Source organism: Euleptes europaea, chromosome 11, assembly GCF_029931775.1.
Source record: "Euleptes europaea isolate rEulEur1 chromosome 11, rEulEur1.hap1, whole genome shotgun sequence".
NCBI lineage: Eukaryota > Metazoa > Chordata > Lepidosauria > Squamata > Sphaerodactylidae > Euleptes > Euleptes europaea.
The window spans coordinates 67,017,182-67,136,217 of NC_079322.1; the positions used below are offsets into that span (position 1 = coordinate 67,017,182).

Consider the following 119,036-nt stretch of genomic DNA (forward strand, 5'->3'; position numbering starts at 1 on the left):
TGGCCAGGTCTCTCTTTGCCACCGGCAGGAGATTTTTGGGGTGGACATTGAGGAGGGTGGGGTTTGGGGAGAGGAGGAACTTCAATGCCATAGAGTCCAATTGCCAAAGCAGCCATTTTCTCCAGGTGAACTGATCTGTATCAGCTGGAGATTAGTTGTAATAGCAGAAGATCTCCAGCTAGTACCTGGAGGTTGGTAACCCTAATTATAACCCCGCTACCACCCTGTGAAGTGCAGCTGAAAGACCTGCTTGTGTACTCATGTAAACCTGAGAGATTAGTTTCCTAGGTAAAGAGAATCTGGAGGCAGGGTGGGGACATTTAGACATTCAAATCCAGGACGCCAATATTTACTTATTTGGAAAATTTATATCCTGCCTTTGTTTTATTAAAACAATACTCAAAGTGACAAACACTAAAGAAACAAGCAAAACATTAAGCCGCAAAAGCAACAAATCAACAGCAGCTAAAATAATCAACAGAAGGGCCTAAATCTTCTTCCAGATCCAGAGAAGCTGCTCTTTCTATCAGACGCCAATCCTGATGTTTCCTACAAAGTGTCACTCTTTGCTTTAGCAGCCAAGAAAATCTGAGCAAAAGCTGTTTTTAATCAGGGAATTTAACATATTTAATTCCTAGCTTCCTGGGGGTGGGGGTGGGGACAGACTGTTTTAAAGTTATTTCAGTGTTATTTTATGTTATTTTAATGTTTTGGATGGTAGATTGTGGTGGCCTTTGGCCACAAACAATAAATTTTATCATCATCTTCAACAAATAATGAATCAAAATAATCAACAGCAGCCAATGCAAAAAACATGAGGCAAAACAGCAGTGAATAAAATAATAAGGTACATGTTTTCAGAGGTAGCCCTGTTGGTCTGCAGTAGAACAGCTGGATTCAAGTCTAGTAGCACCTTAGAGGCCAACAAGATTTTCAAGGTATGAGCTTTCGAGATACATATGTTCCTCAGCACTGACAGAAAACTATTAACGCTTATTTAGGGTTGCCAGGTCCTTTTTTGCCACTGGTGGGAGGTTTTGGGGGAGGAGCCTGAGGAGGGAAGGGTTTGGGTTGGGACTTCAATGCCATAGAGTCCAATGGCCAAAGCGGCCATTTTCTCCAGGTGAACTGATCTCTATCGGCTGGAGATCAGTTGTAATAGTAGGAGATCTCCGGCTAGTACCTAGAGGTTGGCAACCCTAGACATATTACTATTAGCTAGTAGTAGGGTTGCCAACTGCCAGGTAGTAGCAGGAGAGTAGGGTTGCCAACTGCCAGGTAATAGCAGGAGATCTCCTGCTAATTCAACTGATCTCCAGCCGATAGAGATCAGATCACCTGGAGGAAAATGGCTGCTTTGGCAATTGAACTCTATGGCATTGAAGTCCCTCCCCTCCCCAAACCCCACCCTCTTCAGGCTCCACCTCCAAAATCTCCCGCCGGTTGCAAAGAAGGACCTGGCAACCCTAGCTAGCAGACTCTTGAGCGAGTGTGGAGTTTTATGTATTTCTGTTACTATTATTACTATTATTGAGGTGGCAGTAAAACTGGAAAAATATTAAAACACTAAGAGAACTAAGAAAAGTTCAGAGGAAGGTCACCTGAAGAAGGGAGGGGGTTGGAGTTAAAGTCCGTGCTCTGGCTTGGAAGCAGAGAATACACAAGATGGAACGGAAGAAGTATGTTAATTGGACTACTGAGGCACAGAAAGTCCAAGATAAGAAACTAATTGGGTGCTTCAAAGGAAAAAACGTTAAGTAATGTTGTTCAAGCGCCAACTTATATGCAAATGATGGTATCCAAAACTGACCAATAATATTATATACAATAGACTGTCTAAAAAATCTAAAAAATAGATTTTTACCAATGAGTAAAAAAAGAATGTTGTAACCATTATGTAAAAAAGGTTCCAGAGAGAACTTTTTGTAACCAATGAAATTGAATATAACCAATAAGAAACAAGTAGAACATTGAATAAACCGATAGCCAAAGAGTATATGTTGTACAGCCAATAAGAATAGAATTGTCAAATGAATAGATAATGAATCCTTCATTATGAATAATGAATCATAATGAATGCACTGATAGTGGATAAAATAACACCTGTTGCTTTTGAAAAGGGCTCAGCTTTTGGATGCTTTTTGAACCCAAGCTGGGTCTGCAGCTGCAAATAAACTGTTTTTTCTCAAATTGTGGTCTGGGGTCTCTCTGTTCCAAGCCCAAGCCTATTTTTGCTGTAACATTATCATGCCAATAAAGGTGACTAAAACTGAAACTATTAGCTAATAAGGAGATAAAAACATTAACAACAACCCCCCCCCCAAAAAAACAAGGCTTTTTGACTAACTTCTAGTCATCAGAGATATCCTTCCTAGGTAGGGTTGCCAACTGCCAGGTAGTAGCAGGAGATCTCCTGCTAATACAACTGATCTCCAGCCGATAGAAATCAGTTCACCTGGAGGAAAATTGGTCTCAAGGGCATTGAAGCCCCTCCCCAAACCCCGCCCTCCTTAGGCTCCGCCCAAAAAATCTCCCTCCAGTGGCGAAGAGGGACCTGGCAACCCTATTCCTAGGGTTGGCAACCTGCAAGCGGGGACTACAGAGCTCTCAGAATTATAACTGATTTCTAAACAACAAAGATCAGTTCTCCTGGAGAAAATGGGAGAGTGGACACTATGGTATTATACCCCACTGAGCTCCCTCCCCTCCCCAAACCTCACCCTCCCAAAATCACTAGGAATTACCCAACGGAGAGTTGGCAAGCCTAGCCCTGCCACTGAACATTAAGGTTCTATTTAGTCGTAATGGCTAATAGCCATTGATGGTCTTCTCTGTGGTGTTTTTAGGGTTGCCAGTTCCGGGTTGGGAAACACCTGGAGATTCTGGGGCGGAGCCTGAGGAGGGTGGGGTTTGGAGAGGGGAGGGACTTCAGTGCCATAGAGTCCGAGTGCCAAAGTGGCCATTTTCACCAGGGGAACTGATCTCTGTCGCTTGGAGAGCAGTAGTAATAGCAGGAGATCTCCAGCCACCACCTAGAGGTTGAACGTTTTGACAAGTTTTTTTTATAATATAGTTGGAAATTATTATGGGATGTTTTGTTCCACTGGCAAGACGGGATTGTAAGAGCGTGAATTGTCACATGAGCGCATTTCCGTGCGTTTACATTATCGAAAGAGCGTGTATTGTCACATGAGCGCATTTCCGTGCGTTTACATTATCCTGTATTTGTATAGCAACCTTTCAACATATTATATAAATCACAAGAATGTTTTGTATGGTGGTTTACCTTGTATGTAGTGTTTATATATAAGTGAAGGTTTTCCTCTTAAGTAGTAAAATACATAAGAATCAAGTGTATTGGTGGCTGTGTACTGAATAATTCCTTGACTGGTATTGCATAACCACCTAGAGGTTGGTAACCCTAGATGTTTTCTATTTCTCCTACAGTCATCTAAGGTAAAAGCCACCAGTGCTTCTGGTGACAGTGAGTTCCACAAGTTAAGTGTGTGTGATCAAGTACCTTCAGTGGTAGAGCATCTGCTTGGCATGCAGAAGGTCCCAGGTTCAATCCCGGCATCTCCAGTTAAAGGGACCAGGCAAGTAGGTGAATTGAAAGACCTCTCTGCCTGAGACCCTGGAGAGCCGCTGCCGGTCTGAGTAGACAAGATTGACTTTGATGGACCAAGAGTCTGCTTCAGTATAAGGCAGTTTCATGTGTTCATCTGTTCTTTTCTGAGTTTCAAATTGACAGCCCATCAATTTCATTGGATGCCCAGAAGTATCTTGGGAGAGGAAAAAAGAGTCTTTTTACCCATGTCCTCTACCTCATAATATACCTAAGTAACAAATAACTCTTGCTGGATTAATGCAATATTAAAAAGGGTTATGCGTGGCGTATTTCCATAGTGAAGACTGTAGCTGTGGCAAACACAACGGATTTGGGTGCTATTAAGGAAGACCTGTCGACATCTGTAACAGCAGGTGAATTAGTCACTTCCTTATTTTTTACAGTTCTTGCCACGTAAATGGAAACATTTGGTCAAGGTCTGACATTGCGTAAAATCCTCCCTCACATCAATTATCATCCAAATATAGACGTTTAAACGCCAGCCAAGCAGAACAGCTGAATTAACAATCTCCCCCTTGACACACAGAGGGAGAGAGAGAGAGAGAGAGAGATGAACCGACCAGCCAACCAAACATCTCTCTCATGGACGCAGTCAGTTCAGGGCACTGCTGTTGCTAGCAGATCAGTTGCCAGTTTTCAAGCAATCAGTCCAGAAAGGAAGAGAAAGGATGGTAGTGTGAGCATTTGTCAGGCAAATGGAGGGGGTAGGGGGCTCAGCCTTTTTAGGGGTCCAAAGAAACAACTGCCTAGGAAGAAGGTGGGGTACCAACTTGAACTAATTAGGTTAGGGGGGCAAAGGCCACCCAGAGGAAACCCAGAGCCAGAGTCAAAACCTAGCCTTGAGGTCCTTCTCCCTCGCCAATGCTGTCAGTAGTAGGGTTGCCAGGACCCTCTTTGCCACCAGTGGGAGGTTTTGGGGGCGGAGCCTGAGGAGGGAGGGGAGGGACTTCAATACTATAGAGTCCAATTGCCAAAGCGGCCATTTTCTCCTGGTGAGCTGGTCTCTATCGGCTGGAGATCAGTTGTAATAGAAGAAGATCTCCAGCTAGGACCTGGAAGTTGGCAACCCTAGTCAGTGGAGAACATAGTGCAGGGGTCCCCAATGTTTTTGAGCCTAGGGGTACCTTTGAAATTCTGGCACAGGGTTATAGGTGCAATAGGGTTGCCAACCTCGAGGTGGTGGCTGGAGATCTCCTGCTATTACAACTGATCTCCAGCCAATAGAGATCAGTTCACCAGGAGAAAAATGGCCGTTTGGGCAACTGGACTCTATGGCATTAAGGTCCCCCCCATCTCCAAACCCCGCCCTCCTCAGGCTCCGCCCCAAAATCTCCAGGTATTTCACAACCTGGAGCTGGCAACCTTAGGGCGCAACCACAAAATGGTGGCCATGGGAGTCAGAACCACACACACACACACAAACGAAGAGGAGTTGGTTTTTATATGCTGACTTTCTCTGCCACTTAAGGCAGAATCAAACCAGCTTACAACCACCTTCTCTTCCCCTCCCCACAACAGACACCCTGAGAGGAAGGTGGGGCTGAGAGAGAGCTCTAAGAGAGCTGTGACTAGCCCAAGGTCACCCAGCTGGCTTCATGTGGAGGAGTGGGGAAACAAATCCAGTTCACCAGATTAGCCTCCGCTGCTCATGTGGAGGAGTGGGGAATCGAACCCGGCTCTCCAGATCAGAGTTCACCGCTCCAAATCACCGGTCTTATTTACTACACCACGTTGGCCCAAGGAGTAATTTAAAAAAAAACACTTGGAAAGAGGAGTGAGAGAGAGAATGAAACCAACGCTGTAGTGGCAGCTGCCACTGAAACAACATTATTTTAATCTGCACAGTCAGTCGGATCTCCAGTGGCCAATCAGAAGCCCTGCTGGGCAGGAGCCCCACCTGGCCCCATCCACTTTCTAAAAACACTGGACGGGTGTCAAGCAAGGTGTTAGCAGGCAGTCCCCATGGACACCTGGTTGGGGACCCCTGAATTATAGTGTATTAAATACACTATAGAATATCATCAGAAGTATTCTATATAATGGTAATTCATTAACTGCCGCAAATCCTTATTCACTAGATTGGCAAACAGGCTATCTGTTTCATTGTATAAGCCACTGCCCGGAAGGTCAACAGCTGGATAAGCACAATCTTGTTTGTCCACTAATGTTAGGCAATATGTTGAGAGCCCTCAGCCTGATGCCAGTGGGAAGGTTGGCCCAAGACCTTAAAAAAATAGGTCCTGGCGACTGAAGCCCTGAGAAGCAGAGGAAGCAGGTAATAAGAAGAGTGGCTGTGAGCATGTGCAGAGTGCCTTTTCTTCACCACTGAGCTATTGGAGGAAGTGCTTCCATCTCAGTTGAGTGTGTGTGTAAAGTGCCTTCAAGTCACAGCCGACTTATGGCGACCCCTTTTGGGGTTACGGGCCAAATCAGATGAGATGCTATGGGCCAACCCATCAAGATATTTTCCTGACCTCAATGGGCCACGCAGAACAGAGAGAGATGTCCTATACATAGCGTTGCCAGGTCCCTCTTCGCCACCGGTGTGAGTTTTTGGGGGTGGAGCCTGAGGAGGGCGAGGTCTGGGGAGGGGAGGGATTTCAATGATATACAGTCCAATGGCCAGTGGTCATTTTCTCCAGGGGAACTGATCTCTACTGGCTGGAGATCAGTTGTAATAGCAGGAGATCTCCAGCTAGTACCTGGAAGTTGGCAACCCTACACCACCAGGAGGTTGGCAACCCTATACCAGGCAGCCATTTTCTCCAAGGGAACTGATCTCTGTAGTCTGAAGGACCTGGCAATCCTAATCAATGTGAAGCGGCAAATGCAGAGAGAACAGTAGTAGTTAAACTGCACAGTTGATCCTACATCCATCAAAAGGCACACTGGCATGAAAACAAACGAAGTCCGGCGGAAGATGCAGTGACCCTTTAACACATGTGTAATCAAAGAAAGGTAATCCCAGCATGCAATATTTAACATAAAATATAAATATTTCCTAAGTAAAACAGTAACTGCTTAAAAAAACTAAATTAAAAGTCCAGCATACTATAAAGATCTTATGATGTGCATCCCTGGGTTTCAGCCAAGGACTTCTACAGCCAATTAAGGTGCTGGTGATCTCGAGGTGGCTACTTTCATTAATTATGAAGAAGTCATGGTCACACCAGCAGTAGCAAGCTAAAGGGTTGCAACTTCCTAAAATTTTAAACCTAATTAAAAACATATATATTCCAAATGAATTGTATTTGATTATATATGTTTTATGACTTGTTTTTATTATATGAGTTTATTTTCCCTGATTACAACAGATCCCCTGACAAAGCCTCAGGCAAAATACGTCGGGATCAAGAATTAATAAAAAAGGATTTATTCAACACCTTAAATATTTTCCTCTGCTTGTTACCTTCATTCGTTGTCATTCATTCATTGTTTGCATATCCTTGCGTATCCCTCTGCAAGGCAAACAACGGTTCCAGCAGCAACAATAAGTCTTGGGGCATGTTAAAATTAACAAATTGTAGTTTGACATAGAAGTTTTAAAAATAAATAACATGAGCCTGCAGTTGGGGCCAAAACTGACTTACCTGGGCCCTTTGGAAATACTGCTAGTCCAAAAGAAAGCTGCGAGGATTACTCACAAGTATATGTATTTAAGATAACACTTGAAATACATACACTGTGAGTCAACCCTGACAGGTCTGGTCTAAGATGGTCTAATTCTATGGAGTTCCCATCACGTTGTAATTATAGGGTTGCCAACCTCCAGGAACTAGCTGGAGATCTGCTGTTACAACTGATCTCCAGACGGTAGAGATCAGTTCACCTGGAGAACAATGGCCGCTTTGGCCATTGGACTCTATGGCATTAAAGTCCCTCCCCTCCCCAAACCCTGCCCTCCTCAGGCTCCGCCCCCAAAACCTCCCACTGGTGGCCAAGAGGGACATGGCAACCCTATGTAATTAAGATGAGTGTGCTGTGCAGGCCACATCAGCAAGTGCTTCAGACCTTTGGAATATCACCTTGGCCACTCCTTGAGGCGTTCCTTTCTTTGGGGAGTGTGAGATAACAGCCTGGGAGGCAGCTATCAATGCAGATCAAGCTCAGAAGCAAAGCGGGGTGGGGGGAATCAAGTCGACATCCTTTCTCCATCTTGAGGATTAGCAAACCATTCCACTGGCCATTGCTGCATTCCCTTGATAGCTCTCCAATCCTGCCGTCTGTACAATGCCACAGACGGGTTGACTCTGCCTTATTTCATAGCGCTCTATCTTTCTCCTGCTCCCAGGTACCCGCTGTGTCAAAGTAGAAGATAATCTTGGAATCCTTGACAGGCAAATCAAGGGTCAAAGAGGAGCCAGTAATCAATATTCCTTCCCCCGGCTTTCAGTCATTGAGTTTGACCCACAGGTAGGGTTGCCACCCTCCAGGTACTAGCTGGCGATCTCCTGCTATTACAACTGATCTCCAGCCGATCGAGATCAGTTCACCTGGAGAAAAATGGCTGCTTTGGCAATTGGACTCTATGACATTTAAGTCCCTCCCCAAACCCCACCCTCCTCAGGCTCCGCCCCAAAAACCTCCCTCCGGTGGCAAAGAGGGACCTGGCAACCCTACCCACAGGGCCCTCCTATTCCGACTGCATTGAAATGAATGGGCTTAGACTGGACTAACCCTCTTTAGGATCGCATTACCAGGCTCTTTATTTGATGATGCAATTCAGCTTTTCTCAGCCAACCACGTTTCTTCCAATATCAGGGCCACTGTTAAAACTCAACTGCATTTGAAATATTCAGAATGCACCTGAGGAATTTAAGATTTTGGACTTCTTCCCCCCCACTCCACCCCATGATGGTGACACCTTAAAGATAACAAATTAAGAGATCTTTCTGGGCTGGCAGCCAATGCTGGTGGAGGCCAAGGAAAGAAATCAATCTCCAGCAACAAAATAAATTAAACACTGTGGTGATCTATCAATATTTGTCTGCAGCTCCAGCTAGCAGCGCTGAGGAAACAGGCTGCTTGTTTTCAAAGATACCAGCAAGATAGAAATTGGACTTTGGCTATGTGTTGAAAGGGCACTTGTTAGGGAGAGAAATTCGTCACCATGACAGGACAGAACGTGCTTCTAAAACGAAAGAACAAAGAAAAGGGAGGATTGCGGCCCAAGCAGGAGACCATGACTGGGGACATCAGAACATGCAAGCACGAGTAGGGTTGCCAGCTCTGGGCTGGGTAATTCCTGGAGATTTGGGAGTGGAGCCTGGGGAGGGTGGGGTTTGGTGAGGGGAGGGATCTAGGGTTGCTAACCTCCAGGTAATAGCTGAAGATCTCCTGCTATTACAACTGATCTCCAGCCGATAGAGATCAGTTCCCCTGGAGAAAATGGCCACTTTGGCAATTGGACTCTATGGCATTGAAGTCCCTCCCCTTCCCAAACCCCGCCCTCCTTAGGTGCCGCCCAAAAAACCTCCCGCTGATGGCGAAGAGGGACCTGGCAACCCTAGAGGGATCTCAGAAGGGTATAATGCCATAGAGTCCACCTTCCAGACATTTTCTCCAGGGAAACTAGGGTTGCCAGGTCCCTCTTCGCCATCAGCGGGAGGTTTTTGGGGTGGAGCCTGAGGAGGGCAGGGTTTGGGGAGGGGAGGGACTTCAATGCCATAGAGTCCAGTTGCCAAGGCAGCCATTTTCTCCAGGGGAACTGATCTCTATCGGCTGGAGATCAGTTGTAATAGCAGGAGATCTACAGCTAATATCTGGAGGTTGGCAACCCTAAGGGAAACTGATCCCTGTAGTCTGGAGATCACTTGTAATTCCAGAAGATCTCCAGGCCCTACCTGGAAGATGGCGACTCTACATTGATGCCTTGAGATAACCTGAGGACAGGGGGCTTAGGTGTATATTGAAATCAGGGAGGATAACAAAGGTCAGTCCCTGTGCAAAATTTGAAAGGGTGTCACTATTTCACCCTTGCTGCTCTATGACTCTGCCCACCCCACCCCCATATCAGTGGCCTACTGTTGTGGGATGGCATCCAAATCCCCAAGCCAGTCCTTCTAAGTCCTTTTGATTGCAACGATCCCGATGTTCAAATAACTGTACAGGCACCATCTACAAGCGCAGCCTCTTATTCAACAACTCTAGCGACACACAAAAAGACATACCAAGTGTGATAAAGCACTAGCAAAGCCTTCGCGCACTTTGAAAACTAACTTGTGATTGATCCAGTAATTGAAGCACAATAATTTTAAACCTGCAGTTTTCAGCACACAAATACGCCTTAAAGGGGATAAGGTTGTCATCTCAAGCAATTAGCTCATTATTCTCGTGACAGATTGATGATGACCTTTTATATGCCATTGCATTATGGAAATTAGTGTCTTTATTAAAAATGTAATAAGAATCTCTTTTGGAACTGCAGAAGTTACTTGCACTTGTTCAGAGAATATCTAACAGGCCTGTCACAAGGGCACTATAGAGACTATCCTTAACTAAATGTGGGGGGACAGGGACTTGCCCATTTGAGAACTAGGACTGTGAATAGGGTTGCCAGGTCCCTTTGCTCCACCAGCAGGAGTCTTGCGGGAGGTTTGGGGAGGGGGGGGGACTTCAATGCCATAGAGTCCAATTGTCAAAGCGGCCATTTTCTCCTGGGGAACTGATCTCCACTGGCTGAAGATCAGTTGTAATAGCAGGAGATTTCCAGTTAGTATCTGGAGGTTGGCAACCCTAGGTGTCACCAATTATTTTTTAATAAAACAGAGACAACTTCACATATATCACACACTCTTCATACTTCATATCTACAACAAGATCCTCCTCCAATATACTGTAGAGAGGTTCTAATACATTTGATATAATCTAATACTATTCTTTTGATCTACACAAGCACTTGCTTCTATTATTAAATGGCTATATAAACAGTTATTCTCTAGCCTTTATTTTACCTAAGTTATTTATCTTGATTACAATTATAGTGAATTTGAAATATTAATACTAACATTTACAATTTTATGCTATCATTTGGGTTGGTGGGTCCCTCTTTACAACCAGCGGGAGATTTTTTGGGGCAGAGCCTGAGGAGGGCGGGGTTTGGGGAGGGGAGAGACTTCGATGCCATAGAGTCCAATTGCCAAAGCAGCCATTTTTCTCCAGGTGATCTGATCTCTATCGGCTGGAGATCAGTTGAATTAGCAGGAGATCTCCTGCTACTACCTGGCAGTTGGCAACCCTAGGCTGGGCTCAGGGTGGCTCACATCATCAATATATGCAGAAGAAGAAGAAGAAGAAGAAGAAGAAGAAGAAGAAGAAGAAGAAGAAGAAGAAGAAGAAGAAGAAGAAGAAGAAGAAGAGTTGGTTTTTATATGCCGACTTTCTCTGCCACTTAAGGAAGAATCAAACCGGCTTACACTCACCTTCCCTTCCCCTCCCCACAACAGACACCCTGTGAGGTAGGTGGGGCTCCAAACCACCGCTCTTAACCACTACGCTACACCATAAATATTCTTTCAGTTATTAAAACAGTTCTAATCAATTAATTAATAAAAACACGTGGTGCTCAATTTAAATGTATAAGGTTGTATTTAGGGCTACCAAGCTTCCTTTCATTCATTTGCATTGGTTGCTACAGAACAAATTCCGCTGCACTATTGTGCATAGCAATAATGAAAACGATGTAGCTCTTACCATAAGCTTCTGTTTGGGGGGGGGGGGAAGCCACAGGACAGCTGCTATTTACTGTGCTGAAAGGTCCTCCGTTGTACTGTGCTTTTGCTCCAATGAAGCAGAACAAACCCTTCTTCTTCTTTGTTTATATGAGGTAGAAAAAGAAAAACATACTGTTGCTGGTTTCCCAACAGAAACACACAGTCTGTGCAGCTCCTGCTCCTTGGAACATGATAATAGGATGAGGTCAGGTGCCTGTTAAATGAAATTAAAACACCTATAGCATTTGATAGAATTCATCTCGAGAATTCATCAGTGGTGGTCCTATTTGTCAAGCTTCGCTCTGGAATCACGAGAGCTGGAAGCTTTGAGGAAACCTGCCCTTTCCCCCTGAGTTGAGCTCTTGAAAAAAAGGGGAAGCACTTTGTGGATCACACAAAAGTTATTTGTAGGCTTCCAGTTGAGCGAGCACACGTTTCCTTGGTTAGTGAACAAGGTGTCCTTCTCTGGTTTAGAATATTATATGAGCAAGGAATGGAAGAAGGCGTCATCTGCTGATCTTATGGGATGAAGGAGATGTTCCTAAAGTATGCTGGATTGAGGCTACATAGTGACATAGGAAAAGGCTGTGGCCACCCACTGGTGAAGAAAATGGCCAATGAGGTTGTTTAGTGGCAATAGTCTATACTAGGGTACTGTTGGAGGGTACGTGATACAGTAATGTTATTAAAGCAAAGCAGATTCAAGTCGGGTAGGGTTTTCAAGGCAAGAGACGTTCAGAGGTGGTTTGCCATTGACTGCCTCTGTGTCACGATCCTGGTATTCCTTGGAGGTCTCCCATCCAAGTACTTGCCTGGATCGACCTTAACTTCTGAGATTTGACGAGATCAGGCTAGCCTGGGCTATCCAAGTCAGGGCTATGCATCACCTCTCCCCGCCCCCCCCCCCCGTCAAGCCACACCTGACTTATGGTGACCCCTGGTGGGATTTTCAAGGCAAGAGACTTCAGAGATGGTTTGCCATCGCCTACCCCTGCGACACACGACCCTGGAATTCCTTGGAGGTCTCCCATCCAAATACTTGCCAGGGTTGGCCCTGCTTAGACCTAGCTCCTGATAATACCAACTTCACATATACACACTGATGGGATCTGTGCTGGCAGTGACAGACCAAGAAAGGGATCTTGGGGTGGTGGTGGATAGCTCAATGAAGATGTCAACCCAGTGTGCGGCTGCTGTAAAAAAGTCAAATTCCATGCTGGCCATAATTAGACGAGGAATACAGAATAAAACAGCTGATATCATACTGCCCTTGTACAAATCTATGGTGAGACCACACTTGGAATACTGCGTGCAGTTCTGGTCACCACACCTAAAAAAGGATATTACAGAGCTTGAGAAGGTGCAGAAAAGAGCAACCAAAATGATTTAGGGACTAGAGCAACTGTCCTATGGGGAGCGGTTAGGACGCTTAGGGCTGTTGAGCTTGGAAAGAAGGCGGCTTAGGGGAGACATGATAGAGGTCTATAAAATTATGCATGGTTTGGAGAGAGTGGACAGGGAGAAGTTTTTCTCCCTCTCCCATAATACTAGAACACGGGGTCATCTGCTAAAGCTGGAGAGTGAGAGATTCAAAACAGATAAAAGGAAATATTTTTTCACACAACGCATAATTAAATTGTGGAACTCCCTGCCCCAGGATGGGGTGATGGCTGCCAGCTTGGAGGGCTTTAAGAGGGGAGTGGACATATTCATGGATGAGGGGTATTCATGGCTATTAGTTAGAATGGATACTAGTCATGCTGCATACCTATTCGCTCTAGTATCAGAGGAGCATGCCTATTATTTTGGGTTCGGTGGAACAAAGGCAGGATGGTGCTGCTGCACTCGTCTTGTTTGTGGCTTCCTGGAGGCACCTGGTTGGCCACTGTATGAACAGACTGCTGGACTTGAGGGACCTTGGTTTGATCCAGCAGGGCCTTTCTTATGTTCTTATGTTCTTATGATAATAACCAAGCTACAGCATTCTGCATCAACTGGAATCTCTTGAGTTGACTTGGGGGGAAGACCTATGTAGAATGCATTATAGTAGTCTAGTCCTGATGTTAGCAAGGCTCCAGGTGGCCAGATTGAGCTAGTCAATGTAAGGGGACATCTTTTATGCTAAACTAAGATGGAAAAAAGTGTTTTTCACAGCTGCATTAACTTGCTTCTCCAGTGGTTATGCTTGGCCCAGTGTAACCCCTAGGCTCTTAACCAAGTAAGGAAGGGTCGGCTGAATATGGGAAGAACAATGTCCTTCCCAACCAGCATTGCCTTTGTCTTGTGTCATGGGGCATGAGAGATCTTACAAGTCGGAGTGTTACAGTTCCCGCAGAGATGCTGCTGGTGACTAGGGTTGCTAACCTCCAGGTAATTACAGAACAAATCATTGTATCCTATTTGGGAACATTGTAAATTATTGAACTTGTCTGTGGAACCATGTACTGGAGAATGAATATCCTTGTTTGGAAATCATAAGATATGAAAAATTAATTCTACATGGTGTGCTTCTTTTCTTCATCCCTATGGGAGATTATTACCACTGGCTTTGAAAGCTTGCATTGAAACAAGTGTACTTATTAAGACTCAAACTAAACGGGACTGAGGAAGTCTTGAAACGATCGTATCCCTGTTTACCTTCTCTTCTTTTGAAGACTTCCAAGCTGGATTGACTGTGACTGTTACTCTCTTGTAGACACTTACCTTGGCTTGATAGTAACTGTATATTATGTGATGTTTGCTTATGCTTATTACACTTTTTGAGTATTTGGCTATAGTGATTTGTTCTGTAATTTTCTAACCTTAGGTACTAGTACAGAGGTGTTAATCTTTGATTACTTAACCTCCAGGTAATAGCTGGAGATCTGATAGAGATCCAATCACCTGGAGAAAATGGCCGCTTTGGTCATTGGACTCTATGGCATTGAAGTCCCATCCCTCCCCAAACCCCGCCCCCCTCGGGTTCCACCCCAAAAATCTCCCGCAGGTGGTGAAGAGGGACCTGGCAACCCTATTGGTAACCATAATCCTTGCATAATGCTAAGAAGGTGAAGGGATTGGCCATTGTGAATTGCAGGATGAAACATATTGTTCCTGCTGGACATCAGAAGATGAAACTGGCTAGTAGATAGGGTTGCCAGCTCCATGTTGGGAAATATCTGGAGATTTGAGAGGTGGAGCCTGAGGAGGGCAGGGTTTGGGGAGGGGAGGCACTTCAATAGGGTATAATGCCATAGAGTCCACCTTCCAAAGCGGCCATTTTCTCCAGGTGATCGCTATCACTTGGAGATCAGTTGTAATCCCAGGAGTTCTCCAGACACCACCTAGAGGTTGGCAACCCTAGCCTCATCTTAGTAGTCATATCTGTTAGTAATTGTGATTGAAGAGAAAGGCTGCCAACCTGCAGGTACTAGCTGGAGATCTCCTGCTACTACAACTGACCTCCAGCCGATAGAGATCAGTTCACCTGGAGAAAAATGACTGCTTTGGCAATTGGACTCTATGACATTGAAGTCCCTCCCCTCCCCAAACCCGCCCCAAAAACCTCCCGCTGGAGGTGAAGAGGAACCTGGCAACCCTATCAAAGAGACCGGGAAGCATTGATTAAGATCGTGCAAACATAGATTAAGTTCCCAGTTGAATAGAAGCTTGTTTTACCTTACTGCTTTCTTTTTACTTCTTGGTAGAAACCTACTTCTAACCTTGTGCTAAACATTAAGGATTTGCCGAGGCAAACAAGCCACTCACATCTCAGCAAACAACAACACAAAAACACACGCACCTTATCAATTCTACTCATCCACTTCCAGGACAGATACCCCTTTATTGATGCCCCTTTATTGAGGTCAGGGTGGGCAGAGCCAGCATGTGCCTGCCCAGAAGCCTATTAACTCAGTCACTACCATATATGCTAACATTTTAGCTGTATCAGTTACGCACACATTGTATTGAAGCAAAAATTTAATTGCTCCCAAATATGCAAACTAGATAGCTTTGCCTATAAAAGCACCGTTTCCCACTCTGCCCGCAGTGCCATTTCCTGCCACTAGATGGCTGCAACATGTATGTTTTCCAATAGCTTTATACCTGGCCACCACCTTGAGTTCCATGAGCAGAGGAAAGAGGGATATAAATAAATAAATAAAACAATACCCTGTCTAGTATTTATGGTTATTGCACCTTACATTAAAAAAAAAACCTCTGGATGCATCTCACAGATTGATTTATCGAAATTGCAATAAAATAATAACATCAAGATAATAAAATATCCCTGCAGCTTCAAAGTATCAACACTAATAGGTAGGGTTGCCAGGTCCCTCTTTGCCACCGGCAGGAGGTTTTTGGGGCGGAGCCTGAGGAGGGCGGATTTGAGAAGGGGAATGACTTCAATGCCATAGAGTCCAATTGCCAAAGCAGCCATTTTCTCCAGGTGAACTGATCTCTATCGGCTGGAGATCAGTTGTAATAGCAGGAGATCTCCAGTTAGTACCTGGAGGTTGGCAACCCTACTAATAGGCACCAGACAAAAACAACGGGTAACAGCAGTAAGTTTAACAGTAGATCACAAGGCAAAAAAAAAAGGTAAAGGTAGTCCCCTGTGCAAGCACTGGGTCATTACTAACCTATGGGGTGACGTCACATCCCGACATATACTAGGCAGACTATGTTTAAGGGTTGGTTTGCCAGTGCCTTCCCCAGTCGTCTACACTTTACCCACAGCAAACTGGCTTCTGTCAGGATCAAACTCAGATCGTTAGCAGTGCTTTAATTGCAGTACTGCAGCTTACCACTCTGCACCACGGGGCTCCCTAGGCAAGAAAAGCCACATCAAAAAGAATTAGCATGGATGCCGGGAGGGATTTCCACAAATGAGGGGCCACAACAGAAAAGACCCTGTCTATGGTACCCTCCCTAATCTTGCCTCTGAAATGGGGGCACGGCGAGCTGAGCAGGCGTTCACCGAGGTGCCCCGCACCTAGACTGTGCAGGACTTGAAAGACAAAAACCAGCTTTTAAAATTGTGCCCAGAAATGGACTGGCAGCCAGCAAAGCTCTTTCGTTGTGCGTGTGTGTTCATTGTTAATTAGGGTTGCCCACCTCCAGGTACTGTGGAATTCAAAATGTAGCACAAGGCAATTGTTTCTAAAATAAAGAAACCAAACAATAGCAACTCATGCTATTACAGATATATATATTGGAAACATTCAATAAACACAATTCTGGAGCAAAGAAATGTATATCACAATTGGTCTAAGTAAGACCCCAACTCTTAGCATAAGGCTTTACAATACAAAATATAAGCCAAAATGCTCAGTCCTTATTCAGTCCGTATTAATAATTTCATAAAGTGCATCAGTAAACCACGGAAACAAGATGTAGAGCAATGGAGAGCCGGTATAATTCCATTTCGTGTGGACTCGTGCCGTCCAGATACATAGGAAAGGTACACTCCTTCATGCATTGATTGAACAGTGCACGGAAAGATTGAAGGCTTGAAAAAGTCCACACGAAATGGAATTATACCGGATCTCCATTGCTCTACATCTTGTTTCCGTGGTTTACTGATGCACTTTATGAAATTATTAATACGGACTGAATAAGGACTGAGCATTTTGGCTTATATTTTGTATTGTAAAGCCTTATGCTAAGAGTTGGGGTCTTACTTAGACCAATTGTGATATACATTTCTTTGCTCCAGAATTGTGTTTATTGAATGTTTCCAATATATATCTGTAATAGCATGAGTTGCTATTGTTTGGTTTCTTTATTTTAGAAACAATTGCCTTGTGCTACATTTTGAATTCCACACTCCTGACTAAGCACTTGCAAGCCGTTTTTTGATTACCACCTCCAGGTACTAGCTGGAGATCTCCTGCTATTACAACTGATCTCCAGCCGATAGAGATCAGTTCACGTAGAGAAAATGGCCGCTTTGGCAATTGGACTCTATGGCATTGAAGTCCCTCCCCAAACCCCACCCTCCTCATGCTCCATCCCAAAAATCTCCCACCGGTGGCGAAGAGGGAACTGGCAACCGTATTTATCACTCCTCTCTTGTGCACCCCTTTTGCACTACAAATTACTTTCACTTTATGATCTGAGCACATTCAGACTTATACTCGTGTGTAGTTTAAGCCTAAATTAAACCAATTACTATTAGTTGACTTTTTTATGTGTCACATTTTTTGATAGACAGAAACAGTTTGGATAACTTTTTTTTTTAGAAGCTTAAGAAAAGGTCAGGATGTAATTGGGTGGAAAAAAATTATGTTTATCACAGAGTACAAAAGATTAAGACAGCACATTGTAAGCATTTTCCAGCTATTTAAAAGCCTCATCATTTAATGTACAAATGGTAACCAGAATCTGGCAGGGACGCCAGATTTCATGGGGTTTAACCATATCTAACTTCGTTTGATTGTGAATAAGGTGAGAGTTTTTGGTTTAAAAAGGACAAATTGTCTCCTTCGCTTTAAAAACAATGCATATTGTTCTATAGTTTTATGTCTTTTAAAACATAATGTTTTATGTCTTTTAAACGATCACATTTAAATAAATGTGCAGATTGCCAAAACTTCTAACTTTTGTGCACCATGGCACCCACCAACACCTCTTCTGATGCCCATCCAAATGGGGCAGGTGGAATTTTTGCCCAGCAAGGCTTCTGACTGAGCACTGGAGATTTGATTGGCTCTGCAGAGAATTAAATATGGTGCTTTGGTAGCAGGATCACAGCAGAAGGATCTTCACTGTGTGAGTAAAGGTAAGCTGCAGCAGCAGCCATTTTGTGGCTGCGCCCACCGCATTAGGGTTGCCATCTCCGGGTTGGGAAATTCCTGGAGATTTTGGGGGTGGAGCAGGAGGAGGGCGGGGTTTGGGGAGGGAAGGGACTTCAATGCCATAGAATCCAATTGCCAAAGCGGCCATTTTCTCCAAGCGATCTGATCTCTATCAGCTGGAGATCAGTTGTAATAACGGGAGATCTCCAGCTAGTACCTGGAGGTTGGCAACCCTACCTATTTTCCATAAACTTGTCTAATCCTTTTTTTAAAAGCCGCCCACGCTAGTAGCAATCATCTCATCACCAAACACACAGTGAACCTCGTAAATTACTTAGGCAGTCATCCAACCACATATCCTGCATATATAAAAATTGGTGTGCATTTCCCTCAAAATCTTCATCACCTCTTTCCGGTCTGAAGCGGGCTCCTCCATGTTTACACAATCTCTGTGTGTCTTAAATGCCGTCAAGTCGCTTCCGACACATGGCAACCCTATGAATCAAAGTCCTCCAAAATGTCCTATCTTTGACAGCCTTACTTTTGATGTTTTTATCATTTGCCAAATTCTGGAATGCCAATAAAGGTTTTTGAATTTGAATTTGACAGCCTTGCTCAGGTCTTGCAAACTGAGGGCTGTGGCTTCCTTTATTGAGTCAATTCATCTCTTGTTGGGTCTTTCTTTTTTCCTGCTGCCCTCAACTTTTCCTTGCATGATGGTCTTTTCCAGTGACTCTTGCCTTCTCATAATGTGACCAAAATACGATAGCCTCAGTTTAGTCATTTTAGCTTCTAGGGTCAGTTCAGGCTTGATTTGATCTAGAACCCACTGATTTGTTTTTTTTGGCAGTCCACGGTATCCGTAACACTCTCCTCCAACACCACATTTCAGAGGAGTCTACTTTCTTCCTATCAGCTTTCTTCAATGTCCAGCTTTCACAGCCATACACAGTAATAGGGAATATGATGGCATGAATTAACTTGATCTTGGTGGCCAGTGAGACTTCCTTACTCTTCAGAATCTTTTCTAGCTCCTTCATGGCTGTCCTTCCCAGTCTCCACCTCCTTCTGATTTCTTGGCTGCAGTCTCCCTTTTGGTTGATGATGGAGCCAAGGAACAGAAAGTCTTCAATCATTTCAATTTCCTCATTGTCAACCTTAAAGTTGTGTAAGTCTCCTGTAGTCATTACAATCTACACAGGAAGAAAGAGCCGGCATTATCTCTGGACCCGAACGCCCCCTTCTTCCCTTGTACCACTTGCCATTATAAAGGTCAGCGCTTCTACATGAGTCACTGAAGGGTATTTGATAGAAAGCTAAAATAGGAAAATTTTGATTAAACTGAGACGGGCCAAAGAGATTAGTGATTTCAGCTATATCCAACGTGAATATTTTTAGGCCAGAAAGGTTTCATAGCTGATGGTGCTTTCCCTGGGAAGAGGAAGGGCTGTGGGGAGAAAAACTATAGATGCAAAGTTCAGGCAAGCTCACAGGTCAGAATAACAAAGGAGCATGTCAAAGATCTGCAAAACTGGAATGAGTTCAAGTCAGGAGGGCCTCAGGACACTTAGAGAAGGGCAGCGAAGGAGTCAGGCCGGACAGATTTTAGAGCCATGACCTCATTCTTTTCTACAAGGACTGGGGTGGGGGGAACTTACTTGGCCTCACAAAATTGAAGGACAACAGATATGATGGTTATCTTTAAACATGTTGATGTAGAGATTTACGGTGCTGGAATTCCCCCACCTAAGAAGATAGATAAAGAGCAAGTAAAGCTACACACTGGTGAGAGAGTTAGCTAATCATGGGAATCATATTACATAAGCAGGGAGAATATGCAGTTTCTTATCAGACTGGCTTTTTAAGGGATGGGTGTCAAAAGACCCTATAAGCAAGGTCTTTTGGGATGGTGCAGAGCAAAAAAACATCAAAACTAAAAAAAACCCCACTGAAGTGTCCTCACACCTCAGAAGGTAGCCTGCCACCAGTCTGTTTCACTACCCAGTTAGCCAGAGACCAAGGGACAAGCCTCTGACCCACCTGGGACTAAAATCAAGAAAGTCACCTTGCAAGGTAGGACACTCACAAGGCGAGTTTCAGAAACTATTAATCTGGTAGCTGTAGCCAATGAAGGCCAAAGTACTGGATTCAGATTGAAGCCTCCTTAAATTCACAGACACCACAAACTATGATTAAAGTGATTTCTTTAAAACCGTGCAAGAATATTCATAAAAGAGCAGTGAACAGTGAGCATAAAATAATAAAGCTAAGCGTGGTGTAGTGGTTAAGAGTGGTGGTAAGGAGCGGCGGACTCCGGTGAACCAGGTTGGTTTCCCCACTCCTCCACATGCATCTTGCTGGTTGACCTTGGGCTAGTCACAGTTTGCTCCAAACTCTCTCAGCCCCACCTACCTCACAAGGTGTCTGTTCTGGGGAGAGGAAGGGAAGGAGATTGGAAGCCGGTTTGATTCTTCCTTAAAAGGCAGAGAATGTCGGCATATAAAAACCAACTCTTCTTCTTCTTCTAAAAAGATCTAACTGAACACTTTACAAGCAGTGGTTCCTTTTCAGATACTACCCACAGAAAGCTGAGTCTATCCAGGTTTCAAAATCAGAGTCCAAAGACAGGTTTCCAGTTAGCAAGACCCAGATTTAAAACAAAACATAATGAAGCTTGGAGAAAGAGCACAAAATGAGAATGAAACACCCTAGCTATATGCCCCAGGCCTGTGTTAGCCTGATTTGAGTTGACCAATCAAAAGTTGGCCCGATGAAGTCATTTTGACCAACAAAATGGTTGCTGACCAGTGGTTAGAGTCTCAGGTTTGTACAGGTTGAGTACATGGTCCATATTTCAGATCTTTCTGTATTTTGGAATTTTTGCATATACATAATGAGATATCTTGGGGATGGGACCCAAGTCTAAAAACAAAATTCATTTATGTTTTAGATGTCTTTTGTATACACTTTATACACATAGCCTGGATGTAAATGAAAACAATATTTTAATAATTTTGTGTACATTGAACTATCAATAAGGGCCTGTGAGTAATGCCTGCATACTGGCTCAAAAGGTCTGGTTTTTGGATCAGTCGGGATATCGGATGTCCAGATAAGGGATACTCAACCTATATTCAGTTTGGCGCTGTGGAGGCTAACACTATTGCAGGGGACTAGCTAGGATTGCCAGTAGACCTGTAGAAACATGTTCTGGTCCTTTAATACAGGAAATAGGCAGCTGAAGCTTTTCTTGGCGTTAAATTAAATAAGATCACCTGGTAAATAACATCCCATTAAACCTCTGTTAAAGGGACAAGTGAGCCACTGTGGTGTAATGGTGTAAGAGCAGCAGACTCTAATCTGGAGAACCGGGTTCGATTCCCCACTCCCCTACATGAAGCCTGCTGGGTGACTTTGGGCCAGTCACAGTTCTCTCAGAACTCCCTCAGCCCACACGGAGGCAGGCAACGGCAAAGCACTTCCGAACGTCTCTTGCCTCAAAAACCCTACAAGGTTGCCATAATTCAGCTGTCAATTCACAACACTTTCCACCACCAAAGGACAGAACAGGTTTTTTTCTTTTTTGTTGTTCAGGCATCTGGCCTAGTTATGGTGCGAGGTTCTTTTTCTGGTAGGGTTTTTGCCCAACAAGGCTTCTGATCGACTACTGGAGATTTGATTGGCCGTGCAGATTTTTTAAGATGTTGCTTTGACAGCGGCGACCATCACCACACGAGGATCTGCACTGTGTTACTGAAGTTAAGCTGTGGCAATTATTTTGTGGCTGGCTCTGCCTCCTGCAGCAGCCCTTTTGTGGCACCCATTTTTGTTGCTGCACCCACCATGCTGTGTCAGAAATCCTAATGTGCCTGCAGGATTAAAAAGGTTGGGAACCCCTGTGCTAGAACACTAAACCCATTTTAGATGCTTTTTACTTAGGGTTGCCAGGTCCCTCTTCACAACTGGCGGGAGGTTTTTGGGGCGGAGCCTGAGGAGGGCGGGGCTTGGGGAGGGTCGGGTCTTCATTCCCATAGAGTCCAATTGCCAAAGGCAATTTTCTCCAGGCGAACTGATCTCTATTGGCTGGAGATTAGTTGTAATAGCAGGAGATCTCCTGCTGCTACCTGGAGGTTGGAAACCCTATTTGTACTCCACCAGGGAAACGCACATTTGACATCTATACGTTAGCCCTCGAATCAGAGCTATACATAACAATAGTTTTGCAAATGTTTTTCCCATTTAAAGAGAGGGTCTGCCGTGTGTTTGTGGGGGGGATCTAACTCTTTCCCTGCTGGTTTGTGTTTAGACTCAGTTCTACAGGCAATGTTTCCTTCCTACCACTAGGTGGCTAAAATTGTGTGGTTTACAATTTCCTGGAAATTAACACATATTTGCAAGGAAGCCGAACTCAGAACTGAGCTTTAATAGGCCATTTCCTGGAATATATACTATTGTAGCCTTACGGTTGCCGATTCTGGGTCCTGAGAAACGCCCGTATCTTTAAAACTAACTAGAAATCAGAATTCTCCCTGTAGAAATGTTCTAGCAGTTTTCTTTTTCCTTTCCCCTCCTACCTCCCTGTTTACAGTACATTAGATTGTTTTCATTTCATTCTTCTCTAATGGTGTGATGTTATCCAATTCTGTTGCATTATTTATTATATGTATTCTAATGGTTTCTATTGCACTGATTTGATACTTGGGGAATTCACCTTGAGTTTCAACAAGAAAGGGGGATGATAAATGAAATGAGTAAATAATATTTTGGTATATAGTTTCCCCCCACATTAGTCCAGCAAAGGAAAAGCAATGCAATTTCCCCTCCTACCAACAGAGGCCTCATCAGTTCCCTGACTGCCAAGCATGTAGACCAGTCCTAGCCATGTTTATATGAAAACTCCCAAGTATGGGTGTGCAGACTTTCATCCTTAGTGAGGCTTGCAGGAATGTAATGAGAGTTTTTAAACCCGGAGCCGACGTAATTGTCGAACATTCCCTTTAATCCAGTTGAGTTTACTCTGCAATTTTGCAAAGCTAACATTTCTCCAAGTGTAAAAATAAAGTGTAAAAACCCAGATTAATCTCTCACGTCAGAATGTCATTAGCTAATTTACAAACAATTAACATTTTGAAGGGAAGGGCTGATAAGGGGGAAGCGAGACTAAATGTCCAGTTATTTCTGTGGAACTGAGGCTATCTTGGGGAGGGGCTGTGGCTCAGAGGCAGAGCATCTGCTTGGCATGCAGAAGGTCCCAGCTTCAATCCCCGGTATCTCCAGTTAAAGGACCAGGCACGTAGGTGATGTGAAAGACCTCTGCCTGAGACCCTGGAGAGCCGCTGCCGGTCTGAGTAGACAATACAGACTTTGATAGACCAAGGGTCTGATTCAGTATAAGGCTGCTTCATGTGTTCATGTGTGACATGTACGTAGTCACAGGGGAATGCAGTGATAGTCAGATTTCCAAACCATCACTAGGCTCGTTTCACCAATTTTTACACAAAGGCACAATCACATAAGAATGTTTTGTGAAGGCCTATGGCCACATGCAAATAAAGTCTATTACTACATGGAAACACAGCAGCACTGGATCCCTCCAATGGTCCATCTAGTCCAGCATCCTGTTTCGCACGATGCCCAACCCAGGGCATCCAACACCATAATCACTGATTTCAAGGTTACTTAACTCTGGTCAGGAAGATTAATGGAAATTGGGGGGGGGTGATGCCTGCCGGGGGGGATTTAGGGAGGGATTTCACCTAGAATCTATGGTCTACCATTTTGCAGTGGCAGACCTACGTTTTTGGGACCCTGAAGCTTGAACTGTTATGGGGGCCCCTTCGCAACCAGCAACAATAGGGCAACCAGCAACAAGGTCCAAAGGGCCTTGCTGCCCTTGCAAGGACCTCGAGGCCCAAACGGCAGAGAACAGGGTGGTGGGGTGGAGTTCTTGAAAATGGCCCCTTCCCACCAGCGATGAGGTCTGGGCAACCGCTGTTATCTTCTTCAATGGGGTTGTTCTATGGCAGATGTACTGGCTCATTCGCTAATAGAGAGGTAGAAGATCATCAGAGGGGGCTCGTTAGGATGTGTGTGTGTAAAGTGCCGTCAAGTCACACACGACTTATGGCGACCCCTTTTGGGGGTTTTCATGGCAAGGGATTAACAGAGGTGGTTTGCCAGTGCCTTCCTCTGCACAGCAACCTTGGACATCCTTGGTGGTCCATCCAAATACTAACCAGGGCCGACCCTGCTTAGCTTCTGAGATCTGACGAGATCAGGCTAGCCTGGGCCATCCAGGTCAGGGCCTCGTTAGGATAAAGAGGTGAAAATCTTATTTTTGGTGCTAAAACGCACAAGCAAGACAAGCGCAGCCTGAATTGAGACTTCAGATGTCTTTTCATGCTTCTGATTGGCTCTAGCCTAAAGTCTGAGCTATAGAACGATTCAGCCATGCACCAATGAAGGATTCGAGGATCCAGCTGCCAAAATGTAGGCTATGAATAGATTCTGGTGAACTCAGCAAGCCCATACAGCTGTGGGTTTGGGCGCTGCAAGCCATCAAGGAAATTTTGAAATTTGCCCAGGGACATTTTGAGGCCATGTGAAATGGGTATTAGAGCATAGTCCAAGGTCGCTATTAAGTACTTCAACCCACTGTCTTATGATTCTATCACTAAAATAGCCTTATTTTAATGACACTGTTAAAAAAATTCACTCATTAAAAAAATAAATCACAGTGGGTAGCCGTGTTAGTCTGTCTGCAGTAGTAGAAAAGGGCAAGAGTCCAGTCGCACCTTAAAGACTAACAAGAATATTTTCTGGCAGGGTGTGAGCTTTCGTGAGCCACAGCTCACGCTGTGGCTCACGAAAGCTCATACCCTACCAGAAAATATTCTTGTTAGTCTTTAAGGTGCGACTGGACTCTTGCCCTTTTCTAAAAAAATAAAAGTTGCTTCAGGGTCCCTCTGGGATTAGAGGCCCTGAAATTTAAACCTCATTAGTTTCACAGTAGATCCGCCACTGCCAGTTTGTCTTCTGAAGCTGCCATTTTCGCCAAGACCCCCTGATCCGTGTAATCTGGAGTGCAACTGTAATTAGGGTTGCAGGTCCCTCTTCGCCACCAGCGGGAGGCTTTTGGGAATGGAGCCGGAGGAGGGCGGGGTTTGGGGAGGGGAGGGACTTCGATGCCATAGAGTCCAATTGCCAGAGCAGTCATTTTTTCCAGGGGAACTGACCTCTATTGGCTGGAGGTCAGTTGTAACAGCAGGAGATCTCCAGGTAGTACCTGGAGGTTGGCAACCTTAATTGTAATTCCAGGAAAACTCCAGTCCCCCGCCCCAGGTTGGCAACCCTATTAAAATACATTGTGTTTTAAAACTGTTAAAGACACTTCTTCGGAAGTCGGGTGATGGGTCACTGTTTTAAGGTGGGTGGAGGGGTGAGGGGGTATCTCTTTGGTTATGATATTTGTAACTACGAATGTATTAATTCACATATATAGATACTCTTTTGTATTTTTCTTATGTTAATTTTCTCTTTTTTAATATTATTTTTATTGTATTTGTTTTTCGTTGTTCTTTTTGCTTTGTGTGTTGTTATAAAAATGTTAATTTTTTCTTTTTATATTATTTTTATTGTATTTGTTTTTCGTTTTGTTTTTTTGCTTTATGTGTTGTTATAAATCGTTAATTTTCTCTTTTTATATTATTTTTATTATATTTGTTTTTCGCTTTTTTGTTTTTTTGCTGTATGTGTTGTTATAAAAATGTTAATTTTCTCTTTTTATATTATTTTTATTGTATTTGTTTTTCGGTTTGTTTTTTTGCTTTATGTGTTGTTATAAATAGTTAATTTTCTCTTTTTATATTATTTTTATTGTATTTGTTTTTCGTTTTGTTTTTTTGCTTTATGTGTTATGTTATAAAACTGTTAATTTTCTCTTTTTATATTATTTTTTATTGTATTTGGTTTTTTTTTTGCTTTATGTGTTATGTTATAAAAAGTAATAAAAATTATAAAAAAAATACATTGTGGGGGGGGATGTGGTTCTGTCCTCCCACCTTAGGTTCACACAGCCGCCTTCCCCCCCCCCCCTTTAAAGCCGTTCCTCCTACGGAAGCCGGCGAGAGGACTAGTAACGGCCGCGAGGGGCGTGCGCGAACCCCTCCCCCCTTTTCCTCTCCACCCCGCCCCCACCTCCCAAAGGCGGTGACGACACCCGGCGCCGCGCCGCCCGACGTCACGCCGCGCCCCGCGCGCTGGGCCCGACCGCCGGCCAATCAGGCGCCGCGGAGGTTGCCGGCCTCTGGCTCGCGCCTGGGCGAAACGGGAGGGGCGCGTGCGAGAGAGAGAGAGAGAGAGAGACAGAGAGAACGCGAGAGCGGCCGAGGGTCGGAAAAGATGGTTTCCAGCGAGGAGGCCAACCTCCAGGCGTAGGCCAATCGCTTCCGCCGGCGGAGGCGGGACTTCCCCCCGGAGCCGGAAGCGGGGCTCGTGGGTCTCCCTGCCGCTCTCTCGCCCTCTCATACGCGAGCGAACCCTTGCTGCTGCTCCTTGGCGTCGAGACGTTCCGGGGCCCGGACCGCCCGCCGCCGCCGCCGCCGCCTTCTCCTCCTCTCTCTCTCTCCCGCCTGGGCCCCGCCGCCGCGCCTTCCCCCCCTCCCCGCTCTCACCCCCCCTTCCTGGGACTCGGCAGCGGCGGCGGCGGAGGAGGAGGGGGAAGGAACGGAAGAGGGAAACGCCGAGGATCCCTGGACCGACCGCCCGGCGGGGCCTGACTGGCTGTGGGGTGACAGGTGAGTGAGGCCCGGGCCGCCGCCGCCGCTCCCGGCCTTTCCTTCCTCAACGCCCCGCCGCCGCCGCCGCCATCTTCTCACCCGAGGCCGCTCGTGGGGGCGGGGCTGGCGGCCCTGGCAGGCCGAAGGAGGGAAGTCTGGCCTACACTGCTGGGCGGGCGAGGCGGGCCTCCCTCTTCGCTCCTTAGTCACGCGTCGCTCCTCTCGCCCCGGACCGTGCACAAGGGGCGGGAGACCAGAGAGAGGGACGGCCTGAGGTCCGGCCCAAAAGGGGTCCCAGAGGCCGCTCTGGTGTCTCTCTCCCCCCCCCCCCCACCTCCCAGTCTCTGGCCTACACGCCCGCCTGGAGTTCAGGACTCGGTGTTTCTCTCCCCCCCCCCCTCCTCTCTTTCCCTTCCGGCCGTAGTCGACATCAGGTGCGACTGGGCTCTTGCCCTTTCCTACTACTGCAGACAGGCTAACACCGCTACCCAAAGCTCCTACCCTACCAGAAAATATTCTTGTTAGTCTTTAAAGTGCGACTGGGCTCTTGCCCTTTCCTACTACTGCAGACAGGCTAACACCGCTGCCCAAAGCTCATACCCTACCAGAAAATATTCTTGTTAGTCTTTAAGGTGCGACTGGGCTCTTGCCCTTTCCTACTACTGCAGACAGGCTAACACCGCTGCCCAAAGCTCATACCCTACCAGAAAATATTCTTGTTAGTCTTTAAGGTGCGCCTGGGCTCTTGCCCTTTCCTACTACTGCAGACAGGCTAACACCACTACCCAAAGCTCACACCCTACCAGAAAATATTCTTGTTAGTCTTTAAGCTGCTACTGGACTCTTGCCCTTTACTACTGCAGACAGACTAACACGGCTACCCAAAGCTCATACCCTACCAGAAAATATTCTTGTTCGTCTTTAAGGTGCTACTGGACTCTTGCCCTTTTCTACTACTGCAGACAGAATAACAAGGCTACCCACTGTGAATTATCTTCATGTATTGTGTACAAACTGTAAAAAAAAAAAAGGCAGTTGCTGTTGTTCCCAGATCACTTCTACATAGTGTGCTTTTTGTATGTAAAACGTAGTGCTGTTTGCTGTAGCGCAATTGTTGCAACATTCCAGTGATTCCTATGTTGGCTGAAGCCCCTTATGCTTACTCTTTGAGCCGGTTTTAGAGTTTTGCAGTGTCAGTTTCAAAAGTAAAACCAAGCAAAAAAAAAAAAAAAAAAGCAAAGGAGTTGGTTATCTGTGTCATACTGGCCGGCTGAAATAAAAGGATGTTTGTCAGCCCTGTGCTGGGGGATGAATCAGATCATGTGCTCCTGTGTTTGGTACTCACTCTAACTTGAATAATTAGTTGAAATGAGAGGGTTTGTGAAGCTCTGTGAGCTTATGACACTCTGTACTTACCTGTTCCTGTCCATTTTCACCACTGTGGAGGCATACCGTGCAACTTCTGAGAGGATGCCATCATTTAGTGTGTCACTTTTGTAAACTTAAGAACCTAAGAAAAGGCTCTGCTGGATCATCCTTCGAGTCCAGCAGTCTGTTCACACAGTGGCCAACCAGGTGCCTCTAGGAAGCCCACAGACTTGTCATTCAGATGGTTTTCATTTGACTACTCTTACCACTTCAGCTTTAGTCATCACCAAAGGAAGACTGCTTTGTCAAATCTTACTAAATTGCCATCTTTCTTTATTTAGTATGTTAGAAGCCTTCTGTTTTAACCTTGTCTGCTTCCCCACCCTCACTAGTCAAATGTCATATCAACAGGTTATTTCTTTGAAGATGTTGGGAGCTGTAGCTTATACATATGCATTGTTTAATACACATGGAACAGTAGCTTTCAGGTATGGGAGACAGCACTAGATGTTTCCAACAGAGAGCATGGTGGTGAATTTTGTGCTATAGCATGGCATAGATCTCTCTTCTGTTTTTAACGTAATATCATGTAATACCAATTTCTGTGTAAATGTTTCTTTGAAGCTAAAGAGGACTACTACTAATGCTTAATCATCAACCAAAATCAAAATAATATAGAGGCACATGACAATATAAACGTTGAGTTTTGAGCTAGTAAGAAGTACAAAGAAGTTACAAACTTTTCTGGTTAGTTCCTCCCATATGTGGCAGGTGCCAGACAATTTACTATAATGTGGACTGGGTAGTTTAAGGGGAAATCAACCATGTAGCACTTTGGATTTGTCTCAGTAATATCTGCCTACACTTGCAAATCTGTGGATTGAAATACTTGTTTCGTCCAAGTGATTTGTTTTGGCAGTCCTAGATACATTCTTGCCAATTTCAGTGGTGTTTCATGTGGGAGGTATATTAATACTGATTCATCCATACCTGTGTTTTCTCTTTTGGTTCAGCACCCAGCGTTTAAAGGAACCTAGTGGCATGGTATTATGAGTGTCGTTTTTATTACCTTGGGGGAGGGGGAGGACATCTTAGTTTTCTCCATGCTGGGAAAACTAATTAGTCCTCCATCAAGCATTATTAATATCTTCAGTTATCTTTTGTTGTAAATGTCTCGTTTAATCAGAAGAGTACAGAGTAAAGTTATACTGGGGTTTTCAAATTAGGATTAAGGCAGAACATTAAAACTATATGAGTGTGATAATGAGAGGCGTTGTCATACAGAAGGTAGAGCCTTGGGCTCAGATGTGAGACACTTGTCTTTGTGACCTGTCACTACTATGAGCACTTTAGCATCTTATGCAAAATGGAAACAACAGTGCCTTCAACCACCCTGTGGAGCAAGTCAAAGATTGTCAAGTACTTACAGTACTTTACTTTACACTATAGTATTTACAAGCATTCATTGTAAGTACTGGTCGTAACAGAAAATGTCCAATTGCATTTCTAGTTTTTCACTTGCTTTTCCAAAGTCCCGGGTAAACATGAGATTATATCAGCTGACATGGAATGGCAGCCTTGAAGTATACAGTGCGATTGTCTGTTAGACCTGGTGCAAATGGCCACGGCGTATCCTAGAATTAGAATACAATTGTTGGTGTGGTGGAGAAACTGAGCTTATATTTTTCACGTTAAATAGAAACTAAAATTATTCTATACATGCAAACCAGCTGGACAATTTATTACATTTGCACTCCTGCCTCCTTGAAAATCTCTGGTGCCTGTTTAAAATTTTGATCAAAGAAGTGGTTTTCACTGCCGCCTTGTCAATAGTTAATTTTCTTGAGGGATTACCAGTGCTAGACAACAGGAGAGGCATGTCTTGAGACATATATTACTTAGGCTATTCTTAGTGGTTAAGTTGAAGGGAGTGGACTAATAATGTTCATTCACCTTTTTTCTCAAAATGGATAAAAAGGCTCATGACTGATGGCTTCCCCCCGCCCCTGTCTTTGGAGTACTTGTGTTCAGCTTAAATCTTGTGGTAGGACAGAGTACTGTTAAAAGTGGCTTGTTGGACTTGGATGCATAAACTACTGAACAAACGGTTTAAGAGTCCTAAGAAGGCATGTCAGTGAATAACCAGCTCCAGTGCTGCTGCATCATTAATTGCTTCTAGTGCAGAGCTGGCAAATGAGAGTTCTTTGCCTGATTTTTCTTCTTTCTTGTCTTGATGTAGCTGGATAATTACTCTACTTTTTTCAACCTAAGAGTTAACTTCCACTGCTAGGCCGTTTCTATATATTTACATTAAAGGGTCCTTGAATAGCAGTTCTAACCATCCAGGAGCCGTGCTGACTAAGGCAGCTAAGGGTATTGTTTGTCTCAGCTCCATAAAAGTGGGAGAATACAGTGATAAACAAATGGAATACAGAGAAACTGGTGTTGTTTCACTGGGAACTTAGAAAGGCAAAAGTCTGTAGGGAAGCCAAGTGATGTCTACAGGCTTTTCTACCCCTTAGCTCTGGCAAAATACATTGTGAAGTTAATACGCAAACTTGAATAAACAGCATTATGTGATGGTTCTTGTAGGTTATCCGGGCTGTGTAACCGTGGTCTTGGAATTTTCTTTCCTGACGTTTCGCCAGCAACTGTGGCAGGCATCTTCAGAGTAGTAACACTGAAGGACACTGTCCTTCAGTGTTACTACTCTGAAGATGCCTGCCACAGTTGCTGGCGAAACGTCAGGAAAGAAAATTCCAAGACCACGGTTACACAGCCCGGATAACCTACAAGAACCAATGAACTCTGACCGTGAAAGCCTTCGACAGCATTATGTGAATTTAAAACTTTGGCTGGGATCCAGAAAGCTGAGGTTCATGCAGACAGCTTGTCCTAACGCAGTGGAATTTTTTACTTTGAACAGCTGACCCCCCCCCCTTCCCCATGGCATTTTTACAAATGTATTTTGAAACTTCAGTTTCAGCAGCAGTTTGCTGGGCAACATGAAAGGTCAGAGGTTTGAGGAAAAGCAAATCTAGAGTTCCCTTGGACTCATGAAACTAGCTCGTTGGATCTTCGATACCTTTGGTAGTGGTTTTGTTGTGGCTTCCCCCCCCCCCTTGTCAATTGCTTTGTATACATGCAAGAAATTACTACTTGATGCATGCAGCTGTCTTGGCATTTTGAGGTGGAACTCAGAAGCACTAAACAGGAAAGGAAGGCTGGTGATCTCCTGTCCTATAAAGCACTTACAGGCTGGCTAAGCACACATGACTTGTGCAGGCCTAAAATGACAGGCAAGCCATGGTATTTCAGGAAGCATGGTGACGTTCTCCTTCATTATGTGAGACATGTATGCGAAGCAAGAAAAGTCATTAAGAGTAGTGAGGTAATAAGCCAGAAATACTTGATGGAGGAAGATGACTGGAAGTATCAGGAATGTGTGTTTGAGAGAGGACCTAGGTGTTGCCCCAATGAAAGCTTTGTTTAGGTCTTAACAGAATGAACAAGTCAGTTGAGTGACACATGGAAATAATGTCTCCCAAGCTGAGATATTTCTGGAAGAAGGCTTTCTACAGTGATAACAGCTCGCATGCTAAATTTTAAATATCAGTCTGTTCTACCAGTTATTATTTACTACCCTTATTCTAGGTAGTTAAACATAAGCTAGGAGTTTTGTCTTGCCATTATGTACCTTAATGTCTCTTGTATATTCAAGCATCAGCTCCAATCTGTAACTTGGGATATGTGAATTTACAGGAAGTTCTGTCACTCATGGTTTAAGGAATAACCAGGCTGGCAATTTTCCAAGAACAGTCATCGAGGATACAGCGCTTGTAATGCCATCTTAAATACCTTTTCCTTCTGTAAACCCAGCAAGTATTTGCATGTGGAAAATTTATGAACAGTACTTTAGAAATAATACAGCTCTGTTTTTAAGAAACTCAGATGGTGTAGTATAGCTTTGGGTACCTCAAACAAACTGAAGCAGATAACATTTGAAGAGTTTCTCTTGTATTAAGCTTCTCTTGTAACATTGAACACATATCTGAGTTCATGCACTCATCCTGGTTTTGGTTCATTCAAATGTTCAGTAATCATCAAATCTGTTCAATACTTGAAATCAAAGAGTTGGTACAAGACATTCACTTTAGCATGATGTGCCATTTCAAAATTCTGCATGGGTTTTCTAGTATCTGCGTCTTGTGCTAAACTTCTGTACAAAGAAACTTTGAGAAAAGCTATACCAAGAAATAGAAGCATGTCATATTGCTACTAACATAAGTTATGTTTTCTGTGACTTAACACTGATCATCTGTCTATGAGCTACTAGTATTTCTGATGTCTGCAGCTAAAATTCTCTGGTGCATATAATTCTCAGTAGGCACCTGTGAAACATTTCTGTGACCCATGACTTGTGCAGTTGTATCATCCTGCTGCTCTCCAGCTTCCTTTTTGTAGTTTTCTTTTCAAATAGAGCAGTGAAGCAACGCTTTCAGGTAGTGCAGAGTGAATTCCAGGGACCAACACTTACACAATGTGTAACGAGGAACAGCTGTTTAATTGTTAGCAACTCTGTTTAAAGCCTGACTCTGGCTGCTTGCGTGTTAAGTTTCTGGCTCTCTGACATAAACGCCTACCTGGAGATCACTGATAAAATATTCTAATGAATCACCCATGTATTGAGTCTTTTCTCTTAACATTTTCTCTCTCCAGCACTAATTTAAGTGAAATGTGAGGTTCTAGGAATTCCAGATCCTGTCACTCCAGATCCTTAATGACTAGCTGAAGTTTAATTCAAAGGATTCATTGCTTCATAAGCTGAATGTGGTTGCCACCCATGTGTCCCACACAGCCCATGTTTAATTTCAGTGAAGTTAATAAAACAGGATTGTCCTTGGTAACAAAATACACAGACTACAGAACTTCCCAGGTACTACTTTAGTCAGAGGTCCAAAAACATGGCTAGTAGTGCCATGTGGTCAAGTTAGGTAATTCCTGATAAATAAGAGACAGCATCTTTTTATAAAGAGTGCTTGTGGTATGTGGGTATAAGCTGGCATGCAGGAAGTCCAGGTCAAACTCTGCTCGGCCATGAACTTTATTTGGCCTTGTGCAATTCAAGTTTCACAGTCTAACGAATCTTGCAGGGTTTCTCTGAAACTAAAGCAAATACTTGTTTTGTACTTGGAAGGGAAACTAATTTTCATGTGCCACTGCAAATAGTCAATCTCACTATTTCCTTCTTGGGGAATAATTTTTAAGTAGTTTCTAGTACAGCAGTTTAAAGTTCAGTGCACAAGCATCAATCTTTGTCACAGAATAATGTGGCTTCAATTAAAAAAACACATTGTATCTGAACCTCTAGTTTAATGCTTAGTAACTTAAACTACCATTTAGCAAGTGGTAGCTCACGTGTAACCATTTGGGCAATCTTTATCAACTTGCCGTAGGACAGTGAGAATTCTGCTGCACAGAGGTTGAAGCTTATAGTTCAGTAATCACTTATTACCCTCCGTTTCTGAGACCATTGAGTACTTCTCTTTTTCAGGAGAATCATGGCAAAATAAAATGTCCAGTCTCTTTGTATTGCCACACGCTTACACTGTTCCTTAACTTGAAAAAAAATCCTTGTGTCATATCCCCTTTTCAAACCTCAGTAAGGCTACAATATTGGAGGATCCCATGGCTAATTGAAACTTCTGCTATGATGGACCGTTAGATTCATTGTACACCTCCATAGCTAACCAAGGAAACCTTAACTTGGCATATGTATAGCAAAAAAGTTCAAAGTACCGTTTATACCCGTGTATAAGCCGACCCGCGTATAAGCCAAGGTGCCTAATTTCTCCCCAAAAATGGGGAAAAATTAGGTACCCGCGTATAAGCCGAGGGTCGGCTTATAACCCCTCCCCCCCGCAGGTTTACCTGGGCTCCCGGCAGCAAGCGGCACGGGCCTGGCGGCGGCACGGCCCAGCGAGGGCCGGGGCAGCCTCCCTGCAGCTGCAGAAGGCCGCCCCAGCCCGCCCTCGGCCGCGAGAAGCGGCGGCGCAGCCGGGCGAGGGCCGGGGCAGCAGCCCTGCAGCCGCCCCAGGCCGCTCTTGGCCGCGAGAAGCGGCGGTGCGGCCGGGCGAGGGCCGGGGCAGACGCCCCAGGCCGCTCTCGGCCGCGAGAAGCAGCGGTGCGGCCGGGCGAGGGCCGGGGCAGCCGCCCTGCAGCTGCAGGAGGCAGCCCCAGGCCGCTCTTGGCAGCAGGAAGCGGCGTGGGCCCGGCAGCGGCAGCAGTAAGTTCCCTCCTACCCCCTCCCCTACCCTACCGTATTGACCCGCGTATAAGCCGAGTTCGGCTTTTTCAGCCCTTTTTTGGGGCTGAAAAACTCGGCTTATACGCGAGTATATACGGTAGACAATACCATTGTAATTCTAGATGCCCTGTAAAATTTCTGTACTATGAATTAATATAATGTAACTTTTTAATTCTGCACCAAGTTCTTACAAAATACTGCTTGCATAGAGTTGTCAAGTGTTCAAAGTTCTTTACATACATTCTCATGTTATAATCAAAAATGGGAAGCAACATTGCTCCACACTAAACGTCAGTGAATTACTAGAGAACTTTCTGAATGCTTAGCAAAGTTATTGAGACATAGGGGCAGTGCGGATGTTTCTTGCTCCACACCAGTCAAAGTAAAGAGAACAAAAGGCTTATGACCTGAATTCTTACTGTTTCTCATTGGACACAATATCACTAGCCAGGATTGTCAAATTGATGGGTCTTGTACCAGACACAGGACACCATATGTAGATTCCGCCCATGATGTGTGAATAAATAGCTATTGACAGGTCATCACAGGTAACTGGAACAGCCCACGTATGATCAGGATATGGTGACATCCCAGGTCCTCTGAGTTGCAGCATGTGCCCTGTTTAAGAATGTAGCTCTTAAACAATTTACTGCTCAGTTTGGTGCTGACTGGATGCTTTTCAGCTACCAAGCCAGTACTTTAATTGTAGAAGCCTGTTGTTTTGTTTTGGAAAGAGTTCTGCTCTTTGTAGGCTTCTTGTGCTCATCAAGACTCAGAAGACTGACAGTTCAGTCAGCACTTTGTGGTGTACGCTTTTATAAGAGGTTCGCATATCCTTCGACTTACCTTTTCCTTGCTCTGAGACAGTGTTGGGAAAAGAAACAAATTGAGCTTCATCTTGCTGTTTGTATTCGCTGCAGGGAGAGAAAGTGCTCTGAAAACTTCTCACGTGGACATGTTCACACAGTGGCCAACCAGGTGCTTCTACGAAGCCCACAAGCAAGACGACCACAGCAGCATTATCCTGCCTGTGTTCCACAGAGGAGCATGTCTAATATAATAGGCATGCTCCTCTGATACTGGGGTCTTTGTAATGGAATGGATGGACATTTTTATTCTAGAACAAAATGCCTAGGATAAGGCAACTTAAAGGATAAACTAAAATGCTGCTTCTCGTTTTATTTGTTTGACATAATCTTTCTGAAAGGAATGGATACATTGCAGTTCTGTGATATGATTTGTAGTGGAGGCCTTGAAAGCACCTGGCCTCTTTTTTCCTGGATGTTTTCCCCTTCACCTCCCTTTCTGAGAACTTCAGCAAGCAGGGAAGATTAGCTCCTAACTAACAGATTTTTCAGAAATGTGGGGCATGTGTGAAAAAGAAAGCAGCAAAGTAGCCGAGAAGGAAGATCCATATGCACTTGTATGAAGAGCAGGTACTGTTCTTTTTCTGTGAGGAGCTGGCAGTCGGTGCGTTTGGGGTAATGCTGAAATAAGGCCATTTGCAGGAGCATATGGCAGTGAACAATGGGGCTAGTCTGTCCAGTTAATGAGATGACGGTCCTTGACACTTTTAAATGTGGTTGGGGCCTGGCTGTGGTACAGAAAAAGCTTTCAGTTGCTGGCGGAGGGTCTCTCTTACAGGGGACAAGGACATGCTTCCCTTCTAATACTGCTTGATTTATTGGCAGCCTTTGACATGGTTGGCCATTCAATATTGTTAGTGTTTGGAAAATGTTGCTGTTATCAAGGAAAGTGCTGAAATGGTTTTATTTTAATCTAATCACCTTCTGATTCAGCCTCTTGAGATCTGTGTTGTGGGGTTCTGCTGGGTTTTGAGTTAGCATTTATGTGAAAGCCGTTCCTGAGATCATGTGTAAATTTGGAGTTGGATATCATCAATATCCTGATGACACCAGCTATACAGCTCTTTGCATAAGCCTCTAGAAGTGGCTGTTCTTGGGCAAGTGGCTTGAGGGTAAATAAACTGAAGCTGAATCCAGACAAGAGGGAGTTGGTGCTGGCTGGAAATGCTGATGCCTTAAACAAGTGTATTGCATTACTTATTCTTGATGGGGTTCAGTTTGCCCTATCCGCTTCAGTTAGTAGAAGACTTGGTTTTTATATGCCGACTTTCTCTACCACTTAAGGAGGAATCAAACTGGCTTACAATCACCTTCCCTTCCTCTTCCCACAACAAACACCTTTTTGAGGTAGATGGGGCAGAGAGTTTGGAGACAACTGTGACTAGCCCAAGGTCACCCAGCAGGCTTCATGTGGAGGAGTGGGGAAACCAACCCGGTTCGCCAGATTAGCCTCCGCCGCTCATGTGGAGGAGTGGGGAATCAAGCTTGGTTCTCTAAATTAGAGTCCACCACTCCAAACCACACTCTTAACCACTGCACCACACTGGCTCTAGGACTTTGAAGGTTCTGTTAGATCCAGCCTACCTGTTGGAAAAATCAGTGGGGCAGGTTAGAGTACATTTTTCCCAGTTTAATTCAGCATGCGAACGGGTTCCATTTCTTAACTCCGCAGAACTGGCCATGCTGATCCATGTGACGGCAACCCTGAGGCTAGACTATTGTAGCAGGCTATACATGGGGCTTCCCTTGAAAAAAGTCTGGAAACTGAGTTCTACAGAATGAAGCATCTTGTTGGTTACCTGGAGCTAGCTGCTATATACTTAAGATCACTACATTGGCTTCATGTTTTCAGTTTCTGTTCAGTGTTCAGCTTCTGTTCAGTGTACAGGTTCTCATAGAACTTGTGTACTTCAGGATTGTCTCTTCCAGCATGTACCAATGTGGCCACTACTTTTATCACCAGAACGGAACAAAATGCAACCAAAAAAACTTGCACTGTGATCGCATTTGTGCTTTACATTTAACTTGGAAGTAGATTCCATCAGGGCTGTAGCCTAAAGTTTTCTTTCTTGAATTCAGCAACTGGAATATCAGGCTTGGCTTACATGCTCATTGTGAGCCATGAAAAGAAACTGTGTGCTAAGCAGAATGGAGAGAATGGGCGGGGTGGGCAAGGGAAAATTCACAATTATGGAGTCCAAGTGGAGCTGTATCGTTAAATGGGTTGCAGGACACTTTCTGGTTTGCTCAGTGTGGATTGATTTAAATCAAGGGTTTTAAAACGGGCATTTAAAAATCATGATTGAAATCACCAAGGGGGGAAAAATATAGATACTTCACAAATAATATTTGCTCATTTGCTGTTATAACATATGGATGTACTTGAATAGCTTTCATACAAGTTCTGTGATTTCTTAAACTTTAATATTTTTACCGTTTCAGAATTAACATAGAAGTTTGTCTTTTTAAGATTACAGTGCCCATCCCCTAATGTAAGGTCTCTCATGACATGCAGCTATGGCTGGTTTTTGTAACAGCTTCTGGTTGGAATCATCCCTGGAAAGTCCTTTCCTTTTCCTGTGTTACTTTCTGTTTTAGCCTGCCTCTTTTCCTTTTGTTTTAGAGCTGCCCTCCCCTATACCTTCCCACAAAAGTAAATAATTGCAACCAGACTCGAGGGGCAGCCAGCAGTAGTTACTGCTCAGAGTATTGTTCTCTGTTAGGGGTGGTTTAGTAGGAAGTAATAAATATTTATAATTAGAATACTGAGCCGATTGCAGAAATTACATCATTCCTAAGTATAAAACAGGAGTAAAATGTCACCTAAATGGATTAGTGGATGGCACCTGAAGTGTCTTCCCTAAAGTACATGAGCTGTTGTGCTGCACGGATTGAAGATTTTTTTTCTGTGCAGCTTTTTTTCTTTAAAAAGGAAAACAGCCTTTTATAAAAGGGTATGAAATTCATGTTTATGAGATCATAGGTTGGATTCTAGGAGCTTTCTGCTCATAGCTCCAGGCTTTTCTGTATTGTCTCCTTTCCACAGCCTCCTGTGATTGTAGAAAGCTCTCTGAAAGTTGTAAACGAAATATACAGGCAGTGTGTTGGGGAGTGTTGTAGTAAGAGGGAGAGTTGTGCAAAATTGCTTGCTTCTTTCATGAGTAGAAAGCTTATGTTTCACCCCTATAAATTTGTGTTAAGTTTTCATTTTAAACTGTTATTTTTAAGAGGCCATAGCTGAAACATAAATAAAATTTTCCATCTAGTTTAGAGTAAAAATAAAAAATAGTTTGTAACGCCAAATTTTAATCTGCTCTTGCCTTCTGGAGTTAAACAAATTCAAAGAGAGCGGTGTGTGGGGTGAAAACTTAAACCCAAATAAAATTATGTTCTATTCTTGCTGTATAAGGAACTAGAGATCACTTACAGGCCCATCCTAAACCCAGTTCATGTATTTATTTATTGCGTTTATATCCCATTCTCATTCCAGGCAAGCTGGGCTCAGAGCTGGTCACATCATAATAATAAAACATCAATTAAAACATACTTTAAAATTCCAAACTACATTTAACAATAAAACAAAGTGGTGTGCATCCTATGTTTGCTTAGCAGAGGAAGTATGATATAAAAGAATAACTCTCCAAAGTGTAGGGAGCGTAGCAGTTATACTAACACCCACCAATCATGGCAGAATATCTGTAATACTTTGCTGTCAAACCTAAGTTTTAGTGATTAAACAGCACAGAATGCATCCTTTATAACTTAGCTGGTAAAATTGTACTATTTGTCATATTTATGAAATGTAAAGGTACAAATATCTTTATTTTCTATAAGAAAAATTGCAAGTAAACACAGTACTAGAGAAAGAGTTGCAAACTGCTGCATCCTATGAAAGGACATGTGTCTCTAGTTTGGGCTATATGAGAGGTAGGAAAAACTAAAAGTTGAAAGAAGAAAACCAGTTCTTTACTAAACAGAAGAAAGTGTATTATTTGAACAGAAAGTTTCTCAGAGTCACAAAAGGTAGGGCTGCCAGCATGTTTGGATATTACGCTTAACTTTATAACACTGAGAACACTTTTTTAAAACCTTGAGTATTATATGTCTATAGTATAAGAGGTTGTTTTCAGTGTTCTTTCATGCTACACATCTTGAATATTAAAAACATTGCTTTGAGAAGCATTTTACTCATTCTAAAAGACAATGCTGCTTAGGATGGTTAAATTTGAGTCCAGTAGCACCTTAGAGACCACGATTTTGAGGGTATAAGCTTTTGAGAGTCGAATCTCCCTTCGTCAGGTAACTGATGGAGGGAGTTTTGACTCTCGTAAGATTATACCTCCAAAATCCTGTTGGTCTCTAAGGTGCTACTGGACTCGAACCTAACTGTTCTACTGCAGACCAACATGGCTGCCCTCCGAAATTTGTTTCATGGGAGTTTCTTTTCAGCCTTCAAGTTTCCCAGTTGTTCCATTGGAAAAATTGGGAGGGAAGGCCTGGGGGAGGCTTTTTCCAAAAAAACAATTTCATTGGCGGGGACCTCACACCTCTAGGGGAAGGTGCTATGGAGCACCAGCCTTTTGCTGATCAAAAAGAATGGAGATATTGTGGGAGCAGTAAAGGCACACAGAACTGCACACTTACGGGATGCTCTTCTGTCACAGCTTAACTTCCATCTAGACATTAGGAAGAATTTTCTAATGGTTACAGCGGTTCCTCAGTGGAACAGGCTTCCTTGGGAGGAGGTAAGCTCTCCTTCCCTGGAGGTTTTTAAGAAGAGGTTAGGTGGCCATCTGTCAGCAATGCTGATTCTATGACCTTAGGCAATCATGAGAGGGAGGGCACCTTGGCCATCTTCGGGCATGGAGTATGGGTCACTGGGGGTGTGGGGGGGAGGTAGTTTGGAATTTCCTTCATTGTGCAGGGGGTTGGACTAGATTACCCTGGTGGTCCCTTCCAGCTCTATGATTCTATAACTGCAGAAAGGCACCCTTGTAGAAAAATTGGCCACCGATTCAGAGGCCATCCAGGGGGTTGCTTCCAAGAAGGCGGCATGCACTTCTTGGCCAATCAGCTGCAAAACGGAAGAAAGAGCTAGAGTAGAATTGGCGTCTCACGCACTTGGGAGCAGTTGTCTAACTATACACCCAACTTGGGCACAGAGGAATGAGGCAGAGCGCAGGGCATCATTGTGGAATCCCTGGCAGTCCTGGTGTTGATACCAGTGAACATACCAGGGCAGGGGAGGAATGCAGAAAGTGTCATCGCGCACTGGAAATGTGCAGACATAGCCTGCCCATGGTTCCTGGCTGATGCTTTGCACAGAAATAGATGCCAGACTACCTTGGAGGAGTCCAGGTGCAGCTGAGATATTGCACCGGGGACACGGTAACAGGTTTTACTGCTCATGCTGATTGCCAGTCCCATACAACAATCGTATTGGAAAGCAAGCCCCTATGCCTCTGTGGCAGACAAGGGGTTCACTGCTGTCACCTGCTCCCATTCATTGCAGCTATCCTTATACTCAGTCCTTCTCTACATCACGTCATTAAGACCATATGGCTTTATGCACAATCAGGCAGCATGCATCTCGAGGAGTCTACTCTGATTGATGCACATGACGATCTTGTGGTGAGAGCCAGCGTGGTGTAGTGGTTAAGAGCAGTGGTTTGGAGCGCCGGAGTCTGATCTGGAGAACTGGGTTTGATTCCCCACTCCTCCACATGAGCGGCAGAGGCCTACCTCACAGGGTGTCTGTTGTGGGGAGGGGAAGGGAAGGTGACTGTAAGCCAGTTTGATTCTGCCTTAAGTGGTAGAGAAAGTTGGCATATAAAAACCAACTCTTGTTCTTCTTTTCCTGACCTCCCTTCTCCTTGCTGGGTTCCCACATGATTTCCTGACCTCTCTTCCTTTGCTGGGTTCCCACATGATCTCTTAGGGGACAGTGGCTTGGATCCAGTTTAGAAATTCTCAAGGAGGGGAGTAATTTTTGCCCATTTCCCCCTCCTGCAGCAATCCCCTAAATGCCCCCTGAAATACTGCTTCTGATGGTTGGGGGACCCCCCCAAAAGAAGTTTGGGGGCAGTGGAAAATTTCACACACAAAATTTCTACTGGGTCAATCAGTAGTCTGTGCTGTTCTTGGGAAGAAGTGTGGTTTTTAAGATTATTTTGTGCAGGAGTTTAAACACGGAAATGAGTGAATCTCTGGGCTGGCAGCAAGCTCGAGTCACTTTAACTGGAAAAGCCATCTTGTATACTAAGATTCCACGGTGCTAGCAGCGTACACTCCTCCTCTGGTGAGGAGGTGTTTCAGTTTTCCTTAAATGCAACCTCTTGGTGTCTGGGCGAAAGCCACTCTAAGGGGGGCCCCTGTCTCACTGGAACCAATTTGGGAAGGTGCGCGCAGGTGGGGAGGATCGTCCTGTGAGCTCAGGTGTGTTGTCATGCTGTCAGGTTCTGAAACATCAGCCAGGGAATTGTCAGAAGAACTTCAGCATTCATGTAACCATTTTCATGCAATTAAAGGTGGCAGTTCCTCATGATTTTTGCCCCTTTATCCCCAATCTGCAACGTGGGTCCCACTTTGCAAGGAAAGGTGGGATATACATTTTAATAAAATTGCCAAAAGTGGGGCCCCCTGTTGTGCAGTGAAAAGTTTGAATAACCATGTTTCTGTTGTTCATATCTTCCTCATATTTTCTCACTCCGAAGACAACGACTAAGAAAATAGTGGTGGTATTTGTTGAGTATACTGCACCCTGTTTGAGGTGGGGTCCAGCCAACCAGAAAGACTGACTGCACTTTCACACGTGCCAAATAATGCACTTTCAATCCACTTCCAATGCACTTTGCTGCTGGATTTTACTGTATAAAATGGCAAAATCCACTTGCAAATGATTGTTAAAATGGATTGAAAGTGCATTATTTAGCACATGTGAAAGCTCCCACAGTAAGCAACTCGCTTCAGAAATGTCCTCCTTCAGTGCATCAGTTCTAAGCGGAGAGTAATTTTTTGTTCTTCAGTTTCACGATGGGGTAACAGCGTAGGTTTTTTTTTGTTGCGGAGCAGATTTGGGAGGAAGCTCAGCAGTATGTAAAAATGCAATCCCTGTTCCAAGTATTGTGGGAAGAGCAGAAGTCAGCGTAGCTTCACCGAAGAGTCATGTTCCTTGTATACTTATAGTGCTCCTCGAATGTAGCAAAGGTTTCCATTTTACAGTTACCAGACTGTTGCTGTGTCACAGTTCCTTGAAGTGTTGATGGTTGTGTTTCTCCCCCCTACACACACACACCAAGAGCAGATGTTAATATAATCAGCTCATTAGGAATTTCTGGTTGATCAGAGCCTTATTGAAACCATCACCCATGCTGGAGTTCGAGTTGCGGTATCTTCCCATGTTGCCCCACAGCAGAAACTTGCTGCTAATGACCGTTGAATAAAACTGATGAGTCACCAGCCTGTGCTTGCCAAAAGAGCGTGATTATTTATACCGCGGGGGGGGGGGGGGGTGCTGGTATAAAGCTTATTACAAAAAGCAAAACTGAAAAAAATCATCAACCCCAAATGCTCACTTTATAATATATCCAGCTGCTTGTTGTCTCAAATGATCATAGGTCTTTTTTGTGTGGGAGACGGCAGTCACGTTAAGCTGTAGCATTTGTTGCTGAAACTACAACTTGTACTGCTGGGAAATAAATACGCTTCTTGTGGGGGGGGGAGAAAGAAAGCCTCTTTTAAAAAGGACTGCCATCAGAGTTGATTTGGTTTAAGCCAAACACGAGAATAGATTTGGCATTCTTGCTTCGCCCTCGCCTTTGGTTGCTGGAGCAAAGAGGCTCAGTTCCAAGAGGATTCAAAGAAAGGCACTATGGGAAAGCTAGTCCCAAGCTCTGTTCTTTTTACCTGTATAAGGAGTGCCAAATTAACACTTGTAGGATTGCACTGCAAGTTATGTTGCAGTATCTGTGGGGCGGAAGCATCTTTCCCCCCCCCCCCCACTTCATATTTAGAAAATGCTACTTTATTCAGGTTTGCTGAGACCAGATTCAAAGGCAACCTTTTTTTAGACAGTGTTTGTATCTGTGCTGTGGGGCGAAACAGCTTCACGCTGCACTTTCAGCCCAGCCAAAATGTTGTAACATGCCATAATTCCTGTGCCCTATGCTTAATGGTATTGCCACACTTACACAATGCAACTTTAGAAATAAGTCTGAAGTTCAGTTTTGTCATTGAGGTTCCTGGAAATGGTTCTTAAATCCTTTGCTGCAATTCCTCTTGCATAGTTGAAGGTTATGATATTTAAATACAGAGGTGTGCTTTAGGCATGGCCGCAGGAGCCAAACACTTCTGTCTTGTTTTGTAAGTATTCCACTCCTTTGGTTTCGAATATTTCCGTTTAAACGTTGCCTCTTCCCTGCCGTTCCCCTACGCCATCAGCTGAGGCATGGGCTGTATGTTGCTTATTTTATGTTTTGTAAAAATTTAAGCTTACTGTTTTTATGTTTTGTAAATAAGTTACAGTGTGTTGCTTATTTTTAGATAATAGCCACGATTCCCAAATAAGGTCCTCTTTTATAACCTGTCACCTTGACAGGCTTTCCTAAACTGGTGCTACTGGTTGGAATCAGCCCTCAAAGGTATTTCTGCATTCCAGTTCTCTGTTTTGCATTTCTTTTCTTTTTTTGCACCCCCCACATACATCATGTGACTGCCCTGCCCTCAAAGAAAAGTAATCTTCATGAGAAGCAAAAGGCTGTTGGTGGTTCCTGAACAGATCACTGTTCTCTGAAAGATGGAAGGTGAAATTTTGCATGTTCTTTGATTGGTAGGTAGGTGCGGTTACCGGCTGGTGCCCCTGGCAGGTCGTCCCTGGGTAAAAGGTCAGCCATATTGGTCAGTGGATGACCGTTGGTGTCTTGCTTCGCTATTTGGAGGCTTGCTGCGCTATTGTGCTGTGTGGTAACCAGGAACACGGTTTTCCCCCATAGCTCTTTTTTTCTTCGCAAAGAAAAAGCAAATTTTCGTTGGAGTATCATAAATTCAGTTTAAAGAGATGGTTTGCATTAAGCTCAGATTTCATTTTCAAGCTAAAGATAATCCCTTTGGCTGCATCTTAAAAAAAAAATCTGTTTCTAAATGTTTTAACGAATTAAAATATGTTTTTAGCCACCGTGTTCTGAAAGTAACCTCCGAACAGTAAAAGGTATCATATGTGGGGGGCGGGGGAATGGGCGGGGATGGGACAACACCCAAATCACTAACTAAAAACTGGCTGAATGTGAGTTGGAGGTACCATGATAAAAAGGGTCTTTCCCCACAGCCTTGTTGAGACAGCGATAGCACATCCCTGGTGTGGAGAGGCATTTGCCTGTCTGCTTGGCAGCTGTTTAAACAAAACCTGAGAGTCATTGTGGTGTAGCGGCTCAAATGCTTTGCTGGGATGAGGGAGGGTGAGGTTCAAATCCCCCGCTCAGCCATGACTCTTGCTGACCTTAAGCCCCAGTTCACTTTCATCTTAACCTCCCTTTCAAGGTTGTTGTGAGGATAAAACTGAGGAGGGGAGAAAACCTATGTATGCTCACTTGATAGGATTTAAAAAAAAAGCCCTCTGTTCATCCATACTTATGTCTTCTCAAACTGCATAGCTGAGAGCCAGCGTGGTGCAGTAGTTAAGAGCGGTGGTTTGGAGCGATGTACTCTAATCTGAACCCCACTCCTCCACATGAAGCCAGCCGGGTGACCTTGGGCTACTCACAGTTCTGTTAGAGCTCTCTCAGCCCCACCTGCCTCACAGGGTGTCTGTTGTGGGGAGGGGAAGGTGATTGTAAGCCAATTTGATTTCCCCCTATGTGGTAGAGAAAGTCAGCATATAAAAGCCAGCTCTTCTTCTTCTTCTGGGAAAGGAACTGCTAAGTGATTTGCTGACTGTCATTGGGGCAAAGTGAAGTTTTGAAATGCGAGTAGGCTTCTCTGTGGTACCCACCAAGAATCCATGAAGCTGATGAACGTTCACTTGCATCGTTATGACTGGCGAAGATGTATGGGCGGTTGTAGAATATTTCTCAGAGTAACAATGAAAGCGTAAAGACCTGGCGTGAGAAGAAAATGGCAGATCTCAAAGCATTTGGTAGTTGTGGGCATTTGTACAAGAGTGTGGAAGGAGGTGGAGAATGCCCCCCCCCCCGAGATTGAGCCCTGTATCCAAGGCTCTGTGGATTATACTAAGCTCCAAAGAGTATTTGTGGCTTGCAAACAGGGGGAAAAACTTTCCTGACACTTTCCGCAACGATTCTATTTCCTTATAGGTAGTCCCCAGTTTGTTTTTTAATTCCTAGTACTTGAGTTCTTGACAGCAGGATTACATTCTATGAATTGGGTCTGGATGGCAGCTTTGCTCATTCCCCGTTTAAAATGGTGCCACCTGCCTGGAATTTCTCTAGTCTGTAGTTTGGACTAGTAAGGAATATGCATAAGCCCCCCCCCCCCCCAAAAAAATCTGGGCATTGCTTCAGCTGCATTCCACCAAGATTATATATGTAGGCTGAAATAGTCTAATGAATGAAGCTTGAAATTCCTCGGTTTCTAAACATTCACGGAGCCCATGAGCGAACGCTTGCTGCTGCTGTAACACATTTCAGAAAGCTTTTAAAATCAGTCTCGGGTTGTGGTTGAGAAGGCTTTCTGCTGTACAGGCCAGCGAGCAAAGCTAACATTAAAATGTGCTTTTCTTTTTGAAAAGGGGAAAATCCTCTGTGGAAGCCGCTTCTTGACCTTTGAGCTAGGGTAGCGGGGCCATGTGACCGTGTTTGTTGCTATGCAGCTAAAATGCTGAGTCTTGTTGGGCCATACCACAAAGCTGTTGAATTGTTTGTTCCCGCTGCAGCTAGCTCTATTGTCTGGTGGACTCTGGCAGTGTCCAAATAAATGTGTGACTTGTGCAAACGCAATCCAGAATTTTTTCTTCATGTTCTCAGGGTTAAGTTGATATTATTTCAGGTAGTTCGGAAGCATCCCTTTAGCTGTCGGTGTAATTGTAAGGAACTATGTCAATGTAATGCAGCCGCTTAGAATCATAGAATAGAATCTTAGAGTTGGAAGGGACCACCAGGGTCATCGAGTCCAACCCCCTCCACAATGCAGAAAATTCACAACAACCTCCCCCCGCACCCCCAGTGACCCCTACTCCATTCCCAGAAGATGGCCAAGATGCCCTCCCTCTCATCATCTGCTTAAGTTAATAGAATCAGCATTGCTGACAGACGGCTGTCTAACCTCTTCTTAAAAACCTCCAGGGAAGGAGAGCTCACCACCTCCCAAGGTAGCCTGTTCCACTGAGGAACCGCTCTGTTAGAAAATTCTTCCTAATGTCTAGACCAGGGGTCAGCAAACTCATTAGTCAAAAGAGCCAAATATCAAAAGTACAACCATTGAGATTTCTTTTGAGAGCCAAATTTCTTAAACTATATAGGTAGGTACCCTGTTTATTAACTTAATAAACTTTAATTAAAGTTTTAAGTCTTAATTAACTATAGGTACACTGAATAAAACTTGATATCATACTTAATAATGATATTTTTATTGATAAAAATTAAATTGTAAGCCCCTGCCATTTCCCCCTCCCCGTCCGGAGGCCTGGTCTACAGCCATAAAAGCCTATTGGTAGACCTGGCCTCCTGCTGAGTCCCATTGGGAGGCCAGGTCTACCCATTGGCTTTCTTGGCAGTAGACCTGGCCTCCAGAGGCCCATAGAAGCCAATTGGTAGACCTGGCCTCTGAAGGGGGACTTTTCCCCCTCCTCGGAGTCCAGGTCTACCGCCAAGAAAGCCAGTGGGTAGACATGGCCTCTGAGGAGGGAAAAAAGTAAGTAAGGCATCCATAAAATTAAATCATGACAATGACTGACAAACACTGTACATTTTCCCCATCTGCGTTCTCAAAACTCTGCAGGGGGGCTTATTGTTGAGTTGTGCATCTGAGTGGCAAATCCAATGCAAAACCTCCCATTCGTAAATGGCCAATAACCCCCATGCAGAGTTTTGAGAATCTGGATGGGGAAAATGTGCATCTGAGTGGCAAATCCAAGACCTCCTGCTCCTCGCCGCCGCCTGGGCTCCTTCCTACCTTCCCTCAAGACCCGACCCAGGACTGCCCCGGGTGGACACTGACGGGCCCCGCGCCCCACTTACCTCTGAGCCCAGGGATCAGGCGACGTGGCGGGAGCGCTGCGTGGACGGAGCCAAGCTGCGATGCCGGGCCGAGCAGGGAGGGGCGAGGGACAGGGGCCCCGACAGCCATCCCCGACAGGAGGGCGGGCCGGAAAGGCATTCTCCCGGCCAGCATGCCGGGGCTGAGAGGCGAGGCCAGGAGTGACCCGGGGCAGGGCAACACCCCAGCGGGCCGGTGCGCAGACGCCGACGGCTCCAGCACCAGGCGGCCCTGGGGGGAGGTAGCTCTCGAGCCAGCCGGCCGGCGGGAAGACTGGCCCAGACAGACACCAGACGGCCCGACCAGACCACCCGCCAGAGAGGAAAGGGGCGGGGCTGGAAACCAGGAGGGCCCTTGGAAGTTCGGGGAAGGTGGAAGGGGCAGGAAGCGCTTCAAACCCCCGCCGGCCAGCTGGGTGGGACTGGAAAGAGCCGCACTCAAGGGCTCAAAGAGCCGCATGCGGCTCGGGAGCCGCGCTTTTGCGACCCGTGGTCTAGACGGAAACTCTATTGATTTAATTTCAACCCTTTGGTTCTGGTTACTGCAACTGTGTTTTTAGACGCTATTGGAAGTCTCCATAGCTTAAAATTCCAGCTGTAGAAACATCATAGCTGTTAGCCTGCTAATGGACGTAATAGCTGTACAATGAGTTATTTTAATAAGAGTTTTCCAGTAGCTTCTAAAAGCACAGTTTCCATATAGTGACAAGTACTGGCTGCTTCTTTGGTAGCTTCTCCCTTCCTGAAAGGGCCTTTAAGCAGCCAAATAGGTCTCTTCCTATTTTCTTTTAACTAGAGGCCAAGGATGAACTAGAACTGGATGCCCAGCCAGATCACCAGAAGCAGTTGATGTTCCTGCCAAGACTGAGCATGGAGTAACTAATGCCAGCGGCTGGGATAACAAGAGTAGGCTTACTGTGTGGCAGTCGCATCCCACAAGACAAACGTTGGTGACTTATCATAAATTTGACCTTTACTCGAGGCAGGTGGGATTTAGCAGTGCTAGAATATCCAGAGGTTTTAGAATAATTAAACAAAGCAATTCCCAGACGTTCCATGTAAAAGAAATGGGATCCTTGTTTTGACACCAGCAAGGTTTTTACCACTTGATCAACACTTTTCAGTTTAACTACTGAGAGCTGTTTTTCAATATGGGTGACTGTGTGCATTTAATAGATTCATTTATTTTGATCCTCCTACTCCAAATATCAAAATAAAACCACAGAATCCACAAAAGTTCGTTTTATTGAAATGTTAATAATTTTTTAAAATAAAAGACCAAAAGGCAACGCCCAAAGAATGAAACATTTACAGGTTGAATGTCCCTTATCAGGACTGCTTGGGACCAGAAGTGGTCCGTATTTCGGATCTTTCCGTATATTGGAATATTTTGGAATTTTTGCATATACATAATGAGATATCTTGGGGATGGGACCCACATTCATTTATGTTTTATATACACTTTATACGCGTAGCCTGGATGTCATTTTAAACAATGTTTTTTAATAATTTTGTGTACACTGAACTGTCAGAAAGCAAAGGTGTAATTATCTCACCAGAATACCTGTATCAGCTGTCAGACAAGAGCAACAACAAACAAACTAACAACGGCAGGCTTTCATTCTCCACCTACAATGCAGCATACACTGTATTTTATTTGTTTTGGTGAGAGGAAACATTGAAAACGGGCAGCATGGATCTGTCCACTTGTCGGCTCAAAGGGTGCGGTTTTCATATCAGTCTGGATATGGGATGTCTGGATGAGGGATAGAAGAAGAAGAGCTGGTTTTTATATGCCAACTTTCTCTACCACTTAAGGGAGACTCAAACCAGCTTACTGTCACCTTCCCTTCCCCACAACAGACACCCTGTGAGGTGGGTGGGGCTGAGAGAGTGTGACTAGCCTAAGGTCACCCAACTGGCTTCGTGTGTTAGGAGTGGGGAAACCAACCCGGTTCACCAGATTAGCGTCCACCACTCATGGAGGAGTGGGGAATCAAACCGGTTCTCCAGATCAGAGTCCACTGCTCCAAACCACCGCTCTTAACCAGTACACCACACTGGCTCTCTGCCTGTACCTGCAAATCATCAGATAATTGAATTTGTAAGTCCTGTCAAGCCCCACAGAAAGATTCTTAAAGCCAAAATATACAGACGGTTAAAAAAACACCAACCAGCAACCAACAAATTAACTCCCAAAGAACTCCCTACTGGAAGAAGACAGTTGTATGAAATCTTGCCAGGGAATGTGACCTATGCACCTCTTTTGGCGTGCTACTCCAAAGGATAGGAGCTGCTGTGGAGAAGACTTGGCAGTTATGCAGCTGTACAGGAGGTTTTGTGTGTCCATCTCTCTCCATATGAGTATGTGCACGCATACACACCCCTGTGGTATCCAAATTCATCCGTTTGATCTGTGGTTTGGTAACAATGGAACAAACAGGGGCCTTTTGCATAAATACTCTTGGGGCTCATGAAACTGTACGTTTTGGCCTCAGAAAATGAGATGGGCTTTTTGTGAACCACCTAATGGTAAATGTGGGCAAGGGGACTGACACTTGAAAGGCAACTGCGAAATGTATCTCTAGTGAAAGAGGAGATACGGTAACCTCCTATTGGCTCTGCCTACTTCCTCAGTGTAGTCATATTTATGAATGCATGCTGTAGTAATTTACAGAAGGAAGCTACTCTTGAGATTTTTTACTAGGCAGTAACCTTTTTCCTGGCTTGTTTTCTGAAGTTGATTATCTTTGTTTGCTTGTACTTTAGCATGCACGACAGGTGTATTTATATGAAGTACTGTGATTGCTATTGTTTTCTTTCATTCGTGCGTGCCATTCATATTCGTACCTGTAGCTGAAGCAACCTGGAGTGGCCTGACTGTGCTTTTGGGGGAAGGCGTCTCTTACCATGCTTCCAGCCTTTTGACATTGATGTAGAAGAAGAAGAAGGGTCGGTTTTTTATATGCCGACTTTCTCTACCACTTAAGGGAGACTCAAACTGGCTTACAATCACCTTACCTTCCCCTCCCCACAACAGACACCCTGTGAGGTAGGTGGGGCTGAGAGAGCTCTAACAGAGCTGTGTCTAGCCCAAGGTCACCTAGCTGGCTTCGTGTGTAGGAGTGGGGAAACCAATCTAGTTCACCAGATTTAGCCTCCGCCGCTCATGAGGAGTGGGGAATCATACCCGGTTCTTCAGATCAGAGTCCACCGCTCCAAACCAACTCTATTAACCATGCTGGCTATCTTTATATACAATTTCTTCTAAATGTTGAGTACTTAGGCTTGTATTGGTATTAGCTAAGTATGTGGCTGCCCTAACCGTATGTTGACAAGTGGGACTTTCTATATCCACCAGTTCATTTCACTGGAGTTCAGCATGCAAGGGACTGTTGCATGGGGGTAGTATGCCTGACCCTGCAAGGGTGGCGGTCGCTGGCGTACACACATGGGTGCTCAATGCTTCCCTGACTGGGAGCACCTTGCCACGCCATAGCAGTGTTACACAGTGATGTGCTACACCCAGTCTTAAACTGTTGGCTGCTGCACCAGCAAATACATGAATCATCTGTTGTGAATCACCTGTTCTAGCGTCTGCATACAATTTGCCATATCAAAGCGCAGTGCTGATAAGAGCCTTTTGGTTTGTCTGAGGGAGGTACAGTAAAACCTTGTCTGAGGTGTAGGTGTAGTAAGACTTCCTTGTGCAAACGAGACAAAGGTGAAATGATGGCTGCCAAAAAGCTGAGCTAATAAGTTGTCTCTCCGCCTTTTACATTTTACTGTATTTCCTCTGTATTGGTTCGTCTCTTGCTATTATGCAAAATCAAGTGCAAATTCTTTTGCTTTTAAGAAATTGCGTCATGCTGGGGTGGTGGTGGCATTTTTTCCTTCTGCACAAGGCCATATCTATGGAGAAAAAGATCTTTTTTTTTCTTGCAAAGTTATGAAATTTTCTTGAAGGGAAAAAACTGAAATACATGCCCTATTTATCAAAACCAAATTGAACTTGCTGCTTTAGAAGTGTGAAATGTATGATTTGTAACTTGGTGTATAAAATTATACTAGTTGACATATGTATGAAATTTAGAAGAATAAATGCATTAGTTTTCTTTCTACAAGTAAAATTGTGAATGTAGCCAATAGTAGAGAAAGAGCCATGAGCTCTGACAAACTTTAGTATTTTCCATCTGAGAGTAAAAATAAAAGTTTAAAACAGAAAAGAAATTTTGTAGTAAATAAAAATAGATTATTTGGACAAACTCATGTAGTCACAGGACTAGCAGCATATTTGGATATCAAGTTAAACACTGAAAACATTTTATTCCTCAATAGTGTATTATAATCTACAGTATAGCATATTAATTATGGACAAAATTAGTATCATTCATGCCATGAATATATTTTTGAAAATGTTATATAGGTCTACGTTTTTGAGCTTGCGGGCACCTTTGGAGTTCTGACCCAGCACGGTGGGTGAAGCCACCAAATGGCTGCCGTGGGAATAAATAGCTGTATCTTTGCCCACCAGCCTGGGATATACATGAAAGTTCTTGGTTCTTACCATTTTTACTGGTTTTGAAATGCCGTTAATGGTTTCTTTATTGCATTGTCTTGGAAATGACAACGCTGTGGTGCCGTTCCCAGAGGCTTCAGCTGTAGTTGCAGCAACTGAAAACAGATGCCTGCTAGCCATCCGAGGTGTAATGAGGACTGTTAATAATACACAAAAGTGCCAAGATCAAAAGGGAGAATAAGCATTGTTGGCGTAGCGCTTCCTATTCAGGGGAGGTGTTTTATCCCTAGGCAGAGGGGCGGTGAGCTCTGTTCTGGAGAATGAAAGAGGCGCTGGCACCTCTTCAGTAGCTTATTAACGTAAAAAGGCTTTAGCTGGCAGGATGTTTACCTCTACACAGCAGCTCTGATTGTGAAGGGAAATATCTTAAGAAGGGGGGATTGGAAACGGCAGCGGTAATTAGACACCGGGAAGATTCAGCAGCCTTTCGCCAGATTCTTTTCACCAAAGAATAAACAGGTGTTGGGGGTTTATATTAATGAGAGGGGCCGTGGCTCAGTGGCAGAGCCTCTGCTTGGCATGCAGAAGGTCCCAGGTTCAATCCCTGGCATCTCCAGTTAAAGGGACTAGGCAAGTAGGTGATGTGAAAGACCTCTGCCTGAGACCCTGGAGAACCGCTGCCAGTCAGAGTAGACGATACTGACTTTGATGGACCAAGGGTCTCATTCAGTATAAGGCATGTTCATGTGTTCAAAACTATGAGGGTTGGATCCAGTGGGGCGAGGTCACACAGCGGGATGTTGTCTTTCCTCCATCACTCCTGGAAGCGCTGCTCCTGGGGTGGTGGCTGCACTGTGTGGGGAGGGGATATCGGCACAAATCACTTCTTGGGTGAGTTGACACACAATTGTGCTAGAGCCTCCTCCCTCCCCCCAAAGTTCCCCAAATCCTCAGGAGAAGAAGAAGAGTTGGTTTTTATATGCCGACTTTCTCTACCACTTAAGGGAGACTCAAACCGGCTTACAATCACCTACCCTTCCCCTCCCCCCAACAGACACCCTGTGAGGTAGGTGGGGCTGAGAGAATGTGACTTGCCCAAGGTCACCCAGCTATCTTCGTATGTAGGAGTGCGGAAACAAATCCAGTTCACCAGATTAGCCTTCGCTGCTCATGTGGAGGAGTGGGGAATCAAACCTGGTTCTCCAGATAAGACTCCACCGCTCTTACCACTACGCTGGCTCGTGGTGTAGTGGTTATAAAAGGAGCAACTTTTTGGAGGTGGCTGGAAGGGAAGGGAAGGAAGTAAAGATCTTTTACGTGAACTCAGTCTGTGTATGAACTCTTTCTTTTTTTAGAGGTTTTTTTTAGAAGTAGCCTGCAGTATTTTTACAGTTTGCTTCTCTTATTATTTAGAAGATTTCTGTGCCGCCTCTCGTGAGAGTCCTTGAGGCAACTTACAAGCTAAAGGCCAGTGTTAAAAACCCAGGCAGAGCATGAAACGTTTATTAGCGGAAAGCAAATCTCAGGCTAGAAGCAGAATCTAAAAACCGTAAAAAAACCCAACCCTTTTAAATTAGAAGCCCAGGTAAAAGGAAATGGTTTTGCCGGGCACCTAAAAGACAGTATTGCTGGGTTCAGGTGTGCCTTGCAGGGAAGGGCATTCCACAGGCAAGGTGCCACCACTGGAGGGGGGGAGGGGGAGTCTGGCTGCCACCCACCTCATCTCTGAAGGCAGGTGGGCACAGAGGGCGAGGCTTGTTGGGAGGATCTTAACTGGTAAGTTGGGCAGTATAGGAGGAGGTAGTCCTTCAAAATTCTCCTTCCCCCAAAGAAGAAGAAGAGCTGGTTTTTATATGCCGACTTTACCACTTAAGGCAGAATCAAACTGGCTCACCGGATTATCCTAACAAATCCAGTTCACCAGATTAGCCTCCACCGCTCACGTGGAGGAGTGGGGAATCAAACCCGGTTCTCCAGATCAGACTCCGGCACTCCAATCCACTGCTCTTAACCACTACACCATGCTACCAACCCATTTAGGGCTTTAGTGGTAAGAACCAACACTTTGAAATGTGCTGGAAACAGATGGAACAGTCAGTGCAGATCTTTCAGCGCGGGGTGATATAATCCCGGTGTATCCTACCCAGGCTGTCACATCTTGAACCAGCTGAAATTTCCAGATAGTGTTCAAAGGCAGCGTTACACTAATCTAACCTGGATGTGATCAAAACAACAAACCTGGATGTGATCAAAACAACAATCATTGTGGCCAATTTATGGGGGAAAGCCCCTCCCCCAATGCACCGGTTTTAATTGGTACTTGTTACTCAAGAACCTGCATTCAGTCCTTTCCAAGCCAATGGCCAAATATACAACCATGTTTTAAGTTACTTTTCACTAATTTATCCGTGTGCTGGATTATTACACGTCCGATTGACTTGGGGTTGGGGGAGGTAAAAGAAATAAAATCTTAATTTTGTTTTTAAAAACCGCATGCAAGTTGTCAGAGCTGACAGCCACAGTCATGGCCAGATTTACAGTTTTCATTGTATAAGATCTGAAGTAGATTAGATGGTAAATCTTAGGAGAACTGTTTTATTCAATTGGATTTTATAGTTACATTTAAAGAGGAGGCCTTTCAAGCATTTGCAGGGAGAGGGATCTGTTAAGGCTCTAAAACGGGCTAGTTCACATGCTGCTGGTATTCAGCGATCACCTATGTGAGGTGGGGAGCGTATGTTAGCTGCTACGCGGGTGTGTATATCTAAGTGTTCCGATCTTACAGTCTTTCCCCTTCTTTTTGGCGCGCCCTGCAGGGCTTATGTGCAACCCACGTATGCCCACACTGTGAGATCTGCTGGGGCCGGCGCAAGCCCATGCTTTTCTGCATGCCTCTTCTGCTGCACACGCAGCAGTTTGGTTGAAAGGGTTTTAAGGTATTTACACTGCGCTCTAGCATATCTCACGGTATGTTGTCATAGCAATTCATCGCCTAATTCCATGCTTGGATACGTTCCTGCAGCTCACTAATATTTGTTGATGAAGCCCGGGAGCTGTGAAAATTGCTGTTTCCTTTCCGAGAAGGAAACTTAAGAAGGAGCTTAGCTCTATGTGAGCTCGTTGGAATCATAGGGGAAGATAGTTAATGCATGTTATGTGTGGAATGCAGCTGTTTAATATTAGCGACACTGCAAATATCTAAGAGCTGTAATTCCCAGCTGTAATAGGTGTCAGCCTCGGCCTGCATGTATTTAGCCTGTTGCTCCTCAGTTTTTTATATTACATTTTTTGATCCAGAAAAAGTGCTTTTCAGTATTTAATACTTGTGACAGCGCTGAAGGGTGTGATGGCAGCAGTACTGTTTTACAGATAGAAAACTGAGGCAGACTGTGGCTAGCAAATTAATGGTGGAGCAAGGATCTGATCTCCAGGTCCAACCAAGCGTGCCCTCTACACTAGCAGTGTATGCATATGTGTGTATGACATCTGTGAGAGGTTATGCTTGCCTTTAGATAGCCAAGGAGAAATTTGTGAGAGTGACGCAGATTCTGTGACCTAGTTTGATGGACTTCAGGAGTGTTAGAATCTAGAAGTCAAGTCATTTTCAACTTAATTTCACAGATCAGGCTTTGGATAAGTGAATGGCAACATCCTTCTCCTGGTTTGGAGTTATAGCGTTGGCAGGAAGGATACTGTATCTTTTCAAAGGTGAAGAGAAACCTGGGAATACACACTGCTTACTAATCAAGCATAGAGTTATACCCTTCTAAACCCATTCCCTTCTAGGAAATTAGAAGAGACCCGTGGCTCAGAGTGGTAAGCTGCAGTAGTGCAGTCCAAGCTCTGCTCACGACCTGAGTTTGATCCCAAAGGAAGTCAGTTTCAGGTAACCGGCTCAAGGTTGACTCAGCCTTCCATCCTTCCGAGGTCGGTCAAATGAGCACCCAGCTTGCTGGGGGTAAAGGGAAGATGACTGGGGAAGGCACTGGCAAACCACCCCATAAACATAGTCTGCCTAATAAACGTCGGGATGTGACGTCACCCCATGGGTCAGGAATGACCCGGTGCTTGCACAGGGGACCTTTACCTTTAACTCTTCTTTGGATGACATTGCAGGTAAGCGAGTCACTTTTTGTGGCAAGTGCTGGTTGTTTCCATGAAGCGAACTGGGCACTTTGTCAGCTCTCGCTGTTGCGTATTATGAGGTGGGCATTACGTTACCTTTAAAAAGTTTACATTGGCATGGCTGAACAGTCAGCTCTCCATTTCCAAGCTTGCTATTGGCAACTTGACAACCGAAGAAGTTGCTTCTTGTTGTTCAGATGAGTAACTTTGAGGAAATGAATCCTGCTAAATACAGGAAACAGAACACAGCAGTTGGAATATACTACTTAGAAGCACAGTGGCAGCTAGAATTTCCAGCTGTACTGGGAATTTCCAGCATAGCTGTCAAACTTGTTCACTGGGAAACCTGGAATCTCCTAGCCAGTGAGGCTAGGAATAGTTTTCAAGGGGAGGACCCAATCAGATGCCTTTTTATGAAAGATCTAGTACAAACATAGGGTTTTTTTTTTTTAGTGTTCTCTGCTAACTGTTGCTTGATATTAAATTTGATCTGTCGCCCCTTGTGACTTAGACTCTTTTTGTTTGTTTGTTTTTCTACTTTGCAGCTTATCAACACAGTTCTCTCTGAGGAGCCAGAAAGTAGGCAGCTCATGACTTCTGATCAGGACACTAAAGTTGTGGCTGAACCGCAGGTGCAGCAAGTACAAGAAGTTAAAGACAGTTCTCATCTAGTAAGTATCGTAAACCTTGGCTAGCATTTTCCACCCATCTGGGAACTTAGCAACTGTTCTGAATTGTGACCTAGGTGTCCACCTTGGATACCAGCTCTTTTCTAAAGTGCCTCCACAGCAAACAGAAGTCTTCCGTATACTGACTCTTTCTTTCTTTCTTTCTTTCTTTCTTTCTTTCTTTCTTTCTTTCTTTCTTTCTTTCTTTCTTTCTTTCTTTCTTTCTTTCTTTCTTTCTTTCTTTCTTTCTTTCTTTCTTTCTTTCTTTCTTTCCTGCCTTTTTCACCATTTGCATCGAGCATATAAAATAGCAGCAAGCCCTCAACTTCCAGTTATGCTTGACGCTCAACTAGTTAGCGTCTGATTTTGAGGAGCATAATTTCGACATCCATAGAATCATAGAGTTGGAAGGGACCACCAGGGTCATCTAGTCTAACCCCCTGCACAATGCAGGAAATTCCAAACTACCCTCCCCCCCCACACCCCCAGTGACCCATACTCCATGCCCAGAAGATGGCCAAGGTGCCCTCCCCTTCATCATCTGCCTAAGGTCATAGAATCAGCATTGCTGACAGATGGCCATCTAGCCTCTTCTTAAAAACCTCCAGGGAAGGAGAGCTCACCACCTCCCGAGGAAGCCTGTTTGACTGAGGAACCACTCTAAATGTTAGAAAATTCTTCCTAATGTCTGGACGGAAACTCTTTTGATTTAACTTCAACCCGTTGGTTCTGGTCCGACCTTCTGGAGCAACAGCAGTAATCTGCCATATAAAACCAGAAAAGTTTCCAATATGATTTTCTTACTGCTAGTTCAAGGCAGTAATTCAGGGGTGGGGAACCTTTTTCCTGCCAAGGGCCATTTGCACATTTATAACATCATTCGGGGGCCATACCAGGTATAGATCTCCCTGTGGGTGGGGGAGAGGCTAGGGTTGCCAGGTCTCCGGCCACTATCTGGAGGTTGGCAACCCCAGGGGAGGCCATGCAGAGAAGGCCTGGAGTGCGCCCCCACTCCCCCCCAGGCGGGAGGGCAGCCAGCGGGGGGCCTGAGCATACGAGGCACCAGGGGGGTGCAGCCCACAGTCGATCAGCAAGGGAGGAAGGAAGGAAAACAGAGAAAGAGGAAAAGGGAGAGAGGGAGAAAGAAATGGAAAGAGGAGGAGAAAGAAAAGGACGAAGGGAGACAGACAAAGAAAGAGACAGAGAGGGAGAGAGAAAAGCCTTCCCCCCCACACACACACACACATCTGCCGGCCCCACGCGACCTGGCCCCAGGCTCCATGCCTTCCCACCCCCAGAGTCCACAAAAGGCCCCCCGAAGCCCGATCGGCTCCTGTGCATATGCTCTGCCGCCAGGAGCCGTGGGCCTCTATTCCGCCCCTCCCTCTTGCTGCTCAACAGCCGACAGGCAGCAAGAGGGGCTTACAGTGTGCCCCGACGTTCCTGCACGCTGTGGTGATAGGGGGCAGCCTTGGGGGAAGCGTCCCTCCTCTTGCCGACCTACAGCCGTCAGTCGGCGAGAGGAGGTCCAAAGGGCGCTGCAACGCCCCTGCAAGCCGTGGCCCCAGGAACACCCTCAGGGAGGGCCGCCCTGTGCTGCGCCTCCACGGCGGGGCCACGGAGCTCCCGAGGGCCACAAAAAATGTCCTCGGGGGCCGCATATGGCCCCTGGGCCTGAGTTACTTGAAAGCTCCATATTCCTCAATGTTGCTTCCACAAAATGAAACAATGCATTAACGGCTGGCCACCAAACCGTATTCAAGGCGCTCCATGTGACCTTTTCCATATAGATCCCAATTCTTGTTAGATTTCAGCCAGCAAAGCTTTTCCCTCGTGGATGCCAATACAGGGCAGCCAGGTAGGATTCATACCTAAGCCAACTATTTTGTTTAATGAGTGTGGTCAGAAGACTCATCTGCCCTAAATGCATGTCTCTGTGAAGGGTGTCCACTTTCCAGTTTGGCCCAGAATCACCCTGAGGTGGTCAGAGTGTAAGGAAGAAGTTTTTCCTTTTATGCCTATTGCTGCTGAGAGCTTCTGGCTTAGGCTTTGTACCTCTCTGTGCATCCAGTCGGGCAGTGACGTGCTCAAACAGCAACCCAAGAGGTTATTTGACAAAATGGCAAGGCTCCTAATGCAAGTTCGGGAGAAGTACTGAGACCTTGAAAACAGTGAAACTGGAGAGATTTTTTAATAAGGGAGATAGCACATTCAGGGAGTCGGGATAGTAGCCATATATGTAGCTAGTGTACCAGATAATAGAATGTCCATGTGAAGATACAAATATTCTAAATCCCCACTTCATACACATAAAAAGTGTATTATTCCAGAAGTAGGAAGCCAGAAAAGGTAGAGCATGAAACACGAGCTCATCTTGGCAGGATCTAGGTATGGATCTGTGTGCTGGGCAAAGGTCCTAAGCATGGGCACCCTGTAATCCACAAGATATGCCCAAAGGGGAAAGCAGCAGAGATGCTCAAAGGCATCAGAAGATGAGTATCCCACAACTACACAAACCCTGGTGGGTTAAACCCACAGTGCACTTGCAGGGTGTCCTGTGGGCTTGTGTGTATGTGTCAAGTACTGTCAAGTCACAGACGACTTACGGAGACCCTGTAGGATTTTCAAGGAAAGTGACTAGCGGAGGTGCTCTGCCACTGCCATCCTCTGCATAACGACCCTGGAATTCCTTGGTGTTCTTCCACCCGACTACTCACCTGGCATGACCCTGTTTAGCTTCTGAGATCTGATGAGATCAGACTAGCCTGGGCCAACCAGGTCAGGGCCTGTGGGCAAACCCAAGTGAAACACACTGGAGCCCACAGGAACTTCCAAGGCAGGGCTGAGCAGGACTGGATACAAAGCCCAGGTAGCTCAAGAGTGTTGTTTGTGGACAGGTTCTAGCACAGGTTTCTGTTTTTTTTTTTTTTTAAGTACATTTTTATTCCAGCCTTTTTCCAAGTTCAGAACTGCGTGTCCTCTCCCTCCTTTTTATTCTCCCAATAACCCTTTGAGGTCGGTTGAGCTAAGTGAGAGATAGGCCCGAGGTCACACTGCAAGTATCATATCAGAATGAGGATTTGAATTCAAGTGAGCGTGATGGGGTTGTGCAGAAATTATACCTGATCCTGCCCCTTCTTACCTGAAGGACAAGGGCATCCTTAATGACAGCTCCATCTCCCCCTCACTGACCCTTGGAGGCAATTGCAATTCCTATCTCCACCACTAGGGGGTGTCCTTTTCCTTCCGTTCTTTGCCTGCCGCCACCACATGGAATAGAGAGAGCTCTGCATTCTTTTTTCCTGGCAGGGCTCTAAGGTTGCTTATATTCCCTTTCCTGTTTTTCCTCCCCCCCCCTTTCTCTATTTTCTCCACTTTGTGCTTATCTATCTTCATTTTTCTCCCACTGGGTATCTTAAAAAGGGAACCCCTCTTCCTTTAGTTTTTAGTTTTTTACCTTGCTGCTTGGCATTAATGCTCCCATTTGGCCTCAGTCACAGGGACGGTGGTTCACATTGGCATTGGACACTGCGGGATCCTCATATGGGGAGTCGGCGGTGGTTATCCCCAAGCCACGACTGACTGCACGCTCAGCTGTTTGGAGGCAGCACAGCTCCGGGGAGGAGACCACAGGGTGCAGCCCCTCAGGCGTTGAATCGGGTGATGCAGTGGGCAGGAGTTTTGGTTACCAAAGCCAGCTCTGTCCCCGAAGGGAGCCGACAGTAAGCTTAGTGTGGTGTACTGATTCTCCAATTCTCTCCAGGATCAGATGAGCATCTGATTCCAGGATCAGATGAGCATCTGATTGTCAGCTCCCTTCGGGGCCGGAGGATCAGATGTGCATCTGATTCTCTCATCTGATTGTCTCCAGGATCAGATGAGCATGCCTATTATATTAGGTGCTTTGGAACACACGCAGGACAATGCTGCTGCAGTTGTCCCTCAGGGGAGAGGCTGTGGCTCAGTGGTAGTACCTCTGCTTGGCATGCAGAAGGTCCCAGGTTCAATCCCCGGCATCTCCAGTTAAAGGGACTAGGCAAGTAGGTGATGTGAGAGACCTCTGCCTGTGACCCTTGACAGCCGCTGCCGGTCTGAGTAGATAATACTGACTTGATGGACCAAGGGGTTTGATTCAGTATAAGGCAGCTTCATGTGTTCATGTGTGTGTCTTGTTTGTGGGCTTCCTAGGGGCACCTGGTTGGCCACTGTGTGAACAGACTGCTGGACTTGATGGACCTTGGTCTGATCCAGCATGGCCTTTCTTATGTACTGGTTAGACTGTTGTACCTGGGAGACCCAGGTTTGGAACTGCCATGGAAGCTTGCTGGATGACCTTGGGCCATTAACCCACGAGCTCAACCTAACTTTCCTCACAGGTTGTTAAGATAAAATGGAGGAGAAGAGAATGATGTAAGTTGCTTTCGTGTCCCTGTTGGGGAGAAAGGCAGGATATAAATGAAGTAGATTAAGTAAAATAATTATAATGGCAAGAGTGCTATGAATGCATGCCAGATGGGACTTTGGTTGTGTCCAGCTGACCCTAAGTGAATGAAGTCCCCAGTTTTGTTCCTGCAGGAGTGCAGGCCTGGTTTAAATAATTGCAGGGTGGTAATTGTCCATAAAGATCAGAGCTAAGAAGCACCATAGCCTTCCAAGTTTAGTGCCCCCCATTGTTCTAGTTGAAAGGCTATCTCTGCCAGAAACAGGAGAGGCTCTGCAGTTACAATGCTCCCATCCATTGTGCCATGTCAACCTGACCAACTAACGTAGCCCACTTGGCTCCCAGACAGAAACATCGAGATGACCCGTCAGAACAGACAACACAATGGCAGAGGAGCGTTTAAATCAACATGGAGGCACCAGGTCCAGGGAGTGTCAAGGAGAAGCAGAGTTACTATTTGGTGTTTCTCTGCCCATGCTTGCCTCTCTGAGGATGAAGCACATAAGTGGCCTTACTCAACAGGTGCCAACCGGACCTGAGAGTATGGGCCGTCAACCCAGAGACGTTGCAGGAAATGTGTCTGTTGTTCAGTTGTTCTCAGGTGGATCTGTTTGCATTTCTTCAGTGTCAAAGTTCTTCTCCATGTTGGCCACCGTGTGAACAGACTGCTGGACTTGATGGGCCTTGGTCTCATCCAGCAGGGCCTTCCTTATGTTCTTATGTTTAGTTATTTGTAAGAACAGACAGGTTCCGGCAACACCATCACCACTGAGTTTATGCCCCCCGAGAGCTGATTATGTGACTCCCGTTGGCTAAAGAGACTAGGGTATCAAGTCTGGTGGAAATAGCAGTATCTCCTTGGAGGATTCCAGTATCACTAATGTACTTACTCAAGGACTTGTATCTCATCTGGATCTGAAATCACTTTGGTTAGGCACATGCCGATAGAAAGGCAAGCGCTACTTTCAGAAGGGCTTTCTAAGAAAGTGAGACAGATTGTACTGTCTTCATAAAGAACATCTACTGCTCATGAAAGGCATATTCCAGAGGAAGGAATGGGAAGGACCTTCAGGCAAGGAATTCTGCATTCTCTTGGATTCTTTTATTTCTTCAGGACTGCTTATCTGATGGTCCTATATCTCAGCACCTTACACGGGCAGATAGCTATGCTGTCCTAGAGACACGCCATTTCAAGAAACCCAAATCAAACGATTCCTGGAAGTTTCCTCAATGTTTAATGTGTATGTTGACTCATCTAGCATCATGAAAACACTTGGGCGATGGAATAAGCTGAATGAAAGTCTTGAGATGAAGGTTCGGGCAATGCTAAACTTTAAAACATCCAAGCAGACAAGGGCCTGGGGGAATTCTACAGATGAGTGACTGAAGCGTGAGAAGAGGACAGATATTTTTTTTTAAAAAAGGCAATATGGGCAAGATAGTCGCAGTGGGCTGGATGTCTGTTCTCTAATCGTGAACTTTTTTAGCAGGACCGCCTCTCCCGATATACCTCCCAAACAGCGCTGTGCTCAGCTGGTAACAACTTACTGCTGTTCTCTGGCCCAAAAAGTGTCCAGCTGTCCTTGACCAGGGCCAGGGTCTTTTCAGCTCTGGCTCCGATCTGGTGGAACACTCTTATCAAATGAGACATGTTCCCTGTGGGACTTGGCTCAGTTCTGCAGGGCATGTAAGATCGAGATGTTCCACTGGGCCTACGGTTGAGGACAGCGACAGTTCCAGTCTAGCTGCCCCCCTTCTCTTGTCCCCCTTCTTCTTTCCCCTTCTCCCTTCCTTTCCTCTCTCTTCACTTCCTTCCTGATCACTCTCCCCATCACTGGTAATGTTTTGTGGGGGCGCTGTCTTTTATATTTGGTAGGATTCTTTTAATGTTAACGTATATGTTTAAATACAGTGTTTGTTTTAATTGTATATTTTGACTGTTGTCAGCTGCCCTGATCCAGACTCCAGTGAGGAAAGGGCGGGATAAAAAATCAAACAAGTAAATTGAGGGGAGTACCCCTGGGGCTACAGAGCATCTGTGAAGAGTGCTTTGAGCCCTCCGCTGCTGGGAGAAGATCAGTGTCCAAAGCTCCTGCCTCTGCAAGGGCACCTAATGGAAGCTTTGCCAGAGCAGCTGGCAGAAGGCCCTGTTGAATTACAAAAAATAATGGAGATGACAGGCATGAGGGAAAGGAGGTTCCTTCACATAGCAGCATTAGCATTTCTCCTCCGAGGCAAGGGCATCTCATGATTGGGTGTTTTCCCGCTGCTCCCAGGAGGCAGGACCAAACAGAACTTCCTGTCTCCTTGGCGGGAAGACCGCCCCAATCCTCAGTTTTTTGTCCTGCCTTGTCCGGAGAGCAGCGACCATTTCTAGCTCTAGCCTTAATTTAAAAAAAAAAAAAAAATTATCCCTTTGTTTCTGTCCGTTGGCGTGTACTTGTTGTTTGTTCGTCTCCTCCCCCCCCCCCGTTTCGTTCCCCCCCTCCCCGCTAGCGCGGGTTGGCCGGGGCCGAGGAGACCGGCTCTTAATCAAGATGGCCGACGCAGCAACGAGGAGAGAGGACGACCTCCTCTCCGTGGAAGACTATCAGGCCGGCGGGCTGGTCCACTCCGCCCAAACCCCCTCCAATGACCGCAACGACGGATCATTGGAAAGGGAGGGAGCCGCGGCGAGGTTTTCGGGCGAGCAGGAAGAGCAGGCGCCAGCAAAGAAAAAGGCGCGAAAATCGGCGCCGAAGGTAGCGCCGCTCCCCGGCGCTCATAAAAAGAAGAGACGCTCCAGCAAGCCCAAGATCGGCTCCTCCAAGCCCGCACCATCATCCACAAGGCAGCCGGCTCCAGTTCAGCCTGCAACCTCGGTGCAGCCTTTGAACCACCTTGGAATTCCGGTAGGGGGGCTCCAGGCGGGAGGTGGCATCCCCCCCCCTTCGAGCGCTGTGGGTGAGGGGAGAACATTTACCAATGAGGAGGCCAATGACTTAGTTAACCTGGCCCTGCAAAGACAATGGCAAGCCTTCCAAGCCTTTCAAATGAGGCTTCCCCCCCCCTTCCCCTGGGTGGTGCAACAAGCTTCCCCACATTCTTCTTCCTCCTACCCTAATAGTACTGATAGAGAGGATCTTGAACCTATCCCCTCTACTTCTTCTAAGTGGCCCACTAAGGCGGCCAAGAAGGCCTCAGTTCACACCACAGTACTTCAGGAAGAGGACCCTTCCTCCGAGGAGGATCAGTCTTCTGACCCAGGGGAGCGCGAAGAAGGCGAATATGACTCTGACGAAGACATCCCGCCTTCAGATGAGCAACAGCCAAGGCTGTTTTCTGGGGATGACTTTCAGAACCTGTTAGCTAAGGCCCTGTTGGCACTGGACCTCTATGAGGATCAGGAAGCCTTGGAGGAACCTACCCCAAAGCGCAAGCGGGGAGTGCAGGAGTGCTTTCCTAGGAAACGGACCCAGACTAACACGGTACCATTCCCAGAATTTTTCCTGCAGGCGGTCAAGGACGAATGGGACAATCCCACGTCAGGGAAGCAAATCCCCAGTGGAGTTAAAAAGAATTACATCTTAGCACCCCATGCCATGAGCCTTCTTAAGGTTCCCCTGGTGGAGGCTCCTGTTATAGACCTACAAAACCCTGGCCTAGTTCCTGAAGATGGTGCTGGATCCATCAAAGACCAACTAGACAGGAAAGCTGAGGCGTTGACTAAGAAGGCTCATGAGGCTGCTGCCATGGCCATCCAAACAAGCGCAACGACGTCCATTTTTGCCAGAGCCTCTTACCTCTGGATAAAGAAACTAATCCAGCTAGTTCCTCAGGAGAACCAACGCGTGGCTGCTGGCCTGGATAGGGTCCTCAAGGCAACCTCCTTGATGGCGGATGCCTCTCTGGACACAATTTCCTTTTCAGCCAAATCTATGGCTTCAATCACCTCTGTTAGGAGAGCCTTATGGCTCAGAGCTTGGCCTGCTGATTTCAAGGCCAAATCTTCCTTAATGGCCTATCCCATTCAAGAAGGGAGATTATTTGGTGAAAAATTAGACAAAATCCTAGTAGAAACTAGAGACAAACGTCATGTGATGCCTAAGCAGCTCAGAAAGGACAATCGCCCATCTGGATACCAGTCCTTTCGTGCTCCCAGAGCGCCCTTCAGGTACAGATCAGAATCTAGAAAAGGATCCTGGGGCTCAAATAACAACAATTCCCGATCATTTCGTAAAGGCGGCAGGTTCTTCAGGCAGGGTCAACAAACTCGCTCGGACAAATCCGACAAGTTTGCCAAACCTAACCCCCAATGACTCTACATTTCTTCATATTGGGGGAAGGCTGCAGGCGTTTGCGAGCAGGTGGCAACATTCAAACCCCGACAACTGGGTTATGCCAATAGTTTCCAGGGGTTACCTCCTGGAATTTTCTACCCCACCTCCGGATCGCTTCATCCTTTCCCCCCTTCCAGCAAAGAGGAAGAAACATCTAAGAACCCTTCAAGCTATTATCCATCTCCAGCAGCTGAAGGCCATAGAGGTTGTTCCGACCCAGGAAAGGTTCCAGGGAGTATACTCCATCTTTTTTACGGTCCCCAAATCAAATGGGGACTGGAGAGCAATCTTGGATTTGAAATTTGTCAACCGCAGGGTCCAAAAGAAGCGTTTTCGAATGGAAACACTGCGTTCAATTGTGGAATCTCTCCTCCCGGGAACCTACATGACGGCGTTAGACCTCAAAGAAGCCTATCTTCATATCCTTATCCACCCTATTCACAGGCGATTCCTCCGATTCGCTTATGCCCAGGAGCACTATCAGTTCAGGGCACTCCCCTTTGGGCTTTCCTCAGCACCCCGAGTCTTCTCCAAGATCCTCATAACCATCATGGCAATTCTCAGACAGGAATCCATTCAAGTCCACCCTTATCTGGACGATATTCTGGTATGTGCCCAGTCCCGACGCCAGTCCCTGGCGGACACCGCGCGAGTTGCGCAGATCCTGCAGGAACACGGGTACATTCTCAACTTGGAGAAGAGCTCATTGGAACCATCACAGAACATCATCCATCTCGGAGTTCACATAAACTCAATCACAAACTCTCTTTCCTTACCACAGAAAAGAATCCTCAAAATAATCAACTTAGCCAAAGCGGCAATACTGAACAAAAGATCCACCTTAAAGGCGCTAGCGAAGCTCATGGGTCATATGGTCTCAAGCATAAATATCGTTCCATGGGCGAGATTCCACCTGCGCCCACTCCAATGGCTACTCCGGCCATTTCAGAGAGACATTACCCGCAGAATACACAAGCAAATCCAAGTACCATTCTCAGTGAAGAACAGCCTTCGGTGGTGGACCAACCCTTCCAATCTGAGCAAAGGCCTACAGTATATACACGAAGATCCGCTGCAGGTCTTCACGGATGCCAGTTTGGAAGGTTGGGGAGCTACCCTCAACTCCAAAGTAGCACAGGGTCGTTGGTCACCACAGGAAAGGAAGCTCCACATCAACCTCCTGGAGCTTCGGGCAGTACGGTTGGCCCTGCTGGCATTCTCAAGGGACCTCCAACACCATCATGTCCTCGTGCGCTCGGACAACATGACCACGAAGGCGTACGTCAACAAACAGGGAGGATCCAGGTCCATGGCCTTTCACCAGGAGACGTCTCTGATCTTCCAGTGGGCACAATCCAACGTTCTATCGCTGAAGGCAGAGCACATCAGAGGGGTACTAAACACACAAGCAGATTGGCTAAGCCGACAAACGGTGGAAGAGGGCGAGTGGTCCCTCGACAACTTGACCTTCCAAGCCATCACAGACAGGTTCGGCCAACCCGTAATAGATCTCTTCGCATCCGCCAACAATCACAAGACCCCTCGGTTCTTTTCCAGGTATTACCATCCAAGAGCGGAGGGGACGGATGCACTTCTTCTTCCCTGGCCCCAGGGGCTGCTGTTCGCCTTCCCACCGATTCCAATTCTTCCCAGAGTCCTGCGCAAGATTCGACAGGAAAGAGCCACGGTTCTTCTAGTGGCCCCCTTTTGGCCACGCAGGCCCTGGTTCGCGACTCTCCGCAGTCTCTCGGTACAGGAGCCATGGCAGATCCCAACCACTCCAACAATGCTTCAGCAGGGCCCTCTAACCCATCCAAAGCCCCAATGGTTCTGCTTGACCGCATGGCTCTTGAGCGCTCAAGACTCTTAGCTTGTGGTTACTCTCAGGAAGTGGTAGGGACTATCCTAGAAGCTCGCAAACCTTCTACGCGTCGGATATACACGGCAACCTGGAAGGCTTTCGTGAGATGGGGACTCAGGAAGAAAATCGACCCCTTAAATCCGGGAGTTAGTAAAATTTTGGAATTCCTACAGGAGGGAGTAAGGCTGAAATTATCAGCATCAACTCTCAAACGTCAGATTGCAGCCATCTCCACTGTCATTCCTTCTATAGAAGGTGCTCCTACCTCTCAACACAGGGACATTTCTGCCTTCCTGAAAGGTGTCACACACATACGTCCTCCTACCGTCCACCGATTTCCCACTTGGAAGCTAAACCTAGTCTTAAAGGCTCTCACCTCGGCACCATTTGAGCCTCTGCGAAAGGTATCCCTTCAGTTCCTTCGGATGAAGGTATTATTTTTGACAGCTATCACTTCAGCCCGCAGAGTCTCGGAGCTCAGAGCCCTTTCGATCCACAAAGGTCTCTGCACGTTCCATAAAGATAAGGTTGTTCTGAGGTTGGACCCAGCCTTCCTACCAAAAGTCAATTCTTCCTTTCATAGAGCTCAAGACATCTCCCTTCCATCATTCTGCCCAAATCCGTCCGGTCAGACTGAGAAAGCATGGCATACCCTGGATCTCCGTAGGGCTATCCGCATCTACATTGATCGAACAGAGGAGTTTAGAAAATCTGACTCGATGTTCATCAACATTTCCAATCCCAACAAGGGCTTAAGAATGTCGTCCGCTTCTATAAGCTACACTCTGCGTAGGTGCATCATAGAGGCCTACAGAGCAGCCAAGGTTACTCCTCCAGAGGGCATCACCGCTCACTCCCTTCGCAGCACGGCAACCTCAGCTGCATTCAACCGACAGGCCCCAGTGGACGAAATTTGCCGTGCGGCTACTTGGTCTACTATCAATACATTCATCAAACATTACCGAATTAACACCTGGTCATCGGCTCAGGCGGCCTTCGGACGCAGAGTCCTCCAACATGTGCTGGAAGAGAACTGACCCACCCACTATGGGAGCTCTAGAAGGTCCCAATCATGAGATGCCCTTGCCTCGGAGGAGAAGGATGCCTTGGTACTTACCGTGAAGGCTCTTTCTCTTCCGAGGCGAAGGGCATCTGGCCCACCCGGACGGACTATCTACTCATCTGCAGACCAGAATGCACATCGTACCATTGGATGAGTGTCCAAGCAGTTGATGACGTTTACTCGGCCTACACCCCGTTCGTCAACACTCCGTTAGTGACGACGGGACTGAAGTTCTCCAGTTTCCGCTCGTTGGCGGTCCAGTTGCCATTTAACCCTCCGGGGTCATATAGGTTCAATGTTCTATGTTTTTTAAACACTCCTGTTTCCTTCCTTACTTGTTTACGGTTCTCAGTCTTGTTTAGCAATTCTCTAGGAGCTAGGCAAGCCAGTAACTGAGGATTGGGGCGGTCTTCCCGCCAAGGAGACAGGAAGTTCTGTTTGGTCCTGCCTCCTGGGAGCAGCGGGAAAACACCCAATCATGAGATGCCCTTCGCCTCGGAAGAGAAAGAGCCTTCACGGTAAGTACCAAGGCATCCTTTTCCTTCCTTTCCTTTCTAGCTCCCATGACCCACTGGTCTTGAGTGGTTAATGGGAAGGGTGTTTTTTTTCTATTTAAGGAAAATATGTTGCAGAGATACTTGGCCACTGCCGGTGTTATACTTGGATCTCTGTCCATCAGCAAAAAGGGGACTATTTTATCACCTATTATGGTGGCAGGTAGTTTCGTTAAAATAGAACCATTGGTTGCGAGTAACATTAGCTCTTGGGCACACTTGTGGGAGAAGGGGAGAATTTATTTTATCAAAACAATTATACCCTGCCCTTTCCTCCTGATTCAAGATGGCTTACAACGGTAGTTTTAAAAAAATCAAAATAAAAGAAGGCCCCAGTCTCTCCCCCTTCTCCCCTTAAAATACGCCTGCCATTCAAGTAACTCTTACAGTGTTTCCCAAAGATTTCCAAGGAAGGCCTCACCCTCATCTCTTCAGAAAGCCCTTCCGTGATGGAGAAGACCCAGGCTCTAGTCAATGCCAGGCGGGCCAACCTAAGATGGCCAACAGATGTCTATCTGATGAATGTAGTTGAGTTCAATAATGGGTTTTTTTTTGTCTCTGAAACCAAAGTAATAATACAAGTAGAAGTGTCAAGTGCAGGGGGGGAAACTGGAAATTTTTGAAAAACTTTTTTTTGCGTTTTCCCCCAAGGATTTTTTTGAATTTTCTCAACAGAAAAATTGGAAATTCTTAGGAATTTTTTTGTGGGGGGAGCTCCTAAGTCTAGCTGCATGGACAGGAATCCCTTCTGTCCACAGTAATCCCGTATGGATCCAAGCCTCATATTTTAGCATGCAATAGTCTTGTCAAGATGCAAACTGGAATACTTGTAACACGTTCTTGTCATATGAGTTCTACTTCCTCTGTTCTAAACTCTTAGTTGCACTTCCGGGAAAATAATGTGTTGTCATTGTATTGAGTAGTATACAGTTACGAACCAGGTAGTTGACATTCATGTAGCAAACACTAGCTGTGCCAGCTAGCCAGTATGTTATAGCTCATCATAGCTACTAACAAAATTAGCACTGGAAATCTTTGCCAGAAAAAAAAGTACTGTTTGCCGCGGGCGTTAATAGATGGGGTAGGATGCTCTAAATTCCATGCACAGAAGCACAACTTCCTTGGTCCCTTGTCCTCCTGCTCTAGGGGGTTGGACACTGTTAGGAGTGGCGTGGGGGGGTGTTGGAGAGCTGCTGCTGCAGGGAGAGAACTGGTGAAAATAATGCACACACACCCTTGTGCGTTAAGGTCTTTTCCATGGGATCCAACCCACCGTGTTTATAAAGTGGCAATCTAGGTCCACCCCAGCTTATTTGTGTTCTAGCTGTAGCTGGGATCTGGCTCTGGGCCACCAATGGCAAAGCCCCATTTAGGATTAGCCATGGCCAACGGAGAACACGAGGTGGCAAGTTGGGGCCTCCTCTTGGGCAAAACCAATTTGCCTCTCCTGGTCCACGTTAGACGGTGTGGGATAGCGCCTGTGCACAGCCTTTCCTGCTCTGTTTCGTTGGGCAATTTGTTCTATAGACGGTGGATTGGATTCAACGATTCCATTCTGTTCATGGCAGAGCCCTTCTCCAGTGGAAGGGAACGTTCTCTTGGAGGACCCCACAGTTAGCAAAAAGGATGTTTCAAGCTGCTCCACCACCCACTTACCCTTTCTTTTTTTGTAAAGAGACTTAGAGAGAGAGATGGCTAGTATTAGGGTGTGAAGTATCATAATATGTAGACATATTACTTGGGCGCTGTGCCTATTATTTGGTGCCTGTTATCTTGGGTGCTGTGGAACACAGGCAGGATAATGCTGCTTCAGTCGTGTTGTTTGGGGGCTTCCTAATGGTTAAGAGCAGTAGTTTGGAGTGGTGGACTCTGATCTGGAGAACCGAGTTTGATTCCCCACTCCTCCCCATGAGCAGCAGAGGCTAATCTGGTGAACTGGATTTGTTTTCCCACTCTTACACATGAAACCAGCTGGGTGACCTTGGGCTAATCACAGTTCTCTTTGGACTCTCTCAGCCCCACCTACCTCACAAGGTGTCTGTTGTGGGGAGGGGAAGGGAAGGTGATTGTAAGCCGGTTTGATTCTTTCTTAAGTGGGAGAGCAAGTCGGCATATAAAAACCAACTCTTCTTCTACCCATTGTTTTTTTGGGGTGGTGGTGGTGGAAGGGAGGAATGACAGAGAAGCCATGTAAGCAGCAGTACTTTAACAATAACTTTAAAGTTTTGATTGTACTCAGTGTGCGAGACTCCTGTTCCCTCCCTGTTAGTTCATTTATGTTGCTGGTTAGAAATGTGTATACGGCCTACTTCAGAATTCAATCCAATGTGTGTGTTTTTTGATATAGCATTCTTGTAGTCACGAGGAAGGATGGCTACAGAGCTTGACACATCACTAGTCTGGATGAGGAAAAATCAGGAAAAGTGCTCATTGTGTCCACATTATAGCTTTAGCTGTTTTTCTGGCTTAAATTGTTTAGCACAATACTGTGCCGATGACAACATACTAAGGCATTTCTCAGTAACAGGGCTTTGGACTTTGAGTGGCGTTAGCATATGAGCCCCATGCACAGTTTAAGCAGTCCTATTTTTGGCATCTGGGTGTTGGCTTGTCTCCCCAGCAGCCTTAGAAAGTACAGTGGGCATAAGCGGAAAGGAGCTTGTAGTTCCGGGACTTGCAAAACACGACTTAAAAATGGGTTGTTGCTTCAGTAAAGAGCTAGATAACAGCAAGAACGAAAAAATGAGCCTTTTGGAAAAATCTGTAGAAGAGGAGCCATCTGAAAATGGGATAAGTAAAACTTTAACTTCAATTTTGGAGACGGTAGAAAGTGAGGAACTGCATTTAGTCCAAAAGACAATTTACGGGACAGCTGCCATTCAGGATTGCCCGGAGTCTGTTAAGTCCCCTTCGCATTGTCGCGTGGGGGGTGCTGATGGTGACCATGTCCTCAGAAATATGTACGATGGACCTTTTAATCTTCACCCACTTAATGAGATTAAAAGAGTCTTGAATAGGTACGGCACCTTACAAGAGAATGATCTAATGGAAGCTAGAGTTGGGAGCGAATGGCTTACAGAAAATAGCAGTAGTAGCAGCGCTCCGTGTGGGAATAATGCCGGCAGCTCTCGTATTAGTGCCAATAATGAAAACGGATCCACTGTGGCTAGACAGCTGTGGTGTTCACTTGAACATAATTTCACTCCATGCGTTCCGGTGGCTGTAGGCCAAAACGTTTGGGAACAAAGGTCCTTAAGTAAGAGCTGTCTAAAAGAGGGTTCCGTTACAGCCGAGTGCTTGCCACTGCAGGACGAAACAGAGGCTGCTGCAAGCGATTGTAGTGTGATAGCTTCAAGGAAAGTAGATGGAGAAATAACAGCATCACCCCTTGCCTATCTTGATATAGACAGGCACCAGATAAGCGCCAAAGATAAGGAGTTCTACAGTATTTGTGTTGTGGATGAGGACGATCTGAAAATGGATTTAGAAGGGCAAGCAGCTGCTGATGGGGAGACTGACACAGACGGAGAAAGTTCAGCTGTTGAGGAAGCATATGGCTCAACCCAGCCCGTAGAGAATGGGAAGCAGTTCCTAGTCCCGGAGTTGATGCAAGTGGCCATAGATGTCAGTACTCCAGAAGACGCGTCTTATAACTCAATAGCTGATAATAGTTTAGCAGCGCCCAAAAACGCAATGGAAATTAAAACTTCCTCTGTTGACTCAGTAAATGGTGGGTGTGGGTTAAATACTAGCAGCATAACAGCTGATGTTTTAAGGCCACATGCATATGTTGAAGAGCTTCCTCAAAATAGAACTTGGGAAATGGATACACTGGGTGGTAGTGATGGTATGAATGAATTTGTTAGTGAAAGGAATAATTCTCCAGCACCTGTGCCTTTAGTGCAAGCCATGCAGTATCCTCAGCAATTAAAAGACATGATACATACAGGTCCTGATGGGAACAACTGTGACTCTGAAGATCTGCAGTTTCACTCGAACGAAAACCACAACGCAGAACAAGCCAAAAACTGTCCTAAGCAGTTAAATAATCTGAACTCTCCATCGGACTTCAACAAGGAAACCAACTTTCTCTTTGCAAGCCAAGCTATTACAGGAAACCGAAATGAAGGCAACCAACATAGATCAGAAGATAGGCAAGACTCCAAAGGGAGCACCAGTGAATTTGGAGCAGTATCTTGTTGTAGTAAGGAACCCCCCAACTTTTCTGAGCACTATAATGATCTAGAGCAGCTCTTGAAATGTGAGGATGTAGGTGCTGTCGAACCTTTGTGCAGATATGATCAAGCTGAAAATACTATCAGAACGCTTCCAACTCCACATGACTTCATTTTTAAGGGGGAAGCACTAAATTTCCTAGAGATTACAGGTGATGAAGAAGGCATCTGTCCAAAGATGGTTGAGCATAGCCAGCCATCTCAAATACATCCTAGCCCTTCAGAGATGAGTACCTTAAGAGGGTTATCAGGGGGAAATGGGGAGACATTAACTCTTTTGGAGCCGCAGAATGAGAGAATTCAAAATGAAAACTGTCTGGAGGTTCCATTTTTGCACCAAATGGCAAAGAATGACTGTAAAACATGTGAATTTTCCAGTTCACTTAATGAAGATAACAGCTGTTCTGCCTCTTTGACACATTTTGAAACGAGTGAAATGAATTTGAGTGGTGCACTATCCAAACTGTGGGACAGATGTACATCCCGTAGGCTGGAAGATCATCCGAATACGAGGACTGCTCCTCTTAATTCAAGAGCGGGGACAGAAGAGGCTGGAAATCAGTCGACATATGAAATGCAACATGAAGGCAAAATGGGTGGTGGAACGAAGCCACATCCTGAAGATTCCATTGTTTATGACAACTGTGCATTAAGTAGCAGTAGTGAGCTAATGGGCAAGCGCAGTAGGCTTCCAGAAGCACAGGAGAAGTCTGCAGTTCCACAAGGGTCTTCAGATGTCTTTCAGATCAATAGGGCAGACTGTCAGTTTGAAACTGATAGGATTCCTGCATCAGTGCAGGAGAATGATCCTAAAGCTGTAGAAATGGATGCTGGCTGTATCATGACTTTTACCGGGTCAGGAGAAAAAACTATAGAACTCTTTAAAAATGGGTCTTTGCCCCACATGCCTGGACCAAGTGAGATGGAAGCTCTGTGTCCCGTCAGGCACCTGGATTCTGAACTGCCACCTCACTATGCAGAGATATTCACAGAGAATACCAAAGACTCTGCTTTAGAAAGTTGCTTGAATCAAGTCAAGGCTTGCATGGAACATGCTTTTGTCACAGGTGCGAAAGACTCTCAGATGTGCAGTCTGAGAACTTCTGAAGGCTCCAGTGGGATCTGCGTTGACCCCAGGCAGATAGACAAATACGCCGCTACTCCTTCTTATGAAATACCTCTCGTTAGTGACAGAGAATCTGAGCAAGGCCATGCAAAGTGTGTACTAGACCTGATGGAGGATATATTAAAGGAACCTGACAATACATCTAAAATGGATATAAGGGATTCCCAAGACGTGGGTGACTTAGGAACAGTGAATCAGTTTTGTCCATCTGCTCCGCTAAGTCGGTTGTTTTCAGACAACAGCTTTGATAACGATCAGGAATATCTGATGGGGTATCTGTGGATTAATTCATCTTTTAACAAAACCGATGAAACAGGCACTACTAGTGAGACACTACGGAACCAAGCCGAGGACGTGGCGGTTTCTTCCTTTGGTATTGGAGGATTTCCTTATCAGTTGCTAGTACAACAAAACAGTCACATTTGGGGGTGGCAGGATACAGATGAAGAACGCGTAAGTATTATACCTTGATTCATGAGTCAATTAAAAAAAAACAATTCGGGGGTTGGAGGTTTTGTTGCATACAACTGATCTTTTTTAAAAACAAACAGTAGCGTTTCACATTAGAGGCTTATAGGCAGGTCATGGCAAATGAAGCCATCTATATTTCTGTAGGCCTTCTCCAGTATTTTATAGGCTTGCAGCCCGTGCTCCAGCTGGTGGATTCCAGCATCTGCAACCTTTCTCCCTGTCCCCCACCACCTACCTAGCCAATGACAGTGCATTCTTAAGGAGAGTTACTCCAGTCTAAGCCATTTCAATGGGCTTAGACTGGAGTAACTCTCCTTAGGAATGCGCTCTTCATTTCAATGAGCTTAGATTGGAGTAACTCTCCTTAGGAATGCACTGTTCATTTCAGTGGGCTTAGATTGGGGTAACTCTCCTTAGGAATGCATTGTTAGTGTCCCTTAAAAGGATCTTCCACCCACTGTATGATGACTTTCTCTCCTGAAAAGTGCTCCATGACACAAAATGTTTGTGAACCTCTGGTCTCACGTAACCATCTATGTTTTTTCGCCAGTCGTCCACTCCTGCTTCTGTTGATCTTGTGCATGCCTCCTGCCTCGTTCTCTGTCATGTACTTGTGGTTTTTTCCTCTTGTGACAAGGGTTTACTGCCGTAAAGACAACACGCCTTTTATCCTATCCATAAAATTCTACACTTGCTGGTAGTGTTTGCCTTGTCCTGTCCATGCTTACTGTGCTGTGTTACTCGATCCACAGTCAAGGATTTTTGGATCTGTGTCGAGAAAAGCCAATTACCATTGGTGCTTTTCTACATTTCCATTACTCCCGCCATTACTTTCCCAAGTCATCACTTGAAAGTCTCAGTGACTTTGACTTTGACGTACAAGTCAAAGTCACTGAGACTTTCAAGTGATGACTTGGGAGAGTAATGGTGGGAAAGTTTCATGGCAGAAGAGGCTAGTGGTTGGTGTGGTATTGTTGGTCGGTCCCTGGTTGAAATCTTGCTCGAGGCTACCTAGCAAGTCCTTTTCTCAGCCTTTTAGCACCTGCTTCTCATTTGCAGTTCTGATCCATCTACTCAAATGCTTTAAGGAACATATATATTTGTATGTGTGTGGACACACATAAAGTAAATTGCTAAGGAAATACTAAATATGATGTCCTCAACAAGTAACTTGGGGTGACTTTAGGTGGGTTGTTTTTTTTACAAATAGTGTAAGAAACGTATAGTGGGGGGCATAATTGTAACAAAAGTGGCCATGTAAACAATTAGTTTTCTGCCTTGATCAGCCACTGTGGTGTTGTAGTGGCTGTATTGGACTGAGATATGGGAGGACATGAGTTTAAATCTGTACTCTAGCGTTAAGCTCACTGGATGTCCTCGGGCCGATCTCTTGGGCCGAGAGCCACTGTGGTGTAGTGGTTAAGAGTGTCAGACTCTATAATCTGGTGAACTGGATTGGTTTCCCCACTCCAAAACATGAAGCCAGCTGGGTCACCTTGGGCTATTCACAGTTCTCTCCGAACTCTCTCAGCCCCATCTACCTCACAAGGTGACTTTTTCTTGAATACAACTCCAGACTTTATGACTACGTCTTGGCTATGAGATATTGATATTTGTATTTATGGTTGCAATATTACATCCCCTCATTTAAGAGGGAAACACACACGATTAGTTTTCCTTGTGGATGGAAGCCTAAAACAGAGGAAGAAGCTTTGCAGTTATATATTTTAATTGTTACCTTGCAAAAACAATGCACACATAGTCATATAGATTTTTTATATATTTATGTATATCGTTAAGTCTGGAATGTTGATTGCTTAGACCACTGAAGAAGGCTGTATGGCCGAAACGCATATGGTCAGAGTCTAATTGTGTGATTTTATGTATTCTTGTGTTATATGAGTATGTCAATTTGGTAGGCTTTTGCTGGGCCCTATATGTGTTATATGAGGTATTAGATTTTATCCTGAAATAAATATATACATATTTTCTACTTACATACTTTTTAGATTGTATAACCTTTGACCTTAGCCAAGGGTTCTTTCTGTGCTTCCTCACATGATGTGAAAACAAATCTCATGACTTGTCTAGCTCCATGAATTCTACCCTACCAGTGTGTTCAGCAAAACTTAGAAGCTTCAGAAGTGACTCTTCTTCCATGGCTGCTTTCACTGGATGAAGGCTCCTTAGACTGCTGCAGGGTTTCAAATTGTGCTGAGCAGAGTGGTACGGTACAAGCCTATATTGATCCTGGGCTTCTGGAAATCTGTCCCACTAGACGTTGGATAGCCTGAATTTTACGGGGCAACCTCACTGCCGAAAATGCCCAAGTGATAGATTTCTGCTCCAACAAAATATGTAACTGAATCTCTTTTTTTTGTAGGAGTCGGCCAAGGTTTCTGAATTAAATCCAAATGCTAAAGTATGGGGGAATCACATGTTACATCTGGAAGCAAGTGGTGCCACTGATGGCGGTGTGAACAAAACCTGGGAAGAAATACCAGATCACCCACCAGATTCCTGCAAAGAAGGTAAGAGTGGGCGGTTTAGAACCTGTGGGTCATGAAGCTTATAAAGTTAGGTCCCAGGTTCTTGCAGTTTTATAGACTTGTGCATGCTCTTTTTGGTGTTGACCGTACCAAGTAAACTTGGACTCACCACGGCACCATACCAAAAGGATTGGGAACTGCTATTTTAGGATGTGTCCCGGGTCGCCCTCCCGCCCGGGCTCCCAGGACGTCCCACTCAACCCCAGCGGGAAAGGCAACCCCCGGGAAGGGGAAGACCAACACCTAGAGCGCCACTCACCCAAGAGGAGGTCCGGGGTCCCGACAGGCGACTGGCGGTCTGATTCCCCGCCCCACACACTGGCAACGCGGCCAGAGGCCCCCACGAATGCCGCAGGGCCCGCTTGTCAGCTGGTGAGCAGGGAAGAATGACGGGGAGAGCCGCGCCCCGCTGCTGCCCAGCCCTACAGCCCCCAAGCTGATGAGAGAGTGGGCCCCCCGAGGAACTGCCAGAAGGTCCGCCCATCAGCTGATGGGCAGGGGAAGAGGGCCGGCGGTACAGCGCCGAGGCGCTGAGACCCCAGAGCGGCAGCGGGGCAAATCAGGCTGCAGCCCACAGCCGTCGCGGGAAAGCAATGAGGGAGGCGGGGAAGGGAACGAAAGCCAGGAGACGGCACCTGAGAGGGGGATGACTCACCCCGGGCAGGACAAGCCCAGAGGGGAGGGAAGAGCGAGGGCGGGGCAAGGACGAGGTCCCCGCCCTCCGGGGAGACTCCAATCAAGGAGAGGAGGGAACACAGGGAGGGGCCTTTGTAGCCTCTGATTGAGACGTGGGGAGGGTGGAGCCATCCATGAGGAGGGGTATAAAGCAGAGGGATGGAGGCCAATGAGGAGGCTGTCTGACTGTTACTCTCACCACTTCCTGAGAGCTATCATGCTGGCCAGCTCCTCCTCTGAGTGGTCTGAGGCTGAGGAAATCCTACCTGCGAAGGCGTCGGCCAGGGCAGGCAGGACCCAGACAGGGGAAGCCCCTCTTGAAGGTGCATTGGCACCAGAGAGGGCACGACAGGATATCTTGTTTTAGCTTTCTCGGGAGTCTCTTCATTTAAAGGTAAAGGTAGTCCCCTGTGCAAGCACCGGGTCATTACTGACCCATGGGGTGACATCACATCCCGACGTTTACTAGGCAGACTTTGTTTACAGGATGGTTAGCCAATGCCTTCCCCAGTCACCTTCCCTTAACCCCCAGTTAGCTGGGTACTCATTTTACCGACCTCGGAAGGATGGAAGGCTGAATCAGCCTTGAGCTGGCTACCTAAAACCAACCTCCATCGGGATCGAACTCAGGTCATGAGCAGAACTTTGACTGCAGAACAGCACCTTACCACTCTGTGCCAAGGGGCTCCTCTTCATTTAGACACTAACTTATTGTTGAAGCTCTCAAAATGTAGTTTCAGGTGCTCCTGCCTATACCTTGCTCTCTCTCTGCTCAAACTCTTCTCACCTGTCCCTCTTCCCTCCTGCTCTCCTGACTTCCGTACATCCCTTTGCTTTTTCTGCGTGGAAAACCAGTGATTTTTCTGTTTAGACAAAACAAAACAAAATTCTTGGTTTGTGACTCTTGCAGTTTTGTCTGCAGGGTTGGAGGCCAACGGCGATGGTGACAAAAAGCACCAGAATGAATCGCTAACGGAACTGCAAGAACCGTCACTCGCAGTTCCAGCATCAGACCAAACCGATATGAACCCTTTGGCTCTAGATCATTCAGAATATGAATCTCTGCACGAAAATACTCAGACAGGTAAGAAAAGGTCTCGCAAGCCAAGAGTATTTTGGGTTTTTTTGGTTTTGTTTTTTTGTTACCTCAAAGCTTGTTTTTTCCAAATTGTAACATGACCTCTAAAGTTCATATATCAGGCCGGAAAAGCAAAAAAAGCTTGCAAGTTATTTAAACTTATTTGAACAACATTGTAAATGGAGGCTTTGCTTTAAAAAAAAACAGGCAAAGCAGTAACAGTAGTCCTTTCTGCCTAATTATTAATACATGGGTTGAAATTGAGAGGATATATTAATATTATAACCTCATGAGGCCTCAGAATTCTTTTATTAACAGGCCAGCCTGTACCAGCATGCATGGGCTAGAACCAGCTCTTGTAGATGGAATAGCTGGAGCCGGAACTGTCCTAGAAGGCACCTCTGCTCCCCCTAGGTGCATGGCTGTCATCAGTATAATCCAGGGTGGGGGTGATACTGAAGCTCCCCCAAAAATAGTTGAGCAAAGTTCAATTGCTGGAGTGGTCTAGGATCTGGGAAACCTGGATTCAAATTCCCATGTTGCCATCAAGTTCACTTGGGCACCTTGAGCCAGTCACTTTCTCTCAGCCTAATCTACCTCGCAGGGTCGTTGGGTGAATGAAATGGAGGGAGGGGGCAGACCATTGCATGCCACCCCAAGGACCTTGGAGGAAGGTTGGGATAAAAATGTACTAAATGGTGGGAAATGTTTTGATATGTAGATATATACACGTATGCATGTGTATATACATATATGGGTGTGTGTTTATATATGGAGGATACATAATGGACTGGATCTTCAGTGACTTTCTGTGAATGGAAGGGAGAGTAACTTTCACTAATTGCCCACCTCCTTGGCTAATGGCCCCCTGTCCCAGATACCCCAGGAGCAGCATTTCAGGGGACATTTTGGGCTGTGCTGGGAGACAGCAGGGAAGGTTCCCTCTGTCAGAAAACCCTTCTGTTGGCAGAAATGTTCTAGGGGATCCAAGCCTTATTATCTGTCCAGGTGGTTTTATAGAAACTACGTTTCAAACTCTGTACTGTAGTACACTAAAGATTATGGCATTTTATGAGCAGTTACATAAATTAACATAGATTGGAAGGAAGAAGAGACATTCTCCTTTCTTCACCTGCTTCTGTTATAATAGGAAAGGTAGTGTTTGAGAATGGAGAGTCTGGCTGTCCATGGTACACAGGAGATTTTGAGGAAATGAGACATTTGTGCTTTTATCCTTCTAAGGAGCACATAAACGTTCCCTAACTGCGTAATTCTGAAGGGGAGGTGGAGCCACCTAGGTTCTGGCATGACCCCAGCGCCAGCAACAGTGCCAGTGCAGGGTGACTTACTCTGGCTCCGGGGAGCGTTGCGCTGCTGCTGCCTCCCCGGCAGCGATTTTCCAGCACAAGTGCCCAAGCCGGCGATGCATATTGCCCATCCAAGGCCCTCTGCTTCAAATGCTGCAATTCTTGCGTTAATTGCATTTGAGGGGCTGTGGCTCAGTGGTAGCGCATCCGCTTGGCATGCAGAAGGTCCCAGGTTCAATCCCTGGCATCTCCAGTTAAAGGGACTAGGCAGGTAGGTGATGTGAAAGACCTCTGCCTGAGACCCTGGAGAGCCACTGCCGGTCTGAGTAGACAGTACTGACTTTGATGAACCAAGGGTCTGATTCAGTATAAGGCAGCTTCATGTGTTCATTTATATCCAAAGCCTAGAAATGAGATGTTACTGAAAACAATTTCTGCAATTATCTAATCTAGAAACAGTCAACTTGTGACTCTTCAGTTCTTTGTTTTAAAATCAAGAACCTGAGCTTTCACTTTATGGAGAAGTAGTAACATTTCTAGTTCTCCTGGTTTGCAGTGATGACTTCCATATGTAAAAAGACAAAAGTGTCCATTATTGCTTATAGTGCCAAGAACATTCTTCACGCTCAGATTTACTGTCCTTGGTTCAGTCTTAGGTAGAGCTTAATGTTTTCTGAAAGCCCATCTAGCTTGTTATTGCCAACAAACAGCAACCTCCATCTTGCATACATACCTCAGCTGCAAAAATGCCTTTGCTACTTTAGAACTGGTTCTTCATCTATATGAGTGTGTGTGTGTGTCACAGGGTGGAATAAGAGAATATTCCAGTCTCTCTTGATTGCTTCAAGATACAAAAAACCAGTTCAAATATTTACATACCTTAGTTTGCACTTCAGATTTCTTAAAAGCTGAACCAACAGACAAGAAATCGTGACTAACTTGTCACTGTCCATGTACTGACTCATGTTTCTTTTGTAAAAAATTGTTCCTTCACTATTCAGCTTGCACAGTCATTCCCATGCTGCCTAACACATTGCAGTGGGGAAAGAAACAAAGACCAAAACCCTAAGTGTGCTTAAGCATTATGTTAAGTGTATTTCTGCAGAGTCCTTGGGATGAATCCCAAAAGTATTTTTCTGCTCGCAGAAGGAATCTGCCATTCATGGAAGCTGTCCTGCTGTGAGTGGAGGGCCGTCTTTGGATCCAACCCCATGTGTCTAGAATCAGTCGCATCCTATAACTGTAGCATGTTTTTATGACAGCCGCTTCACTTTGTTGAGTTGAATGCACCCTCATGAAACAAGCCATCTTGTTTCTTGAAGGAACCTACTTTTACTAAGAATTAAGATTAGTTTTTTAAAGAAAACTTTGAACTCAATTACCATTTCTAGGAGATAAAGAGCAGCTGCAGCCAGAAGGTCAGGAAGACTTGCGAGAGGTGCTTAAAAAAACACTGGAGTTCTGTTTATCTAGGTAAGCATCAAACAATTTCTCTTCTGGTGAGCATTTCTGCTGTAACTGCCTTTGGGTTACAAACTTTTAAACTGATACCTTGATTTTTGTTCTTTAATTGCCAGTGTGGTGTAGTGGTTGAGAGCCGTGGCCCCTAATCTGGAGAACCGGGTTGGTTTCCCCATGTTAAGCCAGCTGGGTGACCTTGGGCTACTCACAGTTCTCTTAGAGCTCTCTCAGCCTCACCTACCTCACAAGGTGTCTGTTGTGGGGAGAGGAAGGGAAGGAGATTGTAATCCGGTTTGATTCGCCTTAAAAGGTAGAGAAAGTCGGCATATAAAAACCAACTCTTCTTCTTAAAATACATGTGCTCCTTTGGTTACAGTGGTTCCCCAAAGTGGCTTACATAAGGACAACTATGCTGGATCAGATCAGTTAGTATACAATACCAGAAGGGAAGTGGTACCTGGAACACACACATACATAAAGTACCACTGTTGCACTGAAGATAATGGTTTATGTGATTTAAAAAACGTGGATTTCCAACAATGATTCAAGTTATGCAACAAAACAATCTATGCAAGTTTACAAGGTTTCGCAAATCTTATCCTTGTTTCGCAAATTGCATGATCTTCGTCAGAAGTCTGTTGCTGCTGTACAGGAAAATCTGATTTTGCTCCCGTTGCTTTAAAACAGAATTTTCAACAAAAATTATGCACGTGAATACATTAATCCCTTAAAACTTAACATCAGCCCATATAGTTTTACCGTTAACACAATTTTATCTTACCCAAGCAGATTAATTACATTTGTATTGGCAGACCATGCTGTTTTGTTCTCAAGCCTCTGCTCTGCTGGTCTGCTGGGTCAGATCAGTTAGCATCTTGTTCTTTGCAGTGGACGATCACCCAGAAGGGCCTACGAAGAGGGTATGGAGTCAAATCTCCCTCTGTCCCTGATGCACAGGGTTGCTATTCAGAGGGTTACTACCTGTGAGTGTGGAGATTTGAGAGCCACTGTGCTATAGTGGTTAAAGGGTCAGACTAGGGTCTGGGAGACCCAGGTTTGAATCCCCATTCTGCCATGGAAGCTTTCTGAGGGACCTTGGGCCAGGCACAGACTCTCAGCCTGACTTGCACCATAAAGTGGTTGTGGGGATAAAGTGGAGTGGAGAAGGGTATAAGCGGCTTCTGGTCAGCGTTGGGGAGAAAGGTAGGATATAAAAGAAGTAAATGAATAGTTTCTAGTAGCCATCGATGGACTTCCAGGGTAATATCAATTTTATATAGATATACAGACAGATATATCAAGGGCAAAAAAAATAATATAAAACCATTAGGATGCTGAAACATTTTGTACTAACGGAATAAAACTCAACGAGTCTATGCAGATAACAGCATGCGTATTCATAGGGAGAAAACGCTGAGGATTAGCTCTCGTTGATAGAAGTCCTCCTAAGCAGAATAATTTCCCCCAGTTGACCAAAACCAAGGCTTTTATATGACCAGCCTGCACAGATAAGTGTGGAGCCTTTGCCTAGTGTCAGGAACCTACCTCTGCAGGGAAGGGCCTTGTCCACTGGGGTAAGGTTCTTTGGAACCTCTGCATTTAGTTGAGATTGTATGTAACCATTCCCTTCGACAGGCTGCATAAGTGTTTGTCTCTGAACTTGGGAGCTGGTGCTCTTACCCCTCTCCCAGAGAGGGGAAACATTCTGTTATGTGCATGAGGCTTGCAGTCAAAACGGCTCAAGCACTCCGCTGGCTCCAAGAAGAAATGGTGTCAGGTGATATCCTGAGCCAGGTACCGCCCTTTTCACTCCAGTCAAAGTTCTGGCCCGCCTATTTTGAGTTGTGCACTTTTGCTCTCAAGTATGTTGTTATACAGTGCTGAGTACTTAGAAATCTTTATCTGAGATGTCTAAAGTATAGCTTTCATATAGTCACGCCCTCCTTCTTTTATCGCTTGCCCATCCCTTCCATCAAAATAGTATGTCAGCAGTGAGCCATACCCTCATATCAAGATTCCAAAATGTGTGATCTACCACGTTCTATCGTCCGCAGGACAGAAAGGGTGTCAGCTACCTGGCAAATGAGCTATGTTGTACTTGGTGCAGTTTGTAGAAACCTAACCTCGAATCTCCACCAGCGAAAACACCAAATAAGTATTTCATGGGCAGCAACAAACCAACAGCAAAGAGCATTGAAGTAAAAGCACTGGCTATATTCACATAAATATAGACATACGTTTCTTGACTTGCAGCATCTAGACAAATGAAATTTTGCTCTTGAATGAGTAAGTAGACTGCTCACAATGCAATTTCACCTTACAGAGAGAATCTTGCCAGCGACATGTATCTTATCTCTCAGATGGACAGCGATCAGTATGTGCCAATAATGACAGTAGCTAACCTCGATCACGTCAAGAAGCTGAGCACTGATATGGATTTGATTGTCGAAGTGCTGCGATGTAAGTAGCTGAGCATGTGTGCATTCATGACTCATGCATAAACTGTGAATGTGCTCGTTTGTGTTCACTAGATCATTCTAGCCGTACCTGAAGAAGTGAGCTGTGTGGCTCACGAAAGCTCATATCCTGCCAGAAATTTTATAGTCTTTAAGGTGCTACTGGACCCTTGCTCTTTCCTGCTGATGGTGTAACTAGTTAGTTTTCCTTCCACAGACTGGCACCCTGATTAAGAAGCCCAACTTATGGGGAGGGCTCGCTCCAGTTAAGCAGTGTGCATGCTTTTGTGCATCACACATGACTTGGGTTAGTATTCCTTCATCACACTCTGTACATGAGGGGAGGGGGAAAGAGGGAAGACCCACCATGTATGCAAACCTGGCACGTGACAGATTTAAGCACGTTAGTATTTAATCAAGGTTAAACAGGGCCTCTTAATATCGCCATATGATGTGCGCTTGAGAACTGCACATTTATAAAATAGATCCGAATGATACAGAGCCCAGCACCAAGACCTAGGAACATTAATAGGCTATACAATCTGTGGCAAGAATAAGACACATCCTTAGGCTTCGGTGTTTAAAAGTTGTCCTGTGTCTTCTCTTAGCATTGCCTTTAGTCCAAGTGGACGAGAAGGGTGAAAAAGTCAGGCCAAACCAGAATCGCTGCATTGTGATTTTACGTGAAGTACCCGAATCCACTCCTATTGAAGTAAGTACCTTTCAGTTTCAAAATTTCCTTTCCTTGGAGCGGTGGACTCTGATCTGGAGAACCGGGTTTGATTCCCCACTCCTCCACATGAGCAGCGGAGGCTAATCTGGTGGAACTGGATTTGTTTCCCCACTCCTCCACATGAAACCAGCTGGGTGACCTTGAGTTAGTCACAGTTCTCTTAGAGCTCTCTCAGACCCACCTACCTCACAGGGTGTCTGTTGTGGGGAGAGGAAGGGAAGGAGATTGTAAGCCGGTTTGAGTCTCCCTTAAGTGGTAGAGAAAATCAGCATATAAAAACCAACTCCTCTTCATCTTCTTCCCCCCATTGTGCATTGGCCAGCTGTTAGCTGGAATTAAGCAAAGTAATAGTACTAGGCTCTAGGTATAATAATTCAAGTTCAAACAAATAAGTGTGTGTCAAAAACACATTTAACTAAACAACAACCAACAATAAGTGTGAAACAACAACTATGTACAGGGTATACACTAAACAATTCAAGCAAGACAAGTGTGAAATATAACGAAATTATAAGTGAGTATGAATAGTTTTCTTTCTTTGTACTTAATTATTTCTTCTTCGTTACAGGTATTTCCAATTCATCACAGCTTATTCAATATCAGTCCTAAGACTTTGATATGGAACATGGAACAAGAAGGGAACGTTGTCCGGATTAACTATCACGCTTTCGCTACTATAGCGTAGCTTCATCAGCCAAAGTTCCAATTCAGTGTTTCTTTCAAACTATAAATATACAAATAAATAAATTTCATAAGCCATTTAGTTTTGTTTTTGGTGTCATTATTATTATATTTATACAATGAAAATATCTGTTAAAAAGTAATGAGCATACCTTCAAATTAATGAATTTTCATAGATTTATCCAAGGTTATTTGGAGATTTCAAAGCGCCTCTTGTGGCTGTTCATTCCTTCTCTGCATCTCATGATGTGTGCTTAATGAGACGCAGGTGTGTGTAACTGGTCAATCTACCTAATGGTGATCTGTGAGCTAGGCTTGTAATGGCTCTAAAGGTATATTCTCAGAATGATGTTAAGCTTATCCAATATGCAAAAAAAACAACCAGTTACATAACACACCTGCGTATGCTCACTACTTTTCAACATATATTTTCATTGTATAAATATAATAATAATGACACCAAAGACAAAACTAAATGGCTTATGAAATTTATTTATTTGTATATTTATAGTTTGAAAGAAACATTGAATTGGAACTTTGGCTGATGAAGCTATGCTATAGTAGCGAAAGCGTGATAGTTAATCCGGACAATGTTCCCTTCTTGTTCCATGTTCCTGTCAACATATGTCAAAGTTATGCCTAGTCTGCAGTTTGCTAAACAGATCATACTGATCAGAGTGACAGCTAAGTCATGTGATGATGCTGGTCTGATCCAGTTTGTACAGCCAGGAATGGGGATTTCCAGAATGACTCATCTCAGGTGAACTGTGATTGGTCATGAATGTGTATATAAGTCTGTGTAGTGAATGTAAGTTACCTCTTGCCTGAAATATACATGCTGGCGGAGCATGCTGTTGCTCAGAGCTGTGAATGTTAACAGCCAAAGGACTCTGTGTAGATATTGTAAATAAACTGTACATAGCAGAACTGCGTGGTGTGAAGTTGCTACCAGGTAAACTCCTGAAGTCCAGACAAGCTGTGCGTGACAGTTCCATGTCAAAAAGGACTGATATTGAATAAGCCGTGATGAATTGGAAATACCTCTAACGAAGAAGAAATAATTAAGTACAAAGAAAGAAAACTATTCATACTCACTTATAATTTCGTTATATTTCACACTTGTCTTGCTTGTATTGTTTTAGTGTATACCCTGTACATAGTTGTTGTTTCACACGTATTGTTGGTTGTTGTTATGTTTAGTTAAACATGTTTTTTACACACACTTACTTGTTTGAACTTGAATTATTATACCTAGAGCCTAGTACTATTACTTTGCTAACAGCTGGCCAACGCACAATGGGGGGAAGAAGATGAAGAGGAGTTGGTTTTAATATGCTGATTTTCTCTACCACTTAAGGGAGACTGAAACCGGCTTACAATCTCCTTCCCTTCCCCTCCCCACAACAGACACCCTGTGAGGTAGGTGGGTCTGAGAGAGCTCTAAGAGAACTGTGACTAACTCAAGGTCACCCAGCTGGTTTCGTGTGGAGGAGTGGGGAAACAAATCCAGTTCCACCAGATTAGCCTCCGCTGCTCATGTGGAGGAGTGGGGAATCAAACCTGGTCAGGAAAGAAAATACCAAGATCACGGTCACACAGCCCGGATAACCTACAAGAACCGATGAACTCTGACCGTGAAAGCCTTCGACAATATATTGAATTGGAACTTTGGCTGATGAAGCTACGCTATAGTAGCAAAAGCGTGATAGTTAATCCGGACAACGTTGCCTTCTTGTTCCATGTCCAATGTCAAAAAGTCTTAGGAATGATATTGAATAAGCTGTAATGAATTGGAAATACCTGTAATGAAGAAGAAATAATTAAGTACGAAGAAAGAAAAGTATTCATACTCCCCTTATAATTTCGCTGTATTTCACACTTGTCTTGCTTGTATTGTTTAGTGTATACCCTGTACATAGTTGTTGTTTCACACTTATTGTTGGTGGTTGTTATGTTTAGTTAAACGTGTTTTTGACACATACTTATATGTTTGAATTTGAATTATTATACCTAGAGCCTAGTACTATTACTTTTCTTAAACTTGATTTATAGTATATGGTGATTTCTTCTTAGTTAGCTAGAATTAGGCATTTACCACTTCGTTTTTTAATTTGACAATTACAGCACCAGAATATATGGTTTCATGTACTGCATAGGCCTTGCTGGCTGACTTAAGGGGGTGTTATAGTTGGGGCGTTTCAGCAGTCAATAGCTGGTCTATATGCACTGCAGTGTAACCCTGACTATCCAAACAGTCTGCAGTGGAGTCATTTTTACCCCCAGTGGTCTATAAGTGCAAAACAAAGTCTCCCTTGTAAGGCTGCAGCGGTGAACAAGCTTAGCTCACGCATAGGATGACTCTCCCCTTTCTGCATTGTGGGGGAGGGGGCGCAGAGGATTTCCAGTGGAAACCAAGACACATTGTTCTGAGGAGTATGGCTGCATGTGCTCACATGCATGTAAATAAAAGTCTCTTGGTAATAATCAGAATATTAGCAATATATAAACAGCAGGTTGGAGTGCAAAGAAATTTTGGAGCATTGATAACTGAAATCATGATGGATCTAAAACTCACTGTGTCTGGGAATCTTTTTAGGGGCATCCTACATAGCTGAGAAATACTTACAGGGCCCCAAGTACTTTCAAATTTTTAGGACTGCCTCTGTATTGCTTCATAGTTCTTCATGCTGAAATAGAGCAGAGTTACTGGGATTTTAATGGCTGGATTCTTTTCCACCAATACTCAAAATGGATGTCCAAGAAGATTGTTAAGGGGAGATATGATAGAGGGCTGTAAAATTAGGCAAGATATGGAGAGAGTGGAAAGGGAGAAGATTTTCTCCCTCTCTCATAATTCTAAAACGCGGGGTCATCTGCTGAAGCTGGAGAGTGAGAGATTCACAACATATAAAAGCAAGTATTTTTTCACACAACACATAGTTAAATTGTGGAACTCCCTGTCCCAGAATGTGGTGATGGCTGCCAACTTGTAAGGCTTTAAGAGGGGAGTGGACATGTTCATGGAGGATAGGGCTCTTCATGGCTACTAGTAAAAATGGATACTAGTCATGATGCATACCGATTATCTCCAGGATCAGAGGAGCATGCCCATTATATTAGGTGTTGTGGAACACAGGCAGGATATTGCTGCTGGAGTCGTCTTGTTTGTGGGCTTCCTAGAGGCACCTGGTTGGCCATTGTGTGAACAGATTGCTGGACTTGATGGACCTTGGTCTGATCCAGCAGGGCTTTTCTTGTGTTCTTCTGGTGTTACTGTTGGGGAGGGAATGCAGCAGAGCATCTGCGTTGCATGTAGAAGGTCCCAGGCTCAACCCCTCGTCTCTCCAGTTAAAAGGGCCAGGTAGTAGGTGATGTGAAAAACCTCCAACTGAGACCCTGGAAAGCCACTGCTTGGACAATACCAACCTTGGTAGACCGATTGTCTGACCTCAGCAGCTTCATGCGCTCACGCTGTTTCCTCATTCATCTTTCTCCTAGGAGGTCGAAGCACTCTTCAAGGGAGATAACTTGCCTAAGTTCATCAACTGTGAATTTGCCTATAATGACAACTGGTTTATTACATTTGAGTCAGAAGCAGATGCACAGCAGGTACAGTTTTTTCTGTAGCTCTCTAAAATTTCCAATTTTTCCTTTGGAAAAGTGCAAGGGGGGGGGCTTAAACCGTTTTTTTCCTCTGGGCCTTTACATCTTTAGGTCTGAACTGGTAACCAAAACAACTTGGAGCAAGCTTATACTTTTTAAAGAAATGCTCATTGTTAGTTCATTTATTCTCAAACAAATATTTGTCTTTCTTAAAGGCTTACAGATACCTTAGAGAAGAAGTGAAAACTTTCCAAGGAAAACCAATTAAGGTAAATGTGCTGTGCTGTTCTTTTTTCTTTAGTGTTTGCTGTAATCGCTGAGTTCTGAACATTCGGCTCACGTAACGTTTTGTCTTACAGGCGAGAATAAAAGCAAAGGCGATAGCTATAAATACATTTTTGCCAAAGAATGGATACAGACCTCTGGACATGAACATCTACACACAGCAGCGTTACACAACATCATTTTACTTACCTCCAGTATACAGCCCCCAACAGCAGTTCCCACTCTACAGCTTAATTGCCCCACAGACGTGGTCAACGACACACAGCTATCTCGATCCATCATTGGTAAGCTTTGGGGGAATAGTTCATTTGCTCTCTGAATGCTCTTGACAGGCCTTGATTGGCGTTGTCATTTTGCTTTCATTCATCAACTTTAACAATTGGAACCTCGTTCAATCTCAATATTGTGCTTGTGTGTTAAGTGCCATCAAGTCGCTTCTGACTCATGGCGACCCTATGAATCAGAGTCCTCCAAAATGTCCTATCTTTGACAGCCTTGCTCAGGTCTTGCAAATTGAGGGCTGTGGCTTCCTTTATTGAGTCAATCCATCTCTTGTTGGGTCCTCCTCATTTCCTGCTGCCTTCAGCCTTTCCTAGCATGACTGTCTTTTCCAGTGACTCTTATCTTCTCATAATGTGACCAAAATACGATAGCCTGTTTAGTCATTTTAGCTTCAGTCTAAATGCACCAGAAGGCTGCTCAAAATGGCTCAGTTCAACTGTAGCCATTTTGAGCAGCCTTCTGGTGCATTTAGACTGAATACTTGTATTAAACTGCTATTATTGCATCTACTAAGATAAATGATATATATTAAGAAGATATTAGCTGATGAAGCTGCAATTACGCAGTGAAAACGCTCGTGAACATCCGGACGGCGTTACTGTGGACCTTCTCCCCTTTGTTCCACTTGGGGTTATTATCTGAAGAAACTACCTAGAGATAAGACTTTCACTTACTCTGATAGAGACCTACCTTGAAAGAGACTTTCCAAATCTCCCTTGTGGATTCACTTGTATATATTCTCTTTGATGTTTGCACTTGTTTGTAGATGTTTACGTTCACAATACATGTTTGCATAGTTTGCTTGTGTAATTATTTATTTTGTTTGGTGAGCCTGGTACTAGAGTTTTCCTAACTATCCTGTTAGTACTAGTGCATATTTGCCTTATACAAATCCAAACATTGGCTTCTCCTGTTCCTAATCATGCAGGCAGAAACTACATCATGGCCTCCAGTTCTGAGGTCTAAAATGTTGGAGTGGTTTCCTTGAAAAGTACCTTGGGTTTGTTCTGCCATTGACTTTTCCTAGTTGTCTTACACTTGAGATTATATCCAGGTATTATAACCAAAAAACAGTAGAAGCAAATGCAAATGGTCGAATCCATCCAGAACCGTACTGTATCAGATAGTGTATTTAAAAAAAAATAATGATGGCACTTTAGGGATGGATGAACCCCCTTCAGTTTAGTCCGCTCCATGAAATTCCAGCTTGGTATACGTGAATAATTTTGTACAGTGGAGGAGCAATCAACATGGCCCTCTCTTTACCAAATGATCACATAGATTGAATTTGGAGAGTTTTCTGATTATAACTTGATAAATACTTGGGTTTTTGGGGGGGGGATTTAATGGAAGTTTTGGAATTGTATTGAAGAGTTGTAGCAAAACATGGTTAATGAACATCTGAGCTAGATTATAAAATCATGAAGAAGTGTCCCAGCAGAGGTTGAGAGATGCCTTCTGCTCTGAAGAGCCATAGCCCTGCGATCTTTAAGAGTCACAAGGCTTACAAATATGTAACCTGCAGTGCTTCTCTTCTATACAGGTAACACCGTTTCCAAATACTGGGTTTATCAATGGTTTTACATCTCCTTCTTTCAAGCCTACTGCTTCTCCTCTGACTTCACTCAGACACTATACTCCCAGAAATAGGTAAGTTCTAAATACAGTAGGGTGTTTTTTTCCATCTTGTGGGCTGTTGAGTTAAATCAGTCAAGGGAATTGTCGGAAATGACTTTCAGGAAGAGAGTACATAGCAGTATTCGTTTGGACACTGTGGGCGATCTTCACAGAACAACAGTATAAAAACTATTAATTTATTTCCGTGCAACTGACTCAAATTAAAGCCCAAAGTTAGGTTAAATTTACAGTCAGCCATCCACGGTGCAATCCTAAGGAGGGTTACTCCAGTCTAAGCCCTTTCGTTTCAGTGGGCTTAGACTGGAGACAACTCTGCACAGGGTTGTGTTGCCTGAGGCTGAATTAAGGTGTGTGGTCTGTGTGACATCTCCAAATAGAACTCTTCATCTGCTGCAGGGAGGGAATATCCATTTTAATAGGAGTGGGAGCCCTGTGCCTTTGCAGAGTGCTGCGGCCACAGTTCTTAGAGTGATGAAACGGGCATGCGTCTCCTTAGGAGTCATAGTTAGCTGCAAGGGAAGGCACTAGTAGCAGAACCACAAAAAAACGGGTAAGAAAAGGAGTGAGATGAGGGAGGAGAACAGCTGTCGGATAGTTAATGTCACTAGGGACCAGTGGGTTGGATCCAAAGGTGTTCTGTTTCTTCAACAGTGGAATCTTCGTTTGGTGCAACACCAAAGGAAATTTCCAGCATGGTGTAGTGGTTAAGAGTGGAGGACTCTAATCTGGTGAACCAGGTTGGTTCCCCCACTCCTCCATATAAAGCCAGTTGGATGACCTTGGGCTAGTCACAGTTCTCTTTGAACTCTCTCAGCCTCACCTACCTCGCAAGGTGTCTGTTGTGGGGAGAGGAAGGGAAGGAAATTGTAAGCTGGTTTGATTCTCCTTAAAAGGTAAAATCGGCATATAAAAACCTACTTTTCTTCTTCTGTAAATAGAACAGAATACTTGTGGATCCTAGCCAAAGATCCCCATTTGTTTGATATGGCGGTGAGATGGGCACAGGCTTCAGGATCCACTGTGCCCTCCTGAGAGCAAATTACCCTCTCCGCAGACTATAGTCAGTTGATGCTATAGCGAACTCTGTCCAGTAGCCCCACGTAACTGTCTTCAAATCTTGATTCAGCAGGGACCATGGCATTAGCTGTAGTTTAGTTCGATGCTGACCTGTCCTAAGCACAATTAAAATGGGGAAAGAGGGCGTGCTCCTGTGGCTTATCGAAAAGTAAATTGAATTTATCCTCAGTATATTTGCTTAAAAACAATTCTTCACTCTGAAATCCCTCTTAAATAGCTTTTGAATTGTTTGGACTTGGCGCTTTCTGAAGCGTTAACTAAGAAGAGCAAACTGTGTCAGCCTTTCACGTGCTGAAGAATATCCTTGTTTTATTTCAGTGTGTGCAGATGGGGGAAAAAAAAGCTCTATAAGCTATTTAAAATGTGATATGATTTGTCTTTCTCTCCAGAAATCCCAGCAAATCACACCTACGGCATACAATACCCAGCGCAGACAGAGGACCTGGACTTTTAGAGAGCCCCACCATATTCAATTTTTCTGCGGATCGCTTAATCAACGGTGTCCGGAGTCCACAAACAAGGCAGCCAGGTCAAAACAGAACACGGATGCAAAGCACCTCGAGCTACACTAAGAGGGAAGTAGGGAGCGGCCGGGTAGAACCCACTACTTCGGACTCGTCCCCGAGCTTAGGGCGAGGAAGGTGAGTGTTGACCGCGAACTGCAAAAAAGCCGGGCTGGTTGTATGTTTCTGTGAATAAGCTGTAACGAAAGGATAGCTGGAAAGCAATAGAAGGGGCAAAAGAAGGAAATGAAGCAAATTTGATTAGACTAAGCATAAGCCGTTAATTGGTTTATAGATGCATAAGAATGGAGCAGGAATTGTGGTGACTGGATGCCGCAATTAGGTCAACAGGCAGGCAGAGGAAAACTGAGAGAAGGTGGGTATTAAGAACACTCGAATAATAGGCATGCCAAAAGCAGCTAGAATCATTTTACGTTACAAGTGTTACAGAGTTTTACAAAGTTACAAGAACTGGAATGATTCTGTGATCAGTCCAGTCAAAGGAATAATGGTGGTTAGAACCTGGCTTTACAGAGACCGCTCGAAAAGCTGAAGTGCAGGCCTAGAGAACAAACCTAACCCGAATAAAAACTGTGCCTTAAAGCTGGAAAGGGGGCTAAAAGTAGGAAGCCCCTCTGCCTTCCCTAACAAGAGGTTCATCTGACGATTCCCAAATGGGGCCCGTGAGCCGGACTGCGTTAATCACTAGGGGGCAAGTTGGAATGGAGGGTCAGCAGTGGGGTTGGATGCTATGCCCACACTTGTGAACTGAGTGTCCGTACAGGAAAATATCAGCAACTGTTGCGTAAGCAAATTTTGGCAGTGCAGAATGTTGACTTCCATAGAGGAAATGTTGGCTCCCCCACCTCCTAGTAAGTTACTGTGTATATGATCCTTCAGTGTATGAAGAAGAGTTGGTTTTTATATGCCGACTTTCTCTACCACTTCAGGGAGACTCAAACTGGCTTACAATCACCTTCCCTTCCTCTCCCCACCTCCTTTCCTCTCCCCACAACAGACACCCTGTGAGGTAGGTGGGGCTAAGAGAGCTCTAACAGCTGTAACTTGCCCAATGTCACCCAGCTGGCTTCGTGTGTAGGAGTGGGGAAACAAATCCAATTCACCAGATTAGCCTCCGCCGCTCATGTGGAGGAGCAGGGAATCAAACCCGGTTCTCCAGATCAGAGTCCACCACTCCAAACCACAGCTCTTAACCACTATACCACGCTAAGTGAGTTATAGCTGCCTCCATACTTTCATGCTTGTATAGGCTTTGGCCTTCAAAAGGCCACTGATATAACTTCAGCTCTTCTGCGGATCTGAGCCATCCTGTCTCTAGTGCTTCATTTCAAGCAAAGCTTTATTTAGCACCAATGGTACCCAGCTGCTGATTCGAAATACTGTGGGTTTGATTTGCCTCAATGTCCTTTGCATGAATGCTTTCCCTTCAGTCAAGTGTTCAAGAACTGCCTTTGCAATTTGGTTTTATCAGCCTGTGCATGATAGCCTATTATAACTGTATAGCGGGTTCCCAACTCTGGCGGAATGGCTTCACTTGAAACATTCTCTTTCTGATATTTGAGATAGACTGTGGCATTCACGGTTTTCAACTGGAACTAGCCAGAAGCAGAAGACTATGTGGCTGCCCTGTGCACGATTACAAAAATAGGTTATATAATAGCTTTAGCAGGCCAGAATAGTAAAAAACGCACTGTACTGCCTGAGGATCTAAGATTATAACTTTCAACTTCTACCCTGTCCCTGCTAATAAAACAACTAAACTTATTTTCCTCATTCCGTGTTTGATAAACATTCTTTTTTCACAAGGCAAACAACTAGTTTTTGAAAAACAAATGTATAGGCAGATTTTTATCTGTCTCCCCCCACCCCCCGCGCTCCTAGTGCCCCTCCATGCGAATTTTGGTCAAAAGCCATTACGATGACAATTCTCTGTAGTTGAGAGCCACACTCTTCATTTCTGTCCATTTTCATTTATTAACATAGAGTACCCTAATGGGAAGCTTTAACAGTGATATCTTAAAAATTTGAAAGTCAAAGAAGCACTATCCTCTTTGGTGTGTCTTAAAGGCATTTCCATCTTAAAAAAAGGGGGCAGTGATTTCTGCTGATTTCCCCCCTTTGGCTGCAGAACCCCAGGTTGCCCCCATGCTGTGATTTGCTGACCCCCTAGGAACATAATTCCTGGAAGCTCTGCCTGGGCTGTTTCAGAGCAGAGATTGGGTACGAGCCAACTCCGCTTGGCATGCAGAAGGTTCCAGGTTCAATCCCCGGCATCTCCAGTTAAAGCAGTGGTTCCCAACCTTTTTTTGACCAGGGACCACTATGACTTTTTTGTTCGGTGCAGGGACCCCAAGGTTCAAAATAAAAATTCTGAGAATTTGAAAATAAACTTTAATCATAACTGTTAAACATTAAACTTAGAATAATATTTGAATAAATATTTTTATAATAGAGAACTTTTAATTGAAAATATTAATTTATTATGGGTTTATAACTTTGTTTGGCGGACCTTAATTTAGTTCTCCCGGACCCCTGGGGGTCCACGGATCCCCGGTTGGGAACCAGTGAGTTAAAGAGACTAGGCAAGTAGGTGATGTGAAACCCTGCAGAGCCGCTGCCGGTCTGAGTAGACGATACTGACTTTTGGACCAAGGGGTCTGAATCAGTGTAAGGCAGCTTCATGTGTTCATGTGTGTTCATGGACCTCAGCATGGTATCATGCCCAACAGTCTGTTTTCCAAAGGAGTCAGTTTCTCCAGGGGAATTGATCTTGATCGTTTGGAGATCAATTTTAATAGCAGGAGATGTCCAGGTGCCAGCTGGAGGGTGGCAATCCTAGTTGGAATTGTGTGGGCGCCATGGTCATGGACAAGGATTTTTTGTGTGTGTGCCATCAAGTCACAGCTGACTTATGACAACCCCGTAGGGTTTTCATGGCAAGAGATGTTCAGAGGTGGTTTGCCATTGCCTGCCTCTGCATCACAACCCTGGTATTCCTTGGTCTCCCATCCAAGCAACTAACCAGAGCCAACCCTGCTTCTGAGATCTGACAAGATCAGGCTAGCCTAGGACTATCCAGGTCAGGGCATTGACAAGCTGATGCAGTATATGTGAAAGTTGAAGTTATGTCATTCTTTTCTTTTCTATTTTGTTTTAAGAGTTTTTTGGGGGGGGAGTTGTAAAAATAATTTGATAATTTTTTAAATGTTGTTTTCTGTTTAAATCATATTCTGGTAATAGTAATTAAGGATCTGGTTGATTCAGGTTTTGGAGTGTTTCTGAAGATTGGGGGTTCCTGTATTAATATTTATGCTATAAAAAGGCAAATAGAAACGTTAATGTCTTATGTTCCTTATTTTTATTTTATTAAATTTATATCCCACCCTCCCTGGCTTTATGAAGAATAAGCTTCTGATGATAATTTCTCTCTCCAGAAAAAACTCGTACGGCTATCGGAAGAAGAGAGAAGACAAGTTCACGGTGAGTCTGTTTTTATGACTAGCTTGGTCAGGAATGACAGAAGAATATTGATTGTCCCCTTTAACATAGCATTCTACAGAAGGGATTTAACTATTAACTATTAAATATGAAAATAACCGTTCTAAATAGCTGTGGTGCAGTTGCTTCCTAATCATCATGGGCAAAATGCTGAGTGTCAGCAAATCTTCATTATGATGTGAAATTATTGAAATGCAGGGTTTGCTCAAATGGAACAGATTCTTCTTTTCTCTCCCCCACCCCAAAGTACTGCCTTGTTTACATTTCTGCTTAGGGTGTCCCTTGTTCTCAAGTTTGTCTCCTCCTGTTGGCTGCATATGCTTTTTTTTTAATGACCAGCCTAGGATATCTAGACTTGAGAATTTTGTCCCTGTGTGTAGAAACATTTTCACTGCCAAATTCTCAGTGGGTTTTCATTCTTTTATTGAAAAGCTCCATTGTATTTCCATTGAAGCGTTCTTACATTGCGTTTCCCTTGCAGAGAGGGCAAGCACAGTCTCCTCCCCCTCCAAAGCCTCCATCTCCGAGCTTTGAACTGGGGCTGTCCAGTTTCCCTCCATTGCCAGGAGCTGCTGGCAATCTCAAGACGGAAGACCTCTTTGAAAACAGATTGTCAAGTGTGGTAGTCGGGACGTCAAAGGAGCGGGTGAGCGGGTCCAAAAAAATGGGCTGGGAGGTGGAGGAAGACCAAAGGAAGTTCTCCCACTTCCCTCTGCAACCACCTCTACTTTCACAGAGCGGCCTCCATTTGATGGGTGGAATCCCAGGATAACCCCACAGTACCTGTGAAGCTTCTGAGTTGAAAGGCTTTTGTGGCTGGGTTTCAAATTCACCCCCAAATGGCTAGTTTTTAAACTTTGGTTTCAGAAGCTGGCACAGCTGGTTCTTGCATTAAACTTATTAGAAGAGACAATATTCATTGGTGCATAAGGGGTTGAGGGAGATGAGTTAACGCACAGTCTCGCAGAGGTGTGTGGAGCTGTCTTACTTGGTGTCCAAAGGGCAGAGCCAGAAAAATGGAAGAAAAGCTAAAGGGAAAAAGAGTGTTCGGTGTGTCCTTTATGCCCGGAAGTGTCCAGAGAACCAGAGGCAGAGCTTTTAACCAGCTCTAAGGCAATGCCTTCTACTCAATTGGGCCAATAGTAAGAATACAAGAAAAGCCACGCTGGATCAGTCCAAGGCCCATAAAGTCCAGCAGTATGTTCACACAGAGGCCAACCAGGTTCCTCTAGGAAGCCCACAAACAAGACCACTGCAGCAGCAGCATCCTGCCTATGTTCCACAGCACCCATTATAATAGGCATGCTCCTCTGAGACTAGAGAGAATAGGTATGCATCATGACTAGTGTTCATTTTGACTAGTAGAAAAAGAGTTGGTTTTTATATGCCGACTTTCTCTATCACTTAAGGAAGAATCAAACTGGTGTACAATCACCTTCCCCTCCTCACAACAGACACCCTGTGAGGTAGGTGGGGCTGAGAGAGGTGTGACTAGGCCAAGGTCACCCAGCTGGCTTCATGTGTAGGAGTGGGGAAACCAACCCAGTTCACCAGATTAGTGTCCGCCACTCATGTGGAAGAGTGGGGAATCAAACCCCGTTCTACAGATCAGACTCCACTGCTCCAAACCACCGCTCTTAACCACTACACCACACTGGTAGTCTAATTTGTCTTGTTAATGCAGGCAGTGGCTTTCCCAAAATATTTGTTGTCAGGATTTTCATCCCATCTAACCTCTTTTTTTTTTTTTTGGCAGCATCATTTCTGTCTGCCATATATGGGGCCAGAAGTAATTCCCCCCCAAAGTCGTATTTGATTGCCTTTCAAGTTTGGAGCTCTCCTAAGGCTTGCTTGGGTCATCTAGAGCTCTGTGCCCTTGACTGTGGTGCCTTTGGGTCTCTTCTGGTGTTGTGCACCAGGTGGGCTTGGTTGGTGGGCCTTTGAGGGGCTGGTGCTGCACAGGAGCTATTGGGCCCTGCGGCCCCGTCCTTCCAGCCATGGTTGCATAACGTCATTGTGTGTCTTCTAGTATGTTCTGCACCTGCAGCCCCAGCTGTAAATTAAGTATGTTTGAAATGACCCAAGCATCGTTTTCTTCAGAACCTCAACGTGGATGCAAGTACAAACACTGTTCCGTCAGGAATTCCTCGAGAGCCTTTATTGCCAGTTTCTTCTTCTTCTTCTCTGCCAGGAGCGTTCGAAAGGTCTCCTTCCCCATCCCAGCCTCCTGAGTAAGGACTTAATTATACATCGCTTTAAATATACTGCTTTGAACAGATAGTTTGCACGTTCCGTAATCAAAAGCTTAGGTGTGATGCTGCTCGAATAGATCTCAAACTGAATCATAGAGTTGGAAGGGGCCATACAGGTCATCTAGTCCGACCCCGTTTAATTCAGGACCAGTCTATTGCATCCCTGACAAGTGCTTGTCCAGCCTCTGCTTAAAGACTTACAGTGAGGGGGAGCTCACCACCTCCCTAAGTAGCTGATTCCACTGTCGAACATCTCTTACTGTTAAATTTTTTTTCCTAATATCCAGTCGGTACCTTTCCACCCACAATTCAAGCCCATTATTGTGAGTTCTGTCCTCTGCTGCCATCAGGAACAGCTCCCTGCCCTCCTCTAAGTGACAGCCCTTCAAATGCTTAAAGGAAGCAATCATGTCCCCCCTCAACCTCCTCTTCTCCAGACTAAACATTCCCAACTCCCTCAGCCTTTCCTTATAAGGCTTGGTCTCCAGGCCCCTGATCATCCTGATCACTCTCCTTTGCACCCGCTCGATTCTGTTTACTGTTCAGTAAACTACACCCATGGGTAACCTGCAGCAGGAGTCTAAATTTTTAATAGTATAGTCAAACACTAACCTTAAGCCTGATTCTTAATGTTGGGAAAACAGCAGCATTCGTCCAGGGAAAGGACCTGGCAGTGTTGCGGGCCCTACAGTACAGGTAGCCTCCTCTCCTAAGTTGTGAGTAGATGCCTCCTTCCCGTAGGCTTCCGTTTCTGAATGCAGGAGAACATGGTGTCCCATCCCATTCACATTTTCCTCTGTATCACTTGCAGCGACTCCAAACCTATGGACAAGCCGCAGAGAGAGACACAAAACACGGAAAGACTTTCTTCCACGCTTACTACTGCTTGTAAATCAGTACAAGTCAACGGGGCTGCCATAGTAGTAAGTGCATTTTGGCTTTTATGAGGAGTCCTCTCTGTTTGATTTGCTACCTTCTGTTTGTTCCTTGACAATTTCAATAAGAGCCATTTATTGCCAGGAGGGAGGGAAAAGGGTCAACAAAATTCATTTGGCTCAAGTTGTTAAGCACTTTGGTTGATGAGTAATGAAGGGGAGGGAGCTTGGAGTCCACCAAGTGAGTTTTGGTGCCTTTATACACCAGTTAACACTGATCAATTTCACCTTTGTTTTTACCTTCATTAGGCAGAATTAAAATCTGCCAATTGACACTCAAAACGTAAATTTTTTTACCTTCTATATTGTGTGGCCCTTTGTCACTTGTTATAAAACATGGCATTTTCACCATTTAAATTGGCACACACAGAGGTCTAAATATCAAAAGATATCAATAAGCAAGGTTTTAATTTCAATTCCAAAAGCATAAATATGTCCACAAAGAACTTTTTCTGGGGCCAATATTTTAAGAACCAGTTCAAAAACATAACTTATAATATATTTCCAATGTCGTATGGCAGGGGAAAGCAGGTTAAAAAAATATACATTAAATATCACAAAGCTCTCCCTATTGTTGATCTTTGTCCTCAAGTAGAATTGGAAGCGACAGTTACTTTTGGTCAATATCACTTCGGCCTTTTTAGCAACGGCAACAACAAAAAATCGCCACCTTGTCCTATATCTGTGCCTTGTGCTTCCGATTTGCCCAGGAACTGCGAAAGCCGAGTTACGCGGAGATCTGCCAGAGGACATCGAAGGACCCACCGCCGCCCCCGAAAGAACAGAAGCCAAACACCGCAGCCTGCGGGAAAGACGACCGGAAGCCCGCAGAAATGCCTGAGCGGAGCAAAGAGGCCCCTCCGGCGAAGCCGAGCCCTGGGCAGCCCAAAGACCAGAGGGGACAGTCGGGGCGCCGGTCACCGCCCCCTCCAGCTGCTGGGAAACGCCTCACGAAAGAACAGAGCACCCCTCCCAAATCTCCTCAGTGAAACTAGCGCTCGGGAGGGGGGATTCAAACAGTTCTGCTATCCATGAAGTAAACCCACGTGGCCACTGAAGAGTACAGAGAAAAGAGTTGCTGGTTAGGAGCTTGCAGTGGGTATTGAGTCTGTGCGATGCCTGCGAGGGTGTTTTTTTTCCCTTTCTTTTTTGTGTTTTGTTTTTGTTTTTCCTTTTGTAAAATAGATTCCTCCTTCACTTTCCTTGCACCTCCGCCCCCCCCCCAAATTCTCCCTTGAGCAAGCAGTCTACTCTGTCAGGGTTTAATTAATCTAAACCTAACGTTTAGATTGGCGCTTAACCGGAGGTGATGCCTAAAAAATATTTTTTTTCTCTAGATGGAAAATATGTTTACCTGACAAAAAAAAATTCTTTATGAAGCCTTCATATGGCTGCGTGTGAATACAAACTTTATCAAATGATTTTTTCCCTAATCTATTAAGCAGAATTGTGCTGCTGTCGTTTTTTAAATAACTGGTCTAAAACACATACCTTCTAGAAATGACTAAAGGGTTCGTAACAGCAGCTAATGTTTAGAGTGCAAGAAAAGCAAGCATTTTACAAGATGGTAAGATTTTTTTTTCTTTTAGATTCTGGCTGCTATAGCACATCAGTATAGAAAACTGTGTACTTTTTTTAGTTTTAAAAATAAATTTGTATCTAACGTTTTAAAGTACAACCTTTTTTGTTGTTGTTCAGCCAAAAACGAGTCCCTTAAAGATCACCTGGGAGGCTTTTCTAGCGTATTTGTTGGGATGGACAGCAAGCGAGTAACCAGCTTCTCGTAAATAAAATGGTTCCTTGAATTTCAGGAAAAGGGAAAAAAAGCACATTGTGAATAGAAAATAATTAAGTACGTAAACCCTTATTTATGGCAGATGCCAGTTGATGGCTGTTTTTCACAAGATAGCCCAGCAGCACTCTCATGAGGAGGATCTCCATTTGTTGCCTCTCAGCTGGAGGAAATTAATTAGTCACCACTGTCCTTTCTGGTTTTCCCCTGTGCAGGTTTTTTTTAAACTGTGCTCAAAGTGCTCTTTGAAAGAGTTCATATCTTAATCGGCCGAAGTGCTGCCACCTTTCTGTACCTACAAACATTGGCATTTGAATTTAAATTTTTTTTCAGTCCGAAAGATAATGGAGTTCTCTTTTACGTGTGCACGTGAGGTGAAGGAAGGAGACCCCCCCTGTTTCCGTCTGGGGTGAGGATTGTCACACTTACTTTAGAAGTGACATGCTTTCTGAAAGACGAGGATGCACTAAATTAGCAAGTTTCTAATAAAGTTGACTATAAATTATTCTTTTTGTTTTAAAAATGCCTAAAGTTTTTCTTTTTTCTTTTGAGTGTTTGAAGCGGCAGGTAGTTCGGATGAAAATGTGTTCCTGCTGAAAATACAGTTTATTCCACACACAAAAAAAGAGGTTTATTTAAACAACTGATTTTTAAAGAATTATTTCCATCCAATATTTAAAGACTTGAATTTTATTTAAACTTGAAAATGACTTTGCCTTAACTTTTGTATAAGACAGCTTAGAGTTACTGAAGTCTGACCCCCTTCACAGGGTTGGTGTGGTTGGCGCATACAGAATTACTCAGTTACAGTATGTATGTACTGCCACTAATCTTGCTGAGTAAGCAGACTATAGTACAGGATCTAGCGGTGGGGTTTTTTTTTTTTTTTTTGTAATATACCTTAAAAGATCTTAAGCAGTTGATCTTTTTCAAAATGTTGAAAAATCTGTAAATGGAAATAGTCAATACTGTATTAAATATGTGCACTTGGAAGTATGTGCTTTGATTGTACAGTTGTAAATAATCAGAACATATAAAAAAGGTACCCTTAAAAAAAACTGATAAAAATTATTGATATATTATAAATGTTGCTGTTGAGCTGGATGTAGATAAACTAAATGTTGTGGTTTGAATATTACTTTTAATTTGTTGGGTTTTTTCCTTGTTAATTTTTTTCCTTTTATTCTGGTATGCGGAGCTGATTCTGCCTCTTCACTGCAAAAAAGGGAATTGGAGAAAAATCCGTCTTTAAAATCCCTGAAAATTTTAAAATCTTTTGGGCGTGTGCATTTCGACCAATGTGAAAACTCGGTTGCGCACTGTAATTTTCACTTCTGTTCTTATAAGATGCAATTAAAATATTTTTTAGGAAATCCCAAGTTAGAAAGCAGTTGCCACACACACACACACGCACACCTCCCCAAAGTTTACTTCAGTTGCTTTTCTTAGGCCAAACCATTAACGTTACTTGTGTTGGATTTAAGTTTCCACACGGCTATAAAAAGATCTAGGGCAGTTGATTTTCTAGCATAGATTGCTGCTATTTTTTTTAATTCTCCATTTTAGAAACCCAGCCTGCTTTTTTGCACGGCAGAATTCAAAATCGGCAAGCTGGGGTCTGTTTGTTTGTTTCCTTCCTTTTTTAAAAGGCACACTTGGAAATGCTGGGGGCGGGGGGTGGGGAGGAGGTGAGATACCTAACATCAAAAATCACCAAGTCAAAAATCACCAAACTTGGTACTGTTGTTGGGTTTTAATGTTCATCCTTTACCCCAGTAAGCAGTGGAAAAGGGCAGCTAGATTAGGGTATGGTTTAGGCCAGCTATGGGTTTTTTGCTCGCCTATTGGAAGTAAACATAAAGTAAACAGCTGCAAACAACATAGGAAGTGGCCACAGGCAAGTGTGTAGTGAATCATCACAGCCAACTGATACATTTAAATTAATGTTACCCAGAAACAGCAGGTGGGTTGTCCTGTTCTTAATGCATTCTGCTGCTGCTTGTACTAGGTTAATACACTGTAATCACTTCTCACCCAAATAACAGTATGTGTAAAGAATTTAAAACTTTACTGTGATAGCTTTTATTTAAAAAGAGAGAGAGAGAGAGAGCAAGAGTGATATGCCAAAATACCTTTTTCCAATCACTTTAACATTTCCCACTCAAGACTGTAAGGAACTACTGGCGCAAAGCTGAAGTCTTACAGGCCTGTTGAAATACAGCTGTCCAAATTTTAAAAGAGCCAGCTCCTCCTCTGGAATCTGAGCTTCGGGTTACAACAATAGGAACCAGTTTACAATTGGCATATTTAAAAAAAAAAAAAAAAAACTTGTAGGATTGCTTTGGTTCCCTTCATATGGAAGTATAACGCAGGTTTTCTGAGGCTTTGTCAAAGGAATGTATTTAAAACAAGAGTTGACTTCTGAATATTTAATGTGTACATTAAATTTTGCATCAGTGCTCCCTGCCCCCCCTTCCGATTTCACACATCCTGCCATAGAGAACTGGTAACCTATCAATCTTTGGGAGGGTGGGCTGCCTCTCGTAAGTGATTGGCGCAGAGATGCCCTTCTTTCTAAACGTGTTGCAGTGTATCATGAACAACCACTGATGCTTAAGGGGCCTGGACCCATCTCTGTACCCCTCGTAGCCAGCTGCAGTTTTTACCCATTCTGTAACCTATTACGCGGATCGCAGCAGACAATCGGAGACGCCTGCAGCTGCCAAGTCAGGAAACAGAAAGTGTAATACAGAGGAGGCCTTTTTTTGGGGGGGAGGGGTTTTCTGTTTTGTTCTTCTTCCATTTAAGACTGGAATCAAGCTTACATGTAAACTATTGGTAATTTAAGTTTCCTTTTTTTGTGTCATAAAATGTACGACTGTCTAAAAAAAATGTAGGTTATGAAAAATAAAGATTTAGGCACTGTTGAATTTCTCCTTTTTTAAATTAAATTTCTTAACAATCGTATTTTTTCACTTCTTTTGTCTTTGCGCTCACTTGTGTGTGGTCTTGCCACTTCAGGAGCGCATAACGGACGTTTTTGTGTGCGACGCCTGTGCCCTTTGGAGAGTTAATGCACTTTAAGAGCAATAAACGTGACACCAAAATACAGATCCCTTTGCCCATTTTTTAAAAAACGAGGAGTTAGCTGTCTGACAGACGGTTTGCCCTTATTATAATTAAACATCTAAACTAAAGTTTGTTCCCATTCTTGGGCAAATTGTGAATAAGATTTTTTAAAAATTCAAATAAAATCTGGTGTGTGAATTTTTTAATTGAAACATGCTATGCGATTTGACTTGAGAAAATCCTTTGAGATATCGGTGTTTTGTTTTTGGGTAAGTTGTGGTTAAAGCAAGCTAGAGTAAGTTTTACATTCTGCCTTGCTCTGGAATACGTAGGATGGTTCAATAGCAGAAAGTTCTAAAGAACTCTGTATTTATGTGCCATTCCTTGGGGTGAGAGGGGAGAGAGCCAGTACTCAACATCCTTCTCCCTCTTATCTGATTCAGTACACATTTCCAGTATGGCAGTCAGACAACAGTGGCTGATCCCAGAGCATTGTTACTGTTTCGTGGATTCAGTGGTGGCCACTGCTTCCTCCTAAACAGAGACATCCACTGGTGTTTAAGTGCAGGGGTGTCGAACTTATGCGTTACGAAGAAGAGGAGTTGGTTTTTATATGCCGACTTTATCACTTAAGGAAGACTCAAACCAGCTTACAATCACCTTCACCTCCTCCCAACAGACACACCCTGTGAGGTAGGTGGGGCTGAGAGAGCTCCAAGAGAGCTGTGACTAGCCCAAGCTCACCCAGCAAGCTTCATGTGGAGGAGTGAGGAAACCAACCCGGTTCACCAGATTAGCGGCCACTGCTCATGTGGAGGAATGGGGAATCAAACCCGGTTCTCCAGATTAGCGTCCACCGCTCTTAACCGCTCCACCGTGTTGGCCAGATATGACATAAATGTCACCAGGTCTGGTCATGCCTCGCTGGCCCAGATTGAGAGGGGGGGCTGGCTTGCGGGCCGGATAAGAGCTCTCAAGGGGCCAGATCCGGCCCTCAGACCTTATGTTTGACACCCTTGTTTTAGTGGTTGTCTGCACTTACAGGGGAAGAAGAGATGCAACTACATGAGGTAGTTCATGGCTCACTTTATATTGGGTTTTTGTGAGAGTTGGTGAGCAACGCCTTGTCCTAATTTCCTTGTTGCTTCTAGTCAAGGGAAAAAAAAGTCTATCAAGTGTGAGTGAACAGGCAAGGATTCTCTTTGTCTAATGTATGTGTAGGAGAACCTAGGAATGGGTAGTTAGGCCCTAGCTTTCTTGCCCAGGTTCTTCACACCTCAAATTTGGCCATACATCAGGGCACACCCTGACTGAAACGGGGGTGCGGGGAGAGGGAGGGTGCCCTGGGCCCTTTCTAGTAAAGCCCTAAAACTAGAGTGGTGGCAACAGTTAAGGCCTTTGCCTGTTGCAAAGGGCAGTAGGAAAGGAGGAAGGGGTGTGTACGGAGGGAGATATCCCTGGACGGGATGTCCAGTCTGGCAAACCTGTATGGCCCCATTCCATGACAGCCTCATGCCAGGGGTGGAAGTAAAGGGCCGACCCTGCCCAAGAGACCCACATGGGCAGCCACCCGGGGCAAGAGCAAGCTGGTCACAGTGGCGTCGTGGTGACTTCCCTTTCTCCGTAGCCAGCTTGCTCTTTTCTGGCTGCCTTGCTAGTCTCATCCTCTTGCCTCAGCTGCTGTGCTTCATTCTGAGGAGAGTGAGAAGGCGCAGAAGGAAGCCCTTCCCCTTATTCCAGGTATGCCAAAGCTGGCCAAGGTTCAACACTGGTGGCCAGCGACAATCCTAGATGGTTAGAAGTACTCTGGTAACTTTAAAAAGTTCTGTGTGTGTGTGTGTGTAAAGTGCCTCCAAGTCACAGCTGACTTATGGCAACCCCTTTTGGGGTTTTCATGGCAGGAGACTAACAGGTGGTTTGCCAGTGCCTTCCTCTGCACAGCAACCCTGGTATTCCTTGGTGGTCTCCCATCCAAATACTAACCAGGGCTGACCCTGCTTAGCTTCTGAGATCTGAAAAGTTCTAGTTATATATTAATAGCTTTTGTGTGTTTGGGGGTGGTGGTGGCAAGTAGTGGCTGTTCTGGTTGATGGCCAAATACAACTGTGGCTCTCCGTGAGCCAGCAAGTGAGTACCAGGGCTTTAAACTCTTCCAGAGATGTCCATCCCCAATCTGCTGTAGAGCAAAAGGGAGTTCCAGTTGGCTGGAAGAGGATCATGAATGAGCACAACTTTCAGGCCCTCTAAGGGTGAGCAGAGTTGCAGGCAAGGGCCTAACAATCCTTTGTGGGGAACTAGTCATATGTTTAGTGTGCTACTTGAGTCACGTGAATGAGGCCGGTGCCTGCCTAGCCATCTTGTCTTTGAAGTCCATCGTTTGGTAGATCAAATTGCGTTGTTGGGTGTGGGCTTCTGTAGCCAAGTTGTCCCAGTTAGCTGCGTGCCCTGCGTTTTTCCTCTATGTAGGAATGGTTGGGTTAGTTACTACATTGTATTCTGTGTGCCAGGAGAAGACATGTTGGTGCAGCATTCTCTTTTTACAAGTCTCTTGTCTGAATTTTACTGGTTAAAAACCAAAGAGTTTGAGAAACATCCAGGCAGGTAATTCTTGTGCTAGATATTCCTACAAAAGCAAAATGAAGCAGATGTTCTGTGATGGTAGCCCATCAGGGAGAAAAAGGCAAGACACATTATATTGACAGCAAGCGTGTTCTGATGGATGAGCCATGTTCTTATTTTAGTCATTGATACTGTTAGGACAGTGTAAGCGACCGAATGACGCATTTTCCATTGTGTCATTATGATGGCCATCAGGAATTGCCGAGGCATCGCTTTGTAAGCAGATGGCATGTCATCCTGTCTTTGTAGCTGAGCCAGCCTCAAGACTTAGGCGACCACCAAAGGTAGCACACTTCAACATGAACACATGAAGCTGCCTTATACTGAACCAGACCCTTGGTCCATCCAAGTCAGTATTGTCTCCTCAGACCAGCAGTGGCTCTCCAGGGTCTTAGGTAGAGGTCTTTCACATCACCTTGCCTTGTCCCTTTAACTGGAAAGGCCGGGGATTGAACCTGGGACCTTCTGCATGCCAAGCAGAGGCTCTACCACTGAGCCACAGCCCCTCCACGAGGGGCACTAATCACATTAGAAGCAGTGCGCTTGGGATTTAGTGCTGCCCGGATGAGTCTCAGAATCTTGGGTGGGTGAGCATTCCCAGTCTGCACAGGAACATCGGTTCTGTTCCCATACCTCAACACATGGTGCCCGCCCCCCCAAACCCCACAGCCCCTCAGCAGCGTACCCTGACCGTAGCTTCTGGTGTTAGTCTCTTGCAACAGAATTACATTTGAGTCCAATGGTACCTAAAGACTGGTGGTGGAGAGTGCCATCAAGTCACAGCTGATGCATGCTGCACAACCACTCTGGAGAATAAGGGCAGGATGACCAGGGTGACACAGGCGCTTGCCAATAGGCATCCTCCAGCCCTACATTTTCCCTGGTTCACATTAAACCTCACTAAAAAAAAAAAAAGTGCATAAAATCCATTTTTCAGAACCACACTAAGACCGGGAAAAGTAGGGTTTTCAAGGCAAGAGACGTTCGGAGGTGGTTTGCCACGGCTTGCTTCCACATGAGCTGAGATAGAGCGGAGAGAACTGCGACTGGCCCAAGGTCACCCAGCAGGCTTCATGTGGAGGAGGGGGGAATCGAAATAGGTTCTCCAGATTACAGTCCGCCGCTCTTAAACGATTACACCACACTGCTATTCCCGTACAAGTTCTTGAGTCAGAGCTCTTGCATCTGATGAAGTAAACTGATGCATCAATGTATATGTTGCAGTAATTTTTTTTTAAAGCTTTTAAGGTGCCAGTGGACTTCTCTTTAGCAGTGTTCCCATTTGTTTTGTAGCAGTTGACTAATCTGAAGAGGCATGAATGTGAACTTGTTTGGTCCTGGTGATGCTGGACATTAGGTGCCAAGTTCAATTCCCAACACCTTCCGTTAAAGGATCTTGAAAAATACATTTTACTACCCAAACCCGCGGTGGCCACTGCAAGCCAAACTGGGTGATACCGAGAGAGATGAGCCAAAGGTCGGACAATGTAAGGCAACTTCATATGAATATGTGACTTGTTGGGAAATAGTAGGTGCATTTCTGAATTTGATATTTTTCCTTTTATCTTATAGGGTCTATTCTGAATTCTCAATCATACAACTCTCCCAGGCACAACATTTGAAAAGTGGTGACAAACTGACAAACATACAAAAACGTACTTTTTCGGTCTTAGTGTGGCTCTGAAAAATGGATTTTATGCACTTTTTTTAGTGAGGTTTAATGTGAACCAGGGAAAATGTAGGGCTGGAGGGTGCCTACTGGCAAGCGCCTGTGTCGTCCTGGTCATCCTGCCCTTATTCTCCAGAGTGGTTGTGCAGCAACTGAGGAAATTAATAATTAATGGTGGTGGTGGAAAGTGCTGTCAAGTCATAGCCGATGTATGGCGATCCCATAGGGTTTTCAAGACAAGAGATGAACAGAGGTGGTTTGCCATTGCCTGCCTCTGTGTAGCAACCCTGGACTTCCTTGGTGGTCTCCCGTCCAAGTACTGACCATGGCTGACCCTGTTTAGCTTCTGAGATTGGCCAAGATCTGGCTAGCCTGGGCCATTCAGGTCAGGGCAAAAGTTAATAGGTGTTTTTTAAAAAAATGAAGGTTGAGAGCTAATATGAATTCATGAGAGAGGAGAAAATGAGCTTGAGGCAGAGTTAAACCAGTTGGTATGCGGTGTGAGCCGAGCCAAGCCGTCACAGTTAAAGATCCTGCTTTATGTCTTCCTTTTCTCATCCCCCAGTGAAGAAATGGTCACCAAGACAACCGAGCACACTTGGTGAGATCTCAAGGTCAGGCTTCGGGCATCAACAGAGACGTGTAAAAGCTTGTTAACTTTTTCCACTTGTCACATACAAACACAAGACCCAAGACCCAAGAGCCTCTACCCAGCACCTTTATGGGTATTTAGAAGTTTTGAAAATGGTGCTGTCTGTGCGTGAAAGGGTTTTCCCCCCGTCCTCCTTCCTTCCTTCCAAGAGTAATCTGAAAGTTTGAATCTTAAATGCCTGTCGGGCTTCCCTTGAGCTGCTCCTGACCTTTGCCTGTTTTCAACGGTCTGCATCTTCCATGGGTATTTAAGAAGAAGAAGCGCTGGGTTTTGTATGCTGACTTTCTCTACCACTTAAGGAAGAATCAAACCAGCTTACGATTGCCTTCCCTTCTCCTCCTCATAACAGACATCCTGTGAGGTAGGTGGGGCTGAGAGAGCTCCAAGAGAGCTGTGACTAGCCCAAGGTCACCCAGCAGGCTTCATGTGGAGGAGTGGGGAAACCAATCTGGTTCACCAGATTAGCGTCCGCCGCTCATGTGGAGGAGTGGGGAATCAAACCCGGTTCTCCAGATTAGAGTCCACTGCTCTTAACCACTACACGCTGACTGCAAAGCCTCCTAGCTGGGGCAAATCCCCACAGTCTCAATGGAATTGAAGGAAGAGCTGCCTTTGGACATCAAGCGGTAATTATTGCTGCATATACTGTGTCCCTTTTCTCAATTAGGAGGGTGCTAGGTGGCATGCCTTCCATGTCAAGAAGTCTTTTTGTCTTTTTCTCATGTTCTTTTTGGGGGGGTTGTTGCTTTTTTTTTTTTTTTTTAAAGGAAGCAAGCTGTCAGAAATCTAAAGTTTGTCAGGAACCTGCTTTTCAGCTGTCAGGTTTGGCACTCGGAAGCCCCAAAATAGCATTGGAACATTTGTGACTTAAAATGTAACGCTCAGCCTGTTTTGAAGATTCAAGACCCGATTTGAAAAGCGAAAGATCTCCCATTAAGCTTCAATTAAAAATCCAATTAAACGGAAGACCTGCTATCAAAAACCCGAGGCCTGTTCTAACTTAACCTCTCTCCCCTGTGCAAGCCAAGCTAAATGAATCTCTTGCAAAGCTTCCAGAAAGACGTTCAGCTTCCTAGTTTTTGGAGACTTTGGGGGGGAAAGGAGGGCCGGCAGTTCACCCGAAGCATCTTAGTGGGTCGATCCTAGGAGTTTTAATTGAGAGCACAATTTAGTCTGTATCATTCATATATGAGTGCAATATTTCTGAGTTACAAAGCCTACTGTCTTTGATTTTTAGGATGATACACAGCATGATATAGGGGCATAATTCTAGCACTTCCAGTCTATATGAGACAGAAAGAAGGTGCAACAGTTGGTTGGTTTTGGTTTTTTTGCATGAAAGAAAACTTAAAGCTTTTTTTACATCTACCTAATTAATTGTGGAAGAAGCCCCGTGGGGCAGAGTGGTAAGCTGCAGTACTGCAGTACAAGCTCTGCTTACCACCTGAGTTCGATCCCAACGGAAGTTGGTTTCAGGCAGCTGGCTCAAGGTTGACTCAGCCTTCCATCCTTCCAAGGTCGGTAAAATGAGTACCCAGCTTGCTGGGGGTAAAGTGTAGATGACAGGGGAAGGCACTGGCAAACCACCCCGTAAACAAAGTCTGCCTAGTAAACTGGTTCTTGTAGGTTATCTGGCTGTGTGATGATGGTCTTGGTATTTTCTTTCCTGATGTTTCGCCAGCAGCTGTGGCAGGCATCTTCAGAGGAGTAACACTGAAGGACAGTGTCTCTGTCCTTCAGTGTTACTCCTCTGAAGATGCCTGCCACAGCTGCTGGCGAAACGTCAGGAAAGAAAATACCAAGACCACGGTCACACAGCCCGGATAACCTGCAAGAACCAATGAACTCTGACCGTGAAAGCCTTCGACAATATTCTGCCTAGTAAACGTTGGGATATGATGTCACCCCATGGATCAGGAATGACCCGGTGCTTGCACAGGGGACCTTTACCTTTTTAATTAATTGGGGACCCCTACGTTTTTTGTATACCCAAAAAACTAATAAAATATTTATTTTTAAAAAATTGATCTGGTTACATGAGCAAATGGTTATCACTGTGAACATGCAGCCTTCTTAGCTTCACTGTTGCTCCCATGTGCAGCTAGTTTGCAGAGTATTACTGCTCCTTTCCAGCTTGTTAATTCTCTCCTCACTACATATCAATATTTGCAGCCTTATCATAAAAGTAGGCTTTGTAACTTCACTCAGCTATTGGCTGTCCTCAAAGAAACCATCAAACTAGGTATCATAAGCAAGGGGTCCTCTTGTACAGCCTTGCGTAGCAGAGGGCTTGGAGGATACTGGCTCCCCACAGCAAATTCTGCAGCAGGTTCCCCTTACCTGAGCCACAACATCCTTCGTCGTATTCTTGTCCCAAGTGTAATGCTTTCGATCAGATCGAGGCCCACCCAGCACAATAGCCTGGTTCCTTTCTTCTCGAGCCATTCACGACCTGGCACCCACATATCTGAAGAACCATCTCTGCCCATCTGAGTTCATCGAACTGACTGCTACTTGCCTCGGCTGCCTTTCCCAAATCCTGGACTTCTTCAGTTATGGCAACCACCCTGTGGAATGAACTTCTGGGAAAGGTAAGGAAACAGATATTCAGAAGTCACACTTGCAAACCTAAAGCCATCTCAGGGCTGCACAGACAACTGGCAGGCTGCATGCTTAGGGAAGCTGTTCCAGTTCTCCAAAGAGTTTACCAGCCCTGACAAGCTTTCTACGCACTGGGTTCGGATCACAAATCCTCTCTCGTATTCTGAGATACATTCTGACACGTAAGGGAAGATCAAGGCTATTGCAGAGGTGATCTTTGTACTACTTTAGACATATAAATATGAGACAATGCCAACGCTGGGACAATAAAAGTATGGATTAGCTTTCTCATGAATGACACTCTGCTCTTGATTACCCTTTAAAATCCTCCTCTTAATTAACTCGCTAATTGCAATATAATTAAGTTCTTAAGACTCTTATTAATTCTGCTTCTCAAAACCCCAGTCTTCCAATAAAGACTCTGAGTTTAAAGGATGCTCTGTCATGGAGGGTTTGTTTCAAGTTAGCATCAAAACAGTTACAATTCTTTAAAAAGATTTAAGCGTATGCACGCTATTCAAATGTTTACAAATACTGGGTTTTAATTTTGATTCGTTTGACAGCTTGGGAAAAACGAGAGTGTCTGTCAAACACTTCTGTCGTATATTAGTATCTCTGCTACTAGCTAGATATATATTTTAAGAACAATTAACAATATGAATCAAAGATCAGTTTACACGGGGAAGGTTTTCCACCAGGAACATGTTTTTGTCCCATGATCCAACCCCCTTTTCCATTAGGGTTGCCAGGTCCCTCTCCGCCACCAGCGGGAAGTTTTTGGGGTGGAGCCTGAGGAGGGCGGGGTTTGGGGAAGGGAGGGACTTCAATGCCATAGAGACCAATTGCCAAAGTGTCCATTTTCTCCAGGTGAACTGATCTCTATTGGCTGGAGATCAGTTGTAATAGCAGGAGATCTCTAGCAAGTACCTGGAGGTTGGCAACCCAATTTTCCACTGAGGAAAAGGGAGGATGGAGTCCTGTTTGACCACCAAAAATTTTGTGCCTGAGATCATGGGACCTGCTCCGTGTATCGGAGGCTGTAATTGGGAGGGAGACCGGGTATGCCATATGTGCTGTCTGAATCACTTAAGTAAAGTAAAGGTCCCCTGTGCAAGCACCGGGTCATTCCTGACCCATGGGGTGACATCACATCCCGATGTTTCCTAGGCAGACTTTATTTACGGGGTGGTTTGCCAGTTTTCCTGGCTCATGCCTACTTCCTTTGGGAGCATCCAAGAAGGTGAATGCCCACATCTGGGTGTGTAGGGTTGCCAACCTCCAGGTACTAGCTGGAGATCTCCTGCTATTACAACTGATCTCCAGTCGATAGAGATCAGTTCACCTGGAGAAAATGGCTGCTTTGGCAATTGGACTCTATGGCATTGAAGTCCCTCCCCCCAAACCTCACTCAACACAGGCTCCACCTCAAAAACCTCCCACCAGTGGCAAAGAGGGACCTGGAAACCCTAGCCTGGGCCCTCCACGTAAGGACCAACACTTACTTTAAGGGTACATCTAAGTACAGCTGCTCCCACCTACCCTCCGATGCTTCAATGCTTAACAGAGAGCTCAAGAACTGTGCTAAGCAGTCCTAGGTGTGGACTGGAAAGCTCTTTGCACATTCTTGAAGGTGCTGGCCATTCCAACAAATAGGGGAAGATCAAGCATATTGCAGAGGCCGTAGGGTGCAGTGTGGTTCTGCTGTCTGCACAGAGACACATCACTACACATGAAGCTGCCAGTCTACCCATCCCGTCTCCCAGGGGCTCCAGCACCTTATAACTGAGCACTGCCCCGAAACAACTGTGAATGTGATCGGTGCTTCTCAGTAAGCCCAGCGGTTCTTCTTAATCACTTGAGCTCCTCTTGCTCTCTCATACTGTTTCCCCGTTGCCAGGCAATCACAACACCACAAGGCATATTGGTATTAGCTGCCCTGGTGTGTTCTTATTTCACTGACTAGTGCTATACCTTCCCCCTACACGTAGACTGCAGATGGCTCCGCTCCCATGTATGCAACCTTCGCTTTCAATATAAGAGCTATCGGAGTATTTGTATATATCTAGATGTGTGTGCGAGACAGAGAGAGAAGGAAAGGCAAAGACATTTATATAAATATTACCAAGAGAAGAAGAAGAAGAGGTGGCAGAAGAGGCAGAGGCAGAAGAAGAAGAGGCCAAAGAAGAAATTACTTAATGGACAACGCTAATTTTGGAAGGCAGGTGCCTTGGTCATTTGCATACTATTAACAGGTAAAGGTTTCAATCAATTAATAAAGAAATTCACAAAGTTTCTTTATCCTTCCTGTTCCGTAATCTCCTTCCCCGAGGGGAAAATAATATTTATTAAGTACGTAAAAGGAAACAAGACGCCGCACAATATAAAGCAGAGGATTAAGTTTTAAAAGCCCGCCTGCATGCTTACAATCTAAATAAACAGTCACACAAGCCGGGGCAATGGGTCCTGAACTGTTTTAATAATGCTCCTCCAGAATGTTCCTGTTCAGACAGGAATATCCAGAAGGCGAATGATTCCAGTAACACAGAGATCCCTCATATGGCGCCTTTGGGTTCCCTGGTGCCAACTCATATGATTCCGGTTGCTGCCTTGCTTCTTTCCCAAAGCAATGCTGATTCTATAACCTTAGGCAGATCATGATAAGGAGGGCACCTTGGCCATCTTCTGGGCATGAAGTATGGGTCAATGGGGGTGTGTGGGGGGGAGGTAGTTCAGAATTTCCTGCTGTTGTGACCCAATTATCTATAAAGTCCAATGAAGACAATAGGATAAACATTGATGGTGTAAACTTATTTACTCAGAAGCAATTGGGCTCTATGCTCACCAGGACTTGCTATCTATGGCCTTTTTTTGTTTCTGAAGTGGGGGGGCTGCTGAGCCCATGAGTTGGGCCCAGGGCTTTTCCCCTGAAGTCCAGCCCTGATGGCACCGCTAAATGATTTCTTTAATTAAAAATGCTTCTCTAAATTACATGTGATTTTCATTGGTTATGACAGGGATTGTATTCACGCTTCACAAAGAAACTGCCTCGGTTGCATCTGTCATGTATAAAAAAACCTCTGCTCATGTCAGCAATGGGGAACCCAGGAGAGAGGATAATACTGTTGGGAGTGTCTGAGATCTCACAGCAGCTTTCCTGTACAGCTCATGCCTACTTCCTTTGGGAGCATCCAAGAGGGCGAACGCCCACATCTGGGTGTGTAGGGTTGCCAGCCACCAGGTACTAGCTGGAGATCTCCTGCTATTACAACTGATCTCCAGCCAGTAGAGATCAGTTCACCTGGAGAAAATGGCTGCTATGTCAATTGGACTCGTTGGCATTGAAGTCCCTACCCTCCCCAAACCCCACCCTCCTCAGGCTCCACCCCCAAAATCTCCCGCCGGTGGTGAAGAGGGACCTGGCAACCCTACTAGAGTGCTTAGAAATTCCAATTAGCATATTTGTTAAGCAACGTCACTAATGCATGTCTACATGGCTTTGTAGAAGTTAAGAGTTTCTGGCGAAAGAGACAATGTAATGATGTATCAAAGGCAGAGTACGTAATCAAACCCATGTGCTTTGGCACAGGCACCTAATACTAAAGCAAGGCGTCAATCTCCCGAGTCTCTGCTTAGTTTTTATAGACTTGAAAAGAAAAGAGTGAGTCAATTAATCCTAATAACAAGGAGTAAATTGCATTTCAGACCTAATCAAGGTCTACAGCGGAGAAATTAGCGCAACTTTCTCTTACAGAACTCAGCCAAGACTCCTAGCGCACAATTTCTTCTATGTCTATCGGTGTAGGCCTCTGAAATCTGCCACTGCTTCACCTCCTCTTAGTTCCAGTGTCACCGGGATGGAAGAGATTAATTCAGTAATCATTTGCTTATTTCTAGATGCAAATCTGCACTCAGTTTACTTTTGTAGATGATTTGCATATAGATGGCACAAAATGCGCCATGGTCTTTTCAGTTACCTAGTCCTCATAGAGGATAATGGCGTATTCTATTAGAAACAACATCACTTCTCAGCCTCAAAAACTATAGGTAGGCTTGCCATCCTCCAGGTAGGGCCTGGAGATCTCCGGGAATTACAATTGATACTAGGGTGGCACCTGGAGATCTCCCGCTATTACAATTGGTCTCCAGGTGACCAAGATCAGTTCCCCTGGAGAAAATGGCTTCTTTGGAGGGTGGACTCTATGGCAGTATACCCTGCCAAGGTCCTTCCACTCCCCAAACCCTGCTCTCCCTAGGCTCCACCCCCAAAATCTCCAGATATTTCCCGACCCAGGGCTGGCAACCCTGATACTTCAGACTACAGAGATCAGTTCTGGAAAAAATGGCAGCTTTGTGGGGGTGGACTCTATGATGTCACATCCCACTTGAGCTCTCTCTGCTCCTGAAGCCTCTGACTTCTCTAGGCTCCACCCCCAAATCTCCAAGAATTTCCCAACCCACAGCTGGCAACTCTAGAGGGTGCTTGGTGACCAACTTGAAACTTGAGGTAAGGACATTCTATGGAAACTCCATTACTGCTGGAAAATAAATACATGGGCTTCCTATTGCTGGTGGTGCTTCCTATTTCTGGGGGGATCTCATTTGTCTCCAGCTCTACTGTCTTTTTTTACATCTTTCGTTATTATTAATTGTTAGATGTTGTTATTGTGCAGGTGATAGCAGATAATCTTCCTCAAGCGCACCCTTCTTCTGTCTGCACTAGAAGAGACATATTTTCCAATGATCTGATTAGAAGCTACAAATGGTAAGTATCAAGAATTAGATTACTGCTCCATCAACCTTATCTGCAAAGATAATCACATTCAGGGTCCACTGATTCAGATAAGAGTGTCACAACCCTGGTTTTCTTCAAACTCCTTGTATCATTGTCTAGTCAATCCATATTAAAAAAAAGGGTTCACACATTACACAGGGCAAACCTTGGTCTACTCTCTGTCATTAGATCATGGTTCACTGATGAGCACTTGAATGATGCAAGTTTGTAGACATGTGTTCCCTGAATTTACATGCTACATTGGCATATATCCTACCTCTCAATTGAGCCAAGTTTGAAACCTTTCTCCAGCCTAAGGAGCCTTGCAGCATCTTAAGTGGCTCTTCCACTTGAGGAACAGCTGTTTAAATTGGAGGATGCATCCTTAGGTGGCAACTCATTTCCCAAATGTGTGGGCCCCCTATTTAGACTGGAACCATAGTACTCATGGAGAAGGGGCTTCATCCTCCCCTGTGTACCTAGGGCTGCTAGCTCACCCACCATAGTGGCAGATCTTGCACCTAGCAGCCCTACTCAGTAGAGCAATGGGGGGAAATGGGAGAGAAATAGTTCTAACGCTGCAATATCACTTCTGGTACGAACCCAGAACTGATGTCATCCTGTTGGCACAGCACTCTAAGATTCCACCATAGAGTTTCACTGGACTCTGGGTTTGTGCCAGAAGTGATGTTGCAGCATCTGAGTTGAATCCCCTTCTCCCCATGCACTGAGATCCTAATTGGAACTGGGGAACCGGGGAAACTCACAGCCGACATGTGACCAGCTGATTCAAAGTTAGGTCAGAGAATGCAAACCAAGCGCACTGAAAACTTGGCCCTTAGGTGTAGGGGAAACCTGGATGTTGATCTTATACATGTGTGCATAAATGATGGTGTACACCCAGATGTCCTGTCCCTTTAACAGAGGCTTAAAAAGGTAAAGGTCCCCTGTGCATGCACCAGGTCATTCCTGACCCATGGGGTGACGCCACATCCTGACATTTACTAGGCAGACTTTGTTTGCAGGGTGGTTTGCCAGTGCCTTCTGCAGTCATCTTCCCTTTACCCCCAGCAAGCTGGGATGGATGGAAGGATGGAAGGCTGAGTCAAGCTTGAGCCGGCTACCTGAAAACGACTTCCGTCAGGATCGAACTCAGGTCGTGAGCAGAGCTTGGACTGCAGTACTGCAGCTTACCACTCTGCGCCACGGGGCTCCTTTGGGTAAACAGAGGCTTAATGGGATGTTATTCACTAGGTGATGTTATTTACCTCCATGCCATGAAAAGTTACAACTGCCCATTCCCTCACACCAAGTCTCTATTAAAGTGACAGGACTCTCTCCAGGCAGTTGGCAACCTTTTGGTCATCACTACACAGGCTCATGCTTCCCCTTACAAACGTTCCTAATAAAAAGTCCTTTTACAAATCTAACAAAAATAAAACGTGAGAATGAAATGGGGGGAGTTGTTGCGGCCTTTAATAGCACAAAGTAGTGAGGACTGCTGCCTGGTTCATATTTGCAGGAGAATTGGGGGGGGGGAGTTGAATACGGGAGTGACAGTGTGGATTCCACCACTTCTTTATTAATTTCAGCCTCTTGTATTCTGCCTCTCATCTGAAAGGCTCATGGGGGGAGGGAGAGAGAGATATTATGACACCACCCAAACCCATATCATCGTGACAGAGACTAATATAATCATTAAAATTAACTTTAAAATAATCCCCACAGCCCAAATAAAACCATAAGCAAGAGAGCAGCAAATTTAAAACAGAAACAGGGCAAATGAAGCACTTGAGACTACAAA

General features: G+C 44.9%; 1 protein-coding gene across 2 annotated transcripts; it reads left to right on the forward strand.

The window, feature by feature from the left end:
* Positions 1-26,879: 26,879 nt before the first annotated feature.
* Positions 26,880-101,108, forward strand: LARP4B (La ribonucleoprotein 4B). 2 transcript variants are annotated; one of them, XM_056857275.1, is made up of 17 exons: positions 26,880-26,914; positions 56,833-56,958; positions 77,409-77,556; positions 79,160-79,333; positions 82,026-82,107; positions 84,419-84,555; positions 85,160-85,263; positions 89,464-89,574; positions 89,784-89,837; positions 89,928-90,137; positions 91,679-91,785; positions 93,240-93,491; positions 96,809-96,854; positions 97,354-97,518; positions 98,973-99,103; positions 99,936-100,047; positions 100,770-101,108. In XM_056857275.1, the coding sequence occupies exons 2-17, from the start codon at positions 56,878-56,880 to the stop codon at positions 101,046-101,048; spliced, it is 2,193 nt and encodes a 730-aa protein (XP_056713253.1). In that variant the 5' UTR covers positions 26,880-26,914; positions 56,833-56,877; the 3' UTR covers positions 101,049-101,108. The 2 variants fall into 2 exon arrangements, with proteins under 2 accessions (XP_056713253.1, XP_056713255.1); XM_056857277.1 differs by having other exon boundaries at positions 79,172-79,333.
* The last annotated feature ends 17,928 nt before the right edge of the window (positions 101,109-119,036 follow it).

What these genes read in the sequence shown, in the direction of transcription:
- LARP4B (XM_056857275.1), top strand. Translation starts at nt 56,878, where the DNA reads ATGACTTCTGATCAGGACACTAAAGTTGTGGCTGAACCGCAGGTGCAG. An exon ending in TCCAAGGAAAACCAATTAAG is followed by an intron (nt 89,838 to 89,927) that starts GTAAATGTGCTG and finishes TTTGTCTTACAG; the next exon opens with GCGAGAATAAAAGCAAAGGC. An exon ending in TCCCCATCCCAGCCTCCTGA is followed by an intron (nt 99,104 to 99,935) that starts GTAAGGACTTAA and finishes TATCACTTGCAG; the next exon opens with CGACTCCAAACCTATGGACA.